The sequence below is a fragment of the Cnephaeus nilssonii genome (genome assembly GCF_951640355.1).
Source record: "Cnephaeus nilssonii genome assembly, chromosome: 1".
NCBI classification, from domain to species: Eukaryota; Metazoa; Chordata; class Mammalia; order Chiroptera; family Vespertilionidae; genus Cnephaeus; species Cnephaeus nilssonii.
Window position 1 is genome coordinate 73,582,380 of NC_137072.1, and position 144,179 is coordinate 73,726,558.

Consider the following 144,179-nt stretch of genomic DNA (forward strand, 5'->3'; position numbering starts at 1 on the left):
TTATTCTGTTACAGATTCTGTGCTAAGCCCAACATTTGAAAACAAAGATGTCTTTAATGTGCTTTTGTACAAATTTCATCAAAATGTACACAGTAGTAAATTGAGTTTCTTATACTATTCTTTGGAAAGATTTATTTTGGTTTATCATATGGCAAGGGTATCAAAGAAAGAATGTGTATGTGTGTGTGTGTATGTGTGTGTGTGTATGTGTGTATGTGTATGTGTCTATGAGTTATCCTATCTAATAAAAGAATAATATGCAAATTGACCATCATTCCAACACACAAGATGGCCACCCCCATGTGGACACAAAATGGCCGCCACAAGATGGCTGGTAGGGGAGGGAAGTTGTGGGTGATCAGGCCAGCAGGGGAGGGTAGTTGGGAGGGACCAGGCCTGCAAGGAAGGGCAATTGGGGCAATCAGGCCTACAGGGGAGGGCACTTAGGGGTGACCAGGCTGGCAGAGGAGGGCAGTTGGGGGGCACCAGGCCTGCAGGGGATGGCAGTTGGGGGCAACCAGGCCTGAAGGGGAGGGCAGTTGGGGGCAACCAGGCCTGAAGGGGAGGGCAGTTGGGGGGTGACCCAGGCCTGCAGGGGAGGGCAGTTGGGGGGGGGGGGAACCAGGCCTGCAGGGGAGGGCAGTTGGGAGGGGGACCAGGCCTGCAGGGGAGGGCAGTTGGGGGCAACCAGGCCTGCAGGGGAGGGCAGTTGGGGGTGACCAGGCCTGCAGGGGAGGACAGTTAGGAGCAATTGGGCCGGCAGGGGAGCAGTTAGGTGCCGATCAGGCTGGCAGGGGAGTGGTTAGGGGGTGATCAGGCTGGCAGGCAGAAGTGGTTGGGGGCAATCAGACAGGCAGGCAGGCAAGCAGTTGGGAGCCAGCAGTCCTGGATTGTGAGAGGGATGTCCCAGATTGGAGAGGTTGCAGGCTTGGTTGAGGGACATACCCCCCCCCCCCCCCAGTGCATGAATTTCATGCACTGGGCCTCTAGTCTATATATATAAAAGACAAACTACTGGAACGACTAGAATGACCAGTCTCTTTGATGTGCATTTTGGCAGGCCAACCAGCCAGATCAGGGGAGGGGCTGGCCAGCCAACCTCCCGCGGCCCCTTCCCTCGGCTGGCCCAGTTGGGGTGGGCCCGCTGGACCCAACCTGTGCATGAATTTGTGTACCAGGCCTCTAGTTATGTATAATCACAAAATCTGTCAAAAATTTGTAAACATTTTTCACAATTTAGTTTATAAGCAAAATCATTACTTTTCTCCAATTTCTCTTTGAATTTAAACCTATCATGAAAACATTTAATATTTGTGTGTAGAAGGAATACTTGGTTTACTAGTACATTGGTCATTACTTTGGCATTGCTGCAGGAATGTCATGATGGGTATGATAATATAGGATTGAAAAATGACCACTTTAGCCCCAGGTGGTTTGGCTCAGTGGATAGAGTGTCGGCCTGCAGACTGAAGGGTCCCGGGTTTGATTCCAGTCAAGAGCACATGCCTGGGTTGCAGGCTCGATCCCCAGTAGGGGGTGTGGACGAGGCAGCCAATCAATGATTCTCTCTCATCATTGATGTTTCTATCTCTCTCTCCCTCTCCCTTCCTCTCTGAAATCAATAAAACCATATTTAAAAAATAAATAAAAAGAAAGAAAATGACCACTTTGTTCAGAAGGAAATGAGTCCACAGGTCCTTGGTTGGGAAGGAGTCTTCAGTTAGGTTCAGTAAGGCTCTGGCATACCAAGATCCCTCAAAGTTTCTAGTTCTGTAATAACTTTAGCTAGTTAGAATAGTTGAAATGAAACATGGAATTCAGTTTTGATATTTCCAAGGGAAGAGCTGTAGGTGCGGGAATTCTCCTTACAAGGCAAGGGAGTAAGTTATGAAGCTCCAAGGAAGAGACTTAGAGGCAGAGGTAACAGCAAGTGTAAATGCCCAAAGGCAGGAGTATGGACATTTTTCTTTCCTTTTAAAATGTTCTTTTAGTCCATAAACATAGGTTTATAACAGGAAGTGTTGTACAAAAGCAATATTTTTCTATTTGATTCAAACAAATATCTTTTGAGTGGCATCATGCCAAAAAGGACTTCCTACTAGAAGCAAGGCAACCTCACTGAAAATGAGGCTGGATATGCAGGGTCAAAGCAGAAACTGGTCATGCACAAAAGTGGCCAGAGGGAAGAGGCCTCACTCTAGCCAGGGAATGGCTATCTGTATCTATATGGGAATAAATTAGCCAATAAATCAGCCAAAACTGTATATCTGTCACCCAGAAGGCCTGTGAAGCCAAACCACAGTAAGACATTTTCACACATCAAGTAAGAAATTTTCTGCTTCCCTACCTCTTCTCCATCCTGAATATGCCAATCAATATCTTCTTACCTGATCTTGGAGAGCCATGCATAGCAGCTGGCTGGTGTGGGAGATGAAAGGATAATTCAAGAGACAGATCACGCTTCCTTTGACTGCTGTAGGTTTCTTAGCTTTGGGTGCACATGAGCTGGGAGGGAAGCAGTTAAATGTAAGAGGGTTTTTAAACTATACTTTATTAGACTAAAATGTTAATACCTAGAAAAATAGGTTTTTATTAACTGGGAATGACTAGAGATGTTGTGGGACCTACTAGAGATGCTCTCAGAGGATGGAAAAGAATGAGTTTGCAGGTCTCTGGGTAAAACAATCAGAATTCTTTTATTTGAGCTCAGCTCATTGATTAAACATACAGGTTGGGGCAAAAATAGGTTTACAGTTATTTGTATGGGAAATAAATGATAATACAAGAATAAACTCTGTTTTTCATACTCACAACTGAATTCTTGTATTATTATTATTGTACTAGAGGCCCGATGCATGAAATTGATACAAGGGGCTTGGCCCTCACAGCCCTGACTGCCTTGCACCCCCACAGCCCCACCCATTGGTCGTTCTGGAAGGTCATCCGGAAGGTTGTTCTGCGGTCTGGTATAATTAACATATTAGCTCTTTATTATATAGGATTATTTTTCCATACTCACAACTATAAACCTATTTTTGCCCCTCCCTGTATTTCACTTTTGTTTCACTGTCATCAATTGGTATAGACTATGGTGATCAGCTATATAACTAAATACATTGCATACTTCAATTGGAAAGGGTTTTAACTGATGTTGGCTGTGCAAAGGCAGCAAGTGCATTTTTACTTAATCAAATCTACTCTGCAAGAAGGGCCAAAGCAAGCAAAATGCTGTGACTAAATGTATCCATGCTTTATTCTGAAAAGATGTGAAAAGGAAGAAAAGGAAAGGAAGAGAAACATGAAAATAGTAAAAGAAAAAAATGTAATAAAAGACCATACACACTAGGAAGACCTATATGTCTTAGCTGGGTATAGAAGACCATTCAAATCTGGTTCCCACTTCCTTTCTCATACTAATACTAATTTCTTCTTCTTCCTGTAATTTTCTGCCATAATTAATTTCTCCCTCTGTGTGAACACATCAGTCCTATGTCCAACTCATTGCTTAGCCGAAATGGCTTCTCCTGCAACTGTTTATGCCTCTGCTACTTCTGCCTTTAGTATAAATTAAATGGCACCCCTTCAGTGAAAATGTCCTTATCTCCTTCAGGCAGGGTTAGACATTCTGGATTCTGCCTTCTCTGAGTTATTCTTTGTCTAGTTCACGGTAGATGCACTTCCCATCCTGCAGTACAGCTGTTTGCCAGCATGCTCATCTTCCCCACTGAGTTGCTTGGACACAGCTCTGTATCTTATTTACTTTTTAAATCTCCAGAATCTGGTATAGTTCTTCACACATATTAGGTGATCACAAGTGTCTGTTTAGTTAATTAATTAACAATGATCTTTGAGCAGCTGACTAATGACAGGATAAAGAAGAAATCACACTGCTCTTATATGTCATCCTTAGGTACCAAATTCCATTTAATTGTTATTTTTTTTCAAGGACTCTCAACAACAGGAATGAAGAGTGGGATTCCCAGCCCAGGATTATTAGACCATGGCACTGAACTTTTCTCCTGCTGTCCTTCCCAGGACCCGCAGCACCGGGCTTCTTCCAGGCAGCTCAGCCTCAAGATGAAGCAGCACTTTAGTAAGGACATGACATTCTAGGTAATTCACTGTCTCCATGAGAAGGGTGATCAAAAGGCCAAGATGCAGAAATAACTGCTGATGAAGTGACCTCAGTGCATAACCTGCTCTGCGAGTTACTCTTCAATTATGGGAACACATGCTCTATGCAAAACCTTAATAATAGTCAAGGAAACCCTTAGTTTTCTAAAATTTCTTTTTAGAGGAAGGTTTCAACTTTTTCCTCTTCCTGTTCTGTCCTTCCTCATCTATACAATTTCTTTTACTCTTCTTCTTCAAAAAAAAATCTAACGGATTCAAGGTGCTTTGGTTCAGACATTCAGGTTTGTAAACTACACCAATTTCGATGATTTTTGAGATTGCATCAAGTTTTATGGGAGTTGCAAGGCTAGTATTTGAACTCATAGTTTCACTACAATATATATTTTTTTACCCTTAACATCATATCACTGAGATACTTTCACTAACATTTCCCTTACTTAACCTATTTCATTCCACTTTTTTTGTGTGTGCTGTGGATTATGGTGACTGATATTTCTTTTTATATTGCAGTGAATGTTTACACAAGAGTCTGACATTTAAAACCATCCATTCTTCCACACACCACTGCATTTATTTGGAATAACAAAATACTTGACCAACATTAAATAATGTTAGTAAATTTTATTATTATATATCATATGATAGCATGTTTGAATTAATTGTCTATTTCTTAAATTTGGTCTTATCTTGTTTTACTTACTGCTGAATGATTTTCTAATTTTATGAATTTGCAATGTTTTTCCTTAAAGAGACTAAGTTTTGTTTTTACCATTTTAGATTCCAGAATTAGAGTAATTTATGTGTAGATTTATTCCTGGTAGTTTGATAAAATTGTATTTCCATGTATTAAAATGTTTCCACAATAGTGTGTTTGCTAGAGTAATAAAAATTCATAGAGATGTGTTGTAATTGTCCAAGCTTCCTTAAAATTGTCTTCATAAAGCATACATTAGAATATTTATCTAATGACATATATACTTCCTATAATTTATGAGCTGCACCATGCCAATGGAATTCACTCATTCCAAAAGTAATCATCTGAACATGTAAAAAAGCATTTTCTTTAGAGAACTATAGTTCTTTAGAGACCTATAATCATTTTCTTTAGAGAACTATAATTTAATAACTAAAAAGGTAAAAACAGATGTTTGAATATTACAAGATGAGATGTACTCTAACAGAAACATGATTGATTTTAAGCACTTAAGACAGAACATTTACTTATGTTCCATTAAGCCTATTTAAGGCTTTTAAATATTGATAGACTTAATGCACTATCTTTGCTCTAATCTCTCTGGTCTTTGGGCATATATAGTAAAGTTGTTACAGACTTATGCACATACAAACTCAAGTATCTTGTAATTATTTGCAACTTATACTGAAGTAGCCACAATTTTTTATGTGTATCAGATACTGTTAGTCTCTATCTAAAATGCAATAAAAGTGTAATTTCTTGTTCATCAATAAGGAAAATGAGTCAAAGAAAAATTTAGTAAATTTCCCATTGTTATTCAACTAGCAAGATACAGATTTAAAATTCCAATGCTTCAAACTCCAGTTTCTGCTCTTGATCTACACTGAACTGCCTCGAATGAGCATCAATGTTATTTTTATTTTAGGATATTGCTTACCAGCAAACAAAAATTCTTAAAAGGATATTTTAAAATAAATTGGTTATTTCTAGGGGTTTTGTCATTAGACACTCCATAATTTAAATATTGGTTTCAAAATTATTTGGGGGGGGGGTGACTTCATTTGGACTTTCTGGCCTTCATTTTTCTTATATGTAAAATGTAGGTAATATATACTTTGCAATTATTTGAAAATTAAATGCAGTAGTGAATATAAAGTACTTATTGTACTTCTTGTCACAGAGTAAGGTCTTAATACAAGGTAACTATCACCTCAGATTGGTCTTTTAGATTTCCCATAAACAACATAGGAGGATTTTGGAGTATCTTCTTCTATTATATCTTATTAAGCATTTATACTAGTAATATATTAGTTTAAAATAAGTAACCCTCATAGAAGAGTATTTTCTTAAATACCATCACTAGACTAAAAATCAACTAAGATAACATAGTTTATTAATTACTTAGAACATGCTATTTAGTGGGATTCAGACTGTCTAAATGGGTTGAATTGGGATCTTTGAAATGACAACAGGATATTGTATGGTTTGCTTAAGAATTTTTCTCTCTGAAAAGTCAAAAGAATCTCAGTCTAGGTTGCTTTGCTCACTGGCTATCAATTTAAATATTACCACCCTAATCACTGTTACCATTCTTCCAAAATGTCTCATACTTCCTCCCTCAAAATAATTATCCTCTGAAAGGAGGGAGGTAAGACCATGTACACTGGTCTCCTGACATTAATTACAGGAGGGGGCCAGATGCACCTGCACTACCATTACCGCTGGCTTTGTGAAAAATCACATTTCCATTTCTATTCAATTTCTCTATTTTATAATTCCATTATGATAACTGACTCCTGAGTTTGTCCTCATTGGTTACATAGCTGAGAGAAACACTGGGCAATGTGTGGATAAATGCCTATTTAATAAAAAGTACTATTTACATGCTGTATAGTAAATTATTATTTACCATCTTCATTGCCCATTAAAGGAACATAATCCTTAAGAGGGTTGATACCAAGTTATAAACTTGAGAAAGTTATGTGTCATAGGCATGTATTATGTGTGCCTGCTCAGCATTAACATCCATTTCCACTTTTCTAGTAGTAATGTCACACTTTTTTGGTGGGGGTATGTGTGTAGTGAAGGGCACTCATTTCCAGGCTCTGCGTTTTGTGTGGCAATAGTCGCACACAAGATTGGGAATGAAGCTGTCAATGTTTTTATATATATATATATATATATATATATATATATATATATATATATATATATTTTTTTTTTTTTTTTCACAGAGAGGAAGGAAAAGGGATAGAGAGCCAGAAACATCGATGAGAGAGAGACATCGACCAGCCGCCTCCTGCACACCCCCCACCGGGGGATGTGCCCGCAACCAATGTACATGCCCCTGACCGGAATCGAACCTGGGACCTTCCAGTCCGCAGACCGACGCTCTATCCACTGAGCCAAACCGGTTTCGGCGAAGCTGTCAATGTTTAATCTCACCAGACAAAAATGCTTTATCACAAGAAGAGTATGAACTTGGATCCAATATGGTAAGATCTAATTCTCAGATTTATATTAAAACTGAAAGGAGTTTTAGGAATAAAATAGGCAGGTTTTGGGAGTTTTAAAAACGAGGAGGGTCCATGGGGGAGCAATACGCAGATGGAGACTTGAAGACGCCAGGGTGCTTATCTTACTTGTACAGAGGATGGAGAAATGCCGCAGGCAGATGGAAACATTTCTGGCCTGAGCAATTACCACAGCCATAAACCAAGGACAGGCAGGGGTGTCTCGGGCCTGAGCAATTAAAGTGACCATAAGCTAGACCAAAAGGAGCCCTGACCTGAGCAGCTGGGAGAGCTGTAAGACGAGGCTTTCTCTGCCAGCACAACTGGGAGAAAACCACAAGATAAGTCAGCAGTGACTCCAACCTAAACAGATAAGATGACCAGACGAGGAGAGTGCGGACGTGGGGGTCCTGGGAGCTGATTCCAGAGCTAAGGTCCCACGGCAGGAAAGGAGGGTCTCCAGCCTATCGAATGCCTCAAGACAAAGAAAGCAGTGGTCCCCTTCTTAGGGCCCCTCTGTCCGTCCAGGAGGAACAGAGTCTTAGGATTAGGAACTTAGAGGGCACCTTTCTTAGGTGGCCCCTCTGCGCCTCGGCACCAAGAGGAACAGAGTTTTAAGCTTAGAATTTAGAATTAAGGTTTTAGAGGTCATATTTGCTTGCAATAAAGTTTCTGTACTTTTCACCTACCACCTTTTATCTGTAGCTTCATTCTTTGAATCCATTTGGACAAGAACCTGGGAAAGAAATTACCCTGCTCAATAAAACCACCTGTATCAAAACTATTTCGGAAAGATACAGTGTTCTATTTTTATTAAAATTTCCAAGTTTTTAAGGTATGAGTCTGGTACTGTCAGAATCCAGCTGGCTGCTATAAGAAAATTATGTGCCTGAGAATTCAGTGAACGTGGAAAAATCAGTGGCAAGAAATAGACATATTTTAGCCAACATCCTTTGAGCTCCTGGATCAAGTCACACCTGTGTTGCCTACCATTGGATATTCGGGTAATATGAGACAACCAATTCCCTGCTTAAGTTTTAAGCACAGCTTCTAGTTCATTTGCAACATAAGGAGATCTAACTAATACAGAACTATATTGGTAGAAATGAGGTGTTGCAGGTGACTCATTTAGCTAAGGAATGGGAGAATGGAAAGAGACTATTGCTAAAAGCCGAAGAACCTTGACTTGAGAACTATGACTTTGCTTACTACACATGGGATTGTAAGATTGTAACTGATAAAAAACATCTCCAAATAAATGAAGAGCTGAGGTTGTTAAAGCACTAATGTAATTCTTTCTGATTTTCTGTCATTTCTTCACTCTCTTTGACAGAAGTAAAATACTATATAGAAAAACATGATCTAATAAGTGTGTTTCTAAATGAAATGTCTAGTCTGAAATTAGTTATGTATTATTCATCATTATATTGTCTCCCCTGCAATTTTGATGAGAAAACACATAATTTCTTTCCTTTTCCCGACAACTCCGCTGCTTGCTGGTGTTTATAAGAGGAATTGAGAGGCTAAAAAAAGTTTGATGCAGAACATCCAAGGATGTAAAAGTACAATCGGATGCAAGGGCACAGGCTTTGAACTACATGGGGACCTGTGTCCCACTCACAGCTTACTCAGAATTTGTCTACACAATTTTAGATAACTTACTTGCTGTCTCGGAATTCTAGTTCTCATACCTATAAAATGGGAATGAACAATACAAATGTCTATAAAATTTCTGGCATATAAGGCTCAAAAAAATTGAGTTCTTGTTATTGTTGCTATTATGATCCACATTGTAGGTCATCTAAAGACCAGTAAGGCTTAACTCTTCATACCCTTGACAAATTTATTTTATAGTTGCAAGGAAACGACAGAACAATTACAATATAATTGAGGTTATCATGCAAGAGGTGCACAATGCTCAAGGGAGGGAGTGAATGCCCTTGAGGAACGTATATTCCAGTTGCCAGGAGAAGACAGAATAATGACCATACAGCTGAGGTTTTCATACACAAGAGGCTCACAATGCTTAGAAGAGGAAGTACACATCTCTGATTATAAGAATAAAAACAGACTTTCTGAGAGGTAGTGTTTTAATAGGCCTTGGACAAAGGGTAGACAGGCAGATAGGGGAATGAAGCAGAGGATAAATCATAAATGAAAAAAATACCACAATCTAAGCTGACCATCTTGGTTTGACTGGAGTTTAGAAAACAATTTGTGGTATAGATGCAACCAGGAAACAAGAGCCAGGCCTAGGTGAGCCTTGAGTGTCCATGAGTGCTTTATCAGGCAGAGAGCTTCTTAAGGTGTTTTTACAAAGAACACATACACATTCACCCTCTTTTTCAGAAAGATGACTCTGCCAATTATAGAAAGAATTGAAAGACAAAGCTGAAAGCCAAGATGGGACTCAGTGATGAGTTTTGTCACTGATGGGAAACAGGTAATGAGGAATTGGAGGTGATAAAATGTAACTAGTTAACAGATAAGGGTATGGGACTTAGTTATGATGATTTTCAGGAACTGGTAGAATGTGAGCATGCCCATCAGAAAGTGATAGTTTCTAACAAAATAATATTCAATGTCTCAGTACACAAACTTGGACATTGTAAATAGTATTTCAGTAAATGAGGGCAGAGTTGAAACTATAGTTGGACCTGGTTAATTTACACATGTTAACTGCTCTCCCTGCCAAGCAGCCCTTATTCTCACAATATATTGTACATTGCTTCCTTGTCAAGCAGGAGGAGCTAACTCCAAGGTCACAAGGACAAGTTATGGGTTTATTGTGCGGAAGAAGGGCCTTTAAGAAAGTCGCGACCATCTGCTCATGCCTAAAAGCCTGGTTGCACAAGGTGTTATCTGAGACAGAAGAAACACACCGTTTCTTCCTCAGTTCCCTGAAAGAGCCTCTCCCCTACTCATTAGCTACATAAAAACTCCCTACTTTTGCCTTTTGGGGAAGACAAATTTCAGAGATCTTGCTCTCCACTCCTCTTGCTCTGGCCAAATCAAATAAACCGTTCTGTCTCCCAGCACTGGTATTTCAGTGTATGGTTTTAACTGCACACTAGGCACATGAACCTGAATTTGGAAGATTGCACAACAAAACTTCATAAAGTTTCCCTCCCTCACTGCAGGAAATAGCACTTGCATATTCAAATATCACTAATCTTAATTCAATTAAAAACTCAACAATTATTTTCTCAAAGGCCTATAATGTTGAAAAGCTTTTAGACTGAACTACATAAATGACTTGAAAAACACAATAGTTCCAAGACCAGAGATTTATTTTTATTTGCCAGACTGTTATTTTATAATTCCCAATTTTCTAGGGACTTTATATCCCCCTAAAAGCTAGCATTTACAACTATCATCAACATAATTATTATAACACAGGGGAATACAGGGGGTTGCAATTCTCTTTATAACAGTAGTCCCAATTTACTAAACCAGTAGGAGTGCTGGATTTAAATGTGCTCAGTAGAAAATTTGGAATAATTGGTTTGACTCTGTACAGACTTTATAGGAGTCTTAGATGATTTTTTAAATATATTTTTATTGATTTCAGAGAGGAAGGGAGAGGGGAGAGAGAGATAGAAACATCAATGATGAAAGAGAATCATTGATTGGCTGCCTTCTCCATGCCCCCTACTGGGGATTTAGCTGGCAACCCCGGGCATGTGCCCTTGGCCAGAATCGAACCTGGGACCCTTCAGTCCACAGGCTGACACTCTATCCACTGAGCCAAACTAGCTAGGGCCTTAGAGGATTTTGAGTGTCCCCGATAAAGCACTTCAAAAGAGAGCTGCCATTATTCTGCCAACTGCTCCACTTAGAGATTTGCTTTTTTGTGTCACATATTCTATTAACAAGGGGATTAAATTGGGTCCTGAATCACCTCTGTAAGAAACATGGACTCAGGTAGGGCATAAACCTCATTTATAAAAATATCAAAAAACCGACAGTAACTCTTATGGAACAATGCTATGATTTTACCAACTATAACTATATTCTTTAAAAGAAAAAAAATAAATTTTTAAATACAAGTAAATACAATATCCCTCTATTTGCAATTATAGTTCTCATTTCTAAGAAAGATAAGTACATTTTAAAAGCACAAAGAGACAATTTTTAATCTAAAATTTCAAATAGAAAAGCAAAGGGAGACTTGACAAAATGTACTCTCATGCAAAGAACTACCAATTTATCACCATATGGGAACTCTGGGTGTGTGCATGCACGCACACATATGCATTCATGTGTGCATGTATCAATAGACATAATACACATGCCTGTCTCATACACAAATAGTTAAGTTGAAAAGGTCAAGCTTTGCAATATGTTTCTAGAAAATAGATTTATCCAGGCAAATATATTCGTCATTTGACATATTTTACATGCTGCAAGATTGGTTATGAACATAAAACCATTTTGTTTACTTTTTTTTTTTTCCAGAGAGGGCTTTCTCTACATGTTTTCTTTGGAACATTATTAGAAACAACTGAAGTACAAAACTATAGGTAGCAATAGCATTTCAATATATAACACAGTAGAGTTGAAATCACCACCCCAGCTCTTTTTAAAATCTCATTGCTATTGGTAGCTCCTCCTCATTCTTCCATCAATTTCTGTTTGGGGTTATCCACACTGTTTCTAAAGAAAATTTTCCTCATGCGTGTCTTGAATTGTAGGTTCGTGGGCTAACTGATGAGATGTATTTATGACAACATTGTTTTCAGCTCGTAGGGCAAAGGCTGCCTTGGACTGTGCTCTTTTTTGGCAGAACTGGAGGTGAAAAGCATCTTCAAAACCCCGGCGAAAGTTCTCATTGAAGAAACCATAAATGATGGGGTTGATGCTGCTGTTGCAAAAGGCCAGCCAGTGTGCAAAAGGGTAGATGTAGATGTTGATGACCTGTAGTTCATTTGGAGACAGTTCAGTGTAGTCTGAGAGCATCATCAGAGTCCACAAGGGCAGCCAGGAGAGAATAAAAAGTAGGGCCACAATCAGGAGCATCTTAATGACCTTCTGCTTCTTCTTGGACACCACATGCCACTGCTTCTGGTTATGCTTGCCTGTGTGAGGCACTGGCACCTTGAAGAGTGAAATTCCAATCCTCCCATACATGATGACAATGAGGGACAGAGGAGCCAGGTAGATATTAGCAAATAGCACAGTGGTGTAGATCTTCCTCATTTCCTTATTTGGCCAGTCTTCCCGGCACCAGTAGACTGGCATGGTTTTATTCTCAGAGTTGAGTTTCACTCGGTAATATTTGTCTTCTTGTACATGTAACATTATTGCAGATGGGGAAATAATGGCAATGGCCAGGACCCAGATGATCACAATAATGACAACTGCTGTCTTGATAGAGAGCTTTGGTTTAAAAGGGTAGACAACACTCCGAAACCTGTAATTAAAGGCAAATATCAGTTGAGGCAGTGCCTCATAACTTCTGACTTGTGAATTACATTTAAGTAATTCCCACATGCTTCTCAAAAACATAGAAAGTTACCATTAGTAATAGAAAGGCATGCATTGCCATTTTCTGTAATTGATATGAAATACATTTCAATTGAAAATATAAATAAGTGGAATATATCAGACACTATTATTAATAAAAGTAATAGTGGTAACTATTATGTATTGAGCATGAATATGTAATACTCTCTTCCATTCTTTTCCATTGATTTGCATGAATTATCTCTTTAAGCGTCATCATTTAAAATGGGAAAACAGGCTTAGAAAAGGTAAAGATATTGCCCATAATTACACATAATTGTTACACAAGTAGTTTACCTCCAAAGCCCTATTCTTCAACTCTTCTTCTTCATGCCCTTCTGTGGCCCTCTCCCATGTTAACTGTATGCTTGGCCATGTAACTTGCCTTGGCCAATGGGACATTGGCAAGCATGACATAAACAGAAGCTTTTTATGCCCTTGTATATTGGGGCTTGTCCTTTTGGAATGCTTCCTCTTGAAAGCCAGCTACCGGGTTGTAAAGAAGCTTGAATTAGATGAGAGACTGTGTGGAGAAAGAGCCTGGGGCATGAGAGGCTGGTCATCCGGAATGATCCAGCCCCAGTTTAGCTCCCAGGGTAATGCTGCAGCAGAAGTGATTTCAGCTACAGCACACTGAGGAGAACCACAAGAGGCAATCAACCAATCTACAGAATCATGAATAATACTAAAGAATTATTGTTTTAAGCCACTATGTGTTTTGGTGGTTTGCTTCGCAGCTATGAAAGTCGAGTTTCTATTATGAATTCTGATTATGCACCTTCCCAAAGGTCTATGTCCTCTGGTGAACATAAAAATTCAGCATCAGTACTTAGAGTGAGTCTGACTCATTTTACTGTTATTTTGTTCTTATGATTCTTCATGTTACTATTACTGATACTCATTGTGTTAATTATAAAATAATCATACCATTATGCAATTGTATAACATTTTATAGTTTTCAAGTTACTATCACTCATTTAATCTTCTTTGGTTTTTGTGTTGACTCTATACAACATAAATGTTATGAAAATTATTACTTTCCAGATCTGCACTTAAGAAAACAGAGCTTTTACATGGTTCAGCGGCAACTCAAATTAATTTATCTGACATAACTTCATGTAATGAATAGTCAGCTTGAGCTTTGACTGCTCTGTTGTCCTTTAGAACTACTTCATCACATGCATAAGGTCTTCTGTCTTAACCTCCAAGCTTTCTTCTAGTTTTCTGATCAGTGAATCCTCCCATTTACTCATCATTCAATTTCTGGTAACTTCATAGGCACAATTCTAGATATTTTGCTCTTTTTGTAAACCAACTATGAGAACCACAAATATTTTATTTATTTGTTCATTCAACAAATATATGCATCAGAAAGGCAAAGATGAATAATAAAGAGAATGCTCCCTGCCAGGAAATTAGTCAATGAAAATACTGTGTACTTTTCCTCATCTTGCTAGGGTTTGAACTTGGCCAGTGCATTAGTCAGGGTTCTCCAGGGAAACAGAACCAACAGGATGCATAGATATATTGAAAGATGTTTATTATAAGGAATTGACTCATGCAATTATGTAATTGAGAAGTCCCAAGATCTGCAGTTGGCAAAATGGGAAAATCAAGTCCGAAGGCCTGAGAAGCAGATGAACCATTGATGTAAGTGCCAGTCTGAAAGATAGCAGGCTCAAGAACCCAAAAGAACTGATGTTTCATTTTCAGTCTGAAGGCAGGAAAAGACTGATGTCCCAGATCAAAAATCAGGCTGAAGTTTTCTCTTACTTGTAGGAAGGTCAGTCTTTTTGTTCTATTCATGTCTTCAACTGATTGAATAAGGGCCAGCCACTACAGGGAGGGCAATCTTCTTTGCTCCATCGATTTACTCTATTCTTTTGATTCAATCTCATAAAAAATACTCTCAGTTCAAAGCACTGGTCATAAGGATGCTCAATAAACTTAGATGAACTCAGTGAGAACATTAACAAAGAGATAGGAAGCATAAAAATGGAGATAGAAAACATAAAAAAGAGAAAGTCAGAAATGAAGACTACAATAGCTGAAATAAAGAATATATTAGAGAAAATCAACAGTAGATTAGATGAAATAGAGTACATAATCAGCAATTTTGAAGACAAGGTAGTGGGAGAAACCTAATAAAAACAGCAGAAAACAAAAAGAATCAAATAGTGAGATAATTTAAGAAACTTCTGGAACAACATCCAGCATAACAATATTTACAGCATAGGGGTATAGGAAGAAGAGAGAGCAAGGGATTGAAAACCTATTTGAAGAAATAATGACTAAAAACTTTCCTAATCTACACAAGTCCAGGAAGCACAGAGAGTTTCAAACAAAATGAATGCAAAGAGGCCCACATCATAATTAAAATGTCAAAGGTTAAAGACAAAGAGAGATTCTTAAAAGCAGCAAAAGAAAAGCAGTTATTTAACTACAAGGAAGCTCTCTTAAGACTGTGAGCTGATTTTTTAACAGACACTTTGCAGGCCAGAGGGGATTAGCATGAAATATTCAAAATGATAAAAAGCAAGGAATTACAAAGAAGACTATTCTTCCCAGGAAGGCTAACATTTAGAATCAAAGGAGAGATAAAAAGCTTTAAAGACAAGAAAAAGCTACAGGAGTTCAGCACAACCAAACCAGTATTACAAGAAATTTTAAAGGCCCTGCTTTAAGAAAAAGAAAGATTAAAAATATGAAAACTAAAATAGCAATTACTAGATACCTATAATTACTTTAAATGTAAATGGATTAAATATTCTAATAAAAAATGTAGGGTGCCTGAGTGGATAAAAAAACAAGACTCAGACATATGCCGCCTATGAGAGATCTACTAGATTGAAAGACACATACAGACTGAAAGTAAAAGAATGGAAAAAGATATTTTATACAAATGGAAATGAATAAAAGCTGGTGTAGCAGTACTTATATCAGACAAAAAAGACTTTAAAGTAAGGACAATAACAAGAGACAGAGAAGGACATGTCACAATGAGAAAGGGATCAATCCAATAAGAGGATATAACCCTTGTAAACATCAATGCACACAATTCAGGAGCACTTAAATATATAAAACAAATATTGATAGACAAAAAGGAAAAGATTGACAGTAATCATAGAAGACTTTAACACCCCATTGACATCAAATGGTAGATCATTCAGACAGAAAGTCAATAAGGAAAGAGTGGCCTGATTTCATGGATTTAATTGATATTTTTAGACCATTTTACCCCAAAGAAGCAGAATATACATTTTTTCAAGCGCACATGAAACATTTTCCAGGATAGACAACATGTTAGGCTACAAAACAAGTGTCAACAAATTTAAAAAGATTGAAATCATATCAAGCATCTTCTCCAATCACAATGGTATGAAACTATATATATCAATTACAAGAAAACCTGAAAAATACACAAATACATGGAGTCTAAATAACATGCTACTAAACAATGAATGGGTTAACAACAGGATCAAGGAAAAAATCAAAAGATACCTTGAGACAAATAAAATCAAAACACATGACTCAATCTATAGGACACAACAAACGAAGTTCTAATAGGGAAATTCATAGCAATATAGGCCTACCTAAAGAAACAAAGAAAAAGCTTCAATAAACCATTTATCTTTATACCTAAAGAAACTAGAAAAGGAACAAACAAAGCCCAGAGTGAATAGAAAAAAGCAAATAAATATCAGAGCAGAAATAATCAAAATAGAGCCTAAAAGAAAACATATAAAAGAGCAATAAGCCCTTGTTGGTGTTGCTTAGTGGTTAGAGCATTGGCCTGCACACCAAAGGTTCCTGGGTTCAATTCCCAGTCAAAGGTACATACCTGGGCTGCGGGTTCGCTCCCACCTCTGGTCAAGCATGTGTGAGAGGCAACTAGCTGATGTGTCCCTCTGACATCAATGCTTCTCTCTCTCCCCCCCTCCCTCTCTCTTTCTCTCCCCCTCTCTCTCTCTTTCTCTCTCCCCCTCTTCTTCTCCCCCTTCCCTTCTACTCTCTCTGAAAAACAATGAAAAAAATATCCTCAGGTGAGGGGGGAAAAATAGATCAATGAAACCAAGAGCTAATTTCTTGAATTAGAAAAATTAAGATAAATACAATTAATAAATCTTTAGCTTCTTTAGTGTGAGGGTGTGATAGTCAATATGTATTTCATTCAGAAAAAAGAGTATGCAAAAAAGTAATAATAATTTAGTCTGATAGTAATAGGACATAGTAAATTTAGAAACTTAATGTAAAAAAATATCTTTGGTATAGAATGGTTAGTATATGTTTAAATTTATTCTCTCTACCTGTAAACCAAATAAACTAGATCTACATAATAAGTTCTTAGAAAATTATTAAAACAGTGTAAATAATGATGGAAACAATATATTAATATTAAAAATAGAATCTATCAAGTTCTTATGTCAATAATTATACTACATTTTATGTTTTTTGATCTGTGTGTGTGTATGTGTGTGTATTCTCTTTATACACATTCTATTATATACATAACCCATTTAATAGGTTATACACTTCTCCAGTTAGGTGGTTTAGTTGCAGACATGCACATTTTTCTGGATTCAGGTTGTGGTGCTGACTTACCTATCCACTGCTATTGCAACCAACGTGAAGACAGAAGCCGCAACGGATATTCCCTGAACCAAACCACTGATTTTGCACATTGTGCTTCCAAATGGCCATCCTGAAAGGAGAAAGGAACAGTTTAGTCTTGAAAAAAACATCATTTTTTACAATTTCACTGAAAATATAAACAGAAAGGCATAAAATCAAGACTGATGTAACTTTTCTAAATGGTATCCATGGAACAATTAATGTTTCCCATTATTTTTATTAGTATCTTCAGAGCTCTGTTTTTTGTGTTTTGTTTTTTATTCAGCATACTAACAATATCAAAACATTCTAGGCATGATCACCTACAAGCCCAGTCGCCCCCAACTGCCCTCCCCTGCTGGCCTGGTCACCCCCAACTACCCTCCCCTGCAGGCCTGGTCACCCCTAACTGCCCTCCCCTGCCAGTCTGGTTGCCCCCAACTGCCCTCCCCTGCAGGCCTGGTCACCCCTAACTGCCCTCCCCTGCCAGTCTGGTTGCCCCCAACTGCCCTCCCCTGCAGGCCTGGTCACCCCTAACTACCCTCCCCTGCTAGCCTGATCGCCCACAACTGCCCTATCCTGCCGGCCATCTTGTGGCGGCCATCTTGTGACCACATGGGGATGGTCATCTTGTGTGAGGGTGTGATGGTCAATTTGCATAGTACCTCTTTATTATATAGGATGCCCTATAAATGAATAAAAAAGGGAGAAATTCATTTTCTAATTTGGAAATGTACCCTATAAATTATGAGGAGCTACAGGAAAAATAAAATTAATTTTTATCTATAATAATAAAAGCATAATATGCTAATTAGACTGGACAGCTGAACGACCTTCTGGATAGATTTTGTGCATTGGGCCTCTAGTTTATATATAATGTAATGATACATATTAACACAGAGGTACTTTGTTATGTGATAAATGTTTGTGCCATCCCCAATTATATACTTAAGCTTTAAACCCCAAAGTGATATTTGGAGATTCAACCTTTTACAAGTAATTAGGTTTATTTTTTCCATTTTATTTATTTATTTTCCCTTTTTTATTAAATGTATTGGGATGGCATTGGGGTGACATTGGTTAATGTGATCATACATGTATCAGGTGTGGGTTTCTATTAGATATTGATAAGGCCATGAGGGTTTTGCTCACATGATAGGATTTATAAGAAGAGGAAGAAAGAAAGAGCTCTCTCCACATGCTCTGAGGAAAGGCCCTGTGAACACACAGCAAGAGGGTAGCTACCTACAAACCAGGAAAAGTACTCTCACTAAGAACCAAACCATGCTGGCACCCTGATCTTGAACTTCAAACCTCCAGAATGGTGAGAAAATAAAATTCTGCTGGTTAAGCCCTGTCTATGGCATTTTGTTATAGCAGCAAGAGCCGACTAAGATATCCTTTCAGAATAAAGAGCACACTGCATGAACAAAAGTAGTCTCTTTGAATTCCTTCTTAAGTGAACTTCAGCTACCAGAATGTTTATAAAAGAAATTATAAAATTATTATAGCAGTTTGATATTCTAAACACCCATCTGCTACTATAGGAAAGTATTTATTCTTTCACTAGCAGATATTCTAGTTTCCCAAATGATGAATGCTACATATTTCTCAAATTTTGAAAATTTATCTCTTAAAAATATCCTATAATTTATTTTAAAAGATATTCTTACCTAATCAAAAATATTACTAGTGACCTAAATAATCCACATATATCTTTAAAAACACACTTGTCATTCATCCAGACCATTTGCAATAGGAGCTTGAGTGACTCTACTGAGTAAACCAAAAGAGAGCATGTCTTCCCAGTCCTAAAATTTGGTTGTTTGCTTTAGTATTATTTTTTAAACAAAAAATGCAAAAGAGAAGGTGTACAGCCATTGGTTGAAAATTAAAGAATAAGCATACAATTTATCTCATCTCTATCCCCAAATCCACTGAAATGATAGCACTAGGACAAAAATAACATAAATCCATAGAAACTGAGATGGCAGATACTACTGAAAGTAGAGTTGGGCAAACAACATGATTGGCTGAATTATGTATAAATGGCTTTTTCTCAGGTGGGAAGAAGAATGGAGGTTACTCACTAAGGAGGTAGAAGCACAGTGGTTCTAGACTCTGTGTCACTAGATACAGGTGGAATGGGTATCCCAAAGATGCAGAATTAAATGAAAGCAAACACTCTGAATGCAATACTGTTGGCCCATTCAGTGTGGAGTGCAATGGTCAGTCAGCCTTGTATACTATGGCAGTAGATCAAATAATTTCCTTTTGGGAAAATGGCCCTTCCAAGAACAGGGACATGCAGATCTTAACAGTTGTGGCCCAGACTAATGAAGCTGAGGGTAGTCCTAACACGAACCCTCATACATGCAGAAGTTCAAGGCAGCACTATAGTGCTTCATTCTGAAACACAAGCAGCTAAGTAGCAGTTGACATTAGGGAAAAAGCAAATATAAGAAGAGTCTAAAACAAACTGTAAAAAAAGAGATTTAGGAAAAAACCAGTATGAGTCAGACAGATGGAAAAAAAAAAGAAAAGAAACAAACACAAATCATTATTAATAACCTTAAAGATATAACACATTTTATCCATGAAACATGTACATGAGAGTATAAGAAACACAGAATATAAAAGCAGATCAAAGATTTTAAAATATGATAACAGAAATGAAGAACTCAACATAAAGTCTGAAAGAGAAAGTTAAGAAAATCTTTGAAAAGTAGAACAATAAGGAGCAGAAAATGTAAGAAAAAAGATCTCAAATATCTGATTAACTGGAGTTGAAGAAAGTAAAATAATAAAGACTTCTATAAGAAAGTTCCCCAGGATATAACAGAATTCATTATTTTTTTTCTAAAAATAACCTAGTTTGTGTCCACCACAATAAATGAAAAATAAAAAAGACACTCCAAAGCATAACTGCCTGAAATTTAGAACACTGAAGATAAAGAAAAGCCCTGAGAACTTTCAGGAAGAACAACAACATAACAAATCATGAGCATAAATATCAAGAGTCAACCAGCATTTGGATTTTTCAGCAGTAATATCTGGTTTTGAAATAAAAATAGAGCAGTCTCTTTAAATACTTTGAAGGGGAAAAAATGTCCAACTTAGAATACTTTATATATCTAACTAGTCACATATGAGGGAAGAATAAAGGTATGTGCAGATCTACAAGATTTTAAACATTTTAATCTCAATTCACCCTCTCTCTGGAAGATAACAGAAATAAAAGGAGAACAAAGAAATGGCATCCAGACAACAGAGGATTGGGAAAGGTAAAGAGATTGTTAGGGTGTCAGTGAAGGGACATTGCAGAGCAGGAGCTGAGCTCCCTGCCTGGAAGGCACTGTGCCTTGATAGGAACAAAACATTGAAGAGTGTCTGGAGGGTATTTCCAGGAAAAAAAAAAAAAGATGCAATTTATGCATTATGTACCATGTTTGAAAGTACTGACAAGAAATCAACACTCCTGGATGTGTATTTGAAGATACATTACTACCAGGTACACACCCCAAATTAAACAAATCAAAATATGATGCCCTTGTTAAACCCAGGAAAACAAAAATCCTCATATATAAAAAGCCAGGGGCCATCACGACCAAAACAACCAGATAGACAACTGAACACAGGCTGCGTGGGGCAACCAGGCCAGCAGGGGGGTTAGTGAGGGACGACTGAACAGCAGGCTATGTGGGGTAACCAGGCTGGCATGGGGGGCAGTTGGGGCAACCAGGCCAGTAGGGGTTAGTTGGGGGCAACCAAGTTGGCAGGGGAGGCAGTTGGGGGTGACCAGGCCGGCAGGAGGGGGCAGTTGGGGCTACCAGGCCAGCAGGGGGGACAGTGAGGGGTGACCAGGCTGGCAGGGGGGACAGTTAGGGGAGACCAGGCAGGCAGGCAGATGAGCAGTTAGGAGTCAGTGGTCCCAGATTGTGAGAGAGATGTATGACTGCCAATTTAGGCCCGATCCGAGGGTTCCTAGATTGGAGAGGTGCAGACTGTGCTTAGGGGACCCGCCCCTCCCTGCACAAATTTTGTGCACTGGTCCTCTAGTTATCTTATAAGAGAAAAATTGCTATCATAGCACTCCCCTTGGCTCATCAGGGGTAAGATACATATAATAACAGGAATGTATAATCTGAATAGTGATTCAATAAAATCTACTATATATTGAGAGAGTAAGAGTAGGAAAGAGTGTGAACATATATTAGTGTGAATGTACACTTGTGGTTTTGTATGTATATGTGTGATTGCATTTGTACAGAATTTCAGCTACTCTTGTTGCTCCCCACTTCACACTCAATAGCATCTGACATGCAGTTTCTGTGGATTTATGTTCTTTTGCCCTAATGCTGTCATTTCAGGGGAGTCTGGTAAGGACAACTACCTCTTCTGGTAGAAGAGGATTATGAAAGTAAATTACATCTCTACAGTTTGAAGACAACACATTATAATGAAAACATATTAGTTAGAAATATGATAGTCATTACCAAAAATAAAGTCAAAATCGCTCAATGTCGCTGCCTTATAGAATGCAAATCAGAGGGAAGGAAGAGTAATGTATATGGAAAATTTTGAAATAATAATTTAATTATAGATATTTACAGAGGGAATATTGAGAGCATTTGTTATTTGTGACTAGGTTTCTTGAGAACAATAGTACTCATTTTTATCAATTCTTTTTGTCTAACACAGTACTTTGAAATTGAACATCCTTATTAAATATCATTATTTAATGATAAACATCACAAATACACAGAATCTATGAAGAAGAGGTGTTCTGAACTCCCACTCCAGAGAAAGGAAGGAAATAGTTGAATCCTGTAGAGAAATCTCTTATTCTTCAGTAAATTGATGTTGAATGTTATGAAAAGATAAGAACTATGATATGGCTCATGCTGCTCTAATTTTTTTTATATGTTCCTATTATTTCATTTTTTTCTTATATATTAGGAATATGAATATCTTGAATACAATTCATTAATTAGTAACAAATACTTGTTAAGCAGGTACTATGTATCAAAACTCTACTGGGAGTTGGAGATATACTGTTCTTATACTTTCAGAGTATATAATGTAGTGCAAAAAAAGTAGTAATGCAGGCCCAGAAATAACCTAGGGTAGTACCTATTACTTACTTATTTTGCACATGTAAATTACCACTGATGAAATGTCCACATTTTGAGAACTCATTGGGACTGCTGCTCCATCTTACATCAAAAACTGTTGGAAATCTCCCTAGCTAACCACAGAGGGTCTAAATATATATTTATACTAGTGGCCCGATGCACGAAATTTGTGCATGGGGGTGGTGTCCCTCAGCCCAGCCTGCACCCTCTCCAATCTGGGACCCCTCAGGGGATTGGGCCTAAACCAGCAGTGGGACATCCCTCTTGCAATCTGGGACTGCTGGCTCCTACCCACTCACCTGCCTGCCTGCCTGATTTCCCCTAACCACTCTGCCTGCTGGCCTGCTCACCTCCGCTGGCCTGATCACCCCCAACTGCCCCTCCCTGCTGGCCTGCTCAACCCAACTTCCCCCCCCACTGGCCTGATCACCCACAAATGCCGTTCTATCCTGGCCTGATCACCCATAACTGCCCTCCCCTCTTGGCCTCTAACCTCCTCTACCTCGGCCCCACCACCATGGCTTTGTCCAGAAGAACGTCCACAAGGTCTCCTGGAAGGTCTCCCAGTCTAATTAGCATATTATCCTTTTATTAGTATAGATTAGTATAGATAGAGGCCTGGTGCACGGCTGGGGTTGGCTGGTTTGCCCTGAAAGGTGTCCTGGATGAGGGTGGGGGTTCCCTTGGGGGATGGGGCGGCCTGAGCGAGGGGCCTATGGTGGTTTGCATGCCAGTCACGCCCCAATTGGGGCACGGGTCCCATTGGGGATGGTGCTGGCCTGGGCAAGGGGCTGGGGCAGTTTGTAGGCCAGCCATGCCCCCGTGGGGTGAGGGATCCCGCTGGGGGGATGTGGCCAGCCTGGGTGAGGGGCTGAGGGCTGTTTGCAGGCTGGCCACACCCCTTTCAGTGTGGCGGTCCCTGTTGGGGTGCCTGGACAGCGTTTGTGAGGGGCTGATGGCTGTTTGAAGCCTGGCCACGCCCCCCAGCGGGGACCCTCACCCCATGGGGGCATGGCCAGCCTGGGTAAGGGGCTGAGGGCCGTTTTCAGCATGGCCCCGCCCCCCAGTGGGGACCCAAACCCTGATAGTGGCGTGGCCAACCTAGGTGAGGGGCTGAGGGCCATTTGAAGGCACCTCCCACGGTGGCCATCCCGGGCAACCCAAGCCTCCCACACACTCAGGCCAGCTCCGTGGCCGCCGCCCACAGGTCTCTCCTTCAGTCACCGGCCAGGGCAGGTGGGAAGCTTGGCTTCCTCCATCACCGGGGGCAACCCAAGCCTCCCACCCACTCTGGCTGACTCTGTGGCTACCTCCATCTTTGTCCCGCTAATTTGCATATTCTCTTCTGATGGGCTGTGGGCGTTGTGGAGTGATGATCAATTACCATATTTCTCTCTTTTTAGTGTAGGTTAGGTTAAAGAGGATGCATTAATTGAAACCAGCCTGATCAGTTCCTTGAACTTTACAGTTCATAATATTCTCAATAATATTTCTACCATATTATGTTTGCTCTGAATTTTATTAAGCAAATTCAGTCTTTGGTAATATGTGCTAGATCTCACTCTCTGGTGACCTTCAGTGAACACTATAAGGTGAAGGGATTAAGATGTACAAATTGGCAGTTACAAAATAGTACAGCAAAGGGAATATAGCCAGTAACTTAGTAATCACTTTGTATGATGCAGAGTTGGTACTAGACTTATTGGGAGGATGACCTTGTAAGTTATATAAATGTCAATGAATGGATTACTGAGCCATGGCTGCAGGGAGATGGGACATTTTCTCATATCATAAGTGCACTCTATACAAGTCAACATACCTGCTATAATGTTGTCCAGAAGCGTGATAGGCATACAGAATATGCCAACTAGCAAATCGCTTATGGCCAGGTTCAAGATGAAGAGATTAGTGACTGTGTGCATATGTTTGTTCCTCATTACAATGAAGCAGACCACTGTATTTCCCACCATGCACAGGAAGAAGATCAGAAAGTAGGAAATAATGAAGACCGCTGCCACTTGCGCATGATGAAGATAGTAGTTCACATAGGTAATATTGATGTCTGAGTATAGATTAGGCTTTGTGTCATTGACACTCAGAATATAATGCCAGTTTTCTGAAAAGTTTGAGTCCCACTTTTCACTCATGATGGACCTGAACAAAGGAGAGACAGAAAAGTAAAAACATAATTAGAGTTTAAGAGGGATAATTTTAAATGATATAAAAGTGTGGAGGCTTTCTATAATAATCCATAAGTTTTACATGAAATTGAGCTATAAATAAGGTATTCAAAGTATTAAGATTTTAACCCAGGTCATTTTAAAAGTCCACTTGTGCCATAAGTAACACATTATTCTATTTTTATTTCCTCAATATACTCTATTAGAGGCCCGGTGCATGAAATTTGTGCACTGGGGGAGGAGGTCCCTCAGCCCAGCCTGCCCCCTCTAACAGTCCAGGAACCCTCAGGGGATGTCCTACTGACAGCTTAGGCCCGCTCCCTGTGGGGAGCGGGCCTAAGCCACAGTCTGGCCTCTCTCTGTGGGAGGCAACCGGCTGATCAGGGGAAGGTGCCACCCCCATCACTCTACTGCTGCTGCTGCTGCTGCTGCCAGCCGCCACAGCCACCAAGGTATTTTCATCAACACGAACTCCAGCCCCTTCATCACAAAAAAATGACAATTTTCTTTAGGCATTTTCAAGATGTGTCTTTCATAGGATATGACATTTCTTTCTTTCTTTCTTTTTTTTTTTATCCTCACCTGAGGATATTTTTCCATTGATTTTTAGAGAGCATGGAAGAGAAAGGGAAAGACAGAGAGAAACATCAATGTGAGAGAGACACTTCAATTTGTTGCCTCCTGCATGAGCCCTGACCTGGGCCCCAGTCAGGGAGGAGCCTGCAACCTAGGTACATGCCCTTGATCAGAATCAAACCCGAACCCTGCCGTCTGCAGGCCAAGGCTCTATCCACTGAGCCAAACTGGCTAGGGCAGGATATAACATTTCTTAGCCCCTCCAGCAGCAGACCTTCATTTTTTCCTCCAGGAGTGAGGTGGAAAAACCCTAGATCACCTTCTTGGATTCTAATTACCCAAGTTACCAAGAACATTGTGAGTGGCATACAGGAAGCTTAGCCAATGAGCTATAAGAAAAGGTGTTTCCTCGGCAGCTCACATGCAGAGGCAGGACTGCTGGCGCTCTGTCTCCCAGCATGGGCAGGCTCCCCCTGTGTGTTATGTCTCCATTCCGAGCCCGGCCACTGGGGCTGGGGGCAGGGCCCCCTGTGTGTTGTGTCTCCACTCTGGGCCCATCTGCACACACAGCCTCCTCCTGAGCCAGTCGTGACTGTTATGGCATCCTGGCTAATTTGCATATTACCTTTATATAGATAGATAGATAGATAGATAGATAGATAGATAGATAGATATCTCACGTCTTTATTATACCTTCCATACATTTAACAGTTTCAAGTGAAACTTTAGAAGGGAAACCTTCTAAAACTCTCCTTACTCTTGCCTCCAAATACCATAGCCTGCCCAAACCCACTTGTTCTTTTACAGCTAACTTATATGTCTCTAGCTTTCCTGGTAATTTGAACAAGATAAAGTGTGTACATTTTCGAAACTCCCACTGAAATAGCCTTCTTGTATGTTCATTATTTTGGTTTTACTCTGTTAATTTGAACATTCTTTTTATACACTTCTGAGTGCAAACATAGCCACCCTACTTTAAGTTTCTTAAAATAAGTCTAGGCTACTTGTCTTGGTTGCATTAAACATAATTCTATTCACATAGTATATATTCAATAAATATTTTTATTTAGAATTTATGTACCTCAACATAAACATTTCAATCCATCCTGTGTGTCAGAGGTCCCCAGCACTCCCAGGTTTGACGATTTACTAGAAGATTTAGCATATAGTGCATTTGAAGCTAAGTACTATGATAATAAAAGTTTACAAAGTAAAATCAGGATATAAAATGGCACATGGGGTAAAATCTGCAGGAAATCAGGCACAAGCTTCCAAGAGTCCTTTCTCAGTGGAGTCACAGGACATGCTGAATTCCTCCAGTCATCAGTTTGATGACTTATGTGAAGTGTTATCTACCAGAGAAGCTGGTTGCAGACTCAATGCCCAAGGTTTTTAGAAAGCATCAGTTGAGCACCTTCTTCCTAGCATGTCAAAATTCCAGACTCCCAGATGGCAAGAAGGTGTGCACCATGATGCATGTTGTTTGTACAAACAGATGAGGAATGGTGAGCTACTTATCATTTAAAGAAACTTTATATCAGTATAGGGGACTGTTTATGATTTAGTTTCCAGTCTCTAACCAAGTAGGCCAACCTTGCAAGTAGGGCTTTCTAAAGATAGCAATCTCAGGGCTGCTTGTTAACTCTGTTCTGAATACCTTGAAAATTGCACAGAGGGTTCTATGTGCCATAAATGAAAATGAATTTGATAGAATTATACAACTGAGCCCCCATATTCTCTCTTTTGGAGTAATTTCATGGACTCTTAATTGGTAAGGATAAATTCAAATGGGTCTCTACAGAAACATAATCAGACCCCAGTTTGCAGAAGATTAAGACATTCAGAGATCTCATTATCAATTGCATTTTTCAGTCTTTTAGCAAGCACACATTTATATCATCTTAGGGGAGCATCATTATTCTTGTAAATACAACATAAGAATTAAGATATGTATTATTTACTTCTGATACTTAACTTTGGATAGTTTTCTCTTTATACCTTAGGTTCAGGAAAGAGTAAACAATGTAAGTTACTATTATAAAATAAGTTAAAGCCTCTGATTGATATAAACATGTTAAAATTAATTGTACAGAGAAGGAAGTAAATTTTACTTTAGAAACATTGCACAATTGATTAAATATATTCATCAAGTCATTTAAAAAGGTTCAAATAAAAAGGTATAATTGAAGACAAACAGTAATTGAGATGACAAAGGATATCAAAAGACCTTTAAAGAGACAAGGTCATTATGAAAATGCTTTATTCCCACTTCTCATTGCATGGTTCAAATTGGTGGTCATTGAGGTAATAAAATATTATTCTTTTTAATATTAAAGAAAATGTAATAAGATAAATAATAATAACTTGTGTGGCCCAGGTGTATTAACTGAGGTCAAAGAGTTAATTGCTTGAAGGTGTTAAAGCAGCTGACTGGTAATCCATTTCTCCCATAATCATCAGGAGAATGCTCTCGGGGAGACAAAAGCAGACACACAATTCTGACCTGTGGACATAATACTTGAACCTCAAGGTGGAATAATGACATTTTCTAGGATAATGAGCCTTTTAAATATAACATTTTTAATAGGATATTACTGTATAAGTACTGTTTATAGTAAATAAATATAGTATCTGTGGATTTATGAGATGTGACTCTCTAGAAAATGTCATGTAAGCTGGGGTAGCAAATGGAGATTTTTCTTGGACTGAACACTCACTCTGCTGTGTTAGGTCAGACCACAGAACCTACTTGGAGACCTCATCTATTACTCTGAGCTGGAGAGTGAGCATCTAATGCAGGAAGAAGGTTTCTCTGGAGTCATCCTCAATGTTCCAGATCTCCTTTTACTAACTTTCTTAATTGCTTATGTCCTTGAAGTTATTAGTAAGGAATGTAAGTAAAGTAACTGAGATCTATGACTTTTTTTAAAAGTAACTCAGGTTTTACTAGTAATTATAAAATACAGTATGTACAGAAAATTAAATAATCATTAAATAATAAATATACAATCTAACATTTTAGTCTATCTCCTACTAATCTTTTTAATTTATGTTTTACAAAAATTCTCTGGAGACAAAAAATATTATTTTCAAGAAGATAACACATTCTATTAGGGTAAGAACTATTTCACTTAGAAAGTTCTTTCAGGAGTCGTCTTCATAGGAGAAGGAAATGACACTCACACTGCCTTACCCTCTAGAGCACAATGAGGATGAGTGGAAAACCAAAGATTAGTGAGTATTTTATTGACTTTAAATTCTTTGTTACCTTAAGTACGTTATTATCTTTGAGTATTTTAACATCTACTCTATACTGAACATTATTCTAATTGCTTATATGTGTCAACCCATTTAATCTTCCCATTATGAGATAACTATAATACTATCCCAATTTAAAATATAAGGAAAGTAAGACATTATGTAGCCTGACGCAGGCTCCACAGTTAAAAACTGGAAGAATTGGGAAACTTACAGAGAGGATTTCCTAAGAGTGTAAAGTTCAGCAACATAGCTGGAGGATGGGCAAATTGAGAGTTAGAAGCTAATCAGAATGAAGTCCCATGACATAAATGTGGCCAAAGAACTTCTAGAATCTATCATGTCTAATATTTAATTTTAAACTAACTTCTGTATTATATAAAAATGTACTCCCTGTGTATAACTGCAAATTGCCAGGTCTATTAACCATAACTGTCTTTGTGGGATATAATTTTCAAATATCAAAGAAGATGTTGTAATGTTTGGGTTAGTATAAGTCATAGAGTAAAGAACAATTTTAAAGGACAAGACAGGAATAGGAATGTGTCACATATATCCAGAGAATTTTTGGAGATACTATGGTAGAGGAGACAGGAGGATGCTGGATTTTCCTAAGCATGGGATAAAGATCATTTTATCCTATATAATCAAAGGGTAGTTGCCAATTGATCCTAATGGCAGAACAACCAGCCGCTAGACGCATACTTACCACCAGGGGGCAGATGCTCAACGCAGGAGCTGCCCCCTGGTGGTCAGTGCGCTTTCACAGGGGGAACTCCGCTCAGCCACAGGCAGGCTTACATATATATATGTATGTAATAATAAAAATAAAATTATATATTATTTTTATATAATACAGAGAGCAGCGGCTATGGCAGGAGCCTTTCTGCCTCCTCAGCAATGCTAAGGATGTCTGTCTGAGGCAACTGGACATCCCCTGAGGACTCCCAGGCTGCCAGAGTGCTGTCTGACTGCCAGCTTAGGCCCGATCCCCCAGGGGACGGGCCTAAGCCAGGAGGTGGACATCCCCTGAGGGGTTCTGTACTGCGAGAGGGCCCAGGACAGGCTGAGGGACCTCCGCCCCCTCCTGAGTGTACTGATTTTTGTGCACCGGGCCTCTAGTTTGTATAACAACTACATTAAACAAGCATGACTTGTGGAATGGAATGTAAAAGCAACTATATTTGTATCCTGCTGACCCTTTATTATTTGCGGCTAATTTCTCTTTTGCCCTTGGGTTAAATTTGGAAGAAGTCTTAGACTTTTCTAATCATTTTCTGATAATAAAAATCTAGAATAGTAATTAATATGTGCAGTCCAGAATAATAAACAAAATCATAAATTTCCACCAAGAATGCCTCCTTGGTTTCTTTTCTCTCCACTGACATGCTCATGCTCTTTGATATCCATCTTGTCAATCTCAGTTCCCATCCTTGCCATAGTTGTGGGTGTAGTATGTTAAGGAGCTGGAAAGGTGCAGGAAAGTCCTACTTTTGTTTCTAGGTGTTTCTTAAACTGGGCAAAATTTTGAGCCTAATCCTTACGTTTTGTGGGCACTTTCCTGGGCTTTTCAGAGATGCTAAACTAGGGCTGTGCATCTCTTACCTATACCTCTCTCCAAGCAAGAAAATTCATCTCTGGCTGCTGCTGGTTCTTTCTTTAGCCTCAAGAAATCCTACAGTTCATCCTAGCCAGTGTGGCTCAGAGGTTGAGCATCGACCCATAAACAAAGAAGTCATGGTTCCATTCCCATCAGGGCTCATGCCCAGGTTGGGGGCTCGATCCCCAGTAGGGGGTGGGCAGAAGGCAGCGGATCAATGATTCTCTCTCATCACTGATGTTTCTCTCTCTTCCTCCCTCTGAAATCAATAAAAACATATTTAAAAAAATAAATAAATCCTACAGTTAACCCTCATTCAGGTAGGCCAGTCACTCTGGCCCACAGTTCACAATCATGCTTCTGTTGTCCAAAAAATCTCTAGGCCTGTAAGTTGGTCAACGCCAACTCTGTCACTCCACTACCAGAGAAACAAACCAGCCAGCCAGGTCCTGGCAGACACTTTAGATGTATTGAGTGTGAATCAGACAGAAGTCCTGTGTTTTCCAAAATATTAGCTACATATAGTAAACTCTTTGCATATCTCCTTAAGTCCTTTTTCTAAGTGGAATTGAGGGTCAAGCACTCCCACTCTTCCATCTTACGAGTGACTCAGCACACACCAAGAAACTTCTCTCTTAATCCTCTGCTAATCTCTAATTCTAGGCCTTTTTATCTCCTCAACCTGAGGATTAACGGTCCCACATAAATGTCTTGCATTTTTTGTTGAAACTAAAACCAGAATAGTTCTAATGTAATATTCTGTTACATAATTATCAGAAAGATAAACCCCAAAGGCATGAAGATCTGGGAATATCCTAGCACTCATTTTACTCAAAAGTTTCAAAATTGAAATGGTATTTTTTAAAAGTTATATGTTCTTGTCACTTATGAATATGCTGTATTTGTTCATATCAAGAAATACTCTTTCCAAGAATTTTTCATTGGTGACTACTGATCTGTTACAAAATATACTACAATTTATTAAGCTATCGCCTGGTGTTGGACAATTAGAAAATTTTCAACTTTTCTGGTATCAAAGTAATATTTTCATATTTCATCTTTGATCCTTTTTGTTTACATTTTCTAGAATGCTCCTAGGGTGAAAATAGATCAAAAGATATGATTATTTTTCTGCTCTTGACAGATATTATTTTCTACTAGAAAGTTCCAGTGGGGCTTAGAAGTGCTTGTTCCTTCTATCTTGCCAATATTGTGTACTTAAACTCCCATCACTCCTCTTATTTATTTATTATTAATCTTTATTATTGATATTATTACAGATGTCCCTCTTTTTTACCCTCATTACTCCTCTCCACCCTATTCCCATCCCACCCCAAGCCCTCGCCACTCTATTGTCTGTGTCCATAGGCAATGCATACATGCATAGAAGATCTTTGTCCAATATCTTCCCGTATCCCCCTCACTCCCTTCCCTCTGAGAATCATCAGTCTGTTTCATTTCCATGCCTCTGATTCTATTTCATTCACCAGTTTTTTCTGTTCATCAGATTTTTTATTCATTTGATTTTTAGATTCAGTTGTTGATAGATATGTTTTTGTTGTCACTTTGTTGTCCATATTTTTTATCTTTACCTTTTTCTTCTTCCTCTTCTTAAAGAATACCTTTCAGCATTTCATATAATACTGGTTTGGCGGTGATGAACTCCTTTAGCTTTTTCTTATCTGTGAAGCTCTTTATCTGACCTTCAATTCTGAATGATAGCTTTGCTGGGTAGAGTAATCTTGGTTGTAGGTTCTTGCTATTCATCACTTTGAATATTTCTTGCCACTCCCTTCTGGCCTGAATAGTTTCTGTTGAGAAATCAGCTGACAGTCGTATGGGCACTCCCTTATAGGTAACTGTTTTTCTCTTGCTGCTTTTAAGATTTTCTCTTTGTCTTTTGCCCTTGGCATTTTAATTATGATGTGTCTTGGTGTGGTCCTCTTTGGATTCCTCTTGTTTGGGGTTCTCTGTGCTTCCTGGACTTGTAAGTCTATTTCTTTTACCAGGTAGAGAAAGTTTTCTGTCATTATTTCTTCAAATAAGTTTTCAATATCTTGTTCTCTCTCTTCTTCTGGCACCCCCATAATCCAGATGTTGGTACACGTGAAGTTGTCCAAACGGCTCCTTACACTATTTTCATATTTTTGGATTCTTCTTTCTTTCCGCCTCTCTGGTTGGGTGTTTTTTGCTTCCTTATATTTCAAATCATTGATTTGATTCTCAGGATCCTCTAGTCTACTATTGAATCCCTGTATATTATTCTTTATTTCAGTCAGTGTATGCTCAATTTATGACTGGTCCTTTCCATTTATTTATTTATTTATTTTATTTTTGGCACTCTCACTAAGATCCTTGAAAGTCTCACTAAGTTCCTTGGAGGTTTCTAAAATATTCTTGAGTAACCTTACAAGTGTGGTTTTGAACTCTATATCCAGTAGTTTTCTTTCTTCATTTCCTTTATTTGTGACATGTTTCTTTGTCTCTGAATTTTGGCTGCTTCCCTGTGTTTGTTTCTATGTATTGGATAGCTGCTAAGTCTCCATGAGCTGTTAACTAGCCTTGTGTAGTAGATGTCCTATAGGGCCCAGTGGCTCAGCCTCCCCAATCACTGAAGGTGGACACTCTTGGTGCACCCCTTTGTGGGCTGTGTGCACAGTTTTGTTGTAGTTGAGCCTTGACTGCTATTGATGTCACTGGGAGGAATTGACCTCCAGACCAATTGTCTATGGGGACCAGCTGAGACTACAGTGGGAGAGCCGCTTATGGAGATACCCTTATGGAGCAGTACTTACTTCAGTGGGGCTTTGGTGCTCACTGAGTCTGCCCCTTGAGTGTGTTGCTTATGGATGTGAATAGTTGTAATCTGGTATGGTCTCACACTGACCACTGGGTACACTGGCTCTTGTGTCTCCAGGTAGCTGCAAAGTCAGTCACTGCCTGTGGCCATCCATCATGAGCTACAGAGAGACCTGCAGATTCCTCCTCTTTGGATCAGGTTTGGAAGTGCCCAGATGTAGCCCAGACAAGGCCCAGCTATGAAGCAAGGCAGGCTGGTGCTGGTGCTGGGTCTTGGGCCTTTTATTGATAGGTTTGGGGCTCCCTGACCCAGCTGCAACTTGTCTGACAGATTTTTAGCCTGAGTAAGGACAGACCATTCATATGCAAAAGCCACTGCACACAGCTTGGGTGGGGTTGTAAATTGGGTGGGGTAGGGTCTCAGGGAATCACCAGGATGGAGCAAATAGAAATAGCTGCCAGTCAGCCCCTGCACCAGGGAGGTCCCAGCATGGAAACAATGACCACTGTGGGCACCTCCTTCTGAAAGAAAGCCGCCCTGAGTTCCTGTCCCAATGCCAGACAATCCATTTTCTCCTTGTATGTGTCTGGGTCCCCCAGAGCCTTGCCCAGCACTGCAGCTCAGAGGACGCGGGAGCTTGTAAATTCAGTTCACAGTGCCTGCCTTTTAAGAGGAGCAGCTTGGTCTCCAGCAGCCTGTGTGGCACGCAGCCCCAATCCGCACTGTTTTTTTACAGCCCATAGGTCTTACAGCCCATAGTTCTTACTGCCTGTAGGGACTCCTTTTCCCAGCTATGGGACCCTGGGCTGAGCATCTGGTATGGGGCTGGGACCCCTTGCTCCTCCAGGCGGCCTCTGCAGAGGCAATCTCCCGCCCGATTAAAAATGCAGCACACCCGGGTGCCGGACCAGCCTGTTCCGTGCCTCTGCACCTCCTACCAGTCTCAGTATGCTTTCTTCTTTACTTCTCTAGTTATAGTACTTATATTCAGCCAGCTTTCCAGCGGTCTGGATGATAGTTGTTCTGTATTTTAGTTGTAATTTTGATGTGGTTGTGGGAGGCAGCAAGTACAGGCGTTTACCTCTGCCGCCATCTTGGTTCTCCTCCCACCACTCCTCTTAATCTTCACTAATTTACTTTTAAAAATAGTTAACTTCTTATATAAATGTACCTTCCTTTAAATATTATGAAGTGAAATGTTCAGACTTTTGGAATATGCATTTTTTAGTGAATTGTTCTTTTTTTATATTGAAGTCATCACTTTTTGGTTATTGTTAATGATTCACAAGATATTTCTTATGAGGGATTTTATCCTTTGTTACATGTTTCATATATTATTGTCAGCTAGAAAATTCCAAATTAATTTTTACAGTGTTCTTAGGTTAAATATATTCATGTGCTTATATAGCAAACTATCCTATTACTTCTTTGTATTTCCTCTAAAATAATATTTTCTGGAAGTATGTAAGTATTCACATATATTTTACACTATTTAAATTGTATTATAAATAGCATTGTATTTTAATAGTTTTAAAATATCTTATTTATGTACTTATATCCCATTCCTCTAATTTGATGAGAATTGAACCATTTCTCTCAATATGAAGCTCTGAAAATGGAAAATGGGTAGAAAGGTATTTTCTAAACTTCTCAGTTATGCCTACATGATTAAGTATGATAACAGCCCTAAAATAAACTCTCTTCCCAGTAGTGTTCTAAGAACACTTAGGAAATATCTGAAGTTTACACCACTTTTAATTTTCTGTCCTTTGATGTGTTCAATTATAACAATCACCTGTGTTCATATGGCATATTTTACTATACTTGTCAAATGCAAAAAATTATATTAATAAGAAACCTACTTACCAAAACTCAACCTACTAATAACAGTGTGCAAAGGGAAAAAATACAAGCAAACCTTCCTATACTGCTTTAGTTTGAAGATAATTTGCTAAGTCCTTACATTAGTAAAAGTTATTATCGGAGAGACTAATAAGTAAAATTTTATTGGGTCACGTATTAGCTACTTTACATTTATTATTTCACTTAATCATCACAGCAACTCTAAAATTCATGTATTATTATCTATATTTTATAGATTAAAACACTGAAAGTTAAAAAAATTAAGTAATTTCCATTTTGTCATACAGAAATTAAGCAACAGAACCAAAATTTGAATTGAAGTATGTCTGAATCCAAATCTACATAGTTTTATTTATAATTCTTGTTATTCACTCAACTCTTGAGTTATTGACTGATCCTAGCCACTTGCAAGCAAGTTCTTCAATTGCAAAACTATGAACACAAAATCTTATGTGCTTTTATTCTATTGTTTTCCTTGTAGTACTTCTGACATTTATATTTGAAACAAAAAACTTACATTTGGAACAAAAAACTATTAATTTTTTGAGGCACAGAATGTTGAATGTTGAAAATACATTCTCTACACAGAAGGATTATCAAATTTTAAATTAAATATCAAATTTATTTTCAAGTATGAAATTAGAATTTAAGGATATGTGACTTAAAATTATTTCAATATTTCAAAGATACAAATTAAAAAATTAGGTGTGTGCTAAGATCACTGTTTATTTTTGTATAGGCATGAGTCCATTTGCATGTTTGTGTGTGCGTGTCTCATACGGACACAGCACACATGTCTGTTCTATAGGAATAACAGCATAAAGAGTTATTTCAATAAACCTCATTAAAGTAATAAAATGTTGAGTGTTTAAAAAAATGAATGATCCTATTGCTGTTTTCTAAAAGATAAAATAATGACAAGGCAAACTCTACTGTATATCTCTTGTTAAATTAATTTTTAACAGATGTATCATGCTGCTGTCAACAGTCATTAATACAATATTTACAAACAATTTATCAGAAGGTGAATGAAGTAAGAGCTCAGCAGAGATTATTGTGCATGTCATTATTATGATATGCTTTCTTGCCTGGAGAGAACTTTTTATACTTGTAGCTTAATGATATATGAAGAAAACATTTTGGAGTGTAGTGATAAGAATGAAAATTGAAGAACTGTACAAGTTAACTATTCTTTTTTAAGTTGCCTGTGCAAATTGACTTAATACTTATACGTGGCAACTGGGCTGGAGATAACACATTACGCTTATGAGTACAGGAAGGCATTTCTGAGCTTCCTGTAGCTAGACAGAGTAACAAGATGAGTTTTGGCCAAATGAATGTGACAAGAAGTGACAAATGTCTCTTCCAAACCATGTCCTGAAAAGGATTTTTGTGCTATTCCATGCTTTCTCTCCTCTCTTTCATCCATTTGTGTAGGCAAGGACTCAGTGGGCTGAAACACATGATGAACGAAGCTCAGATCCTTGGGTCATGGCTGGAAGAGGAGTTACCCAGTGAAGTTGCTAGACCCAGCTCAGACTTGGATGAATGAGAAGTAAAATCCTAATGTGGTAAGCCATTGAAATTTGAAGATGTACTTGTTTCTAGAGCATATCCTAACTACCGTACCTGAACTAATACAACACCACCATTGTTTTCCACCTTATCTCCTTTTTCATATATTTAGCTTTTAGATGGGTGAGTCCTATTTCTTGCTCATCCTTATTTGACCTTCAGCATATAACATGATGCCTTCCATATTATTTGTTTAAGTTAATCCCATAGAATTCACAGAACATCATGTAATTTCAGGAATTGTTAAAAAGAATATTCACTACACATTCATTGAGCTTCTGTATGTTAGTTAACATAAATCACTCTATTTGTCATTAGGAAACTTACAGACTAAAAAGCAAGATACTTTATGTAAACAAACATATGCAACATAGATCCTAGAGAGAAAGTCAAGTGGATAATGCAAGAAATTGTCAACTCTATCTGAAAGCTCAGAAACTGCTTCCAAGAAGACAAGTAGTTTGAGCCTAATCTTAAGGCAGTGATGGTGAACCTATGACACGCGTGTCAGCACTGACACGCGTAGCCATTTCTGATGACACGCGGCCGCTGAGGAGGCCGCATGCCGAGGATGAAACATTTGCTGCTCCTGAGGATGAAACATTTGCGAAATAATGTTTTTTCCTCCAAGTGACACACTACTCGAGTTATGCTCAGTTTTTTGGCGAAGTTTGACACACCAAGCTCAAAACGTTGCCCATCACTGTCTTAAGGATATACTGGGGTTCATTAAGTGACATCACAGACCAGAAAGTGAAAGATTAGCCCTGACCGGTTTGGCTCAGTGGATAGAGTGTCGGCCTGCAGAATAAAGGGTCCCCGGTTCAATTCCGGTCAAGGGCATGTACCATGGTTGCAGGCACATCCCCAGTAGGGGCTGTGCAGGAGGCAGCTGATCTATGTTTCCCTCTCATCGATGTTTCTAACTCTCTATCCCTCTCCCTTCCTCTCTGTAAAAAATCAATAAAATATATTTTTAAAAAAAGAAAGTGAAAGATTTGAAAAAACGTTGCTTACTTGAGGAGTGTATATTATTCCCAGTCCTCTAAAGCTAAAAGTTCAAAACATACCTCTCCAGGGTATTTGGGTCTTTTCCAGATATAAGCTTTATCATCTTATGCTCAGGTATGGTTTATAGATGTGATTTTTCTTCTAGATGTGACAGTGCTCTTTAAATGTAAAATGTCAAAGAGAAATTTCAGTACAAGAACCCAGAAGCAGGATGAAAATGAAGAAAAGCGTCCAACAGTTAAACAGTGAAGCCTTTATTATAAAGTCCATGTTTTACTAGAAGAATGAGGAAGTTAATTGAAAATGACAGAATCACTCTAGAAGTGAAAAGCGCCATCTGAAAACCTTAGAGTGAAGGAAGAGAGAGGACATTATAAAAACACGGATATATTTATAAAGGCACAGAAAGTTGGAAAATTTTGATGTAGAGACCAACAATATCACATAGATTTTAATATATGATAGCCATAAAAACAATACTTAATAATTCAAGTATTGACACTGAATTATTAAATTTAAATATAAGCTTGCTCTATTTAAGATAAAATATTTGCAGAATAAATATTATAAAGTAAATAAGTAACCCTTTTATAAAATACTAGAGGCCCTGTGCATGAAATTCATGCATGGGGGAGGGAGGTGTGTCCCTCAGCCCAGCCTGCACCCTCTCCAATCTGGGACCTTTCGAGGGATGTCTGACTGCCCGTTTAGGCCTGATGCCGGTGGGATTGGGCCTAAACGGGCAGTGGGATATCCCTCTCACAATCCAGGACTGCTGGCTCCCAACCACTGGCCTGCCGGCCTGCCTCATTGCCCCTAACTGCTTCTGCCTACCAGCCTGATCACCCCCTAACCACTCCCCTGACAGCCCGATTACCCCTAACTGCCCTCCCTTGCCAGCCTGGTTGCCCCTAACTGCCCTCCCCTGCAGGCCTGGTTGCCCTCAACTGCCCTTCCCTGCAGGCCTGGTCACTCCCAACTGCCCTCCCCTGCAGGCCAGGTCCCCCACTACTGCCATCCCCTGCATGTCTGGTCCCCCCCAGCTGTCATCCCCTACAGGCCTGGTCCCCCCCAACTGCCCTCCCCTGCTGGCCATCTTGTGGCGGCCATCTGTGTCCACATGGGGGCGGCCATCTTGTGTGTTAGAGTGATGGTCAATTTGCATATTACCTCTTTATTATATAAGATTAATACTGTTTAGGGAAAATTTCAATTATCTGGAATACTGATATGAAGGTTATCTAATCTCCTATGATACCAGATAAAAAAGCAAATATGTTATTCCTATTAACAGTATTATTTTTATGTTCTAAGTTTTTTTATATAACAGCTTAAATATTTTATTTTATTTAAAAATATTTAAATATTTTTAATTGATTTTAGAGAGAGGAAGGGAGAGGTAGGGATGAAGGGAGGGAAGAGAAGGAGAAGGAAAGGAGAGAGGCTTGGAGGGAGGGAAAGAGGGGGAGAGAGAGAGAAACATCAATGGGAGAGAGAAACATGGATCAGCTGCCTCCTGTATGCCCCCTACTGGGGATCCAGCCTGAAACTGGGCCCTATGCCCTGACCTGTAATTGAACCAGTGACCTATTGTGCATGGGACATTGCTCAACCAACTGAAGCACACAGGCCAGGGCCAGTTTAAATATCTTAACTGTGTGAGTTATTATGGCAAAAATCCATTTGCATTATATAAAATATATTTGTTCATGATAGAAATACACAAGTGAGTGAATACAACTCTGTAATATGATGCTTAATTAGTTCTTGCAGAAATGAGTAAATTTTATTCACCCAGAGATGAGTAAATTTCACTAAAAGCACAGATTTCTATAGAAAAGAGACTTAGTTGACATTCATGTAGCTCTCTTTAAACTAAGAATTTTAATTGTGGTTAAGTGTTCTCAAAACTATATATGAATTCACTAATATGCAGTTCTCAAACCTGTACATTAATTCAACAATATTTGTTGTCTACTATTTACTAAACACTATGCTTGATGATGAATGTATGTTATGAATAGCATATGCATTATTGTTACCCTAATAGAACATAAAGGATTATACACTCTGTGTATGCTAATACAAAAGCAGTAGGAACATTCAATTTTCAGCTTTAGTTTCAAATACAGATATCATGACCTATTCTAAACCCAAAGCATATGCACATCACAAACCTACAAGTAATTTTTCTGAAAATTACCAATATTTAGTTGGCACCTTTCATTTTATCAAGTATTTACCATCTAATATTTTATTAATGTCTCAATTATGTCTTTAGATGGCAGAGAATTAATGAAGTAGTTAAGATGCATTGCTAAATCACCTACATTACAACAGTATTTAAAAAATATCCTATATTAGCATAAATATCAAGTTGGAACTCTTGCTTTTATCCAAGACAGAATAACAGAGATGAGATTTACTCTCCCACCTCACACAACCAAATAATGGACAAAATAGATAGAAGCAATAGTTTGAAATACACTAGATATCAGGCAATAAGGACAGTCATTACTGAGAAATGGGTAAAACATGAGGTGAGCCCTATAATTACCTTCCCCAGCTTACTGTTTTTGAGAGTGTTACAGTTCCACAGCAGAGAATGGGAACCCAGGCAGAAGAACCCTGTGGACTCTCTGAGTTAAAGAGATTGAGTTGAGCTCTGGTGGTATGGCTCAGTTGGTTGAGAGTTGTCCCATGCACCCAGAGGTCACAGGTTTGATTCTGTCAGGGCACATGCCCAGGTTGCAGCTCGATTCCCCAGTTGGGGCATGCAGGAGGTGGCTGATCCATGTTTCTCTTTCTTCCATGTTTTTCTCTCTCTCCTTCTCCCTTCTTCTCTCTCTAAAATCAATAAAAACATTTTTAAAAAAACACAAAAAACAAACAAGAGACGAGCTGAAAATCCAGGGAGACCAAATTGGCTAGAATTCTCAGGACATACTACTGGAAGAATTCTCTCTCCTCCCCTTCTCCAAAAGATAAGAATTTCCTGAAGGTTACATAGGGTCTAGAGTAGCATTTCTTCCCACCAACCAGACTAAAAAATGTCAATAAAGTTTAGCAATGCCTTCAGTTTCACCTCCATTTCTTATTATTCTAAAATTTAAGCATAGTTTTATATTCAATACATTTTATTTTAGAATATAATGTATACCATGAAGTATTTTTTGTCTGTCTCTATATGGAAATTTCTATCTCTCTTTCTATATCTGTCCATGCGATATACATAGTTGTGCATGTGTGTTTGTAAATGTTTAAAAACTGGCTTTCAAAATAACAACCAAAATACAACAAAAGCCCTGGAATGAAGCCTATATCTATGATATAAGTATTGCCACCATGGCTGATTTCAACCTACCCATGTTATGTCTCTGAACGCAGAATTGGGAAGCGATGCCACAATTAGTTCTCTTGAACCAATACAAGCCAAACCCAGCATACCACAGGATATATATAAAGTTATATCTGCCCAGTATTGAGAGTGCTTGCTTCTCAGTGTTGGAATTTTGAATTTACTTTCTTCTTAGTACTCATCTAAAAGTTACTTTTACGGTTAACATGGTTTCACCCACTTGTTTTTCATTATTTATTCATTAAGGAGAAAGAAAGGAAAAACCTCTAGAACAAGGAAGATATAGAAATACAATATTTAACCATTACAATAGTTATATAAAAGAAAGTACATAAACAAATGAGCAAATGACCTCTTCAAATATGTATGTACAAACACACATTAAGTAGCCTTAAACTTCATCACCCTTCAAAAAATAGATATTTCCATTAACATCTTAGAGACACTGAAATAAGAAAATAAAAATAGGATGTTGTTGAAATAAAGAGTTATATGCAATGTAGTTTGCAAATGAGGCGGGCAGTCCGAGAAATCCACATGCTAACTACTTCACTGACTGACTTATAATCAAACAAACAAACAGTGCACTTTCCTTTTACCTATATTTCTAAGATAAGCCTTTGTGTTAATGTCCACTTTAAATGGCTAGAGCCCTGGACCATGGACTGTGGTAAATCCAGTTCTCTCTCTTGGACTTTGAGGGGTGTTAAAAACAAGACAACTCCAAAATGTGTTACACTAAGCCCTGCATCACCAAACTGAGACTTCATTTGATTCCAGTTTCGGCTCTCCAAGAAATGGAATCTGAAACCAGTTAATTTCGAATTGTCTGATCAACACTAATTAGGTTATCATTCTTATAGACTCCTGCCATCCCCTTAAGGAAAATCACTTTGCCATAAGCAGTCCACTTTTCCCCTAGTTCAACTTCCTTGTTCCTGGCTCCCTTCTGCCTAGAAAGGTCTCCTGCCTTGGAGAGCTCCTTGGAACTCCTTTTGATCTGCTAGACTAGATGCTGCTATGATTCAGGAACTGTTGAATAAAGCCAATGAAATATTTAAAATGTATTCTGTTGAGTTTTGTTTGTTATCAGCGGGTAAAATGATGATATGGGGCATCGAGTTCCTTCTTGCCCCAGCTTCTGGCTCTCACTAAATACTCTATTCCATTTCCCTTCTTGGACACTCCCTCTTCATTTTTCAGAGTATCCTTCTGTGAGGCTGTTTGATTGGGGATGATGTCAAGGAATTGCAGCAGAGCCAGGAAGGGAAACAGCCTTAACTGAACTTTTTTTTTTCTTTAATTTTATTGATTTTTTACAGAGAGGGAAGGAGAGGGATAGAGAGTTAGAAACATTGATGAGAGAGAAACACCAATCAGCTGCCTCCTGCACACCCCCTACTGGGGATATGCCTGCAACCAAGGTACATGTCCTTGACTGTAATCGAACCTGGGACCCTTCAGTCCACAGGCCGAGGTTCTATCCACTGAGCCAAACCAGTCAGGGCTTAACTGAACTTTAAACATTGTTTTGCCATGCCTATCATGAAGAGATGTTTTCCTCAAGGAAATCCTTTTTTTTTTTTTTTTTTTTTTTTTTTTAACCTCAACTGGTGGAAACTGCTCTTACACTGCCATTCAGTCCCTTCAATTTTCTCTCTCCCACCAATCCTAACCACACACTTCCAGAAGGCAAACAAACTGCCTTTTATCCTCAGCCTCTGGAACATTCTCAAATTCTTATTAATTTATTATTTAGAAATTTAGCTATTTTCTCTGAATCTTCTTCCAGATCCTTTAGAGGGGCCTTCGCTTGTCACAACTGAAGAAAAGGTTATGTAAACAAGAGAATCATTTACTAATGCTACAAAGTCTAGCCACTCAAATAATCAGCAAAATTTCATTTGGGACAACGTTTCCTAGATTATATTTTTTAGCATAGTCTGCCTGCCACTGCAATGATCTCTGTATGTGGAAGGCAGTGAACATCATATTATGTCTTTCTAGGGGAAGTAGCAGGGGGTATGGAAATTTCCTATGGTATGCTTTTTTGGTTTGTTTGTTTTCTTCACAGTGCATTAGCAGCAGTGGCAAACAACAAAAGCTTTTAGCAAAGCAATTCACAGAATTCCTGGCGAGTCTACAAACATATTGCTGGCAAGCTGCTGTGTGGACCATAACTCAAATTTTTCAGTGCTCAGATGTGAGTGTTAAGGATTGAATTTATGAAGTTGCCATATACCTTCAGGGCACAATCTCCACAACTAATTACGTTCATCACTGAAATAGTGCGAAATAGGGATTCAACTCCAGTAGGTATTCCTGATGGAGTCTAACACTCCTCTAAGGTGAAAAATTTCAAAGCATTGTTTCCTTTTTCTTCCAAGTTATTCTAAGAATGTTTATATGGAAATTACGGACTTGTAAAAAATATTTACTAATTTTCTTGTTATTAAGTATCCATGTCAAAATTTGTCAACAGTTTAGTCATCTCAAAGATATATATATTAAAAAAATAAAATAAAAGATATATTTTTGACAGGAATATAAAGTACAGTATAGGGAATATAGTCAACAATATTGTAATAACTACATATGGTGCCAGGAGGGTACTAGACTTCTTGGTGGGGATCACTTCGTAAGTTATATAAATGTCTAAACACTGTACTGTACACCTGAAAGTAATATAATATTGACTATCAAATGTAATTAAAAAATAAAAGTAAATTAGAAAATAAAAGATATATTTTTGTGTTCCTACAGGATGCATAACTCTTTCTTAAGCTCTATATCATCTTATACTGTTTACTAGAGGCCCAGTGCATGATTTAATCATGCACCTGGTGCACCAGCGGGCTGGCTGTCCGCGGGTGCCCCAGGCCTTCCGAAAGCCTCCGGCGCTGCGGAGGCTTTCGAAAGGCCTTGCACCGGAGCAGACAGCCGGCCAGGTCCCCCGCTTTGGCCTTTGATCGCGGGGGACCTGGCCGGCTGTCCGCCGGTGCCCCAGGCCTTCCGAAAGCCTCCAGCAGCCATGGCCCAATCAGCTACCCCGGCCACCCTGAGTCCCGCCCCCTGCGCCTCCTGCTGGCCCAATCGTGGGCGTAGCGGAGTGATGGTAATTTACATATTACCATTTTATTATGTAGGATATTCAACTGAATATCTACCAACTATCATTTATTATTATTAATAAATTAATATTTATTTTGTATTAGCAACAAACTGTTACTACTCTTCTAAAATATATTTCTTTAAGAGAATCAACTTTTGAAGACTATCATACAATATAAATAATGCCATTTTAAAGTATTCTGAATACTAAGATACCTAACACAATTTATCTGTTGCATTTTTTCACATTCAATTAAATAGATATGAAGTGATTTTCTTATAATCAGTCAGAAACTTAGGAAAAATATGTACATTATTTCTCTGTACCTGCACTTCCAGAATGTCCTTAAGATAATTTTTCATTGTCATTTTATCAACTTACATGCTAAGAAGCCTAAATAGAACATTATAGTGATAAGAACAGCTTAAAATAATGCAGCCTACCCACAGTTAGACAGAAATACAGAGTTGTTCATGTTTTGGACCATCGGAGCACACTCAGTAAGAGTTCAGTCAGGAAGGAAGAACCCAGTGAGACATGGAATCTGTTATAGGAACCATACTTTACACCAGAGGACAACAAACTCTTTCTGCAAGGACCAAGATAAATATTTTTGACTTTGTGGGCCCAAGGTCTCTGTCACAACTACTCAAAACTGCTGTATAGCACAGAACAGCCAGAGACAATACACAAACAAAGAGCTAGAGTGTGTTCCAATAGAATTCTTTTTTTTTTTTTTTAATCAGCCACTGGGGGTGTAGATAGTTTCCCATCCTGCTTTATGTAAGACGGGGAGGTGCTAGGGAAGTGAACTGGCAGAGGGGAGTGTGGCAGGACCACAGACAAAGGCACCAATCAGTCATCCTGAAGCACTGCTGCAGAGGACACTTGGGAGGTGGGGGAACATGCGGGAAGCCAGGCAGGTTCAGCTTTCCTATAGAGATTGTATAAAGGGAATGGTAGGCAGGTCTGTGGGAAGCTGATGTCTCAGTGTGGCTGCCACCTTTGTTGGTCCTCAGGGCCAGCAGTTGGGAAGAAGAGCGTGATGTGGAGCAGAAAGGAGTGAGGAAAACTGAGCACCTCCTTATCTGTTTGTCACTTACCCTTAAGTCCTTGCAAGAGTAATGGCTACTGCGTCCCTTTAGCCGCCGCAGTTTAAAGAGATTTCCTCTCTTATCCAACCATACAGGTTAAGGATATTCTAGAAAACAGTTTAACAAAGTCAATACTACAACAGATTGGTATGTTCTATCTTTGGACCACAGATGAAAGTGAGGCAGAAAGAGTCTCATCCTATATAATAAAAGGCCAGGGACCATAAGCGTAACAACCGGAATGACTACTCAACCAGTCGCCATGAGGTGCATTGACCACCTCTCGGTCCCTCACCTCCCCCACCTTCTCCACCCCCTGTAGGAAAATGGGGAACCATGGGGGGAAGCGGGTGGGTGGCGGTGGGGCCAGACTGGGGACTGGCGAGTGGGCAGAACGGTTGGCCTCTTGGTCTTTCCTCTCAAAGCACAGGCTCCGATGAATCAGCGATGGTGAACGGGGGAACCGGGGTGGGTGGCAGGAGGACCAGGGTGGCTGTCAGGCCATTGGGATTCCCAGCTCATCCCTGGCTGCTCAGGGGCTCAGGCTGGTGGGAAAGCGGGTGCCGGCAACTTCACCTCCATGTGCATGAGCTGGGCTGGCCGCTGATGGAATGCACTGCCCTCTTGGGATCACTCATGCAGGTGCTGCCACCGCTGCTTCTGCCACTGCTGCTAGGGCTTACGGGGCTGACGGAAGCTGTGGGGAGCACTTGTGACCACCTGCCCCTTTGGCGGAGGCAACGTTAGGCCTGGGGACTGGTGAACGGGCAGAAGATGGCCCTGATCTCAGGCTAGGCCTAAGGACCCTACCGACACGATTCCGTGCACTGGGCCTCTAGTTTTAGCATAATGTGACTGCAGGAAAATAAATCTTCCCTGGATTTCTCAGTGCCCTGGTCCCTGAAATATACAACTGTATACAATATATTTACAGAGAATGTTTGTTTTTACTCCCCCTAGAAACATTTAGATTAGATCTGTACTTGTTTGTTTCCCTGATGATGAAGTAAATTGTTCTCATCCAAAAGGCTAATAAACTTTCTAGTAATCGCCCCAAGAGCCCAATGGTTATATCCTGCGATAGGCATTAGGTTCACTCCAAAAGTGAGAGAATATCCCAGAGATTTACAGGAAGGCTTTAGTGTTATCTTTCTAGGTGTTTCGATTGCAAGAAATAAATCCCAGACCCTTGGAGACATAGCTAGTTTGCAAAAGCTAGACATGCTGAACTTATTTGGCTTCTGAAGGATTGATTATATATCAGAGAGCTAGAGTACAGATTCATCCCATTGCCTCTCCAGGAGACTTTCTCAGAAAAAGAGAGAGGGAATTGGCTTCTTTTCTCTTTATAAACACACAAAGAGTTATTATTTTTTGTCTCCTTCACCTCTCAAATTTTATCTGTCAATTGTGAAGGGCATATCTTCATCTGGCTCCTATCCTGCCAATCTGCAGGGTTGCTGGGCATAGGGGGCCTATGCTGCAATGTTAATTTGGCTATTGTCTTTCTGTGAATATAAATAAAGCTCTTTTCCCTAACCCCAGCCACCTCACCTCCTGTGTTTGAAGCATCTATCTATCTATCTATCTATCTATCTATCTATCTATCATCTATCTATCTAGAAACATATATTTGCACAAGTGGGATAACATCTCAGATCATTTACATTTTCTGATATCACAGTAATACATTATGTTTCATCAAACATAAAATATCATAAATTATAAAGATGCAACTTTATTTTATATACTGCCAACAAAAAGTTTGACAATTAAACACTCAATACTTTTTTCCCCTGGTAATCTTATTTGGAACTTATTAATAGGGTGATCATAGATTTTAGCAGAGAATGATAACAGAATGAATAGCTAAGGCTATTTATCCAGTGTAACCAATGGCAACTATATCATGACTATAACTTTTCTGATTGTTAGGCACCACTAATTCTAAGACATGTCCTCATTTATGGATATTCTAATGATTTCTGGTTATTCTTAGTATGGATAAAATAAAGTCATCAGCTGAGAGTGAAGCAGGGGGTGAAGAGTTTACTAGAAATCCAAAGAGGGAAAATAAGTTATACAATTTTTATATGAAAAATAGAGCTTATCAGAGAAATGTAGAATGAAAGGCAGGGATTGAGTCTACCTCTGCAGTCTAGGTTAATGAAATTGAAAGAGGAATCAGTTATGTAATTGTGTGATTTTTCTCCAGCACAATCAGACTATTCCAAATAGGCACAGATTATAAAAACATTTGGATTTTGTTTTTGCTTTCTTAAAATATATTTTTATTGATTTTGTTTAGAGAGAAAAGAAGAGGGGTAAATAGAAATATCAATGAGAAAGAAATATCAATCACTGCCTCCTGCATGCCCCCTACTGGGGATCAAGCCCACAACCCAGACATGTGCCCTGACTAGGAATCGAACCAGTGACCTTTTGGTGCCTGGGTGGATGCTCAACCACTGAACCACACTGGCTTGGCTAAAGATGTTTGGTTTTAACTCTATTCAGAATTTTTCCTAAGATAATAAATTGGAAGAAAACTTCTGCCTCTGGGAAGACAGAGTAGACATTTTCCCCTTATTATTCCTGTTAAGTACAACTAAAACCCCTTGACATTACATATAACAAATATAAGAAAATTCTGAATAGTGCAGAGAAGGCAGACCAGATAAGGATATTGGGACTCAAGGAACAACAAAGTAGAGAGTTCCCTTGGTTTTCCTTTTGCTTCGTATATTTCAGACTTGAAGCTGAATATACAGGCAACCTAGAAATGTCAAGGGTATTCAAATCTGCTCTCTCTAGCCAAAGAACCAGAAATGGGGAAGAACAGTAAGGCAGCAAACTTTTTTTAAAAAAAAATATATTTTATTGATTTTTTACAGAGAGGAAGAGAGAGGGATAGAGAGTTAGAAACATCGATGAGAGAGAAACATCGATCAGCTGCCTCTTGCACACCCCCTACTGGGGATGTGCCCGCAACCAAGGTACATGCCCTTGACTGGAATCGAACCTGGGACCTTTCAGTCCGCAGGCCGACGCTCTATCCACTGAGCCAAACAGGTTTTGGCGGCAGCAAACTTTTAAACAATAACCACCAAATCCAAACAAACACCATAAAAAATCTGGCCCATCTATACCTGTAGAGGGCCGCCTGGGAGGCACCTGAGCATTTCTTTTAATTATCGTCAGCTGAACTCAGGGTGTAGGCAGAGCCACGCCCTGGGAACATGCTTCCCCAATGAGGCTGGACATGTTAATCAGTTCTGACTTCATAGCAGCCCAGGTGTCAGCAGGAGCGGGTTTAGATATGTAAATCCAGTAATACTAGGGCCTAGTTAAGAATGCAAATAAGCTCCTTTGATCCTAAGTTTTGGTGTTACTTCCTGGATTTTTTGGGATATAAAATAAACCTGCTGTGTGGCTCAGGCTCTTCGTTGTCATGCAGCCTCTCCATCAGAGAGGAAAGATGGCGTCCCACTCAGCCCCAGCTTTGTGAATCTATTTCTGCATCTTGTTTTCTTTATTTCTATTATTTCTCAATCCCTGACCGCCTCCACTTAGAACCCGTTCGTTCATCTCTCTTTCCACGCGGGACGCGGAAAAGGGAGATCCCCGCCATGTTTGGCCCCCGCCTCATCAGGCCCCCGCATATACCCATGCCAGTAAAAGGCCAAGAGAGTAGGCTAAACTTCCACTCTCATGATTCTCTAGCAAGGTATTGAGGGCTCCTCACCATGGTAGTGTCAGAGAAAAGCAAGTCGAGCTTGGACTGTCGCCACTGCCAGGCAGTAGCAAGCCTTCTCCCCTCTCCTGGGAGTGATGGCCACTGAGAAACAGTGCTGAGGCAAAGCTAGGCCTCACAGTCAGGGAGGTATCAATAGAGGGCTATTGGGGGCCAGGACTCCCACCCCTACGCAGAAATAACCATCCCCCATTCACCCTGGATATAAACAGAAACCTGGACTCTATGTCTACCTGGAAGTACAGGATGAATTGGTTAAACTGTTGTACATCTATATCATGGAATACTACTTAACAGCAAAAGAAATGAATTATTGATACATACAAAAAAATGATAAATCTTCAGGGTAATATGCTAAATTTAAAAAGCCAGTCCCAACAGATTATATACTGTTTCTATTTATATAACATTTTTGAGATTACATGATTATGAAATAGGAGAACAGATTAGTGGTTTCCTGAGGTGGGGGTTCCGAATGAGAGGGAAGTGGATATGGTTATAAAAGTGCAACATGAGGGATTCTTTGGATGGAAATGTTCTGTATCTTGACTCAATCAATGTCAATATTCTGGTCATAATATTGTACTACATAATCTTGCAAGATGTTACAAGAGATGTTGTGTGAAGAGTATAAAGGATCTCTTTGTGGACAGCTCTCAAAACTGCATGAGAATTCTAAACTATGCAAAAATTTAAAAAAATTGGAGAGATAGTAAATTAGTTAAGAGCATTTACAAGGAACAAATGATACTGAATAACATGAAATCAAGTCAGGAGATAGAATCTTTTGAGTATATGAATAATGAAAAAAGTGGTAAGGTCCTTGAAATGGGGATTTTATTTTTATCATTTAAATGTATATATAGAATTTACCTTTTTAGGGTATATATGTGTGGGACAAATGTACACAATCATATGACCATCATCATAATCCTACCTAATAAAAGAGTAATATGCAAATTGACTGTACCTTCACTACACCCATAATCCACACCCACCAGCCACGCCCACCAGCCAATCAGGAGCAAATATGTAAATAATCCCAACCAAGATGGCTGCAGCCACAGAGAGCAGGAGGGAGGCTTGGGTTTCCCCGGCAACAAAGGAAGACAAGCTTTCCGCCTGCCCTTGCCAACCTAGGCCTCCACTCAAGGCTACAAAGTTTCAATTATAGAAGGTAAACAAATCCAAACAGAAATGGCGGCAGCCATTGAGCTGGAAAAAGCGGGAGGCAAGGGTTGCCCCTGGCAATGAAGGAAGCTAAGCTTCTGCAGCCCTAGCCAGCCCAGGCCTCCACTCCAAGCTACAAAGTTTCAATTGTAGAAGGTAAATAAATTCCAGATACCAAGGCCTCCACTTGGGTCGCCAGGGGGCGTGGCTGGCCTGCAAACCACCACAGGCCCTGCACTCAGGCCACCCCACACCCCAAGAGAACCCCCACCCTGATCCAGGACACCCTTCAGGGCAAACCAGCTGGCCCCGACCTGTGCACCAGGCCTCTATTCCTATCTAATAAAAGAGTAATATGCAGATTGACCATCACTCCAACACACAAGATGGCTGCCCCCATGTGGTCAAAGATCCTGCCCCCATGTGGACACAAGATGGCCACCACAAGATGGCCAGCAGGGGAGGGCAGTTGGGAGGCACCAGGTCTGCAAGGGAGGGCAGTTGAGAGGGACCAGGCCTACAAGGGAGGGCAGTTGGAGGCGATCAACCCTGCAGGGGAGGGCAGTTAGGGGTGACCAGGCCAGCAGAGGAGGGAAGTTGGGGGCAAACAGGCTGGCAGGGGAGCAGTTAGGCATCAATCAGGCTGGCAGCGGAGTGGTTAGGGGGTAATGAGGCTGGCAGGCAGAAGTGGTTAGGGGCAATCAGGAAGGCAGGCAAGGAGCAGTTGGGAGCCAGCAGTCCTGGATTGTGAGAGGGATGTCCGACTGCCCGTTTAGGCCCAATTCCAGTGGGATTGGGTTTAAATGGGCAGTCGGACATCCCTCGAGGGGTCCCAGATTGGAGAGGGTGCAGGCTGGGATGAGGGACACCCCCCCCTCCATGCACGAATTTCGTGCACCGGGCCTCTAGTACAGATATAAAATAATTCCATTAGGTCATAGCATTCTACCATGTGCCACTTTGTAGTCAATACCAACTCCAGCCACAGTCAACCACTGATCTATTTGCTGTCCCTACATTTTTCCATTTGCAAGAATATCATGTAAGTGGAATCATATGGTAACTAGCATTTTGAGTCTGGCTTCTTTCAAATTAAAGTAATGTATTTGAGACTTAAAATAAAAATTATAAAAATAAAATAATACACATTGCTCTATTAATAGTTCATTCATTTATGTTGTTGAATCGTATTCAATTATTTGTGGAGAAACTGTTACCCACAGTTTCTTTTTACATACTCTAGTTGAGGGATATTTGGACTTTTCCAGCTTGAGACAATTACCAACAAAGTCACAATAATATTCCTGTGCAGTTTTTTGTCCAAATACAGTTTTCATTTCACCTGGATAAATATGTAGGCGTAGGATTGCTAGGATATATTGTAAGTGTATCTATAACACACAGCCAAATTGTTTTCCTGAACTGCTGTACCATGTTGTGTTCTTAATAACAATATATGAAAGTTTCATTTACTTTTCATCTTTACTAGCATTTTGTATTAATTTCTTTTTTAAAAAAAAAAAATAGTCATTTCCTTGGCTGATGTGTCTCAGTTAGTTAGACCATGGTCCAATACACCAAAAGATCATGGGTTCAATTCCTCGTTAAGGGCACATACTTAGGTTGTGGGTTTGATCCCCACTGGGGCACTTAAGATAGGTAACCAAGATTGATGTTTCTCTTTCACATCAATTTTTCTCTCTTTCTCTTTCCTTTCCTTTCTCTCTAAAATCAATAGACATATACTCGGCGAGGATTTTAAAAATTAGTCATTTTAATGGGTATATAGAGATCTATAAATGTGATTTTTAAAAAATATATATTTTTATTGATTTCAGAGAGGAAGGAAGAGAAAGATAGAAACATCAATGATGAGAATCATTGATTGGCTGCCTCCTGCACACTCCAACACTGGGGATCAAATCCACAACCCAGGCATGTGCCCTGACAGGGAATCAAACCATGACCTCCCAGTTCATGGAATGATGCTTAACCACTGAGCCACACTGGCTGGGCAATGTGATTTTAATTTACATTTTCCTAACGATAATCGTGGTGAGCATATTTCCAAGTGCTTATTTGCTATGTATATATCTTCTTCAATGAAGTGTTTACTTAGATCTTTTGCCAATCATTCATTGAGTTATTATCTTAATTTTGAGTTTTGAGAGATTTTTATATATTTCAAATACAAGTCATTGATCACATATGTGGTTTACAAAAAAGATTTTCCCAATTTTTGGTTTGCTTTTTCATTCTGTAAACACTGGCTTTTTAAAAGTAGAAGTTCTTAATTTTTATGAATTCCAATCTATGACTTTTATGTTTTCCTAACCAGGATTACAAATATTTCCTCCTAATTTCTTCTCGATGGTTTATTATTTGAAGTTTTATTTTACATTTAGGTCTTAAAGCCATTTTGAGTTAATATTTGTATCAGGTATGAGGTATGGATTGAGATTCTTTTCTCTTTTTTTTTTGCAGGGGGCACTGATGGATATCCTATTCTTCCATCACTATTTGTTGAAAAGATTAAATTAGAAGTTTTACAGTTGAATATTGCTGGAGTGATATGCTAAAGTAAATCAACTGGATGGAAAAGAGTGTTACCTGAAATAAACCTTTCAGATGGTAGTGTAAAAGTAAAACATAAAAATGATATGGTACATGTAGGAAAATATAATTTCAGAAAAAGAGGTCAATAAACTGAGAAGCCACAATCAATCCTTTGCATTGTATTGACAGCACCAAGAAAAAGAATTGAGAGAGAGTGAACCAGGTGCTAAAGATATCATTGAAAAAGTGAGAGATAATGCGTGGTTGTGTTATGACCTGAGCTTTGAAAAATCTAGAGCTTTAAATTTTTTTATTGAATTTATTGGGGTGACATTGGTTAATAAAATTACGTAGATTTCAGGCATACAATTCTATAATACATCATCTGTATATTATATTGTGTGTTCACCACCCAAGTCAAGTCTCCTTCCATTACTATTTATCCCCTTTACTCTCCTACCTCCCTCACCACCCTTTCCCTCTGATAATCACCATACTGTTGTTGTGTCTCTGAGGGTTTTTGTTTTGTTTGCTAGGGCTTGTAAAAGAGGACAGAAGATTCCCCAAGTTGATCTTTAAGTTTATTACAATTTATATCAAAATCAACAGAAGCATGTGTTCTTTTTTTGACATAGACAAGTTTATTCTATACTTTATATGAAAAGCATAGGACCTAGAATAGCTGAAACAACTTTGAAAAAGAAAAATAAAGTGGAAGAAATCCCTTTACCTGGTATTAAGTCTTTCTAAATAGCTATATTCAAAGTCAGTGTGGGACAGGTGAAGGGATAGACACACAGATCAACGGAACAGAATAGAGAACCCTGAAATAGACACATCCAAACTGATTTTGACAAAAGGTGCAAAAGCAATTAAATGGAATCATACTGAGTTGAAAAAGATCAATCTTAACTTTCTATACTCTATATTTCAATTTATATAACATTCTTTTTAAAAATATATATATCATATTGATTTTTTTACAGAGAGGAAGAGAGAGGGATAGAGAGTTAGAAACATCGATGAGAAACATTGACCAGCTGCCTCCCGCACACCTCCCACTGGGGATGTGCCCGCAACCAAGGTACATGCCCTTGACTGGAACCGAACCTGGGACCTCTCAGTCCACAGGCCAACGCTCTATCCATTGAGCCAAACCAGCCAGGGCTATATAACATTCTTGAAGAGACAAATTATAGAGATGGAGAACAGGTCAGTGGTTGCCAGGGTTTAGGCAGGTTGGGAGGTGGGAAGTGGTGCTGCTATAGAAATGTAGCACAAGGAATGCTTGTGCTGGAACATTTCTGTAGCTGGACTATGGGGGTGGTCAAATAGATCTACCCTGGCTCTCAAATTGCATAGAACTAACACACTGTACTTAAAACTGGTGAATATGAATAAGGTTGGTGGACTGTACCAATGTCAAGTTCTTGGTAGTGTTATTCTACCATAGTTATACAAAATGTTACCACTGAGGGAAACTGAGTGAAGGGCATATGGGATCTCTCTGTATTATTTCTTACAATTGCATGTGAATATAGTTATCTCAAAATAAATGTGTGTGTGTTTTTTTTTAAAGAGATGAAAGTAAAAGGATTTGGCCTGAGACATCTTTGTTTCTTTAGTTCTTAGTAAAAAAATAATGTAAGCTTTCAAATACTATTTTGATTTAGACTTTTGAAAATTTTACTAGTACTATGCATGTAAATCATCACTTTAAAATAAAAATATGGTTGGTTAGTCAGTATAGTCAACTTTTATTACAAATCATCTGCTGCAATTAAGAAATAAGAACATGATTTTTCAAATTATATTTAATAATGGATAAGACAGCCAAATTCTGAAGAACGCCTCAAAACTAAAGCATCATAATTTATGCCTGATAAACATGGCATCTCTTACAGAGCAAACATTAAGCAATAACATCAATTATAGATGATAAGAGACTGGATACCATTCTTTTCCCACTATTTATGTACTTTTTAATATAAGCATGGTTCTACCTAATAAAAGAGGATATGTCACCATCATACCACCCCAACAACACATACACACAAAATAAATGACCTTTGAAATCTCTATGTGAAGACTGAAAACCAAAGCCAATTTATACTTACTTTATCTGAGTAAAATATCTCCTGAGGTAAATCTAATTTTTGTAAGAAAACCTCAGTTAATACTGCCTAAGAGCCAACATGTGTGAAAGCACTGCCATAGCAAAATAGGCAAGTGGAACCAAGTGAAAATTAAAGCCCTGTGGAAAGTCTCTTAAAAATGAGGACACATCTGTGCTAAGAGATTTGATGGTTGCTCTTAAAGCTTTTATTGAGGAGTGAGCTCCTTCAAGTGAAGGTTTCAGTGGGTGTCTGTCAAGCTCTGTAGCACTTTCAGTTTCAGTGTTGAAGACTGGCTAATGAATAGACTTTCAGGGATACTAATTGTTAATCTAACTGTTTAAAAGAACTTCATCTATTCAAGGGCTAAAATCATGGAAGGCATATACATTTTGTATTCCCCTCATGGAAAGTCACCTGGAAAAAGAATACCTACCATGTGCCACTCTTCTAGGCTCTTGAAATACAGCAGTAACCAAAGAAAAAGGCCCTGCTCTCAAAGGTGGGGAGATATAATAAACAAGTAAATGTGTAATAGGAAAGGTGAGATATTAAGTTAGGATAAGGGGGAACAGGAATTGCAAGGATGGGTTGGTTACTAGTAGGATGATCAGGGAAGCTGGGAACTGACATTTGAGCAGAGCCCTGAAAGTCATACAAATGGCGAATCTTCTGGAGATCTGGTAGGGTGACCATGAGACCAGGTTTGCCTGGGATGGCCCCAGTATCCTGGTGCTGCCTGGGTGTAATTATTATTGTCTCCCTTTTGTCCTCCAATACAAACTGCTTAGTCCATCTATTTTTGGGAGAAGACTACTCCCAGCAGAAGGAAGTGAGACTGTGAATGGCAGTGCAATGTGTTCTGTGAGCAGCAAATAGACCACTTTGACTGGAATACAGTACATTAGCGGAAAATGTATATCATCCTGGATCAATTTTTGTTATTTATATTATAATAGGATAAGAAATTAGTTTTTCTTTCAAATTCAATAATTATACTAACACATGACCAGGAGTTTAATAACATTAATATTGGAAGTATTATAATATATACATATTCATATACAGTATATTTCTTCAGACAAGAGCCTATTTCTCTCTTATTTGTTTAATAATTGCTTGTTATTCCTTCATTCTTTTTTCTCCTTCTAGAATTTACATAATTTGTATGGTGGGTATCTTTTGTTATTTCCATTTTATTCTATTTTGTCTTTGACTTTTTTTCCAGAGAACTATTTCTTTAATATGATGTTCCTAGTCACTGATTCAGTTATCAAATATAAACATTATCTTTTTCTACTTGCTTACAGAATTATTTGTTTACCAAATAATTTCCTTTTATAAAGTATTTTCATACTCTAAATCTTTTTTAATGTCCTTAACATTATGATTGTGCAAATTGCCTCTATCATGTACAGTAATTGTGTGTTTCTCTGAACCCCCTGTGCTGGTTGTTTTCTTTCAAATTTCTCTTTCTGGCCACAGACACATTAGATGCATCAATACTTCCCTCTATCATTTGCCTACTCATGTCCCTCTTCATATTTAGCAGGCAGATGAGGCTGTGAGCATCTCTCTGCATCAGCATGCAAGGGAGCAAGAGTCCCAACATTGTGGACTAGTGCTATGTTCATCTTCAGATAGTAGTGCCTCCCTTACCTAAAAGCAATGTTGATTAGACCTTAACTAGCTGCTAGAATATGTAGCCTTAAACATAAAGTATACCTGAAGACATTAAATTATTATGAGTCATATGGAAAGTAACACCCAAATTTTCAAAAGAAGAAAGAAATCTCAGGTATCAAACAGTTCCAAATAGTTTATTCAATGCTGAGTTATTTTGTTTGGATTTGGGGCAAACTATACGATATGTTTACATATCTACACTAATAAAAGAGAAACATGCAAATTGACCATCCCTCTGCTATGCCCACCAGCCAATCAGAGTGAGTATGCAAATTAACCCAACAAAGATGGTGGCTAATTTGCATATGCAGGCACGGAGAGAAGACTGAAGACAGCGTAGAAGGAAGCCAAGTGCTGCAGAAGGGTGCGAAGCTGCGGAGAAGCAAGCAGGGCAGCAGAGACAGGAGGGAAACCCGCTCCCTTCTCTGCCTCGCTCCCTTCTCCGCTTTGCTCTGGCCGCAGGAAACCCTATTCTTGCAGGAATCTTCCTGCAACGGGCCTCTAGTCTATATATATAAAGGCTAATATGCAAAGTGTCCCCTTGGGAGTTCAACCGGGAGTCCGGGAGTTTGATCACTTGCTATGACATGCATTGACCACCAGGGGGTGATGCAAACAAAGGAAGGCCCTGACTGGCAGCCGGAAGAAAGGCCCCAATCAGCCATGATTACCAACCAGGCTTAGGGACCCTACCTGTGCACAAATTTCATGCACCGGGACTCTAGTTTTAATAATAATTCCTTACTGCATTGATCCTTACTATATGTCATGCATTGTTATTGTCATACATAGTCCATGAGCATTAACTCTCAAAGTTTCCTCAATGTAGGGAGATTATCTACTTTTCCTAGCTGGCACAGCTGAGGCACAGAGAAGGTAGGTGGCCTGTCAAAGGTCACACAACCAGCAGGTGGCAGAACCCAGGTAGTCTGGGTCCTACTCTTAACACTGTCAGTTTGCCTGGTGACAGATTAGCACTGGTCTCCCCCTCTTCTGTACTCTCCCTGTATCACAAGAAATACCTTGAGCTCTAGTCTAGATCCAGCAGTGAGAGTGGGATTTGGAAAGGGGAGGAGAGGCAGAACCATATTTCGCTCCTCCAACAGTGACAGCTATGTAGGCCTCAGCAGGTGTACATATTTCACTCAGTCCCTCCAGGTACTGCCTAAATCATGCGTTTCAGTGCTGCAGTCCCATAGGATCCTGGGTTCCACGTCTTCCCAATTTTCTAAAGCCTGATAGAGAACATGAGTCACAGCAGCGTCTTTCCCTGATCATTGATCCTTCAGCGCATCCAGTGCTTTTGTGAGCATAATACCCCGAATTAAATGCCTTTCTGCTATTGAAAACCTCTTCTCATATAAAACAGAACTCTGATTTATATCATGTTGTGTACCTAAAAGGTTAGAGGAAATAGAAGCTCAAAATGGCAAGCAGGGATTGGCTATTTTACTTAGTTTGATTAAAAGCACCAATGACCTCACCACAAATGGAAAATGGAATACTTGTAAGCCATGGCATGCAGTGGCAACAAAGTTACTTAAGTTATCACATGTGTTTGAATGTAATGACATGCCTATTGCAGGTAAGGTTTGAAATGGCCAAGTGGCTGTTGTGTTAGGACTTTATTTTGGGAGCAATGATTAGAAGGACTCATTGGAAAGAACCCACCACACACATAATGACAAGCTCAGGGCTTTAAATTTTCATCTCAAGATATCAACAGAGAAGAGGAGAGCTGCTATTTCACATATTTTTTCGCAGGTTCTCAATTCAATATATTAGTTTGAGCAGCTAGAACAAACCTGTTTCCTCAGTTATAATAAACTCATTGTCTGCTTACATTATACGAAGTTACCTTCTTTAACACTTCTGTTATAAGTGAAGGAATCCACCATTTGCTGTACCCTAGGAAGGCTCAGAGTATTTTCCCTTGACCAAATAATTCAGAAAAACATTGGTCAGGAAAGTACCAGCATCCTTGTAAAATTCTACAGCAGTGGTTCCCAACATGGGGCACATGTCCCACAGGGGGGCAATTTGATTTTTAAGGGGGGCAGTTCGAGAATGAGTTATTAACAGTGAATTTTTTGCATTCCTTATGGCTCTAGGGGCCTGATATACATTATATAAATATATATTGTGACATGTTTATCCATTTCAGTTCTCTACTATATGTTTTGAAACTTTATTTGCTATTTTTCATATCACTTTATATTATTATTTTTATTATTTTAACAATTTCTTAGTGATTTCTTCTTCAGTACTTCAACTGTCATTTTGTTCTTTTATTTTTCTCTTTCATGGATGCCATGTTCATTGGAAGCTTGTTTGGATCAAGTTAATGGCCTTTTAAGCTTCCTCCATGTGACTAGAAGTTCACTTTTTGAATAATAAGAATTATATGTCACAGGGGTGGGGGCATCAGGATTTTAGAGATGCTTAGGTGGGGCATGGCCAAGAAAAGGTTGGGAACCACTGATCTATAGTATAGGCATACTCTGAAAGCATGGGTTGGTATGTTAATAAACACACTGTTACTGACCTGGCTTCCCTTACAGTTATCTCCCACCCCCCCACCAGCCAGTTGTAACATTGGCTTAGAAAGAAGAGATGTCTGTGGCAAGCTCATCTGCCCAGCCATGTCTATCCATTAGAATGAGCCCTGCACAAACACCATAATGCCTTGAGCTAAGATGTTAAGATGGATATGATATCATTTTCCAGCTTCATTATGATTTTATGAGACCACCATTGTATGTGTGGTCCATTATTGACCGAAACATCGTTATGCTGTGCATGACTATACAACATAGTGTCTATAGTCAATATTATAGCATTGTTCACTTCAAAATTTGTTGAGAGGGAGGATCGCATACAAATGTTTTTACCACAAACAAAAACAAAAAGACACAGTGAAAACTTTAGGAGGTATTGAATGTCTCTATTACCTTGAGTGTGGTGATGATATCATGGATGTTTGCATAAGTCCCAACTTATCAGATTGTACACACTAAATCTGTGCAATTATCCTATACAATAAAAGCCTAATATGCTAAGTGTCCAGTCGTCCATTCAACCAATCAAAGTGTAATATGCTAATGATATGCTAAGGCCGCTCAACTGCTCGCTATGACGTGCACTGACCACCAAGGGGCAGATGCTCCAACAAGTAGGTTAGCTTGCTGCTGGCGTCTGGCCGTTGGGGACTGAGTGACATGGGCCGGACATGCCCTGGAGCCCTCTCAGGGTCCCTCCCCGGCTGGCCAACCTCCTGCGTTCCTCCCCGGCTCCGATCATGCACTGATGGGGTCCCTCAGCCTGGTCTGTGTCCTCTCGCAATCCAGGACCCCTTGGGGGATGTTGGAGAGCCAGTTTCGGCCCAATCCCACAGGCCAGGCCGAGGGACCCCACTGGTGCACAAATTTGTGCACCGGGCCTCTAATTTATATATAACAATTATACATAAAACAATAAAGCTTCTAAAAATAAATAAAACATCTTTAAAATGGGAGAAAACAAAGGCCGTGGAGAATGACAGGTCTTGTTGTAAATTTAGATCAGGTACTGATTCTATTTACTCACCCTTCTAGCAGTGCTGCTTTTGCAGGAGGAAATCAGCAGATGCCCAGCATCCTGGTATGCAGCTCTGTTTGAAAAATATCTTTCCCCGTGTGAACTGTCAAAGACTGTAGGAACTATTTTGCTTTTACTTGGCAGACTGTAGTATATCTTCATTCCTTTACCTAAGGGCTATGTCAAACTATGTCAGTTCTTCAGCTCAGTTTCATGAGCTATCCTGCAGGGACCTTGCTCACATTCCTGCTACTGGTGCACTAAAATGATGAAATCGTATTAATCAGACCTGGTGAGCAGAAAATAGTTAACACAGTAGATAACTTGATAAGACACATGAATACCAGAGGGTAGAAGATAATCCCTATAAAAATTCAGGCATCTGCCACCTTAATAAAGTTTCCAGGGGAGTCGTGGTCTAAGGCATGAGTAGCTATCCCCTGCAGAGGGAGAGCCAGTTGCATCTTGTACCTCTCTACAGAAAAGAAGCACAGCACCTCATGGGCTTCTGGCCACCATAAACAATACTTAGTAGTGGATTACTGATGTATTTGCTAAATTACCCCTATGCTTCCTAAATCGTAGTGGAGCCCAGAGCAAGAGAAGGTTTTGCAGCAGATTCAGGCTATGGTGTGAACTGCGCTGCCACTTCTGCCTTAAGATAATAGGATCCAATTGTGCCTAAAAGATTGTGACAGACTGATAATGAATGAAAATTCTGGCAACCGAAGGGTGAGAAAAATAGAGCCAATCTCAAGGGTTTTACAGCAAATCTAGAGCCTCTTGTGAAAATAGAAATGTTCCATTTCAAATCAGTTACTAACTTGCTGCTGTGCTTAGCCTGAGACAGAATTGTTGATTCCATCTATCTATCTATCTATCTATCTATCTATCTATCTATCTATCTATCTATCTATCCATCCATCCATCCATCCATCCATCCATCCATCCATCCATCCTATATAATAAAAGAGTCATATGCAAATCGACGGAATGGGGGAACGACCAGTCACAATGACTCACACTGACCACCAGAGGGCAGATGCTCAATGCAGGAGCTCCCCCCTGGTGGTCAGTGCGCTCCCACAGGGGGAGCACTGCTCAGCCAGAAGCCGGACTCACAGCTCACAGCGCAGCAGCGGTGGTGGGAACCTCTCCCACCTCTGCAGCAGTGCTAAGGATGTTGGACTGATGGCTTAGTTGGAGGGAACGGACCTAAGCTGTCAGTCTGACATCCCCTGCGGGTTCCCAGACTGCGAGAGGGCAACAGGCCGGGCTGAGGGACACCCCCCGCGCAACCAAGAGCATGAATCTTGTGTACCTTATGGTAAAGCCACTTAACTTTGTCCTTACCTATATAGTGTTAATAGCAGTGGGAAGAAGAAATAGAATTTAAACAGACTTTTAAACAAATGGATTAGCTTTGTGACTTTATAACTGAGCTACTGCTCTAGAATGTGGGAGGGTTACAACAACAAACAGAAAAAAAAACACAGATGTTGAGCTTCTAAAGTAGCCTGTCTCTGTCTCAGGACCTTTGTGCCCTATAGTACAAGCAACTAGTAATAACATCACATTGTCACATATTGCCAACATCTTCTTAGTTCTCTCAGTCTTATATTAGCCGAGTTCAGTTTTCCTTACCCAAAAGTTCCATATAACAATTTCCCAAATTTAATCTGGCAACTGCATTCTATCCAAAAAATACATATGAAAAACCTTAGTCAGATTATACCAGGATACCACTTGTTTATGACAACTCTCACTGCCATAAAATAACAAGATAAGAAACATGGAAATATGTTATGTTATGTGATATTATTTGTTTTTGTTGAGCTGTAGAGTTTGGAGATTCAAACTTAAACACAGAACCCTTAACTCCACTGCCATGGATGGATATGTCACTTGTATGTGGAATTTAATGAACAAACTGAACTACCAAGCAAATAGAGACAGACTCAGAGAGAGCAGGCAGGCAGTACTGGTGGTGGGAGGAGGTGGTATTGGGGATGTGTAGAGGGATTGAGCAACTAAGAGAGGGAACTCATGGATACGGACAATAGTGTGGGATTGCGGCAGGGGTCGGGGTGGGTGGGAGAGGGCATAGAGGGGCTAAACGGTGATGAAAAAAATAAAATGAAAATTTAAAAATCATAATAAAAAATAAGGCAGCCTTAGTCTGGTCTGATAGCTCAGTTGGTTAGAGTGTCATCTCAATATGCCAAGGTTGCAGGTTTGATCTCCAGTCAGGGGCACATATAAGAGTCAACCAAGGAATGCATAAATAAGTGGAACAACAAATTGATCTTTCTCTCTTCATCTCTCTCTAAAATAAAAATAAATAATTAATTAATTAAAATAAAGTAGCCTTTCTAAAGGGAAGAATGTGCTTTAAGCTAGGGTTAAACTTTAGTCTTGTGTGCAACAATAATATACTAGATGGCATAGGTGAGGGAAGAAAAAAAGAACTCGTTATGACATCTTAGGTTACTCCAGTATAAACGACTGCTGCATGTTAATAGGAAATCGTGCGTTTTACTTATTATTATTATTATTATTATTATTATTATTATTATTATTATTATTGAATTTATTGGAGTGACATTGGTTAGCAAAGCCATACAGGTTTCAAGTGTGCTACTCAATAAAACATCATCTCACACTGCATCTTGCACCATCGCCCCAAGCAAAGTCCCTTTCCATCCCCATTGCAGTGCACTTCTAAATCCATTCTCTTATACCTTGACTTATGGCCATGAGATTTATCACTAATCTAATAACACCAAATGGTCTGTTCTGCAGCTACGTTATTCACACTCAGTCAGCCTTTACTGGTAACATTTTTCTTCTTATATTTACTGTTAACAGTTAGGTTTCTTTTCTACGCATATAAAAATGTCTTCTCCATATGGTCAAAGAAAACTCACTATGGTAAGTAATTTTCCAACTAAGACAGTCAAAATCTGTGAAAACTATAATTATATATCTATAAAATAATTATTTTCATTGAAAATGGGCCAAAAATGTGGAAGACATTTTCCCCAATTGCTTGGTATTCTATTTACATTTAGATAAACCTCACTAAGGAATGTTTGACTATAATTTATTCAAACTGAGCTTAAATCTACTTGACCTTAAAACGCTGGCATTCTATCTCTGTCTGATGTAAAATCTGCAAAATCTAATAACTGATATTTTGAATTGCCCATATAAATCTATAATAATAAAAGTGTAATATGCTAATTAGATCGGACAGCTGAAGGACCTTCCGGACGACCTTCAGGATGAAGCCGTGGCTGCGAGGGCCGAGCCCTTTGCATGAATGTCGTGCATCAGGCCTCTAGTATGAATACAATGCCTAAAAAAAACATTTGCTTGTGGATCACAGCTTTGTAAGGTGAAGCTCTTAGTCATCAAAGCCTAGTATATCCAAGGCTACAATTGCAGCAGATTTTAAAAATTCTCCCACCAAACACTTCCCAGCTAATTAAAATAAACACCACATTCTGCAAATCAACTACAGTCTGTTTTCTACAGTGTTAGCTAAAAGATAATTTCCTAGGCCTCTTTACCCATTTTTACTAAAATAACCACCCTCTAAAAATTCTATTGTATTATACCTTGACAAGCTAAATTAAAAATCTGTTCATACTGAATACATTAGAACACATGTATATTCTTTTTCAGGACAACAACTTGAAAACTCCTCTCTAGGTCTAACAGCCAGCAACCAAAGAAGAAACCCAGCTTTGAAAGTGAGTGTTATAACAGTACTCTATTTAATAAATGTACTTTGGCCCCTCTTTCCAAATAGTGATTTTAAGAGGACGTGCTCTAAATTTTAATGGTTCTGTTTTTGAAATGTTATCTGTGTTTCACGTGCATAGAAAACAATCCAATTATGCTGTGCAATGGAGCACTAAAACCAAGGTTAGAGGGTAAGTTTTACAATTATGTGAGCATAGTAGATAAGTGCTTTCAATTTTAATAACACATTACACAGAGAACAGGTCAGAGGACCTAGTTAAATTACCCATATGGTTTAATTTTCAGGGAAATGAGAACTATGACTTTCATGTATTTCTTCCTTTACAACCTCTTTAAAAGTTATGAACTATGGTGAATGGCAGTAGTCTAAAGCAGAAAATAGATCAAATTGCAGGACAAAAAAATTGACTCCTCATCTTGGCTCTCCATAAGCTATAGGATTTAATATTTGTACATTTTAGTTTGGTAATCTATAAACTTAGGGAAAAAATAAAAATTAATGTTCTTTCTAGCTCTAAAACTTAATTATAATGCCAAAAACAAACCCTCATGATTACTGGTTGCTGGTGGGAAAATATTGGGAAAAAGAGATTATGGAAGAAACAAAATTTTTTTTCACATGTTGGCCATATTATCAAAGTATTGTAAAGAAAGTCTCACTACTTATATCTCTTCACACCAAACACATCATGTAAAATATGACTTGCTCACACAGGAGGCTATCCCCATTGCAGTAATAAGTAAATCTAGATATTTTCTTTTTTTGATTCTTAAGAAATATTTTTACCCCTTGTACTTATAATAAAAGAATTTATAAACTGTTTTTATTATAGCTTTGTTTTGTGGTAAAACTGAATAAAATAAAATTTTCAGGAAAAAACAATATTTATGAAGTAGGGATTGTTTATTGTTCCTTATCATGGGAGATTATACTAATATTTAAAATTTTACTTTGGGCATTTTTATACTTACATAATTTTAAATAAAATATTTTTAAAGATGAAAAATTCTCATGCCAATGAAACTAACAGAATGGGTGGATTTAACTTGACCAAAATATAAATGTTGTGCCATTTTATATTTTAGTCTTTCCTAGTGCTGAAACCTCATTATTCTTAAAAATCAACATACACAGATACCATGGAACCTGAATGTATAGTCAATGATAAATAAATAGCTTTATAACATTTTTTTCTCCCATATGAAAGGGAAAAATATATATACAGGTTGCTCTTTTCATTAAGGTAAGAGCAATGGAAAGGAGGGGAAAAAATAGCAGAAAGGAACAAGGGCAGGAACCTAACCCTTAAGCTTTAGCTGGACCTGAAAAAAGATGCAGGAGAATGTGATGTGGACATGGAAATAAAATTTTCACCAAGCAAATATTTGCTGAGGGCCCACTACGTGCCAGACTGCCTAGGCACTGGGGCCAGCAGTAAATAGGAAATCATAGGGTATCTCACACAGAGCTTAGGCTCTTCTTCTGGAGAGGAAGATCAAAAACAAGTAAACACATACATGGATGTAGTACAAAGAGCAAGAGGGCCAGGCACAGGGACAAGTGGCATGAGGAGGCACACCAGACCTGAGACTCGAAAGGCACAAAAGCGTTTCTCCTTGTGCAGCTCTGAGAGTCGAGCTTCCTGGGCAGGGAGAAAAGAATGGCAAGTGCAGAAGCTGTAAGTCGGGCTGAGTATGGTGTGTTCCGGGCTGGAGGGTCCCTCCTGAGGACAGGAGGGATGAGAGCTGAGCAGGAAGTCAGAGCGAATGTGTAAGTTGGCAGACTGGGGAGCTCTCAAGGCTCTACTTCTGTAGGAAAACAAACAGAAGTTACTAAGACCTGGATAATCAAAATATCACACACACACACAAAAAAAAAAGCAAGCTCAGGGTACTTGGACAAGCTCGGGTGGTCTTCAGTGAGCCCCCAGAGCCGCTAGTTTTGGAAGAAGCATGAATCACACTGTAGGTCAGAAATCACGTGAAGTAGCTTTTCCAGCTGAATTAAGTAGGGAAGAAGGGAATCTCCTCAAAGAGGCAGGATTCTAGCCAGAAGTTTCCAGCCTAAAGTAGCGTTTAATAGAAATGATATAAATCCCGCCCCAAAGACAAAAAGAACCCTTGCCAACTTGTTGAGAATGGGGAATTCCAGAGAGAGCCCAGGAGCCTGTGAGGCAGGGCGCAGGAAAACGCAGGGCTATACACTGGGCAGAGAGAGAGGATGCTTGTACAAGTGTCCTACGCCCTGCTGACAAGAAGCTGTATTCCTGGAGAGAGCCCACATTCACTGTTAGCACCAGTGTGCCAACAATAAAGGAACAGGTAAAATGGAAAGGAAATTTTAGAAAATCTAAAGAGGTATTTTAAAGACTTCGAATGTGGTAGATCCCTATGTCAAGGAGGGAAGGTCAGAGAAATCCCAACTCTTTAAATGTCTATCTACATTTTGCAAGAGACAAGGGTGTTTGATAAGACCCTCTCTGAAAGAGGAAACAGTTTTATCTAAGTGACAGATCCCTGCTGGCCGCCACCCCTGTACTCAGGCCCTCATATGAGAATCATAAGGTCATGATCAAGATCTTGAATTGACTTTTTCCTTACTGAGTTTTATGTTCACAGGCGGTAAACTCGAATACAGACAACAGTCTGTTTTAACTGGCGATCTGGTGAGGGTGACTTTAAGAAAGGTTTTCCTCTTGTTCCGTTTCTCTGAACATCCCTTCTCCTAGACAAAACTTACTTTTTTTTTCTGACTTCGAATAGCAATGTGAGTTGGGACCACTTGTTTTCACTATGAGAATCATGAGGGTTATCTTCATTCAGAATCATGAACATACACATACCCAGACCTGAGTCCAGGTCCCTGGTCTGCAGGGCTGGGGCTCAGGTGTGGGTGCTTGGAAAAGCTTCCCAAGTGACTTGGGCTTTCTACGTCTGCTTATAAGAACCTTTGTCAAGACTGTAATAGTTATTTCTCCCAAGGTATGCAGCTTGTGCTTAAAAGGCTTGGCATGGCCCTGACTGGTTTGGCTCAGTGGATAGAGCATCGACCTGCGGACTGAAGGGTCCTGGGTTCGATTCCAGTCAAGGGCATGTGCCTTGGTTGCGGGCACATCCCCAGTGTGGGGTGTGCAGGAGGCAGCTGACTGATGTTTCTCTCTCATCGATGTTTCTAACTCTCTGTTCCTCTCCCTTCCTCTCTGCAAAAAATCAATAAAATATATTTTTTTTAAAAAAAAAGGCTTGGCATGTGCAGAAATTGGTTCCTTGACTGTTGGTCTCACCCTGGGGGCCCTGCAGCATAGAATTTAAGCTTGTGGACTTAAAGCCTACACGTGTTCATTATCCTGATTCCTCGCCCTAGTAAATATGTTTACTCTGGGTCAATTATTTCAAGCCTCAGTTTCCTTATCAACAAACCAGGGATTACGGTTATACTCACTTTCTAAAATCATGAGGATTAAATGAGATAATGTATATGAAGTGACAGCTCACTTAAGATTCGCCATTATTATCTCACTTGGCTTCGGGGAACTGTTGTTTCCTAAATGTTGTGGGAAGGCAACCAGCGCTCTAATATTCTAATGTGTTTGCTGGACCCTCGGGAGTTTTGAAAATGTAAGTCAACTGAGATTTCTGTGAAGGACTAGAAAAAAGTGCATTGGTCCTGGTAGAAGATGCTTTAGTCTGCAATGGCCACAGTGCAAGCACCTAAATGGAACCCTGTCCACAGCCAACAATAAATAAAGTGAGAATAGTTGGACATGTTAACTTTTCAGTGGCAACAAAGTTAAGGGAGAGCCAATTTCTTGGCATTTCTGGGTTATCTGGTGTGTGGGGTTTTCTTTCTTTTCTTTAAATTACTGGGTTGGTGTGATTGGGGTTGTGCTGCTGCTCTCCTTATGTGCGGTGTCTGGTGTCCTTAGCTCTAAGAGTTGAACCTGGTTTGACAAGGGAACTGGAAGACATGTCTTTTCAGTCTTGTGTGGCAATGAGATCAATTTAGTTTGAATGGTGTCCTGACTCATTTTGACTTTTGTGTGTGAATGGGGTGGGTAGGAGCGGGGAGGTGGGGAGATATCAAGGAGGCATTCATAACATGCTTGAGGCTCTGACGCTCCCATCTCCTGACCCCTGTTGCACACTACACCAGCTATACTGGTAAAGGCCACCTGAACCCGCAGGGGGACTTCTCCGCTTTCGGCTCCTCTTCTCCCCTCCAGAGCCAGAAGAACCTGCAGATTTGTCAGAGATGGTGCCTTAGAAACCATCACGGTGCATCCCCTACGTTCCAGATGCTGCCTCCAGCACGGCCACATGTATCACCCACTCTAACTGCCCATTTCACACAGCAGACATTGATGTCCGAATTGTCCGGGCCTCACCTGGGAAAGCTGTTCTCAAGTGGCAAAACAATGGCACGTAAGCCTTCTCACAGCCTGGATCCTCTGCCCTTTTACCATAGGAACCGGGAAACCACAGTGAAAAGATTTTAGAAAACATTTTATAACCCACCCTTTTATGTTTGAGAAATCTTAGACTCTGTGGAATTAAATGATTTGCTGCAGGCACAGCCAGTTAGAAGCCTGGCTGGGATGAAAATCTGATCTCTTCACTTTTAGAAGTCTTGTATCTCCAAATCTCGTGAGGCACATGAAGGACATGATACCCTTTAGGAAGAGCTGTCTCTTGTAATTCATTGCTGAGGTGCTTTATCTACTTCTGCCTTAGGTTCAATACAGTGAGGGACTCTCTGTATTCAGCCTCAAGGCAATGGGAAAATTCATTTAAGTTTATCCCACAGAGCTAGAAGTGAAAACTAAAGGGAAACAGAAAGAAAATAAAATCCAGCTGCTAACATCAGCTAATGGCAAGCATAAAATTCATGTGTTTAAGAGAATAATTTGGTAAGATTATTAAAAGACTATATAGCCCTAGCTGGTTTGGCTCAGTGGATAGAGCGTCAGCCTGAGGACTGAAGGGTCCCAGGTTTGATTCTGGCCAAGGGCACATACCCGGGTTGCAGGCTCGATTCCCAGTGTGGGGTATGCAGGAGGCAGCCAATCAATGATTCTCTCTCATCATTGATGTTTCTATCTCTCTCTCCCTCTCCCTTCCTCTCTGAAATCAATAAAAATATATTAAAATAAAATAAAAGACTCTATAGATATATTTTAAGAAATGTGATGTGATATCTATCTCTTTTAATATGTATGACAGTTTAAAGTTCTCACCTCATATCAATCTCCTCTCCTCACAATAATGGCAACACTATTTTACGAAATGATATTTTTAAATATATGAAGCTTTGAGGAACAAAGTCTCCTTATTGTCCCTATTGTAGCTGGAAATCTATTTTAGTGCAATACAGTGAAAATATTCATGATTATTTATCAGAGGTATTTGCATGAAATTCTCATTTAAAAAATCACACAAAAGCCAAGAACAATAAATGAACTAATTTTCCAAGAGCAAATAATCCACTGGGTAATAGTGAATTTATACCTATACATTCCACAGCCTTTAACATCTATAAAAGAAAATACTGAAGAACAGAGTGATCTGCAACAGGAGTCATGAGGTGAAAGAATTACAAAAATTAAAAAAAATTGAACACTCTTAAATACTTTGTAATGTATTCACAAAATGCTCAAGAATAAAAATGCCTGATAAAATAGATAAGAGATAAATGAAGAAAAAAATAAGTTTGTTATTCAAATGCTCCTAAAGATGCCTAGAGACATTAATAAAAATGGCTGGTAGAAAGACCTTGGGTTATATGGATCTTAGAAAAACTCACATGTTAATACAAAGCATATGATAATGATATATTAGTAATGCATGGGTCATTATCAAGCAATAATGAAAGCACATCTTTGAATACTGCAATATCTACCCTTTAATATTAATATGTACCTTTAAGGGTAGTGCGTTCTGTATAGGGAAGCTGTTTTCTTAAGTGGCTAAGCTATAGCAGCTTCTGCCATATGAAAGACTGATTGAAAACTGCCTACACTTGCCACTCAAATTTCTGCTCGTGACAATGGTTCTTCCAGCATTTCATATCAATTTTGCAAATTCAACATTTAAAATATCTCCATTAAGATAATTTCACAAGCTATTTTTGGTTTAATTAGGATTCCAGCTGAAAACAACAACTTATTAGCTTTCAAACCACAATTTACTCATCCTACCTGTCACTAGCTGTCAACTGGAAATGACTTGGATGTATAATGGAAAGAGAAATTTAGTCATTTTATATTTAAGATTCTTTAAAATAAATAAATCTTTGAGTTACCTATCTAGGTGAGGGGAAATGGGGGGGGACAAATTAATGTATCTTGGTGGTGGTATGTTTTTTTGTGTGTTTTTTTTTTTTTTAGTTTTAAAACAAACAAAACCCACAGCGCAGAGCAAGTAATTTCCCTGATCTACACCAGACCCTAACTTTGACTGAGGGCTGCAATGTTATTGGAAATGCGTGGCGGTTTGGCAGGAGAGACATGGAACTTGGCTTTGTCTGGAAACCCTCTCTCACCTGCAGAAAGAGCTGAAATCTCTCTAAGTGCCTGCGGTGTCCGGGAACGGGGTACGAAACTGCCTGTTAGCCTTCCTGGCCAGTGGAAACGCACAGGAGGCAGCCAGCCTCACAAGCGCAAAGACACACAGAGCTCTAGATAATCACGGATGAGATGAAGAGACCAGTTTAGAAAACTCTTGCTCGTATCAAACATGCTCTCCAAGGAGATTCAACGAAGTTACAACAATGCAGCACCAGAGAGAGTATTCGGAGAACTTTATGCTTAAGTAAGCGCCCCTGGTCCCTTGCCCTGATCCCGCTATGCGAGCCTGGGAGCCGGCATCCACCCACGGCCCACGGAGCCTGGCCAGGGAAGCCCCCCGCCCCCCATCATCAGGCTGGTTGGTGACTAAAGCGACTCCCTCCCCTCCGGGAATATGAGTCCACAGAGGGTGTCCGAGGAACAAGGAAGGGCTTGGGGAAAGGTTGAAAGTGAAATCGCAAAATCCACAGGAACAGTCCCCAATAGCTAACAGGAATCATTCAAGCCCTTACCTGCACACCGCGGAGCCAGGGCGAGCTGGGGACCAGGAGCGCCCACGCCGGGGCTGCAGCAACAGGTTCTGCCCCTGCCCGGCTCAAGCCACCTGCCACCGGGCGGCTCAGCCCAGCGGAGGCGTCTGCCTGCGGGCCGGGCGTCCGTCCGCACTCTCAGGGCTCTGCCGCTCACCCGCCAGCCCCTCCTTGTCCCCTTCGGACCACGCGTCACTCTCCAGGGGGCGCAGCCAGCTGCTGGGATTCTGAAGAAGCTAGCCACATCCCGCTGAGAAGCATCCGGATACCTTGTGAAATTCAGAATCGCCGAGTGCAGGGAAGAAAAGAACGCTTCCCCCAGACTAGCATCGCATCATCGGTTGCCTGGCTCCACACTTTGGGCGAATGGTTTAGCCTCAGCGTGCCTCAGTTCCCTGTAAGACAGAGATGATGATGATAACAGTAACTGGATAATGGAGAATTAAATGACTGCTGTAAGTGCTAATTGCCTGGAATGGTGCCGGGTACTACATATGAAGCAGTCAATAAATGTAAGCTATTGTTTTGAGGTTCTCTGGGGAACGCGGAATGAGAACTATAGGAGTCCAAATACCCTCTCCAGAGCCTTCTTTAGTGACCCGTGAGCCTTTAGGCTTGCCAGAAAACCTCTCTGGGATTCTGGAAACGTGAATTCACATCATAATTAGAAGGGAAAAGGAGAGAGCCACGGGGAAGTGCTCACTGATTCCAACAAGCAAATCCGCTTAGCTGGAAGTCACTAATAGAGAGACCAAGCCTAAAATTGAATGTATTAACTTAGAGGTTTATACCATTACCAAGAAAGGGGTAATTAAAGGTGCTTTAAGAGAGTAAAGGGGTAATTAAATGTGCTTTAGGAGAGTAAAGCTAGGGTCAAGTGTGAGTACTAAAGTACAGTATGTTAGGTTTGTCAAGCCACAGTGAATAATTTTTCCCAGTCTGTGCGGGACATGGAGGTTCATTGGCTTGTCCAAGACCACAGGGGTCCTTTTTCAATGACAACTTTCCCCTGGAAGTTCTCTTACTCTTATATAAACCACTGGTAAATGTGGGATACAGGAAAAAGCTGGCTGGAAAGACCTTTTAAAATAGGTTTCCTTGGCCTTGGATTAAAGTTGTAGATTCAGATGTGTGTTTAAATCTGGATTATGACTATGTTGGAAATCTAGAAAGAGGTATCTCTCCCAAGACTTTGCCAAGTTTAAGGTAGTGATATTGACCCCACTTCTCTGAAGTTTATCAGGATACCCAAGGCATAGAAAGTCACAGAAAAAAAAAAGGCAAAAACAAACCAAAAAAAAAAAAAATGACAAAGCAGGTAAAGAGATAACTAATAGGAGGCAGGGCTTAAAATAATAAGTTAGTTTGGGGAAAAGAAAGCATTCTGTATTTAATCTGAGATCCTCAAATCAAAGTGCATAATAATAATAATAATAATAATAACAACAACAACAACAACAATTGTGGACCATCACTCTACAATATATTCATTTTAATAGGCTCTGAATAATAGCAGTGCTTTCTATGAGACAATGAGGTAATGTCTAGCTTGCAAAAATCTATTATAAATTTTAAAAACATAAAACTTGTCAGATAATAATCATGAAGTTATGAGTCAGTTGTTGTATCTTATCAAACAACACACTGTGAGAACTATTGTCCTGGTTCTCCTTCTCTACCCCCCAGGCCCATGAGAAACGCCATTTAATATATGTGTTACCTAAGGTTGGAACTAGGCTCACGCCTCTTATTATGCACTAAATGTCTAAACATTCTCATCCACACCAGTGGCCTTCACTAGCCTGTATAAGGAGATCCAAACATTTATGTCTCCAGTCTAGACATTTCTTCGGAGTTCCAGCCTCTTACTTGACATTTCTAATTGCTGTCTCTATGTCAACCTCGAATTCAATATGTCTTCTTCCTGAAACATGTTCCCTCGCTCAGTTAACGGCTTTCCCATCCTCCTCCTTCTCTAACATAAATAAGGTGGCACCCAAAACACCAGCCTGCATGGTGGGGCCAAAACCACATTCTGAGAATAGCAGAGAAGCAGAACAAAAGGAGCCTGAGTCCTTGACTGCTCTGGACAACTTCCCGGTTTTCCTCATCTACCCCTGACAACTTTTACATGTGACAGAAACAAAAAGTCACCCTTAAAAAAAAGATAGACTTTTATACACTGAGTGGCCAGATTATTATGATTTCTGAATGCATAATAATCTGGCCACTCAGTGTATATCCTATATAATAAAAGGCTAATATGCAAATTGTCCCCTCGACCAGGAGTTCGACCAGCAGGTAGGCCGGCCAATGGCCCATGCCCCCTCCCAGGCTGGCCGGACCCCACCCATGCATGAATTCATGCACCGGGCCTCCAATATATATATGCACTGAGTGGCCAGATTATTATGCATTCAGAGATCATAATAATCTGGCCACTCAGTGTATATCATTATCTATCAGTTGGCATATTCCTCACATAAGTATAAGATCAATGTAACTAAATATACTAGTAAACAGAAGTTGCATATTAATACACATTAAAATGAAAAATAAAAAATACGTTTTAAAATAGTTGTCTACATGCCATTTAAAATGATCATGTATTCCCCCAAGCGTATTCAACCCTGTGCCTTACCTTTGGAAACATTTGCCTTACACAACATGGGAATAAATGGATATATGGTGGTGCAGAAGGAAGGATCAAACATTGCTGACCATATGGCAGCTTCAGAGAACAGGACCAGGAAGGCACATCAGTAAAGAGAAAGAGAATCTGGCCCCCAGAAAGGAGAGGAAATGAACCAAGTGACTAGTGGGAAGGAAGCATAAAGGAAAGCAGGTAGGGAAGAACATAACCTTAGTTGTGGTATTTTTGATCCAATATTTTCTGATTCAATTTTATTTTTGACATAATAGGTTTTTGGTAAGCAAAAATCCCCAGATTGATTTTTTAAAAATTTTGCCTCAAGGATAACAAAGGCTTATATTTGTGTTAAGAAAAAACTAAAGACAAAGGACATAGATTAATTCACATAATTAGAATTAGAAACAGTAAAGGAATTTACTTGCTAATAATCAGAAAAATGAATATTAAGAAACATTCATGCACTATTTTCCCATTTAAATCGCAAGAATATGTACTTGTCAGGTTGTTATGAAAGGAGCATACTTAACATATTCCTTTTGATAAAACAGTTTGACAATATGCATAAATGCCAATAAAAGATGTTCAGAGACTTAGAAAATTCAATCCTGGAAATATATCCATCAGAAACACTTTAAAATAAATAAATACTTAAAAACAAAAAGTTATTCCTTTGTATTAACTACATAGGGAAAATCAGAGGCAATCTGGTATATAAATTCAGTGGAACTCAATGAAAAAAGTTTTAATTATGTACCAACTTAGAGAAAAGAATATAGAATAATAAGTGAAATAGATTAAATATAATATTGTAGGTACATAGGGATAATTTTATGTAATTATTATTTCAATTTTCACATATATAGTATGAAGGGATTCAACTACTGTTTTGCAAGTTGTAAGAACTTATGAATCTAACTCCCAATTCAAATCTAATCACCTAGTTCTTTAGTTACCATGGAAAGAAAACTGTCTATTTTGCCCTCCAAATTAGTCTATCTCCATGTCTTTCTGAAAGCCTGTTTCATTCACTTAATAATATTCATTGATTCTCTACCATTGGTAATGTCACGTGCTATTACTTTGGAGGATTGGGGGAAATTGGGTAGGGCTTAGATAAATACATAAAACTGTCTCGGAATTTAGGAAACCTCCACTTTTGCCTGTTATGGAGGAGCAAGACACAAGGGAATGAGAAAAGAGGAAAGATTATCACAGATGGAAACATCAGGGATATGACACTTGTGCTAAGTCTCAAAGATTAAGTACCATTTGGACATGGCGATGGAGTGAATTAGGTACTTCAGATAAAAGACACAGCAGGAGCAATGTATGGAGCTAGGAAATTCTGAGGGAAGTGCAGAAACAGTCCTTTGCTTGGTTCTATGAGAGCAGCATAGGCTGTTTGAGAGAACAGAGAGTACCAGACTCATTAGGACCAGGGCCACCCTGTACGGTCACAGTCTGCACAACTGTGCACAGAAGCAACGGGAGGAACTTTTTCAGTTGCTGGTCATGAACCCTAGAAGGTGCTCTGTGTTTTGGGTTCAACAACACAGCCAACTTGACATGGAAGGGATAGAGCTTCCATGATGGAGTGAGGTAGCCAGATAGATGAGTCCAAAGCTTTGTTCCTCATTCCCCAAAAGTCACGTGTGCAATGCAGCAGAAACTAAGGAACCCAGGTTACCCACTGAGGAAACATAGAGGTGCTGAGTCTGAGGCAGGATAGGAATTCTCTGTGCACAGGAATTATGCAATCAAAACAGAGCCAGGACTCATCAGTGGGAGACAGCCCAGTTCTCTAAAAAGCCAGATGAGCCAAAGCCGGTTTGGCTCAGTGGATAGAGCGTCGGCCTGTGGACTGCAAGGTCCCAGGTTTGATTCCGGTCAAGGGCATGTACCTTGGTTGCGGGCACATCCCCAGTGGGGGGTGTGCAGGAGGCAGCTGATCGATGTTTCTCTCTCATTGATGTTTCTAGCTTCTAGCTTTCTATCCCTCTCCCTTCCTCTCTGTAAAAAATCAATAAAATATATATATTTTTTTTAAAAAATAAAAAGCCAGATGAGATTGGTTTCAGCTTGAGGAATCAGGCCTGACCCATCATTGCATGGCAGAGAGGCCCTTAGAAAACTGATTTTCTGTGAGGTTTTGATTTAACCAACCAAGAAGTGATTGTGGGATAAGGAATTCACAAGTGTTAAAGTTCTGTCTCTCTACTCCCCTCTGTGTTGTACAACTTGAGTATAGTATATTAATGTGTGACCCTGCTATTAAGATTTAATTCCTGGTGGCTTCACTTATTAATATATAGTCACAAAGAAATTACTAAACTTCTTTTCCTTAAAATTGGACACTATCTCTTTAAATGGGCAAATTTGAAAAAAATCCTTTTGAAAATCATTAATGAATATTAATTTTAGGCTTCTAATATGTCATGCACTGTGCCAAAGCCTTTATAATTATTATCCCCATTTAATCCTGACAAGAGTCCTAAGCAAAAAAAAAAAAATTTTACCTTATGTTCACAGATGAAAATCTGGCTTAGAGTAATGATTCTCAAATACTAATGGATAATTTTTTTAAAAGTTCAGATTCTGACTCAGTAGTTCTGAGTGGGACTGAAAGTGCATTTCTAACAAGCTTCCAGAAGATGCTGCTAGCCCAGGGACCACAGTTTAGTAGCAAGGTCTTACAGAAGTTAGTAGTTAACCAGTCACACAGCTAGTAAGTGATACAGTGTTAGACTCCAAATCTGTCTGCGCCCTAAGCTTTTGTGATTATCCATTATGTCATGCTAACTCTACATAAATAAAACTGAAATTCACTTACATAGTTAAAACACAGGAGGTGAGGAGGGTGCTATTGACAGATAATATGGAAGCTAATCAAGGCCTGATCATGAATGATTGGGTGTGCTAAGATTTGGAACTTGTCAAAGCAATTCATTGCTTTCTTTTCTGTTACAAAGAAAATGGTAAAAAGAGTCAATCAAGGTAATTTCTAAACAAAATATAGTTAACCTTTTTTATATGTCACTACAATGCTTTGCTGAATGCTATGAAATGGCCTTGATAAATCAAAGAATGATACAATCAGATTTGCTTTCCCCTTAACCTCTCTTTTGTGCTGAACTGAATATTAGAAAGGACTTGCAAAGTTATTTCTAGTTACATGCTTGGTTTCTATTTCAGTGGCTGATTCCTACATTTAAGCTACTGACTTAAAAAATTATGGTTTACCAAAACTCCATATTACGTGACAGATAAAATTAAATCTGCTGCTTCTGGGAAAATATACCATAATGCTATGGTAAATGCTTATGAAATAAAAACCTTAAAGTTCTTGGAAAGATGATATTTAAAACCAAAAAGAAATATACAATGAGAATTTTTTAATTCAATACATTTTATTAATTCTAATATATAGATAGATAAAGGTATATATAGATATAGATATATAGATATATAGATATCCTACATAATAAAATGGTAATATGTAAATTACCATCACTCCGCTACGCCCACGATTGGGCCAGCAGGAGGCACAGGGGGCGGGACTCAGGGTGGCCGGGGTAGCTGATTGGGCCAGAAGGACGCTGAGCTCGCGGCGCCTCTGGCGCCGCGAGCTCAGCGTCTGTACCATGGCTGCCGGAGGCTTTCGGAAGGCCTGGGGCGCCTGCGGACAGCCAGCCGGACAGGTCCCCCGCGATCAAAGGCCAAAGCGGGGACCTGGCCGCCTGTCTGCTCCGGCGCAAGGCCTTTCGAAAGCCTCCGCAGCGCCGGAGGCTTTCGGAAGGCCTGGGGCGCCTGCGGACAGCCAGCCGGACAGGTCCCCCACGATCAAAGGCCAAAGCGGGGGACCTGGCCGCCTGTCTGCTCCGGTGCAAGGCCTTTCGAAAGCCTCCGCAGCGCCGGAGGCTTTCGGAAGGCCTGGGGCACCGGCGGACAGCCCGCTGGTGCACCAGGTGCATGATTAAATCATGCACTGGGCCTCTAGTATAGATATATAGATATATAGATATATAGATATATAGATATATAGATATATAGATATAGATATATAGATATATAGATATATAGATATATAGATATGTTTCTGGGTTTTCTAAAGTACCCATAACTTTTAAGAATTTAACTTAATCTATTGCATGTAAGAGTGGCTTTACGTTGTCAATTTAGACTATAAAATGTTCTTATTATCCAAAATGACTAAACCTATTTTTCAGTCCTCTGACAGAAAAAAAATGGTTCCCTTTAAAGTAAAGGCCAAAACTTGTCATTATCAAAAGTTTTTGAGCTTTTACTCAGGATGACTAATGGTATAAAGTCTATAACTAAAAGCAGTCCTAAGACAATCAAAATGTTACTGAACTCAGAAATTATGATGACCATTCTAGTAGTTAGTATTACAATAATTCTCACTTTTAAAAACTTGCACAATGTGATTTCCAAATGGTGGATCATTTGGGAAACCTATAAAAATGAGATTTCTGGGGATGGGACTTCAGAAATTCTCCCAGGTGATTTGAATGAATAGCCAAATTCCCAGACGTTTGAGAGCCTCTGAAGATCTTTTTACAACTGTCTAATTAGAGCCTCCCAATAACTCTGGAAAGTCATCAGGATAGGCATCCATATTCTATGAATGTGAATGAATGGGGCCTCAGAGACACTCAGAAAGTTGACCAAGTTCACACAGCAGATCATGATTTGGAAAGGAAAATAGAAGAAATATTCTGGTTCCAGATTTAATGCTTTTCCATGAACATTTTAGACTGCCTAAACTAAGTTATTTCAATAACAAATTTCCTCACGTAGAAACCTGAGGAAATAGGGAAATGGAAAAATATATAATAAATTAGAGGCCCGGTGCATGAAATTTGTGCATGGGGGTGTGTCTCTCAGCCCAGCCTGCACCCTCTCCAATCTGGGACCCCTCGAGGGACCCCTCTCACAATGCAGGACTGCTGGCTCCCAACTGCTCACCGGCCTGCCTTCCTGATAAGCTTCTGCCTGCCAGCCTGATCACCCCTAAGCACTCCCCAGCCAGCCTGATTGATGCCTAACTGCTCCTCTGCCAGCCTGATTGCCTCTAACTGCCTTCCCCTGCAGGCCTGGTCACCCCTAACTGCACTCCCCTGCAGGCCCAGTCGCCCCCAACTTCCCTCCTCTGCTAGCCTGGTCACCCCTAACTGCCCACCCCTGCAGGCTTGATCGCCCCCAACTGCCCTCGCTTGCAGGCCTGGTCCCTCCCAACTGCTCTCCCCTGCTGGCCTGATCACCTACAACTGCCCTCCCTTGCAGGCCTGGTCCCCCCAACTGCCCTCCCTTGCAGGCCTGGTTCCCCCCAACTGCTCTCCCCTACAGGCCTGGGTCCCCCCCATTTCCCTTCCCTGCAGGCCTGGTCACCCCCAACTTCCCTCCTCTGCCAGCCTGGTCACCCCCAACTGCCCTCTCTTGAGGCCTGGTCCTTCCCAACTGCCCTCCTCTGTTGGCCATCTTGTGGAGGCCATCTTGTGTCCACATGGGGGCAACCATCTTTGACCATATGGGGGCAGCCATCTTGTGTGTTGGAGTGATGGTCAATTTGCATATTACTCTTTTATTAGATAGGATGGTGTAATCTATAATCGATACATTATTTGTAGATATTTGATTGCAAATGATTTGAGATATTTCCTTTTTTCTTTTTTATTGAATTTATTGGGGTGACATTGGTTAATAAAATTATTTGGTTTCAGGTATACAATTTTATAATATATCATCTGTATATTGTATTGTGTGTTTAAAGGACTGGAATAGACACTTCTCCAAAGAGGGCCAATAGACATATGAAAAAAATGCTCAATGTCACTAATCATCAGAGAAATGCAAATTAAAACCACAATGACATATCACCTCACACTTGCCAGAATGGCTATTATCAGTAAATCAACAAACAAGTGTTGGTGAGAGAAAAGAGAACCCTCATGCACTGTTCGTAAGAATGTAGATTGGTGTAACCACTGTGGAAAATAGTACAGAGTTTCCTCAAAAAATTAAAAATGGAACTGCCTTATGACCCAGCGATTCCACTTCTGGGAATATATCCAAAGAAACCCGAAACACTAATTCAAAAGAATATATGCACACCTATGTTCTTAACCAATGGCTTGTTATTATAACCAAGAATTATAGCATTATTTGAGGGACAGGGGTTATTAGCTCATCAAATTTTGGTTTTAAACATTGATAATATGAACTAAACATTTATTTTAATGTTTTTGCTTTTATCCCTAATACCTAGCAAAGTATAATATCATAGAATCCCACTGGATGTTTAATAAATGAATGAGAAAATGTGCAGATATCTATTTTTGTTAGTCTTAAGTTATCTTGAGAGGGTAAAAGAAATTGGTAAGGTGAAAACAGGAAAGCCAACAAACCATCTTCTTCAGCTGGTTAATATCATTCATTCAACAAGTATTTACTATACTTTTTACTATATTTTCAGAGCACATCAAGCACAAAGTCCTACTTCAGGTTCAGAAGTAGATAAATGAATAATTTCATTCCTGTAATAGCTACTATAATAGAGGCTACTATGTTACTATGGGAGGGTTTAATAAATTTTTTAAAATTCTTCTTCACCAACTCCTGGGAGAGGCAACATTTCAGCTGGAATGTTACTGGAGGACTTATCACATCAAATAATATTGATGTTTAAGAAATTATCAAGCAAATCCTTGGACAGAAAGAGGGCATTCCAAGAAGACAGAAAAATACATTTGCAGGTACAGAGGAGGGGGGTGGAAATACACATGGTTAATGTTTATTAAAAGCTAAATAAATGACAGGAATTTTGCAAAGTGCAAAATCTCACTTGCTCCTCACAACAATTCTCTATATTTCTTCTTTTGTAGCTCAGAGTATGCAGTCTCAGAGAAGGTAAATAACTTCCTTAAAACCACTATTAGCAACAGCATTTCCAGGATTTGATATCAAGTCAGACTGAGCAGGTAGATGACATGCTTAATCACTAAACTATTCTACATTTACATTAGAACAACTGTAAGTAGTTCAGCATAGCTGGGTTCCAGTGTGTGTGCATTAAATGGTACAGAAGAGACTGGAAAGGCAGATGAGGGCAGATGATAAAGAGCTGAGTGTGCTAAGAATTTGGTGATAATATGGAGGCATTGAAAATTTAAGCAAGGTAATGGCATGATTGGATTGTTTGTTTGTTTTTAGAATGACTGATTCCTTTAATATATACAGTGCACTGGAGAGAGTACAAGCATGGGGGATTGCCTCAAAAAAATGTTGAAAATCAAAATAAGAACTGAACTAAAGAGTTGGCAGTCTAGATTGAAAGATGAATGGAAGACTGTGTGGATATTTAGGATGTAGAATCAATAGAACTTGGAGATTCATTAGATGTAAATATCCTATCTAATAAAAGGGTAATATGCAAATTAACCATCACTCTGTCACAAAGAAGGTGGTGCCCATAGCCACAAGATGGCAGCGCCCAGCCCTCTCAGCCCCGCCGGAGTCCGGGGGCGGGGGGCAGCCGCTGAGAGCGGGCAGCGTGAGCAGCCTGGCGGAATGCTTTCTTCGTCGCCATGGCGACAAGGCAAGCGTTCCACCCCGGCCACGGAGGGCCTCTAGGCAGCGGGCAAGGAGCAGTGGGGGACTCTGGCCAAGCCCAGGCACGGATGGGCCTCTGGGCCACAGAGAGCCTCTGGGCAGCAAGCACAGAGTGGCCAGGCCCCACAGAGAGCTACTGGCACACGGATTCATGCGCAGGGCTACTAGTCCTATCTAATAAAAGGGTAATATGCAAATTAGACGTCACTCCGCTACAAAATGGCGGCGCCCATAGCCACAAAATGGCGGCGCCCAGTGTTCTTGGCCCCGCCAGAGTCCCCCAGTCCAACCCCGCCAGAGTACCCCAGTCCAGCCCCTCCAGAGTCCCACAGTCCGGCTGGGAGGCACTCGCGCTCCTACGCAAATGATCAAGCCCCACGCACCGGCCGGTCCCCCGCCGCCGCCGCCGCCGCCCGAGGGGGATCGGCCGCCGCTGCCGCCGCCCGCGCGGGCGGACCGGCCGGGGCGTGGGGCTGTCAAAGACCCAGCCGCAAGCCCCGGCCGGTCCGCCGCCGCCGCCGCCAACGCCGCCGCCCGCGCGGGAGGACCGGCCGGGGCGTGGGGCTGTCAAAGACCCAGCCGCACGCCCCGGCCGGTCCGCCGCCGCCGCCGCCGCCGCCGCCGCCACTGCTGTGGCAGGTTAATTTGCACACACAGGTGCTGGGCGGAGAGCAGAGTAGTAGAGCCAGTGGAGAGTGGAGCAGCTTGGGGAACTTCACTTCCCAAGCCACCAGACAGAGAGCAGAGAGGGAGAGCTGGCGGTTTGGAGGAATTGGCAGAGCGGGAGGCCGTGGGATGGAGACAGAGCAGGAAGGGAAAACCCAGAGTGCGAGGAGCACCAGGAATTCTGGGACTCATAGTTCTGGTGGCAAACAGATCTCCTAGACACTAGAGCAAAGTGAGTCTGTAGCAAGTTACTGTTGCAGTGGGAAATGGAGGGAAAGCAAAGGTGAGAGACATAAGTAAAATCAGAGTGTCTAGGAAAAATTAAAGGGAAAATATCCTAAAACTTCCAGGAAATCTCCACCAATGAAGCAAAGAAAAAAAAAAAGCCTCTATTATTCTGTGAGCAACAAACCCAACTGGGTTGGGGTCTCAGACTATTCTCTCATATGATTGCAAAGACAGACAGAAACTCCCAGATTGAAGAGGGCTCCCAGATTGGAGAGGGTGCAGGTCGGGCTGAGGGACCCACCTCCTGTGCATGAATCTTCATGCACCGGGCCCCTAGTCCTACATAATAAAAGGCTAATATGCAAATGACCGAATGGTGGAATGACCAGTCACTATGATGCGAGCTGACCACCAGGAGGCAGACACTCAACGCAGGAGCTGCCCCCTGGTGGTCAGTGTGCTCCCACAGGGAGAGCGCAGCTCAGCCAGAAGCTGGGCTCACAGCTGGCGAGCACAGCGGCAGTGGTGGGGACCTCTCCCGCCTCTGAGGCAATGCTAAGGATGTCTGATTGATGGCTTAGGCCCACTAAGCCATCAGTCAGACATCCCCGCAGGGCTCCCAGACTGCGAGAGGGTGCAGGGCAGGCTGAGGGACCCCCCCTAAGTGCATGAATTTTGTGCACCAAGCCTCTAGTTAGAAAATAAGAAGCTCTGAAGATGCCTCAAATGTTTTTGCCTTGGTCAGTGGGTAGTTTAGGGTGTTATTAACTAAAATGTAAAACACCACAGAAGAACCACATTTTGCCAGAAGAAAATGAGCTCTGTGTTAAACATGTTGTTTTCAATGTGAAAACTAGCAGATAGACAATTGGCTACAATATGGGTTCTGACTTATCCCCTACCTTCTTTACATTCTCATTTCTCATCAGCTTTTTGATGTTTATGCTCCAGCCATTCTGAACACCATAGTTGTGCTTCTCTAAGCAAGCCCAGCTCTTTCAATGCTGGGTATTCACATATGGCTGCTCTATCATCTTAGACTTTTCCTAAAGAAGATGACCTCTCTTGTGTCCTTTTAGTACTTCATGCATACATTATTAAAATCTATCACATCTCATTGTTCTTATACATCCACCTGTCTGCTTTCTACAGTAAATATAAGTCCAAATTAAGTGGGTCCTGATTTAATCACTTTTGAAAAATCTAGCATTTAGAATTCTTATTGGCATAAAACAGGTGTTGAGCATGTTGGTTGAGCTAATAAATAATTTAGGAAGTTGGGACTGAAGAAATGGATGTCAAGACATCAAACTATAGTTACTTTGATAAAAGTAATATTTGTTATAAAAGCACTTGAGCATCAGAGTTAAGGGCATAACTCTGGAGCAAGACTACCCGAGTTTGAATCTTATTTCAATAAGTATTATCTTTGTGGATAGTGGACATGCTACTTAACATCTGTTATTTGGTTTCCTTATTTGTAATATGGGGATAAAACTATTACCTCTCTTAAAGGTATTTGTGACCATTAAATAAGTTAGTATGCTTAATGTATAGAAATGTCTGGTACGTTAGAAAACTCAAACATTAGATATGAATTTCCTGATTGATCAGGATGGGATTTAGTTATAAGGTAGATATTAGTTGCAAGTTCACTTTCTTCCTCTCTCCTAAGATTGTATCTCCCTTTACTTAGGATCCAAGAGAAAAACAAAAGTTATATATTAACAATGAATAATGCTCTTCACCACCCAGCTCTGAGGGAAATATAATTTAGATGACTTCTATTTAGATGAAATGGCTATCATTACAGTGTTAAGAGTATTCTATTAGTCTTCATAGTAGTCAACCAGAGAGCTGGATGATGAATATATCTCTATATTCTTCTATTAAAATGTATTGAAGCAAGATATATTTGAATTGATTATATAATAAAAAACCACAATGTAAGATAGATAACATATCTGGATTTAGTTCAAGATAAATGTTTTATTTCTGAACTCTGGCTTACTTTCCTAATAATCACCAAAAATCAAATTTCTCAGCAGACTTGAATAAGGTTAATATTTTTAAAATGTGTATTGATTACATGTGCTATGTCATAATTTAATTTTTTATAATTGAAAAAGATTTGAGTATTCATGTTTAGTGTTACTTGGTATATCCATGAAGAATTCCCAATAGTATGCAAATGAAAAAATCTGTACTTTCAAAAGACTTAAAAAACAATTATACAATACTTCTCTTTTTGTATCTTTCTAACAATCGATATGGACTATAAGAATAGAAAGTTAAGCCTGGACTGAGGTGCTGCAGTACCATGAGGTGCTGGGGACATTTTGAAGGAAGAAATATTAGACTATGATGACTGATTAACTATAGAAAAAAAATGAGGGTAAAAGTCTATGGTGTCTCCAAGGTTTTAAATCTGGGAAACTAAAAGAATGGTGGAGCTACTGAAATAATATACATGCTCATAATACTTTTTGTTTTACGTATTTAAGAGATTATGGCATCTGAAACCCACAATGTTAAAAAAAATGGAACTTTTATAATAATATTGAGGATCATTCCATTGATTAGCCTAGAAAAAGGATTTCTAATTTCACTAATAGGAACATGAAGGTGGTTAAGAAATCTCCAGAATAGTTGGCTGCTTACATAAATAGAACAGTTGGACATGTTGTAAAAAGCCCAGATAAACTATGTAAGGTGATCTACCACTGAAACAAAGTTCATTATCCTTTTCCAAATTCTTGCTTTAAAAAGAAACAGTCTCCTAGAAGTGGGGGCTTTAACATGGCAAATAAAGAAAATTAACTGGCTTGCCCAGGCCACCCGCCTGAAAAATTACACCATGATAGTCCAACATATTTGCTCAACTCCTGTGATTCTGGTTCTTCACAGACAGAAAGCGAATCATCACAATAGGTTTTTACTGAGGTTTCTGAGGATCATGAAACAATGGCACAAGTTTTGTTCAGCAGTAATTTGAGATTGAATGTAGCTTTAACTTCTGGATAAAGAGACATATAAGTGAACTTGTCGCTTACTTGGTGAGGATAGAAGACCTTGGAGTGGTGGTGGATTGCCTTCCTGTGCTTAGCTATAGCTTACAGAAAGAAAAACAATACAAGACACTTGGCTGCTATGTAGACTTGTTGCCTCTTATAAAGTCACTACTTAAAAGCAAATTTGAAAAATATATAATAGTTGGTTTAAACTGGTTTCAAGCAGTCATAAAAAGGTGGTGGTCAGAACTATCATCCAAAACAGAAATAATAAATGATGGAAATATTCAGATTTTAAAACAACAATTAAGCGATTGTGGGAACAAGAAAACCATCTTACTTTGGTTCCAGGATATACTGGTAATATAGCTAAAGATGTACACGCTTATTTATTACAGTTGCATTGAAAGACTTCATCTACTAAAGAGCATTTGGTTGTTCAAAACATCCCTGAACTATATGCTTTCCAAGCAAGTCTCACTGGAGAACTGTGAACTGTGGAGAAAACAAAACCTTTTCTTTTAAAGCCACATATAAAAACCACTAAAGAAACCCTAACAATCTACTTCACATTGAAGTGGAAAAATATCCGAAAGGAGCAGTTTCAACTTTAATAAGGTGAAAGTGCACTATGAAGATTGTTCACCTTTGCTGCATTATATGGTTACTGGGCAACATTGTTGAAGAACTACTGGATCTTAATGCAATCCCTAATAAGAATATACTTTACTAGAGGTCCGGTGCACAAAAATTTGTGCACTCGGTATGGGGGTCCCTCAGTCCAGCCTGCACCCTCTCGCAGTCTGGGAACCTTCAAGGGATGTCCGACTGATGGCTTAGGCCTGCTCCCCACAGGCAATCTGGCCTCCCTCTGCGGGAGGTGACCAGCGGGCTGATCAAGGGATGGTGCCAGTGGCAAGTGGCCAGCCCCAACCCCGATTGCCCCTCTGCCGCCACTGGTCGCCACCGCCCCCCCATCACCGTCCCCTCCCTCTGCCTGCTGGCACATGTCTTGGCTGGCCTGGTGCCGCCTGCTTCCAGCCCTGCCCCCTGCCAACTGATCGTTCCACCATTTGGTCGATTTGCATATTACGCTTTTATTATATAGGACTAGAGGCCCAGTGCACGAAATTTGTGCACGGGGGTGTGTGTCCCTCAGTCCAGCCTGCACCCTCTCCAATCTGGGACCCCTCGAGGTTATGTCCAACTGCCCGTTTAGGCCCCATCCCAGTAGGATAGGGCCTAAACGGGCAGTCGGACATCCCTCTCATAATCCAGGACTGCAGGCTCCCAACTGCTCGCCTGCCTGCCTTCTGATTGCCCCTAACCACTCCCCTGCCAGCCTGATTGATGCCTAACTGTCCCCCTGCCAGCCTGTTTGCCCCTAACTGCCCTTCCCTGCAGGCCTGGTCACCCCTAACTGCCCTCCCCTGCAGGCCTGGTCACCCCTAACTGCCCTCCCATGCTGGCTTGATTGCCCCCAACTGTCCTCCCTTGCAGACCTGGTCCCTCCCAACTGCCCTCCCCTGCTGGCCATCTTGTGGTGGCCATCTTGTGTCCACATGGGGGCAGCCATCTTGTGTGTTGGAGTGATGGTCAATTTGCATATTACTCTTTTATTAGATATGATACTGTTGTGGAGCGAAGGTGAGTGAATGACCACTGGAGTCCTGATCAAATTAAAATTTAGGGAGCCTTTATTAGCCGGCAGGCGACTGCTCTGCCTTTCTCCATGCAGGGAGTCCAGAGAACAGCCCCGACCCTTTGCACAGGACTGCTTTTAAACCCATTTACCACATCTTGTTTTTGCAGAGTAAGTAATTTAAGACAAAACAGTTTTTCTTAAGTAATGTCAGGGTCATGTTATTGATGACCATGTTATTTACAGAGTCATCCTGTTCCCAAGAAAGCTGACAGTGATCTATGAAAGAAGGCCTACGTGCTGGGAAGGGGCCACGAGACCGTATCTCAAGGCCTGGGCTGGTGTCAGCACTGACAACTCTATCTGGGGCATAGTCCATGGCCTCTCTGGAATAGGAGTAGTACTAGGAGGAAGCATGCTCAAATATTCCCACTCTCTAACAGATACCATGTGAAAAAATAATATAAAACTTATTACTGGGAAAAGCAAAGACTAATCATCATTACTTTTTTTTAAGACTGTGTTTTATAATAAAACACTCAAATGTGTGCAGTATTTTATTATGTTGAAAGATCTTGAAAGTTTAAAACATCATGGAAAATAATCAATGCTAAAAGTTCTTTGTCCACACTGAGGTACTGTGTAAACAAAATGCCTTAATTATTAATAAGGCAATGTATATGATACCAAGATATGCTTTTAAAAAAAGTAAAACCAACCATGATTCTGGCATAAAAATTATGGAATTAAATCAGGGGTTTCCATTCATTTGCAATGTTGTTAAAACTTATTCCACACCATCTTTAAAACTTGAGAATATTTTTAATATCTCTGAATTTTTTTTTGTCAGAATCATCATGTCATATATGTACGTTATCTATCTATACTAGAGGCCCGGTGAACGAATTTGTGCCTCAGTGCGGTCCCTCGGCCTGGCCTGCGGTATCAGGCCAAAACCAGCTCTTTGACATCCCTGAAGGGTCCTGGATTGCAAGAGGGTGCAGGCCAAGCCAAGGGACCCCACCAGTGCACAATCAGGGCTGAGGAGGTAAGCGGGAGGTTGGTCAGCTGGGGAGGGACCGCAGGAGGGCTCCAGGGCATATCTAGCCCATCTCACTCAGTCCCGATCAGCCAGACCCCAGCAGCAAGCTAACCTATTGGTCAAAGTGTCTGCCCCCTGGTGGTCAGTGCACGTCTTAGCAACTGGTCAACCGGTCGGCTGTCTGCCCCTTGGTGGTCAGTGCACGTCATAGCAAGTGGTTGAGTAGCCTTAGCATATCATTAGCATATTATGCTTTGAATGATTGAATGGCCGACCAGTCAACTGGACACTTAGCATATTAGGCTTTTATTATATAGGATAAAAGCTTAAGCAACCATCCAACACTTCAGCCATTCAACCAGTAGCTATGATGTACACTGACCACCAGGGGGAAGATGCTGAATGCACAGGCATGGAAACATGGAACAGACTGATGAATCTCAGAGGGAAAGTGGGGAGGGCAGGAAGAGATTAACCAAAGATCTTATATGCACACTAGAGGCTCAGTGCATGGATTTGTCCACCAGTGGGGTCCCTTGGGCTGGCCTGTGGGAATTGGGCTGAAATTGTCAGTCCGACATCCTCCAAGGGGTCCTGGATTGCTAGAAGGTGCAGTCCAGGCTGAGGGACCCCACCAATGCATGAATCCATGTACCGGGCCTCTAATTCCTATATAAAAGAAAGAGGTATTTGTATGAGTGCTTAGCTAGAAATGTTCATAGAGTTGGCTAATTTGTATTCACTTTCTTTTGTATATAGATTTCTAATATTTTCAGTTCTGTATCATTTAAGCTTCATTTGAATAAATTTACTAAATATTCCCATTTTCTGCTTTTTAAAAATCTGGTTTTGTGTGAATTCTAATTGTTTTCCACTACATTATGATTTATAGAATTACATATAATGCTTTAGAAATGTTTATAATTAGTGCTGATGTTATATTTTGATTCCAACACTTTAAATTACCACCTCCTTCAATGGTAGGTATGAAAAGCCAGCAAACTATATGAGGTCTTTTTTATTTTTCTTAATACCATTTTTAGTATCAATGACTCCACTTGTGGAATGTCTTCACAGCTGTATATTTTAGCCTGTCTTGAGAGTGACTGGGATTTAAATACCACTCTTGGTGCCTACTACATCTCATCTTTAATAAGCCCAAGATTCATCTGAGCAAGGATTTTTAGTATCAAATTTCTGTGCAGTAATCCTTCAAGCACTTGAATGGAAGTCTTTAGCATTTACCCAATTAGCGACTACTGATGTGAATCCTAAACAAGCATCTTTATTGGTTTAAAAATATTAAAAATGTTATCTTCTAACAAAAAAAAAGAATAGAAAGTTAAGAAGTTTTAATGCAATTATAATTAGAATATGATTTTAATATGTTCATTAGAGAAGTGATTTATTCATAACAAACATATTATTTCATATATGGTGCTCCCTGACAAATTCATTTAGTAATATTCTTCTGACTAATTTGGTAATAAATCAAGATGTTCTATTAAGATATGGCTCCACTCCAAATTATTAATGCCTTTTAAATAAAAAAATATTATATTCTGTATCTAAATTTGAAGGACTTACCACTTATTGAATATATTTATTGTTTTGACACTATAGTGAAATATATGTACTAAAATCCTTTAAAAAATAATATATTGGTCCATTTTGACTACATAGGGCATGAAAGTAGAGTAGTTGGTCAGAATATACTCTTTTTTTCCTCAATAACAAGTCAATTCTCAACAGTTCTAAAAAATTAGGTAAATCTAAACATTCTCAATTTGGAAAAGAAATAAAGCAGTTAAATATTCTATATTTTAAAAAAAGATCAAATGAGCATGTCTCAAAGTTCTAGATTTTTCTGATGGATGTTTCTAATATTAGATGATTACATTAGCATTACCAAACAGAAAAGTCTAAGCATCTGTACAGTCTTTAAGGCCTGTCTTTTATGAAAAAATATAATACTGTTTCACTTTCCTTTGGGGATAGCAAAAGAGTCTGCTAGACCAGGCAATAATCTACATCTTAATATTGAATTTCAATGTTCTATTACAGCAATATTCACTAAAATATATATCAATCTATTTATATACACATAATTCATATTGCTTATGAAATTGTAATCACTAATCCACTTGTCTTAATTTATTTGCTACTAGAGGCCTGGTGCATGAAAATTCATGCACTGGAGGTGAGGTCCCTCAGCCCTGCCTGCTCCCTCTCACAGTCTGGGAGCCCTCAGGGGCGGAAGACAACCCAGTGATCAGGGGAAGGCGACACCCTCATCACACCTCTGCTGCTGCCATTGCCAGCAGTGCAAGCCTTGGCTGGCCCTGGTTATCTGAGCTTCAGGCCAGCCCTGGGCGACTGGGGGGCTGAGAGGACTGGGGGATTTCGGAGGCAGGCAGGGCTGAGCGGACTGGGCACCGTCATCTTATGGCTGTGGGTGCTGCCATCTTTGATGGCATGGCAGTCAATTAGCATATTCCTTCCTTATTGGCTGTGGGCGCTGCCATCTTTTGCGAGGGTGTGATAGTCAATTAGCATAATCCCTCTTTATTAGATAGGATAATGTTTAAAAATTTCAGAGCTATTTCAACAGAGACTTTTCTCAAATAAAGTTGTTTCTTTCACTCCAAAAAGGAATATCCCTAAATAATTTAATGGTCTTGTATTTCCTAATAGGAAAAATAGAAATTGATGACTTTTTAATGAACAAGTACTATCCAACGGTCAAGGTACCAAATGGGCACAAAGTGAAGTGTCCTTCATTTGATAAGGAAAGAATGTAATTGGTATAAAGAACAAGAAAGTCCATTCTAAGATCTGATTCTTGAAATATGTATAGATAATTTAGATAAAATAATGACATCAAAGAAAAGTATACATGAGAGCTAGAAAAAAATAAAAAGGCTGGCAATAGCCTCTTTGACCCATGGATCTAGTATGATGTACTGGGGATTTAAAATTCTTACTAATGCTTTAAAGTATTATTATATTCTGTGAAATCATCTGTTCATTATTAACCACCAGTTAAAAAAATTAGTGAGCATCAACACTTCATACATTGAGAAAATAGTATGATTTAAAGTGGTGACACATGTCTTGTCTTCTTCATAATCCTCATAAAGAAAAAAATTAAAGAAAAGCACATGTGAGTTTCCTTTAGGGGGAGTTTTGTGAATTGGATAGTCTAAAATACTCTCCCCACTTAAAAAGATTACTACTGATGAATACAATATAACAACTATGATTTGAAATGCATACTGGAGAGTGTAAGAGAATAGGGAAATCGCGAGGATCAAAAGATGGTAGCGAAGCATAGCTGGAACCACGAGTCTCCTGGGAGCCTTTGCCAGCACCTAGTGCTTGTATTTTAATGAGCACAAATGGAACAAAGGACATGGGTGCAGAACCATGCACATAAGGAGGAACTGAACACCACTGAAACCAAAATTCTGGAAAAGTTATAAAATGTTAAACCTTTAATATAAAGGGTGAGGGGAGAGTCAAGGCAAAAAAAGTACTAGCACAAGTCAGGGAAAGGTGTCTGTCTAAGCCCATGCTGTGAGAGAAACATAATTCCCTTGAGATATTAAAACCATAATTGTATCCCTTGGACAAGTTTAGTATTCGAACTTATGTTCTCTGGCTGGTTCTATACGCATAACGTAATGAATTAGTTGATGAGATCACAGATTAATAACACTGTTAAGTTCAAAGAAGAAATGAAAACAGATGTCTCTAAAACTAGACCTTGCAATATCCCCGAGATTAAGATCAACCGAACAGAAGCTCACAGTCAAGGATTATAATGAACAAAAGGATGGTGTCACCAAATGAGACTCAAAAGAAACAACTTTCAATTCAATTCTCAAGTTCTTTATGATATTGGAATTATTGGAAACCCAATATAATATTACGCATCATAAATATTTAAGGAAATAAAACAGGGTACCCAAAACATAAGCAAGACCTTTTTTTGATGAAGGTAACTGCCTCAGTTTATCCCTTGGCTGAAGTCCTTTATCTCATTGAGGACCAGCACCTTGAATAGCACTGCCCTGGACACTGCAGCACTTAGATGTGTCCAGCACCTCATATCTCATCAGTAGGTATTTGTTGAATGAGAACTTTGACTCAATGCCCCCTGTTGTAACATGCAAAATTTAACCCTTTGCACTCGCTTGCTTTTTTCTCGATTCCTTTATTCTACTCGGGATTTAATTTTTTAAATATCCCAGATTTTACAAAGCATGGCAGTAGAATAAAAAACTGGAGTTTCTTTTCATACAAACTTATTTATTTGGATTTTTTTATATTTCAAATTATTGATACATTCAATAACCGTCACACTCGACATCCGAGTGCAAAAGGTTAACAGTAGATATTTTTACTTTAAATCAACATTTCATTACCAAATGCACCTGGGAACTAAGATTGTTAGAATCCTTTGAGAGGTACACAAAATACACTCAAAAGGAATATTGCATTCAAAACATTATGAATAATTTGTCTGACTGAAAGCTATTTCCTCCCCAAACTAATGATGGCATACTCACTGTGGCAGAATTGTGTTATGTTTGCTTTAACGGACAGTCTTAATAAAAGCTAAGGAAGTTAAGACCATCTCACCCTTCTTTCTACTTTTAGAAGACTAAAGTGGGTAATCATAGATTGCAATTCCACTATTATTTATAGTGAAATGGCTGAGAAATTGGTCCTTGTTGCAATTGAATAATCAATGGATCTGACACAACTGTTTTATCTGAGCCTTTTATATTTGTGCTATTGAGGGTTCTTTTTATCACCTATGTATATGAGAAACATGGGACAAATTCTACCATATGAATACCCAGCTGTTCTAGTTCCTTTCCAGGAAAGGGAACTCTGAGGTATTAAACATTGCATGACTCTGATGTCCCACTTTATGCTGGGGAGTATATGACTATTCTTAATTTGCAAGGAAAAATAAGATTTTTTGCTTAGTCATGACTTTTTAAAATTTGAATTAGAAAAAGCAGTAATAAATTTTAGTGCAAAGGGATAGTGGTATAAGGCACACACATACTGTAATTCATGTACATTAAATGAGAGAAATAGTTCACCACCAAGACAGGGAGTACAAAAGAATAGGGAAATCCCGAAGATGGGCACAAACAATTCTTTAGAGCAGACTGAGGGCAGCCATCCTGTTGCATAGTAAGTAGCATACCTTTAATCCTATAGACTTCCAATATATTGGCTTTAAATCAATAAAGGGTCCACACTCCCTAAATGTGAACTGCACATAATGATCTCCATCCAAAGAGTACAGGGGATGGAGCCCTAGCCAGTTTGGCTCAGTGGATAGAGAGTCTGCCTGCATTCCAAAGGGACTCGGGTTTGATTCCTGTCAAGGGCACATACTTTGGTTACAGGCTCCTCCCCAGCCAGGGCCCTGGTCAGGGATCATGCAGGAGGCAATCAATTGATGTGTTTCTCTCACATCAATGTTTCTCTCTGTCTTTCCTCCTCTCTTCCACTCTTTCTAAAAATCAATGGAAAAATATCCTCAGGTGAGGATTAACAACAAAGAAAGAAAGAAAGAAAGAAAGAAAGAAAGAAAGAAAGAAAGAAAGAAAGAAAGGAAGGAAGGAAGGAAGGAAGGAAGGAAGGAAGGAAGGAAGGAAGGAAGGAAGGAAGGAAGGAAGGAAGGAAGGAAGGAAGGAAGGAAGAAAGAAAGAAAGAAAGAAAGAAAGAAAGAAAGAAAGAAAGAAAGAAAGAGAAAGGGATGGAGCAAGAACAACTTTATAATGGAGAAAACTGGCAAATACTTCACCCAGGTGACCAAGGTCAACATCAATCATATTGATAACATGTACCCTTGATATGAGATGGTAACAATGGCATTTTATCTTTGCAGACTTCCTCTTCAATTTTCAGTCTAATCAGGAGAAAAACATCAGATAAATACCTATAGAGGGACATTCTACAAAATACCTGATGAGTATTTCTGCCGTGCCTCCCGTGGACTAAATCAACTAGAAGCCAAGGTGGGCAGGGAAGCCAGGGAATGTAGTTCTTTGAGACAGAGAATATAGAAAGGAAAGGGCAACAAAAAGAGGTATATAATAAATGTTCCAATATTTCCTTTAATCTAATCTTTTATATGTTATACAGAAAATTATAAGACTGTCTATTTTTAAAAATCTATTTGTTTCTGCTCTAAATGAGAAGATGTCTATATGTATTTGCTCCTAGGGAACTTTAATTAGTGTTTAGTAATCTATTTCATTTTTACCCTCTCCTTTCTCATTTCTTACTCTTATTTTTTGAGAAAAAAAAAGTAATGTTTTTACATTTAATATTCAGAATTATCATCATTTCATAATCAGTTTTACTTCACGTACTTTATTTTCTTGAACCAACTGTAATATTTCTCAAATTATTTTTATGCAAAAGAGTATTGTAAAACAAATGTCAAAAGATTTCTTAGCTTAATACGGTCATTGTGAAAAAAGGTTTTGAAAAATCCCTACTTTTCTGCTATTTTATTGATATAGGGGAAATCAGACTAACTCTTAGTGATCAGAGACCAGTTGAATATTCTGAATTTTCCATTATGGCCAACCATATTGCGTGTCTGGGATTAAGCAGCATTTTGAAAGGGAAAGAATGTCTGATTTTCATGGGTGAGGCACCTCAGAAAGAATCAGAGGCATAAAGTTTTGTGAGGTTTCTTTAAAGTGACCAGATATTCCAGTTTTGTCAAATTCTGAACTTTCATAACATTGAGGAAATTGCACTACTATTCATGGACTCTCTAGGTCAGGGGTCCTCAAACTTTTTAAACAGGGGGCTAGTTCACTGTCCCTCAGACCGTTGGAGGGCCGGACTATAGTTTTAAAAAAAACTATGAACAAATTCCTATGCACACTGCACGTATCTTATTTTGAAGTAAAAAAAAAAAAAAAAAACGGCAAAAACACCCGCATGTGGCCTGTGGGCCATAGTTTGAGAACGCCTGCTCTAGGTCATGCTTTCAGCTGAGAGACCGAGTGAGTCAAGCTGTGTCCCACTGTATCTAAAACAAGACATAATACTTAGAGAAAGAAGTTCCTTCCTGCAGTGTTCGATGGCATCTTACTTTCTCAGAATTCCTGTTGGAAGCCCTTTGTTGAAATTCTCACAATAGCAGAAATAATTCCTTATGCCCAAGAAAACAGAAGACAAAGTTAATTCTAGGGAACCAATTAAAGCAAAATCAATACAGATATCAAATTAAAGTTTAGAAAAATAGGCAGATGACTTTCAATCCACTTAAGAGTCAAATGGTATGGTAGAGATAGATAGATGATAGGTAGATAGATAGATAGATAGATAGATAGATAGATAGATAGATAGATAGATAGATAGATATTTTTAAATTCAAAGATTGTTGTGTTAGGTATCCATGAGCTGAAACACAAATCTTAGCATATGCTTCTCCCCCAACTCCCCCAGGAGGCTGTAAGTATAGCTATGAAGACAAGATGCTGACTACAATGCTCCACTTTCAGAACCAATTCCAGCACCACCAGGGATGTCATTACTCTGAAATATGCCATGGCCAAATGGCAACATGATTTAAGCAGAATGGCTGTGCCTCAGAAAAATTAAAGAAAATAAATGCACTTTACCGTCATATCCTGAACAGCAATGGCCAAGTTCTCATGGGGAGGAGTGGGGGAAAGGGTACACGGGAGCAGAGCTGCACGGTCTGCAGCCGGAACAGTAGAGAGAAAGCAGAACAAATACCTTAAAACTGCTCACTGGTGGCGAGAGCTTTATCCCTCCAATATCAGCAATTAGCAAGAGATTGATATGTAGACTAAAATATTTTTCCAGTGGAAAACTTCATCTTCTTCGTACACAAAGTAATGACTTTTTCTCCCCATGTTCCCCGAATTCCAAAAAGAATGTCATCACACAAACTAAAGATATATTCAATGTTCTCACTGGAAGATATTTCTCTTTTCTGAACCTCAAAGGAGTCTTTGGTCTCTTCAGTTTTCCCACCCCTCCCACATACTGCTTCCAGATTAATCTACCTGAAACAAACAAGCAAACAAATAGAACTGTTTACATACCGCGTAGAGCATACAGTCTTAGAGAGAGAAAGCAACAACAATCCTTCAATCTGAATTGTATAGAACATATTTTACATTTTTGTCTTCTCTTTTCTGGACACTAGGATTGTGATTGCATTGTTGGTTGAGGTCAAGGTCCAGACTGTTCAGTCATCAGTAATTTTTTGTCCCGGAGCTGAGAAAAAAGCCCTGGTTAGACACACTGTGGAAGAATGAGCAGAATGTGGTTTTGAAAGTTTGGGAACTAGAATGGACCAGAAAACAGGAACAAGGGACCATTATCCTAAAGAACAGGAGATGGAGAGCCTTCACAGTGGAACTAAACTAGAAACAGCGTAGAAGAGGGATAATCCAAATGCAGTCCAGGTCAATGGCCAGACAGAAAAGGCAGGATGCAGGAATTAGTCAGTGAGTTCATTAAGACCGTGAAGTCACAACCAACTCAAGCAAAAATAAATAAGGATCCAAACTCTGTGTGTAGGCAGGAGGTAGGGAGGAAGCAACAGGCTTGGTAGGCAACTGACTGGCAGGCAAGGGATGGTACAAGGCCAAAGAGGAGTCTGAGTAGCTGTGTCAAACAGTATGTGCATTTGAGGCTTGCTTTTATGATTGACAAGTGCAGTGGTTCTCAAAGTGTGGCCCCCAGACTAGCAGCAATGGAGTCACCTGGGACTAATAAGGAATGTAAATTCTTGGTCCCATGTCAGACCTACTCAATCAGAAACTGGCTCTCTAGGTGTAGAACTCCCCACCACAACTGCTATGCTGCACCCAGCCCTCTGGGTGATTCTGACGCTCACTAAAATGTGAGAACCACTGGACTGGCAGGGTAGCTTAAAAGCAGGAAGTCCAGTGGACTGTAAAAAGCCCATAGAGATTCTTTCCTTGGAACTTCCATTTTGATAATTTCACGTAACAAAACAGCAAATTCTGCTTATTCAAAAGGCATTCCAGATAGCTTTTATTTGTCCCTTCCAATCTACTTTCCACCCTGCGCTGCGCCCCTGAACGGGGGTCGCATCTAAGTGCTCCCTGGGTCTCTGGCTTCTGCGTGGATCCAACTCACAGGGGGCTCCCCCAGGAGAGGATGAGAGGATGCGGAGAAAAGACAGTGAGGTCAGTGTGTTTCCTGGCTCCCACTCTGTGGGGTCGCGGTGTGTGCCTGAATCCTTTGATCAAGGCCATTTCTCCTCTCAAGGGGGTTCTGTCTCCAAGATTCTCTTCTTCCAGGTTCGATTAACAGCTCTCTCCCATGTCCCTTTGGGCTGGGTGTTGGCAGATTTATTGCTACTATCTCTGAGTAACTTTCCTATTGCCTGTGGTTCCCCTACAACTCAACCTCACCTTTACAGAATAAGCTTTTTAAATAAACTTCTCTGGCAATAAACTCTCCACAATTTAACGGAACTAAAGTGTTCCAAATGTTGTTTGATTTCCATCCTCAAAAGATTTATGCTCCTCCTCGGATTCCCTAAACCCTCCACTGTTTGCTCTCTCTGACTCAGTTGCCTCCACGCCCAACCAAGGCCAGGGTGGGAGCTCCGCTGCCTATGACCAACCGACCCCTTACCCTGGGAGTGTGGGACCCTCTCCTTGCTCTCTAGTACAGACAGGCTGACCAGAATTTCTAATTCCTGCCACCACTTCTAGGCTTGAATGACACATGACACCACAGAGCTTGAGATCTGGCATTCCAAACCACCATAGAAGGGACCAAATGGTGGAATGAGCCCAGAAATTAAAGGTAGCTGATCAATGGGAAACAGACAGGAGAAAGCAAGGCAGGTCAATTCTCTCTCCTCCATGGACTGCTCTATGTATGGTTTTTTTTTTTCCTAGCAGCCACTGAAAAGTCTCCCGGGATGAGCACATGTACCTCCAAGAAATACGCAGTGTCTCTTTTTAGCTCCTGGTAAAGTGGCAGACAACATGGCCAAGTATCACCTCCTAAGGCATCCCATTTTTCTTTGCCCCATTTTCACTTTTTCCGATTTTGCTCTTTGGGGTTTGCAAAGTCCAACAAAAAGCATAGCACTTTTATGCCTATGTTTTATGGCTAAAACATGCCTGACAGACAAGAAGCAACACAGTCGTAAATATAGAGACTGTAAAGTAAAACAGCATATAAACCGAAGCTGCCTGGTGATAACTTCTAATCCTTCCTGACTAGTTAGTATTGACTTTACCAATGGGGCCGAGGAATGTCATCCTGGTCCTGTTCAGTGTCCCGATCGTCCCTGTCCTGTGCACCTTGTCATCTTTACTGGGGATGGGTGCTTCCTTGGTTTCAGGGATTTCTATTAAATATAGTGTGTTCTCAACCTCTTCGTATTTATTTAAAACCCATACATTCAATTTGTTAATTGAGTTAAGTGAGGTGGCGTAAAAGTTGTAACCACTTCAGATTTAGGGAATGTTAGAGTCATATTGTTACCGAAAGTCTTTAGGTGAATTCTAATTTCTATAAACTATATATTATTATTTTGTAAACAAAAACTTAAAGTATAAAGGGAGAAACTGTGTAATAAAGGTGTACATTTGAACACTAAACTGCTAAGAAAATTTGAAATAGTCACGGCAGTATCTGTGTAAACATGACAACCAGGACACATGATTATTTTGTTGTCTCTTCCGCTGTTGTTATTTTTCAAACCAATGTCTAAAGCTTAAAAAAACTCTACAGTCCCTGGATTTGAAAGTACAGTGGACTGATTGTATTGGGCTGTCTTTGATTACTTAGGATGCCAAGGAGTTTCAGGGCTGTGATTATGAAGATCATTTTATAGTACAATAAATGTATTAATGCTTAACAGATTAGGTAACACTGTGCTGCAAGCAGAGTACTAGGCAAATAAGATACAAAAAAACACACACAAAAATGGAATGCATATGGAAAAAATTATTATTTTACAAAGTTCTATTTTGTTGAGCTCTTATTAATTGACTAGAGGCCCAGTGCATGATTAAATCATGCATGTGTAGGTCCCCTAGGCCTAACCTGCCATCCAGGCCATATCCACTGCCCCGCAAAGCCTAGCATGCTCTGCGGACACTGCTAGCAGCCTGCTCCCCACTTTTGATGGCCGGGGGTCTGCTGGTGCTGTAGCGGACACACAGCTCCCTGCTTTCAATCGCGGGGGAGCTGGCTGTCTGTCCGCTGGTGCACCAGGCCTTTCGAAAGCTTCCGGTGCGGCGGAGGCTTTCTAAAGGCCTAGTGCCGGAGTGGACAGACAGACAGCTCCCCCGCTTTTGCTCCCCACTTTTGATGGTCCGCAGCAGGACGTGGGCTCACTGCCCCAGAGGCCCCTTCTGTGCCACAGCACAGCCATGGCGCAGATGCTGAGCTCGCACCGCCGCTGGCGACGTGAGCTCAGCGGCCCGCAGGCCCAATCAGCCACCCAGGCCACGCCGAGTCCCGCCCCCTGTGCCTCCTGCTGGCCCAATCGTGGGTGTAGCAGAGTGATGGTAATTTACATATTACCCTTTTATTATGTAGGATGACCAGAGTGATATGATTAGTGCTTTCAAACTTATAGCTGGTATTAGAATCCTGTGCCTCACTAAATCAGAGGTGTTTTCAGAGAATCTGAAACCATATAGTATTCTCTCTCAAACAACAACATTTAAGCTGCCTGAAGAAATACATTAACATTGAAATGCTTAGAAAATCTGCAGTTAAGAATAGTATACTGCAAGCATGATGTGGCAATGCAGGTTCACTGAATGTAACATTTGTACCACACCGGGAGCAAGATGATGTTGGGGGAGGCCTGCATGTGTGGGTGTAGGAAGTATACAGGAACTTTATACTTTCTGCTCAGTATTGCTGCGAACCTAAAACTGCTCTAAAAATAAAGTAAGTCAGTAAATAAATAAATAAATAAATAAATGTTATACTGTCTACTAAAATACTTTGAAACTCCTGATTAGGAATAGTTGCTTTGCTTTTTACTTTTGTATACTAATCAATGGCTGTTGTTTAGGTATAACCCTAAAAGTGGAAAAAAATTGTTTTCCCTTAAGGCAGAGTTTTTTTAAAAAAAAAGAATACAAATTGGAAAGTTTGTGAATACAGAAATAAATGAGTCAAATTTAGAAGAACGGGAGTAATTGAAAAGCTAAGACTGAAAGAAATACATCTAGATGATATAATGTAAATAATACTTGAGAAAAGTCTTCAATTTGATCACCCTGTCAGATTTCCCACATGATAATAAATAGTTCTGTTTGTACTTAAGGCATAGACAGAATCAAAAGGATGGAAAATTCCTGTATTACTCAGTGACCTAGAATTTTCACTGTTAATATTTATGATAAATATGTAAGCAATGTGTTCTAGTTTCAGTTAAACTAGAAATAGATGATACTTAATGAACTTAAAAGAATCTAATTTTAATTCCAAATCTTTTCATTAAGCAGCATAAATGGCTATGTAATTTATTGTTAATTTCTCTTCTTCAAATCCTAATGAAATCTTTGGTGATGTTAATTAATTCCAAATATTTTTCTTTTAATACAAGTCTTTATAACTCGTCATTTTCAATAGATGATTTTAGTGCTTTGGTGTCCATTGGTTTAAGGACAATAAAAAATAGTATTGCTCATTCTAGTTTATCTGCTTTTGCAAGAGTTACCCTGAAGGTGATCCCTTTTTCGGTCTTAGAGGCTGGATCTGAATTTAGATTGGTAGTTTATTAGTATATGTACTGTTGATAGTCAATAAGGAGCTACCATTATCTGTGCTCCTAAACACAGGCGAGTCAGGGATTGCTTTGGAGAGAAGTTGCTATTCAGACACACACACACACACACACACACACACACACACACACACACACTTATTGTACCTCCAGCATCATAATTTGTTGTTTTGTTTATCTTGTCTATTTTCAAGGCTACCCAAGATTCCTAGCATACTTTGCTGCTTGCCCAAATTATGTGAGTTTTTATAAGAAAAAAAAAATGAAAGAGCCAATGCAACAGAAAACTATTTAAGCCTTTTAAAAAATAATGGTCTGTAGAAAAGTCCACAAATCATCAATGTATATATAGCTTAATGCATTATTGCAATGTGAACCTACTCATGTAACTGCAGCCTGTGTCAAGAAATAACTATTCAAGTTTAAAGTAATATAAAAATAATCATAGTTAGGAGCACCACTCAAGTTCTGGCAAATGTTTAAAATAGAATTTGAACAAAATTTTTACATAGTTTTGATCTCAAGCTATATATAGATAAAAGGATTTTAAATCTCATATGCACATTGACAAAAATTCCCATTTTTAAATGTGAAAAGGGAGTAATTAAAAATACAAAAATTTTATTTGTTATGACAAAGTTGTTACAATATGAAAACAAAAAAAGTCCTTATGATTATATCCTATAATTCCAGAATTGAATTAAAATATAACTATGATTTATAAAAATCCTATTAAGAATTTACTACAAAATTTACTTTTGGTGTTTACTACAAAAGAATGCTCTTTAGAAAATCTTTTGAATGTTTTCCTTTCTGTTCATTCATAGAACTTTTGCATAGGTACCATGTTCTTAATTTCCTTCATTTCTTCCTTTGTTTGTCCCTTGCTTTGTCTTTTCCTTTTATTCTTCTTTGAATGGGAGTAGGGTTACCTAGCACTGCTATTTGTCTTAAAAGTATCAGGGAAGATCATAAAAGGATAAATCCAAGTTAAGGAGCAATGTTAAAATGTTAGCATTTAGTGTGAGAATTATCTGACTCAATCAGAAAAAGCAATATAAGAATAATAAGCATACTCGAAGAAGAGAGAGAGAAGGAAACAGAGAGCCATACTACCCAAAACAACATATAGATTTAATGAAATCTCCATCAAAATCCCAATGTCATTTTTTAAAGAAATAGAACAAAAAAATTACCAGTTTGTATGGAACCACAAAAGACCCTGAATAGCCAAAGCAATCCTGAGGAAAAAGAATGAAGCAAGAGGTATCACACTACCTGACTTCAAATTCTGCAACAGAGTTATAATAATCAAAACAGAATGGTATTGGCAGAAAAACAGTCACACAGATCAATATAACAGAATTGAGAGCCCAGATATAAAACCACACCTATACGGGTTAATTTTCTACAAAGGAGCCAGAAACACACAATGTAGCAAAGAAAGCCTCTTTAATAAGTGGTGCTGGAAAATGAGAAAGCCACATACAAAAGATTGTAGATTACAGGTGGTTCCCATGTACAAAATGGACCAAAGGCCTAAATATAAGATCTGAAATAATAAATTACATAAAAGAAAACATAGGTACTAAACTTACGGACCTTGGTCATAGAGAACATTTTATGAACTTGACTCCAAAGGCAAGGGAAGTAAAGGCTAAAATAAATGAATAGGATCACATCAAACTAAAAAAACACTTCTGCACAGAAAAAGAAACTGACAAGAAAACAAAGAGGCAGCCAACTGAATGGGAGATGGTATTTTCAAACAATAGGTCCTACAAAGGTTTAATATCCAAAATATATAAAGAACTCCTAAAACTCGACACCAAACAAACAACCCAATTAAAAAACGGGCAGAGAACCTGAACAGACCCCTCTTCCAAGAAGACATACAAACAGCCAACAGATATATGAAAAGATGTTCAACCTCACTAGCAATTAGGAACATGCGAATCAAAGCTACAATGAGATACCACCTCTCACCTGTTAGAGTGACCATTATCAACAAGAGAAGCAATAACAAGTGTAGGAGAGGTTGTGGGGGAAAAGGGGATCCCTCATCCACTGCTGGTGGGAATGTAGATTGTTACAGCCACTATGGAAAACAGTCTGGCAACTCCTCAAAAATTAAAAATAGAGCTACTATACAACCAGCAATTCCTTTCCTGGAAATACTAGTGTACCCAAAAAAAACCCTCAAAATCATGTATTCGCAAAGATATATGCAGCCCTATGTTCATTGCAGCATTATTCATGGTGGCCAAGACATGGAGACAATCAAAATGCCCTGCAATAGAGGACTGGATAAAGAGGATGTGAGTAGTATTCCATATACACAATGGAATTAAGAAAAGACGAAACACTGCCATTTGGGACAACATGGATGGACCATGAGAATACTATACTAAGTTAAATAAGCCAGTAAAAAAAAAGCTAAGAACCATATGATTTCACTCATATGTGGAATCTGAAACTGTGGACACAAACAGCAGTGTGGTAGCTGCCAGAGTGAATGGGGTTCAGGGGTTGGAGCCTAATATATGGTGGTGAGTACACAGTGCAATATACAGATTTATATCATAGTAATCTACACCCGAAACCTATATGATCCAATTAACCAATGTCACCCCAATAAATTTAATTAAAATAAAACTTTACCAGCAATAATAAACCAGAGTTTGCCAATGTTTAAAAAATAATAATAAAACACTTTGCAACAGGTGTGCTACTGAATATATTAAATATTATTTGATGCTTGTAAAAGTAGAAGAGCGTGTGTATAGGAAAGAGGCAAATTATTTATCACTTTGGAACAATTGTTATAAAGATATGTTTCCATCTGTCTGGAAAATGATATTGCTATTTTTCTCAGATGTACTCAGTTTCATAGTGCTATTTTCTTTCTAAAAATATATGATACTGCACAAGCTCACTAATAAACACAGTTTTCAGTGACATTTTGACACAAAAGGAAATTTGTTCCATCTCTACAGCACTATATCATCTTATAATAACGTGATACTGATCATTAATAGTTGAGTCCAAAGGTGACACACTAGTGTGTTCATACTTTTAAATTGTTATTAAATTTACTATGCCAGTAAGTGCCTTTTTAGGACATATTAAAAATATGTTCTTGAAAAATTTAAAAAAATTGTTAGCATTAAACTCAGGGCCTGATTAATAATATTTCCATTATCCTTTCAGTCACCCAAATAGCCTGAAGGTATGAAAAGAGTCAGGACATTTTAGCCATTTTTTTTTTTACATTTCCTTTATATGTGTTCAAAGTGCTGGCCCAGTAATCAGTTCTAACTCTGCCCAGCTTGTTTCCTTCATGTATACAATGCAGCTGTATGTTTTCATCTTTGTTTTCCATCCGCCTTGTGGGTGAATTAAACTCCTTCCTTGTCAGGTTGTGTTTCAGGTACCCTGCTTTCACATAGGATGGAGGAATTGAATTAGAGAAATGTCCTAATGGTTGTTACTTTCTGTTAGAGTGGTTATTTGTGCTGCACACCACCAGGCATCCATCTTTTGACTCCTGGTTGATATCTGCAAATTGCCTTCAGTGCGTCAGGCCCTCTCTTCCTTAGGCTTGCTTGGCCTTCAGACTTCCCCCTCAAAATAGGGACAGATCCCCCTCATGGGAGTGAGTCTTTTCCACTATTAACAGACCTTTCTGGTAAACAATGGAGAGTTGACATTTTCCTTTCATGACCCTAGATTGTTCAGGGAGTGACTCTACTAAGTATCCATTAATTCTCTTCAATCCCAGGATGCACTTTGCCAAAGTACCCTACTTTAGTAAACTAATGGGGCATGGACTCTAGGCAGGCCAATTTCTAGGTGATAATGCATCCTTCTAGGTGATAACGCACAAATGGATCTAGTGAATTGCTGTTTGAACAACATGAATCAGCAATGCCAGACTGTTCTGTTCCCTCTTGATCAATTTATGCAAGTTTTGACAAGGGCATGGAGTAAAAGCATAGCATACTCCTAGGTTTTCTGGTTTACATTGTGATCACTATTTTTCATGCTTGTCATTTTGTAAGAGCTCTGCTAGAAAATAGATAAAGCTAGCCTCTCTCTGCTCAAGATGAGAAAGAACAAGTTGAATTTCAAATCAATCACCTTGTACTAGTATACAGAGGGAAGCTGTGTACTTGCAGAGGGAGAAGCAGTGATAGGACCACAACCAGGATACTCTCCATAGAGGAGCACCTTTTTCTCTGCCCCTCCTAAAACTGGGCGGGGGCGAGGAGTTTGGAGAAGGTCTCACATCTCTGCTAGAAATTCAAAATATGTCACCAGTAAGGAGAGAAGCCTCACTCTAAAGAAAATAGTGCAGGTAATATCAAATTATTACTTATCAGATACAAAGTAAAGAGAGTTGACTGAAAAACCATACTAATCCTGAGTTTGTTTCTGTTCTATTTTAAAAAAAATAACTTTTTGTTGTTTTTGGATGTGGTGAAGAGAGGAAAACCATGCTTGACTTTGGTGAAAAATAGTCTTCATCCATACCTGTCTCTGTCCCTCTACATCCAAGGAGATTGGTGAGCTGTCAGAACCGCCTTCACTTTCTCTATCAACAAACTGCCCGCTTGGGAAGAGGAGTGGGAGGGAGTTCGTCCCCAAGGTGTTCTAGAATTTCTTATAAATTGCATCCTGTCTGATGGAGTTGCTTCAGACTTTGCACTGTCAGAAATTAATAGTTTCAGCATTAATAACCCTTGCCACTTTTATACCTAGGATTTTCCCCCTTGTTCCCGTCACCTGCAGGGGTTTGATGGGGTGAGGAGGGCAAGGAGGTTGGTTGGCACTGTAAACCTGCTATCAGGCTTCCTGAACATTCTACATGTTTTTAAATGTGTTATTGTTTCAACTGTCCGTAAGAGAGGAATAAAGACTGCACTCACCATAATGATGCAGAGCAATCCCATTCATGGGATCTCCTCTAATAACAAGTAGATTGAGAAATTGATAGCAAGTAAAAGTATTCTGTTTTATATGTTAATATGAATTTATTTAATTTATTGCTTACATACTTATTGCTTTAACTTGGCATCTAAAAGTTTCCCTTGTTTTTTTTCAGCTTTTTATGCATTAATTAAAGTGTGGCGTGATTGATGCTTCTTTGTATATGTAAGATTTGACAAACAGCTATACATAGGACCTATATAGTTTAATAATATGACCACATTGAGAACAAGTGGTAAATTGCATGAGTTTATATTACATTTAGGATTATTTAAAATTTTGCTTTTGGATTTGGAAACACTGACCAACTCTAAATAACATCAACAAAATGGAGAAAGTTTTCGAAACAAACTGAGTAAAGTACATTTTGTACCTTTGCACAAGAAAAATAGTATAATCAGAACAAAAACCTTAAATATGGAAAATATCTGGTTTAGTTAGAATATTATTAGTAAGTACCAAAAGTGCATCAGCGACTGTTCTGGGTACTGTTCTTGACCCCCTGCACTTTACAGTCTAGTGAGAAGGGTGAAAATAGCCAGATAAACAAATTATTTACTATCAGAGAGTGAATGATGCTATGAAAAAAAAGATACAATATGGGGTTTGAAAGTGACTAAGGGGAGAGATACATATTAACAACAATCAAAAGATAAGCCAAGCCCTAGCTGGTTTGGCTCAGCCTGCAGACTAAAGGGTCCTGGGTTCGATTCTGGTCAAGGGCATATGCCCAGGCTTCAGGCTCGATCCCCAGTGGGGGGCATGCAGGAGGCAGCCGATCAATGACTCTCTCTCATCATTGATGTTTCTATCTCTCCCTCTCCCTTTCTCTCTGAAATCAATAAAAATATATTTTTTTAAATTAAAAGATTAAAAATTGAGTCAGTGGAAACGGGCAGGGCTAGATCATGCAGGCCATTTTGAGGAGCTTGAGTTTGTCTTAAGTTTACGGAAAGACCATTGGAAAGGACACATATGTAATACCTTAATCAATAAAATAAAATAAAAATAAATAAATAATACCTTCCCCCAAATCACCTAACGCAAAACCCAGATCCTAAAATAAGTCTTTCTCACGGTCCTTCACTGAGCTGCCCCATGGTTCGCCCTGGGTGGGTTCGTCCTCACTGCACCACAGTAAGAGTGTGTTTGGCTGGAGGACATTGACAATGCCACTGTTTTTTTAATTAGACATATTTGCCTCTAGGGTTCTTCTGGCTCTAAGTTTTCTATTCATCTAGTCATAATGAAGCTGTTTCATTGAACCATTCTTAAATAGCTGGTTGTGGTATTTTATGGTGTTTAGTATCTCCATGCCCTGGCATTAATTAGCCTGAGTAATCTTGAACAAATTATCTAAACTCTTAAACTTTAATTCTTTTAATGGTAAAGTCTGAAAAATAATAATTATCTGGGAGAATTTGGTAAATATTAAATGAAATATTATATAGAAAGTATTTAGCACTATTCCTGTTATGTAGTAGCTAGAGGCCTGGTCCACGAAATTTGTGCATTGGGTGGGGGGTGTCCCTCGGCCCAGCATGCACCCTCGCCAATCTAGGACCCCTTGGGGGATGTCAACTGCCCGTTTAGGCCCAGTCCGATCCCACAGGGCAGTTGGACATCCCTCTCAGAATCCGGGACTGCTGGCTCCTAACCGCTCACCTGCCTGCCTACCTGATTGCCCCTAACTGCTTCTGCCTGCCAGCCTGATCGCCCCCTAACAACTCCCCTGCTGGTCTGATTGATACCTAACTGCTCCCCTGTTGGCGTGATCACCCCCAAATGCCCTCCCCTGCCAGCCTGGTCGACCCCAACTGCCCTACCCTGCCAGCCATCTTGTGGTGGCCATCTTGTGATGATGTGAGGGTGGCCATCTTGTGGCAGCCATCTTGTGTTGATGTCATGCGAGGGTGTGAAGCCACCTAGGCTTTTATTATATAGGATTGTTCAGTAAGTGGTACCTGAGTGGGCTGTTATTGTTGTTGGTTTCTTTTTCTATTATTGTAATTATATTTAGTTCTCTCTACAAAACCTTTTTTGTATTTAATATGCATTGTCTTTTATTAAAGTATGATTATTATAAGAAATTCAAACTAGTTATAAAAGATTATAATTTAGAAAATGAAAACCCCCTTACTTCTACCACTTAGAGAAAATCATTATTAACAAATGTTTTGAAGATTATGTAATGCACATATGTATACATTTATGACTACAAATATAAAAAGAAATCACACCATCCATACTGCTATATATATCATTTACATACATAAACATATCACACACAATGAAATTCTGTTTTGTTGATATATTATTGGCTATTAACACAGTTCCTTATTCATTAGGCTTCATAAGGTCTTTTGGAGAATTTTCACTATACCGATAGTATTTTAATGATTATATATACACAGCTTTTCATATTTGTCTAATTATTTTTTTGTAAGTTGAATTGCTAGATTGAAGCATTTCCATGATTTAGATTTTGGAAACTATTATCAGATTTCACCCAAGAAAGGTCCTAGTATGTATAGTCAGGCACGTATGGGAGTGCTTATGTCCTCATATACCCACTAAGATTTATTTGTAAGTACTCACTAATGTGTCAGTATTTGGACACAAATGAAGCAAAATATTCTCTTAGCACATATATCTGCATCTGCTGGTTAAGCTTTCACAGGAAAAACTTGCCAATACAGAATAGCAACTATAGGATTCTTCCACACCCCCTACCCACTTTGGCCTCATTGCAATATGGGCCAGTGTACAACAGTCTGGCAAGAAAGAATATCAACTCAGTGAGAGACACCCAGATCCAAGGACTATGTGGCTTTTAAGCCCATGATCAGGGGAAGCAGCAACCCCTTCTCCGGTGGATCAGGGGCCAGGACATAGTAGCAATAGGATATGTTAGAACCTTAGCTCCAGACCTCTCCTGCCTCTTCCTGCCATAGTCAGATGTCTGGAGTGAAGTCTTGCTTACAGGTAGCTATCAGAGCAAGGTGGTGGCAGGATTGGCCACACCAGCCTCCATGGCTGGCAAGAACCTTCTCCTGCCTTAGTATGTAGGGCTGAGGTCCAGTTCCTGGGCTTGATCAGGACTGGTTGCCCTAACATTGGACCATACCCATTGTTCCATAGAACTTTGAAGGAATAGGTGGAGGTTGACTTCTGGAAAGCCACACTGCAGGGAACAGCCTGGAACAAAAGAACCCTTACCTCTGAATATTATCAATGAAAAATGCTATCTCATTATTAAGGTTTCCATTTCTTTGATTTGTAATTGGTTGATCATGTGTTTAAAAAATTGTCTGGTTGCTTTCTCCTTTGCCTCTTATTCCCTGTGGTCCAAACTGTTATCCGGCAATAACCTCTTAACCAGCCACCCTGCTGTCATTTAGTTCCACGGGCACCTCCACTTCCTAGAGCGACGTGAGCGACCTCTTGCCCTCTGCTCCTCAGGATTTCTCTGCCTCACACTATTGCCATCTAGACTAGATGGTTCTTTGTTGCTGGGGGTTGTCCTGTGCATTGTGGGATATTTGATAGCATCCCTGGCTTCTACTGACTAATGACGATAGCAAGCCTGAAAATTTCTCCAGATATTGTCACATGTCCCCTGGGGGCAAAATTATATCTGGTTGAGCAATATTGCTAAAGTTTTTCCTTTACACTCTGGTTAAAATCCCAGCTCTTGATTAAGCTGCCCTGATCACATATCTCCTTGTTCTACCTTTGGTCATTCTGCACTAGAACCCTGGCCTCCTTGCTTTTCTGTGAATGCACCATCCCTCCTCCTTCAAAGCTTTTTGACTTGCTCTCCCATCTGCCTTAAGGGCTCTCCCCCCAAATCAATTCATGGTTTACTCCCTCACTTCATGAGCCTCTGCTAAAATGTCACTGGCAGAGAAGTCTTCCCTGATCACCCAGTAAAAAATGCCCCTTCATTTTCAATCATCCCAACTTTATTTTTAATGTAACTGTAGCTATTTAAGGTTTTATCCTACCTAATAAAAGAGTAATATGCAAATTGACCATACCCCTGCTATACCAACAAGCCAAGCCCACCAGCCATGCCCACCAGCCAATCAGGAGCTAATATGCAAATAAACCCAACCAAGATGGCTGTGGCCATGGAGAGCAGGAGGGAGGCTTGGGTTTCCCCAGCAATGGAGGAAGCCAAGCTTTCCGCCTGCCCTTACTGGCCTTGGCTGGGAGTCTGTCCATTGGAGCCAGCTGGGGGTCCCTGCCCAGGGCGCAAGCCTTGGCCAGAGGCTTGCGGCCTTGGCCAGGGGCGGAGCCGGGCAATTGAGCCAGCTGGGGGTCCCTGCCCAGGGCCCGAGCCTCAGGCAGAGGCTTGCGGCCTTGGCCGGGGGCGGAGCTGGGCGATCGAGCCAGCTTGGGGTCCCTGCCCAGGGCTGAGCCGGGCGATTGGAGCGAGCTGGGGGTCCCTGGCCAGGGCCCGAACTTGGCCAGAGGCTTCCGGCCTTGGCCAGGGGTGGATCCAGGCAATTGGAGCCAGCTGGGGGTCCCCTGCCCAGGGCTGGAGGCTTTAGGCCTTGGCAGGGCCAGAGCTAGCGATTGGAGGGAACTGGGGGGGCTCCTGCCCACTCCCCAAGGCTTTAGGCCTTGGCAGGGGTGGAACTGGAGATCAGAGGAGATAGGTGTGAACTACAGAGGAAACACCTTTTCTGACCGCTCATTGGCTAAGCTCCCTGTATGCCACTGGTAATATTCTTAGTAACTTGGGTATAAGAATCCAAAAAGGTGATCTAGGGTTCTTCCACCACACACCTGGAGAAAAAAAACGAAGGTCCGCTGCTGGAGGGCTAAGAAATGTCATATCCTGCCTTAGGCAGTTTGGCTCAGTGGATAATGCCTAGGTTTGCCAACCACAGGGTCTGGGTTAGATTCTGATCAAGGGCATGTACCTAAGTTGCAGGCTCCTCCCTGGCTGGGGCCCAGGTCAGGGCTCATGCAGGAGGCAACCAATCAAAGTGTTCCTCTCATTTGGATGTTTTTCTCTATCTTTCCCTCTCTCTTCCATGCTCTCTAAAAATCAATGGAAACATATCCTCAGGTGAGGAGAAAGAAGAAAGAAAGAAAGAAAGAAAGAAAGAAAGAAAGAAAGAAAGAAAGAAAGAAAGAAAGAAAGAAAGAAAGAAAGAAAGAAAGAAAGAAAGAAAGAAAGAAAGAAAGGAGGGAGGGAGGGAGGGAGGGAGGGAGGGAGGGAGGGAGGGAAGGGAGGGAAGGGAAGGGAAGGGAAGGGAAGGGAAGGGAAGGGAAGGGAAGGGAAGGGAAGGGAAGGAAGGGAAGGAAGGGAAGGAAGGGAAGGAAGGAAGGAAGGAAGGAAGGAAGGAAGGAAGGTCATATCCTATAAAAGGCACATCTTGAAAATGCCTAAAGAAAGTTGTCATTTTTTCATGGCATTGGCTGTAGCAGTGGGGTGATGGGGCTGGTGCCTTTCCCTGATCAGCCTGGTCATCTCCCACAAAGGGAGGCCAGACTGCAGTAGGACATCCCCTGAGGGCTCCCAGTATGTGAGAGGGGGCAGGCAGGGCTGAGGGGACCCCCCCCCCAGTGCATGAATTTTGTGCACTGGGCCCCTAATTATATAAATATCTGCTTATCAGTTGTCTCATGTCAATGTCAGCTCCCTAGGTAGTGGTGTATTCTTCATGCCCATTCAACTATAACACAGCACTTGGCAGCTATTAGGTAAGTAGTTGTGGAATAAATGAATGGATAAAATAAATAAATATTTCAGTATATTTTCTTCACTGTGTAAACACAAATGAAAAAGACACAGAGTCATTTTTATATATGCCTCAGAGATAGACAAGTAATTAATATTTTTATATTAACTACAGAAGAAAGAACTGAGAAAAATTTTTTTTCAAATCATGACTCAGAAAGTGGTTCATAATATACAATCACTTCTCCTATCCCTATTGCATTTCAGTAGAGTGCTTTATTTAGTTGCAAATGCTTGTATTTCTGGCTAAGAGCAAGGAAGAGGTAGTTTTGCAAATAGAAGTAGGTAACAGTATTTAAATTTGTTAGTCTATTACTCATACAAATTTCCATGAAACTTATCAGAACCTCTAGAATATTATGTTGCTTTCAAAGCCAGTTTTGATTATTCATTAAAAGCTTTTTAGCAGTCATTTCTTCCTGGTTATCAAATAATGAGGATGGTTGGTGATTCAGGCTCATTTAAAATGGTGATACATGAAATTCTATAAATATTCATTTTTTGAGACTAACTATAAATGATAAGCACACTTTCCTATTCATGCTTATAAGCAGAATAATTGGAAATTTTACTTTATCATTAAAAATGTAATTTTGTAAGCAAATTTATCTTAAGTATACATATTCTTTATCTTTTTCATTGGAAGTCACCTTTCTATGATTTTAGTATAACTTATTCATTAAAAAGAAATTAGTTTAATGTAGTAAATCTATAATAGCTAATATTCATATTAAAAATATGAATTAATTCTAAATTTATGTGCTTCTCAATGAAATCAGGAAACCAAATAATATATTCTATATTTATCATTCTTTTAGAAATGCCTTTACTTGATATGATTACACAGTACAAAATGAGTCATTAGAAATTTATAAATTGTATTTTCTTCCATTTAACCACAATTACCAATCTTAGCATCGCTAGTAGTATGACAATCTGACACTGTACACTTCCTGATGTGATACAATAAGAAATACACACCAGTAATATAGTATTCTACATTAGAAATGTCTAGACTTAATCTAATATTGAGGAGTTATCAGGCCAATCCAGCATATGGTACATTTTAAAGGAGGGGGTCAATGGGGAAAAACAAGGACATTTGTAATACTTTCAATTATAATATAATTTTTAAAAAATACCAAGTTGAAAAAAATAAAAAGAATACACAGCATGGTACTTAACTCCTAGTAAGCACCCACAAAAAGTCCACGCACTTGCTCATATTTTTTTTTCACACAGGTATGTAAAAATTTTGTGTGTCTTCATGCTGTGATATTAGCAACTTGTATAAATTTGTCATTCAGTATTAACTTATAGCAACAGTGGTTTTGATGGCTGTAGCTAGACATATTCATATCAGTAAAAATTAGCAAATTTCATGGCTATTAATGGAAAGCATTTTAAACTACTACTACTGAGACTAGCCAAAGTATAATGTTTGAAAATTTGCTTTTACTTTTTAAATGAAAGAATACATAACCAAGGCAAACAATTGCTAACTATTGCTTCATACCACTATTATTTAAAAGTATTTATTATCTTTGTGGAGAAAAGAGGTAGGAGATTAAAGATTCTTTTTGCCTGAAAAGATACTATGTCTTTGAATCAGCTTATAATTTTGTTATGATAATGGTCTTATTTTGCTATTCCTGACTTGTATGCCATAGAGAATTGCAGTTCAACACCTGGAATACAAAAGCACTCCTTCCCCAAAAAAATACAGTGGTGTCAGAACATGGTAGAGTTATTGGTCCTCAGCAGGTACCAAAGGCTTCAGACTCCTCAATGTAACTGTAGTCCAGGAGTCTGGTGAGGTCCGCAAAGATCTGCAATTAGGAGAAATGTGGGAGTGGAGAGGAAATCTTCTCAAGGGAGTAGGTTCCCCACATCTAAATAAGTTATTGCACAGCAGGATGCTACTGTACCACACTGTGTTAAGACTCAAGAGGGTCACAAGAGACAATGAAGACGTTTTGGTCAGGGGAGCCACTCTCAGTACCACAAAAGATTGCCAGAAGCTTGTAACTCAATGGGAAATGGGAAAGAAATGGGGAGAAAAGGCACCTCAAATAAGATCTGGTAACTGGGGTCCACCACTGACATGTGTAAACATCAACAAAGCAGATGCTGTTCTTTTACAGAACAGTATCCGATAGATGATTTTTTTTTCTCTAGATCTGTTAAATTTCTAATACAAACTTGGCCCTTGATGTGGTATTTCCCTACACTGCATATAAGTTGATTGGGCATGGACTCTACATATCTGCCAAGGCTGCACGGAGAAGATTTTCTCCTTTATTCCCATGTTCCCCTCATTAGCACATACTTAAAATCACCCACTGTAAATGCAATATGGTTGCCATGGTGCCAGGGAACAGAGGACAGAGTTGATGGGAAGAGTATTTATGTGATTATTTCAGGCAGAATCACTGAGCCATAACTTATATTCTTTAATCAGAAATAGTGAAAGATGAATAAAAAATGTAGTGGCTCAGAAATTCACACTCTATCATTACTCATTTGCCACACAGAAGTGAACATCTGTACTTTAAAAGCCAAATAATTCCAAATTGTGACTGTGATAAATTAATAGCCTGCTGTCATAGTGACATCACATGGCAATTGCCACATAGGTTAAATTTTTCCTTGCCTTTACTTTTATACACGTGGTTTTGCTATTTCGAAAACAAGATTATTCTCTAAATAATTTATTTGATTAAATAAATTTCAATTGATAATTTAAAAGCTGATTGAAAATTAGTGTAATACTGAAATAAATAAAATCTCATTTTAAAAACTTAGTCTAAAGAATAAATAAAACTTAAGACTTTGGCTAGTAAGAGATTAGGAACCACCATTTTCTTATTTAAGCCTAATTTGCATATCACTATTTTCTTAATATTCTATTTCATGTACATATATATATTTACTGCAGAAATGACCTCTTAGAGAATTATTCTGACACCCAAAAGTAAACATGGATTTATCTGATATATCCTAAAATAAAACAGATATATCGAATTAAATTTTACTGATATATTTATATACTAGAGGCCCGGTGCATGAAATTTGTGCACAGAGGTGGGGGTTTCCCCTCAGCCCAGCCTGCACCCTCCCCAATCCGGGACCTTTCGGGGGATATCTGACCATTGGTTTAGGCCTGATCCATCCTGGGGATCAGGCCTAAACCGGCAGTCGGACATCCCTCTCACAATCTTGGACCGCTGGCTCCTAATCGCTCACCTGCCTGCCTTCCTGGTTGCCCCTAACTGCCCCCTCCCCTGCCAGCCTGATCACCCCTCAATGTCTCTGCATGCCGGCCTGGTCACCCCTTACTGCACCCCCTGCTGGCCTGGTCGCTCCCAACTGTCCCCCCCCCATTGACCTAGTCACCCCTCACTGTGCCCCCTGCCAGCTTATCACCCCCAATTGCCCCCCCTGACATCCTGGTTGCCCCCAACTGCATACCCCCCATCGGCCTGGTCGCCCCTAACTGCCCTCCCCTGCTGGCCTGGTCACTCCCAACTTCCCTCTCTGCTGGCCTGGTCACCCCCAAGTGCCCCGCCCGCCAGCCTGATTGCCCTTCACACACCCCCCACCGGCCTGGTTGCCCCTCATGGCCCCCCCACCGGCCTGGTCACCCCACACAGCCTGCTGTTCAGTCATTTGGTCATCCCTCACTAACCCCCCTGCTAGCCTGGTCATAGGCAGCCATCTTGTGAGAGTGTGAGGTTAATTTGCATATTACCTCTTTATTATATAGGATATAGCATTATTGACAAATTATTAATAAAAATAATTCAATAGCTTGATGATATCCTAACATTATATGATTTTATAACCTCTGTCTGAAAGCTCATGGGCATGAGACAATTGCTAGTTTTTCCATTCAGGTCATTGCATTTTTGACAATTCTTATAAGAGAAAATTTCTTAAGTAGAACTTGCTTCTGTTAAACATCCATCTAGTGGTATGTCCCCTGTCACCTGTTGTTATAGATACTAAAAGTCCTGGCATTCCAGGACATTGTTTAGTTTGCCAGACTTCTTAAATTGTCAGCATGACCAGATGTAACCCTTCACATGTATTCGAAACAGTACAGAGTTCAATAGACCTATTCTCCTCATCTCCTGCATCAAAATATTAAATTTTAAAAACTCTTAGTTATGCCAATAAATGAATTCAGCAAATTTTCAGAATACAAAATAAATATACAAAAAATCAGTTGAGTTTTGTACACTAACAATGAACAATCCCCAAAGAAAATTAAAAAAACAGTGCATTTACAAAAATATTAAAAAGAATGAAATATTTATGTATAAACCTAACCAAGAAGGTAAAAGACTTATAAATTGAAAACTATGAAACATTGATGAAAGAAATTAAAGAATAAACACATAAATGGAAAGATATCCCCTGTTCACTGAATAGAAGACTTAATATAATTAAAATATCAATATTACCTCAAGTGATCTGCAGATTCAATTCAATCCCTATCAAAATCCCAATGGTATTTTTTGCAGAACTAGGAAAATCCATTTTAAAATTTACATGGAATCTCAATTACTACAAATAGCCAAAACAAGCTAAAAAAAGAGAACAAATTTGGAGGACACACACTTCCTGATTTCAAAACAAATACAAAGCTATGGTAATCAAAATAGTATGGTACTGGCATAAAGACAGATATATAGACAGTGAAATAGAATAAAAAGCCTATAAATAAACCCTCAATTATATACTCAGCTGACCTTTGACAAATGTTTCAAGATCATTTGATAAAAAAGGGCAGTCTCTTAACAAATGATGTTGGGCATTAAAATTAATGAGAGAGAGAGAGAGGCAGGGCTAATCAGCAGCATAAGAATAAAGTTGGACTTTTAAAATTAACTCAAAATGGATTAAAGACTTAAACATACTAGTAAACCTCAAAAACTATAAAATTCCAAGAAAACATAAATAACAAACTTCTAAACATTGGATTTAGCAATGACAGTTTTTATATAAAATTGAAAACACAGAAGAAAAAACAAAAATAGGAAAAAAGGACTATTTCAAACTTAAAAACTGCTGTGCATCAAAGGACACAGCAAAGGAAATGAAAAGGGAACTTAAAAAGTGAAAGAAAATATTTGTAAATCATGTGTCTGATAAGGGGTTAATACCCAGAATATACAAAAAACTCCTACAACTCAGCAACAACAAAAAGCAAATAACGTGATTTTAAATAGGCCAAGGACTTAAATACACATTTTCTCAGAGATGATATCCAAATGACATACATATGAAAAGATGCTCAACATTATTAACATTAGATAAATGTATATCAAAACTATAATATCACTGACACCCATTAGGATAGCTATCTATATATATAAAAGCCAAGTGACCAAATGGTGGAACAACCAGAATGACCAGAATGACTGGTGGCTATGATGTACACTGCGGCGGCCAACTAGCCTAATTGGGGACAGGATGGCTAGCCAAACACTGTGGCCCCTCCCCCTTGCCAGCCCCTCACCCCAATCACTGAAGTGTGACCTTCAGTGATTCTAAGTAAGTAAACGCTCTTCAGCCTTCATAGACCAGGAACCTGAATGACGAGTGATCAGGAGGAAAACTGCTCAGGAGAGGTGCCCAGCACAACCACCATCTTCCTTCATTCTCTCTCCACTGCATACTACCAAAGAGGACAGTCACATCACACCATGGCCTCTCTTTAGAGGGTTTGTCAGCAGGGAACTAAACCATATTACCTGTCTAGGGAGAGGCTTAGAAACAGAAGCTGTAAGTGTCCCTGACACTAAAGCACCTTTGAAGCTTCAACTCATCCAAAAGACAACAGCAAATGTGTATACACCCTGCAAAGATCTTTGACACTAATAACTCCCCTCAGCTCCGCCCCTGATTGCCCCCTCCCCCCAATTGGGGGTGGGTGGCCAGACCCCACCCATGCACAAATTCGTGCACTGGGCCTCTAGTTATCAATAAAAGAAGAAATAAAAACTAATAGTGAGGATGTGAAAAAATTGGAACTCATGTAAACCTTTGGTGGCATTGTAAAATTATGAAACTGCTCTGAAAACAGTATAGGCAGTTGCTCAAAAAATTAAAAATAGAACTACCATATGATCCAGCAATCCCACTTCTAAAGATAAATCCAAAAGAATTGAAAGTAGAATCTTAAAGAGATAATTTCACACTGTGTTCATAGCAGTATTATCTATATATATAAAGAGCCAGGGTCGTAACATCCAAAATAACCGAAGTCTCGACCGAATGCCAGGCTGCACGCTCAGCAGGCGAGCGGGCTGAATTGCTGACTTCTCAGAGAGAGAGAGAGAGAGAGAGAGAGAGAGAGAGAGAGAGAGGCAGGGCTAATCAGCAGCAGCAGCAGCTGCTGGCAAGGCCCAGAGAGAGAAGCAAGGTGATCAGACCCTGCTTCTCCGGGCCTCGCCAGCAGCCAAGCCTCTCTCTTCCAGAGGTCAACAGTTCAGCCCGCTCACCAGGAGCCTGGCACAGCTGCTGATCAGCCCTGCCTCTATGATCAGGCCTGGAGATAGGCCCGGAGATGCTGACCTGCATAGAAACCAAGCCATCAGAACCAAATCTGGGTGAACTGCGAGGAGCCAATGGCTGCCTAGGAGGCAGAGCTTTTGACACTGACTGGCATAGAAACTGACCAATCAGAACCTACTCTGGGTGAACTGTGAAGGCAGAACCTAAGGTGGGGGCTGAGGAGGGGTTTTAAGGGCAACAGCTGTTTGGTGTAAGGTGTAAGAAAGTGATTCGATTTTTTAATGACTGGTTTGGCAGTATAGTGCATATGGCTGGCTAACAGTCCAGATATAGGGATTATGTGTTTTTGTCTGCCAAGAGCATCTCCTCCTGCTAAAAAAGGCTCCCCCCCCCCCCCCCATTTAAGCAATCCTATCCTATATAATCTACCTATACTAATAAAAGGGTAATATGCTAATTAGACCAGGTTGACGGACCATCTTCCAGATGTCTGACTTCCTTCCGGACAAAGCCATGATGGTGGGGGCTGAGGCAGAGGCAGTTAGGGGCAATCAGGCTTTTAGGGGAGGGCAGTTGAGGGCAAGATCAGGCCAGCAGGGGAGGGCAGTTAGGGGAAATCAGGCAGGCAGGCAGAGGCAGTTGGGGCAATCAGGCAGGTAGGCAGAGAGGTTAGGGGTGATCAGGCCAGCAGGGGGCAAGGTGGGGGTGATCAGGCAGGCAGAGGGTTAGGGGCAATCAGGCAGGCAGACGAGAGGTTAGGAGCCAATCATCCTGGATTGCGAGAGGATGTCGGACATCCCCTGAGGAGTCCCAGATTGGAGAGGGTGCAGGCCGGGCTGAGGAACCCCCCCCCCCCCTGTGCACAAATTTCATACACCAGGCCTCTAGTTTACAATAACCAAGAAGTGTTAGTAACCCAAATGTCTATTGACAACTAAATAAATAAATGTGGTATATACATAATAATGGAATATTATTTAGTCTTAAAAGGGAAGGAAATCCTTTCACATGCTACAACATAGATGAACCTTGAGACATTATGCTGAGTGAAATAAATCAATCATAGGAAGATAAATCCTGTATGAGTCCACTTATATGAGGTATCTGAAGTAGTCAAATTCACAGAAACAAAAAGTAGAATGGTAGGTATCAGGAAAAGGAGGAAATGGGGAGTCATTGTTTAATGAGTTAAGATGTTCAGTTTTGCAAGATGACAAAACCTCTGGAAATCTGTTGCAAAACAATGTGAATATACTCAACACTTTTCAAGTAGACACTTAAAAATGATGAAGATGATAAATTTTATGTTATATGTGTGTTTTTTAACACAATTTTAAAACTCTTACACCTTTATTCCATTTGGAACTAGTGTTCATTATAATATGCTGGTTGGTTTTTCATGAATTGCTGTGTAGTTTTCCAGTACCAAAATCTTGCTTGTTATCCAGGCTGGGACCAAAGCAAGGCGAATGCCTGAGGTACAAATTTTAAGGAGATACAAAATTTAAAAAGATGAAAAAAACAACAACAACCATAGTCAAAAGAAATAATATATTAATGCATTATTTTTAAACACTAAAATCAATACACAAATTTCATGACAAACAAAATATCAAGATCCAAATAAAGAGAGGATCAGTAAAACTGCCATGCCAAACTATACTGAAGCTTGAGGCAAAAAGAAAAATCAGTAATACTGACCCATAGTTAAAACTTTTGTTCTCCACTCGCTCTCAGTTGATCTTGCCATAATCTTACCAAGACTGAATTCATCTGATCTAAACCCCTTTCCGTTTCCTCATCTCCACCTCAGAACTCTCACTTTTTGCTTTTCCCTTACTCTGGGCTCTGAGAGGTTCTCCCTGCAGAGATTTGTTATATTTGGACTTTCTTAGTTATGGGTCTTTCCCTGGTTATGTATTTCTGTTGAAGGTACTGTATCCTCAGATACTTAAGATTGAACCTGGTGCTATAACTACCTTCTGCCAATGGCTGTATCCATTCAATTGTGAATTTTAATTCTAATTGTGGATTTTTATCTCAATCATTTCTATCACTGTTGCTGCTATCTCATTATTTGACATAATGTGTTTGCAACTACAATTTGCCCATTAAATACCATTAAAGTACCTCCTTTGTTGCTCAGTTCAGTCTCTGAAGAGGTTTTCTTTTTGCTCTGCATTATGGACATTTTAGCCAGTTCCCAAGAGCCAGCCACCTCTTCCATCAAATCTTCAGGGATAAATAAAGCTAGAAATCATCTCCCTGCCTCTTTATGACTAGAATTTTTGTATAGTTACATGCGACTTAAATTCCTATTTTAAATCCTATTCAGGATATGTCTCTCATCTCTTATAAACTGTAGCTTCCAGAGAGCAAGGTCCACATATTTACTCTCAGCAAGGAGCCGTGTTGAAACTTTTGAGTGTGTGTGTGTGGCAGAGAGAGAGAGAGAGAGAGAGAGAGAGAGAGAGAGAGAGAGAGAGAGAGAGAGAGAGAAAGAAAGAGAGAGAAAGAGAGGGGGAAAGGAAGAGTGAGTGAGTGTGTGTGTGTGTGTGTGTGTGTGTGTGTGTGTGTGTGTGATGACTGGGCAAATAATCTATTTGAATCTCCTTAACTAGTAATTTCTCCACATTATAGATTATATAACACTAGCCACTTAAATGCTCTTGGCCCTGAGGAGAAAACAGAAAGAGGTTCATGAAACTTCACAAATAAAATGTCTCCTTAGGGGATTGAACATTTTTTATTTGTTTATAAGTTAGAAAGGTAAAATGTTTTAAAATGTTCAACATGTTCTCACCCAAGGGAACTACTAGAGTACAACCAAATATATTAACACTGTCACCTTAAAATAAAGTGGATATTTTTCAAGCTTATAATAATGATTATTTCAAGTGTGCTTCTAAGAAGACCAGACAATTTTCTCTAATTAAACCTAATAATATCCTACTGAAGTTATTATTTTGAAAGAATATTACCATATGATATCCACCCTGATATCCACACAAAACAAAAATATTATTTTTATCTTCCACAGTAATAAAGTAGGCTTATGTTGCAGATGGAGAAATACTTTTCTAATTTCCCAGATATACCAGGGGGGGAAATAATTACTCCTAAGAAGTGACATCCAGGAAATGGCTTGCAGACTTCTTTATGCAGTTTTTAAAAAGTTATCTGACAAGTGTTTTTTGAACACCCACTCTGATGATCGCTTTTCCAGGCTTGGGGGAGGGAGGTTATAGAGGGTGGGGAAAAAAAAGCCATGAATCCCTCTTCCAAAGAGTTTACAGGTTTGGATGAACAAAAGCCTTGTAAATTATGTAAAAAGGAAACTGTAACATAACACATAGCCCATTGCTAAATCCCTTGATTCAGATCATAACTTCTCTAAGAATACAGATAATGGTGAAACTCACAGAGGGCTGTGGTCATTAGGGCTTCATGGCAGGGGCTGTACTAACAAAGGATATCATTAATCTTTATTTGGACAAAACCAGAGAAGAGGGAATTCTTAGAAAAAAATTGGAGAGTAAACCAAAGCATACTTGACCAGAGCAACGCTATGATAGAAAACAAGTGAACTTGGAAATTCAAGTGCAACTTGAGTCAATTCAGGTACTGAGCTAAACAATATAAGTAAGCTGACAGATATTTAGAATTTTCAAGTTACATTTGTTTTTCTTCATTTAAATATTCTTATAGAAAAATATAACAATGTCCAGCAAGCATTTAATTTATGTCCTCTAAAAATTTGTCTCATAAATATGAATATGTTTACTGAGGGTTAATTTAAAAGTAATTGAAATTCCCTATCTTATGGGTATAAGCATTTATACACTCACTAGTAGCCTTGTGCACGAATCCGTGTGCCAGTAGCTCTCTGCGGGGCCTGGCCGCTCCGCATCTACTGCCCAGAGGCTCTCTGCAGCCCAGAGGCCCATCCGCGGTCGGGCGCAAAACACTTGCCTCGTCACCGTGGCAACAAAGCAAGCATTCCGCCAGGCCGCTCACTCTGCCTGCTTTCAGTGGCCGCCCCTTCCCCTCCAGGGACTGGGAGACTCTGGCGGAGCTGAGAGGACTGGGCGCCGCCATCTTGTGGCTATGGGCACTCCCATTTTTGTGATGGAGTGATGGTTAATTTGCATATTGCCCTTTTATTAGATAGGATTATTTCATTAAAAAATATTTTAAATGCTTACCATATTCCAAAGTGAACTCAGGTACAAATGAATTTTATAGCTCCCCAAGACATCTTTAAGTAAAATAAAGATTCAAGTAAACTGTTTTAAGGAGGTGCAGGCTTTTCCAAGGTGAGTGTTTTAGAATCAGCTCATAAACTTGTTAAAATTGCCACATTATGGTTCCGCCTGGCGTTAGATAAATCTCAGTAATCTATAATTTTAACAAGCAACTTCAGCCTGATTTAGGTGGTTGAACCAAATTCCACATTGGAAACACCTCCTGAGGACCAGACTGGTTTCAAAAGCAATTCCACGTTAGGCCATAATCGAATATCTGAGACCTAACTTACTCTCTAACCATATCCAATTAGACAACTGGACAAAATAAATAAAACAACTGTTTTTTACATTGGATAATATGGGTTGCAAGACTTATCCCTTAAAGAAGGGTGAGATACAACAGGGACCATCACCCCTACATCGCAGATATTTCATCTCTGTCATCTCCCCTGGGATGCAATATTGTTTTAGATTTCTATATTTGCTTGGGGAGGAAAATTTTCAGAGGCTCCCATTTTCAATTTCCCAGTATGGTGGCTTATCCCACAAGCCATGAACCAAAATGTGGATCTTTCCCCAACTGATAAGTATATGAATCCCAATAAAGTATTCCCATCTCCACTTAAATTGACCATCTGATATCTGCAGAAAATGGTCCCTCAAGAAAACAAGGTGAAAATAACTATACACTATTGCAAGGTCAATTTAGTATTCTAGTCATGGTATCATTGCTAGAACAGAATAATAGATTAAAAGTATGTGGTGCATATATCCTTTCCGATTGGTATTCTGGTTTCTTGGGATATAGTCCTAGGAGTGAGATTACTGGGTCAAATGGGAGTTCCATTTTTAACTTTTTGAGGAAACTCTATACTGTCTTCCACAGTGGCTGCACCAGTCTGCATTCCCATCTGCCGTGCAGGAGGGTTCTGTACCCCTATGTTCATAGAAGCACAATTTACAATAGCTAAGATTTGGAAACACCCTAAGTGACCATCAGCAGAAGAATGAATTAAAAAACTGTAGTACATCTACACAATGGAATACTACGCCGCTATAAAAAAGAAGGAACTTTTAACATTTGCAACAACATGGATGGAACTGGAGAACATTTTGCTAAGTGAAATAAGCCAGTCGGAGAAAGATAAATATCACATGACCTCACTCATATGTGGGATATAATGATCAACATAATTTGATGAACAAGAATAGATCGATCTAGAGACAAATGGTAGCGGAGGGGGAGGGTAGAGAGCAACCAAAGGACTTGTATGCATGCATATTGGCATAACCAATGCACACAGACACTGGGGCGGTGGGGGCTTGCCTGGGGTGCGAATGGCTGGGAGGGTCAATTGGGGAAAAAGGAGACATATGTAAAACTTTAGACAATTAAATAAATAAATAAATAAATAAATAAATAAAACTGATGGAAAATTTTTAAAAAAGTATGTGGTATGCAACCATTGATTTGGAAAACACATTCTCTTCTATCAGAGCTAAGAGGATCAAAAATAGTTGCTATTCAGGTGATGTGAGCAACAATATTCATTTACTGTTTTGCCCAAGAATAAGTTAACTCTTTCTCCTTCTGAATAATATATTCTGAAGAGATCTGGACCACCTGGATATCCTGCAGAACATCATCTTGATGCATAATATGAATGACATCAAACTGATTGGCTAGGAAAAGCAAAACAATGCTAGTAGAGGCAATGCATTGTGCACCTAGGAATACTGCTCTGGCTCATGTGTATATATGACACTAGGGGCTACCAGTTGAGTAGAGAAAAAGACCCTGAGCCAGACACAAAGTGTACTAGAAGCAGCCCTTTCACTAGGACCATACAATAGGACAGAACCTGTGGTGTCAGCTGTGGCAGCAGAGTTAAGATATAAAGTGTAGTGTTTATGGCAAGTCCCATCAGGAGAATCGCAACGCAGGCCTTGAAGTTCTATAGGGTTCTGCAATGAGACTACCCCATCTGCAGCAGTGAATTAATTGCCTTTTGGGAAAGAAATCCTGGCATGCTATTGGTCCTGGATAATGTGACCACTGGACATCAAGTCAACATGTGACCAGATCGTCCACTTGAGCTGGGTTATGTTAGACATTCCAAGTCATAAATATGGCTGTTCTAAGCAATGCTCTATCGACAAAAGTAAATAATACATACAAGATTGAGTTTAAGCAGAAGCAGAAGAGTAAACTGCATGGGAAGATAGGTTTTAACTTTTTTATAAACTCAATTTTTTAGAATAGTTTTAGATTCACAGGAAAAAAATTGAAGATAGTATAGAAAGTTCCATATATCCCACACAAATACATTTGTATGGTAAATATGTTATAGTTAATGAACCAATATTGATACATTATTTTTTACTCAAGTCCACATTTTATTTAATTTCCCCTAGTTTTTTCCTAATGTCCTTTCCTGTTCCAGGATCCCATCAATATTATGTATGTAATACCATGTCACAGTCAGTCATTTGGCTTCATTTATTAAAATAAATTATATTTCATAATAAATAAGATTTATTAAAATTACTTAGAAGAGAATAACATTACTGGCAAAGCAGGATTTAACTTTTTAAAGTTTCTCTAAAACTTATAAATGTATGATTTCATAAACCTTGTTCTCCTGTGTCAAGTAAATTCCTTCCTATTTTGTAAAGAACTTGTGTCTGGGTTGTTGTTGCTACCCTATGACAAGACCAGGGGAAGCACACATTCTCTCAAGTATGGCCAGTTATTGCTGATCCACAGGCCTCTCATATAAGAGTAAGAGAGTGGAGCTGATGTTCTTCTCCTTCACCTTAGCCAAAGTTCTTCTATTCAATTTAACCAGATCTGCTCTCCACAGACTTCATGCAATGTAGGCCCTGCTATTATTTTACAGGATTAGCGTGCATACCCCACAAAAATATAGAGCAGAATGATTTGCATTACAGAAGGGAGAGAGGAGATCTCATAGTGGTTGGACTTCTAGAAGATTTTTCTCAAAAATGCAACTTTTAGACTCTAATCCTCTCTAGTTCCCTAATACATATCTGCTTTATCTGAGGATCAACATCAGGCTGCATATAGATCTAGATTCCTGGGTTGAGGAAGACAAAGGGAGGGTCACTATAACATCTTCCCCTAATACCTGAAATTGTAGCATTTTGTTCCTCATTCTCTCTCTACCCACCCTGAGCTGTCTCTTAGCGGTTCTTCCAGGAAGATTGAATATAAATTCCAAGCAGCAGTTCTATATGTATTCACATCTGTGGTTCCTCAATTCAGTTATTTCATTTATACAATAAATTTTCATCTGTTTTTCTGCTTCCAGACATTTGTTAAAATGCTTCAATAACTCAGAGGTCCCATTCCATTTTTACCGTGATTTATTTTTTTATGTGGTTTCAAAAATATTACATGGGTATACTGTATATAGATTGGCATTGATTTTTATATAGGTTATTTTTTAATATTTTTATTGTTGATCATATTACAGATGTCTCCCAATTTTCCCCCCTTTACCCCCTTCCTCCAGCCCCTATCCACCCGCCCCCCCCCCCAGATCTTCACCCCCTATTGCCTGTGACCATGGGCTATGCATATAAGTTTATAAATTCTTTGGTTTATTTCTTCTCAGCCCTTCAATCCCCATACAGAGGTATGTCAGTTGTATAGGTTTTTAACAAATATACGGACTACCTTATAAACTTAAAGTTTTACTTTTGCCTATATTTGTTTCTCTATATAATTATATTTTGTGAAAATAATATTATTTCAAAATTTATTCATTATTTTTCTTATAATATTAAAGAGATGATTCAGGGTTCTCCTCCCCATACCACAACCCCATTATTGCACTGGAGGTCCTAGAAAATTTAGTAAGATTAGAAAAAGGAATTAAAGAGTATAAAATCATAGTTTAAGAAATAAAAAATGTCCTATCCAGCAAGCATCAACCCATGAACCAGGAGGTCAAAGTTTCAATTCCTGGTCAGGGCACATACTCAGATTGCAGCCTTGATCCCCAGTAGTGGGCATGCAGGAGGTAGCTGATTAATGCAAATATATCCTTTCATTTTCTAAGCCACTATAGTATAATTATTGTAGCATGCAGCAGATTCTATAACTAATATACACAATTATCTACATATAAAATAAAAAACCCTCAAGGGACCAAATGTCAGAACTAGTAAGAGACTCTCTTAAGAAGTCCAAATATAATAATACAGAAATTGAATAACATTTTTATATATAAGTAACACACATATAAAATGTAATATGAAAAATACCCATTGTAGATAGTAATAAAATTGTTCATTATCCTATATAATAAAAGCCTAATATGCTAAGTGTCCAGTCATCCAGTCGGCCGCTCAACCAATCAAAGCGTAATATGCTAATGATATGCTAAGGCCTCTCAACTGCTTGCTATGATGTGTACTGACCACCAGGGGGAAGATGCTCTGACCGGTAGGTAAGCTTCCTGCTGGGGTGAAATGGACTGAGTGAAATGGACCAGACACACCCTGGAGCCCTCCCTGCAGTCCCTTCCCACCAATCTCCCACATCCCTCCCTGGCCCTGATTATGCACCAGTGATCTCACAATTCAGGACCCCTCGGGGGATGTCAGAGAGCCGGTTTTGGCCAGATCCCACAGGCCAAGCTTAGGGACCCCACTGGTGCACGAATTTGTGCACTGGGCTTCTAGTATTGGAATAAACTCACAAAGTTGTTTGAAACATCTGCAAAAATATTACCAATTTTACTGAATAACAAAAAGATATTGATAAATGGAGAGATATGCCATGCTCAGGGATCAGAAATTCAATGTTATAAAATTACCTCTATATAAATCTCTAAAATTAATTCAATTTCAATAAAAATACCAATATGGATTTACATGAACCTATAACAGATGACCTTTAAAATTTATATAAAAATATAAAAGATCTGATAGAGAAAAACCATCTTGAAGATCAAGGCTGATTATTAAGCTATAATAATTAAAGTAGTATGGTAAAAACTAAGGAAATATGAATAGACTATGGACTTTAGTTAATAATAATGTATCAATATTGGTTGATTACTATGACAAATGTACCACCCTAATGTAAAAATGCTAAAGTGGAAAATGGATGTAGGGTAAATGGGAACAGTGGTACTGTCTTTGCAATCCTATCTAATAATCATATGTAATAAAAGGCTAATATGCAAGTAGACTGAACAGTGGAAAAACCGGTTGCTATAACATGCGCTGACCACATGGGGGCGTGTGTGGAACATGGCAGGCATTGGCTGCGGCAGGATGGTGAAGCAGGTGAGGCGGGGTGGTGGGGGGGTGCCAGAACAAGGCAGGGCACCAGTCACTGTCAACAGGGCGAGCCTCTGGTGGTTACTGAAAATTCTTTGTTCTTGTGTGCTGCAGTCCCGCCCAGCACTTGCACCTGCTGTCAGCGCTGGCCCCGCTTGCACCTGCTGCTGGCACTGGAGCCGCTCGCTGCTCACACCCACTGTCAGCACCCGGTGCTGGTCTCAATCACTCAGCGCCATCAGCGAGTGCGAGCAGCTGCTGCCAGCCCAAATCACCTCTGAGGGCTTCTCCACCTCCCCCTGCTCCTGAGGGGCAATGGGGGCAGCAGCCTCTGCTTGCACCTGCTGACAGCACTGGCCCCACTCGCACCCACTGCTGGCACCAACCCCAATCGCTCCACGCTGTCAGCGTGTGGGATCGGCAGCTGTGGGAGGGGCCAGGCAGGGGCACAGAGTATGGGCTGAGACCCGCCCCTGTGCCTACCTCAGCCTTGCGGCCCACAGTTCCTTTCAAGGTGCACGAATTCATGCACTGGGCCCCTAGTATATTTATAAATTGAAAACTACTATAAAAGAAAAGGCATAGATAGGTAAGTAGGTAGATAGATGATAGATAGATAAATAGATAGATAGATAAATAGATAGATGATAGATAGATAGATAGATGATAGATAGATGACAGATAGACAAACAGATACAATACATTCATAAACCTAAGAGATAAATCCACAGCAATAAGTATTATTTAAAAATTCAGAACATTTTTCCTGTCATATTGAATTCCAGAGAAGTTTAGGTGAAAAATAATTATATGGTATTAAAAGCATACTAATACATTTGAAAGCTAATTATAGTACTATAAGGTCAAAGAAACAAAACCATCAATGTAAATAAAGTTTTAGTGATTTTAAAAATACAAGTAGCATGAATAAGTGCTGGCAGGAGTCAGATATCCCTTGGAAAGAAATTGCATCTTGTTTCTAACTGTATTTTGTAGATAAGACAAAGACAACCCAAAACTGTGCTTACAGTTACAGTATTTACTACTAAATACCTATGACATATATTTCAATGGGAACAAAATCTATATAGACTGGGGGGAAACTTTTCATGTAAAACTATGGGAAATAATATAGTATTTATATTTGTAATATTTAATAAAAATGGTGGCAAAGATTATATATCCAAAGCTTAATAAGCTATAAAATATACATAAGGGTCATAGCAGCAACAGAATCATTAGATCAAATATTAAGGACTTGATTAATCTACCAGAGGCATTGACATTCATTAAAGATTGGATAAATCACAGCCCAAAGAGAGACAGTTAGCCTCTTTTTTTAAATCGATTTATATTTTTTAGAAAGGGGAAGCGGGGGCAGAGGGGAGAGAGAGAGAGATCAGTTGCCTCCTGCACAGGCCCTAACCTGGATTGAACCCACAACCTGTGATTTGACTGAGAAGTGACCTACCACTTTTTGGTGTGAGGGATGAAGTTCCAACCAACTGAGCCACACCCACCAGGGTGACAGTCAGCCTCTTATTTAAAGTCACAGTTAAGAGCAGGACACATTTAAAAAACAGTCAATACTCTGCCAAGCTGTATTATCACTGTGTGTGGCCTGGTAACCCAGAGTGTCTAAGGAGTACAGGGTCTGTGCTACCAGAGGCTAGTTTGCTTCTGCAGTCTCCTCCACCTCCACTTACACCATGGGCCTCAGGTAGGTCTGTAGGCAGGTAGGTAGATGAAGGAAGGAGGAAGGAAGAAAGGAAGGGAGGGAGGGAGAGAGGGTGGGAGGGAGGGAGGGAGGAGGAAGGGAGGGAGGGCGGGCGATATAGAGAGCATATCATACCTATACATGTGTTTGCTTTTAATATTTTTCCATTTACTTAAAATATTTCAGAATGCCACAAAAATAAGCACATCTTTACTATATTCTTGTGTTCATTGAATGCATTCAACAAAGTTTAGGTGTGTGTTTTTCTCATTTGTTTTGTTTTGAGTGCCTAGTATTTTACTGGAATTGTTTTAAGTTCTGGGAGATAAAAGAGTGAACAACACTGACAAAAAATCCTTGCTCTCACAGCTTACATTCTAATTGAGGAAACAGTCAATGTGCCAAATAGATAAATATATACAGAAAATATATATTATGTTAGATGGTGATAAATGCTATGGGGAAAGTACAAGCAAAGAAAGAGAATATTGAGGAAGGAGTTTCAATTCTGAATTGATGTTAAAGGAAGACCTCACCAAGATCACTATGTATGAGTAAAAAAATGCAAGAGATGAGGGAGCCAACCAGGTGGATAGGTATGAAAAAAGTACTCTAGGTCTGTATAAGTATCTTAAAGAGAGAACAGCTAGGCCAATGAGGTTTTCACGGAATTAGCAAGAGGAGGAGGATGGAATACACACTCAGAATGGGGGTCAGACCTATAGAACCTTATGAGCTATTAAAAGGCTTTGAGTCAGATATGCTTTGAAACATTTTATACTCTGACTGCTGAGCTAGGAATAGACTGAAGGGGTGGCCTCCACCTAGGAGATAGGATGATTGCTGGAATGAGAGGTGAGAAATGGTCAGATTCCAAATATTTTAGAGGTTAAATCCATAAGATTTGCTGAGGGATTGGATGTATGACGGAAAGAGTGAAGTCTGTTGGCCTGGACATCTGAAATAAATGTACTGCCATAGACTAGATAAAAAAAAGACCAGAGAACACATTCGTACAGAACATTAGCAAGGAGCTTCTGAGACCTTTCCATTCCCCACAAGTAAATGATAACCTCATTCAAATCCAATTATTCTTTTTTAAAAATATATTTTTATTGATTTCAGAGAGGAAGGGAAAGGGAGAGAGAGATAGAAACATCCATTATGAGAGAGAATCATGGATCGGCTCTCTCCAGCAAGTCCCTCACTGGGGATGGAGCCCACAACCCAGGCATGTGCCCCTGACCAGAATTGAACCTGGGACCTTTCCGTTTGCAGGCTGACGCTCTATCCACTAGGCCAAACCAGCCAGGGCAAATGCCATTATTCTTAACAGATGGCAGGGTGTCTGCAAGTAAATGGGACCTCTAAGCTGGTCATACCTTCAGGAGTAATGGAATAGTATGGTAAGTGATCTTGAAAAATTCAATCTAAAAATTTCCAGAAGACCAATGAGAGTATAGCCAGCCCCTCCTTTTCATTGTGACCTTTTACATTCCAACAGAAAATTGTCTGATCTGAATCATCAGTTACTATGACCTGTCTGTTTGGATAAATCCATTTCACTTCCAAAGGCGTGCCTGGGAAGTATTGACATAATTCTACAAACTTTCAACTTCATATACAAAACCTAACATGAAATTTCCATATCCATCGCGAGAGGCCTAGAGAATTATCATTGTGTATATTTAAAATGTATAAAGAATTCACTGAAGCCATCCAAAAAGTAAATTTATGAGCGAATGCTATTTTCTGATTGCAAAATCTGAATCATGGGAAGTACAAAACTGGATGAAAGCCTTTCAGGCATATGAATTTCCAAAAATTTTAATTTTGGCCAAATTATTTTGCTAAAATAAATGAAAATTTTCAAAGTTTTATTAAAATGTCACTGCAGAATAGTCCTCTTTTCTTGCCTGCCTTTGGGCAAAGCTTCCTCATTGTGCTCTGATTTTCATTCCCTGCCACTCACTTTGTTATACTATTATAGGTAAGAGACATTGCTCCCCTTTATAAGAGGCTTTAGTGACTCACTGATCTAGACATTGTCTCTTTGATTCTCCAGATCTTCTGTCCAGCCTTCGTCACCTGACCTAAACCCCTGGACTGAGTATAAACTGTACACAATGGATATCGTGTTGAAATTAGCCCGCAGAGGGTTTGTCAAGGTATCAGAGGGCAGGAGGAGATTGAGGCTCGGGCATTTGTTCCCTTGCTCCCTTCCTACTGGGTTGTGGGTTGTCAGTTACTACGTTGCTCTAGCGAAAATACAGCCTTTCGGGTGGCCATCTCCTACAGCTAGTGCTGTGGTCACACTTCTCTTGGGGTTTGAATAACTATTCGCTTTCCCTGCCCTTTAAGACTCAGAGTGATAACAGGTTTTCACCGTTGCTACCACTGGGTATTTCAGACTTTTTAATCCTGTTTAGGTTTTCCTTAACCCTGTCTACAAATTTTTAAGTAGTCAATTCATTACATTCTTCTCAATTATCCTTTGGAGTGTGGCATCTCTTTAGGACCCTAACTGTTTCATTCCTTTTGTCTAAATAATAGAGCCCAAACTCATTAGACTGGCACTTGAGTCTTGCTACATAACGTTGTCTGATTCCACATCTTCAATCTTATTTTTCAATGTATCTCTCCAGGCTACACAACTTCACAATTCTATGACTTTTATAATGGTTTCTCGATCTATCTAGAAAGACTTTGTATATCAATCAAAAGTCTTTCCAGTTCCAAACAATCCCTCTGAATAACTTTTGAAATGCTATTTTATCATCTATTACACTTCCTGTGACATGCAATCTTCTTGTACACAATTTTTCAGTCCTCTGCATCTGAGAATAATTTTAAAAACATTTCAAACAAGAATTATAGGTTCACTTTTTAAAAAACATGACAGAAACTTAATTACTAACATGACAATTGCTTTATATTATATAGGCAATAACAACTATGTCACGATGAACTCCTCTGCCAAGAGTCTGGAAAACTTATTATTTACAGAGAAACAAACATACAAATGACAAAAGCTTTCTCATCTTATTTTTCTTGAACAGTACTATCAACCAGCTTGAACAAAAATATGTGTCTTTATATCAGAAATGCAGAAATGGGAAAGAAAAATGCGCCATAAAGTTGTGACAATGTAATTCTGTTGTTCAGAGTCTTGGCGAAACAATTCATTTAAAAAAGAAAAAGAAAAGACAATTTTAGACTTTTTTTGTACTTTAACCAATTTGATTATACTTTTTTATGAAAATGATACTTTGTGATGTTAACTTTATTTTAGTTTCTTTACTCAAGGTCCTTTTAAGTCTTCAATATTATAATCTCCATTGTGAAGTTAAATAAGAATATCCTATCTAATAATAGACAAATATGCAAATTGACCATACCTCTGACAAGCCACGCCCACCATCCAATCAGAGCGAGTATGCAAATTAACCCAAACCAAGATGGCTACAGCCACAGAGAGCAAGGTTTCCTAGGTAACAGAGGAAGCCAAGCTTTCCACCTACCCTTGCCAGGCCTAAGCCTCCACTCAAGCTACAAAGTTTCAATTATAGAAGGTAAACAAATTCAAACAAATGGCAGCAGAATGGAGGTTGAGAGAGCAGGTCAGAGTTGTCCCTGGCAACAGGGGAAGCAAAGCTTTCCGCACACCCTGGCCGGGCCCACCCACTTAAGGCAACAAAGTTTCAATTATAACCCCAACACAAATGGCTGCTGGTGGAGGGAGCCCCAGGCTTGGCTCCACTCCAGGCTACAAAGTTTCAATTGTAGAAGGAAAATAAATTCCAGATACCAGGGCCTCTGCTTGGGTTGCCAGGGGGCGTGGTGGCCTGCAAACCACCACAGGCCCCTCGCTCAGGCCGCCCCACACTTCAAGGGAACCCCCACCTGATCTGGGACGCCCTTCAGGGCAAACCAGCTGGCCCCCACCCCTGTACCAGGCCTCTATCCTATCTAATAAAAGAGTAATATGCAGATTGATCATCACTGCAACACACAATATAGCTGCCCCCATGTGGTCAAAGATCCTGCCCCCATGTGGACACAAGATGGCCACCACAAGATGGCCAGCAGGAGAGGGCAGTTGGGAGGCACCCGGCCTGCAAGGGCGGGCAGTTGGCAGGCACCCTGCCTGCAAGGGAGGGCAGTTGAGAGGGACCAAGCCTGCAAGGGAGGGCAGTTGGAGGTGATCAACCCTGTAGGAGAGGGCAGTTAGGGGTGACCAGGCCAGCAGAGGAGGGAAGTTGGGGGCAAACAGGCTGGCAGCAGAGTGGTTAGGGGGTGATCAGGCTGGCAGGCAGAAGCGGTTAGGGGCAATCAGGAAGGCAGGCAGGCAAGCAGTTGTGAGCCAGCAGTCCTGGATTGTGAGAGGGATGTCCCATATTCGAGAGGGTACAGGCTGGGCTGAGGGACAACCCCCCTCCGTGCACGAATTTCGTGCACCGGGCCTCTATAAATATAAAATATCACTAGAACTTCTAGAATCTAAACATCTATGTAGATAAAAGAACATTACTTTGATAAAGTGTTCTCTCAAAATGAGATTTGAGAATATTTCAAGGATATGATGTAATGACAGAGCAATACATTTTTAAAATATATATATGGTAAAAATACTTATAACTGATTTCAAAATAAGATTATTAGTTTTATGTCAATTTACACAGGCAAGTATATCTTAAATTATATTGGTAAAAGACCAGTTTCTCTATTTAAATTTTAATCTCTCAAGATCAATACCTTTGTAAAATACAAAAACAAACTTCTAGAAAAAAATGATCACATGCATGTATGTCAAAGCAATATCAAATTAGCCACAAAAAAAAGATACAAAATACATCTAATTTGGAAAGAAAAAGTAAAATTATCTGTTCATAGAGATATGATCTTATATATAGAAAAAACTAAGGATTGTATGCAAAACAACTATTAGAACTAAAAAACAAATATGCTAAAGTGGCAGAACAGGAAATCAACATAGAAATATCTGTTGCATTTCTATAGACTAATACAAACAGTCTAAAAACAGTCCAACACAATAGCCTTCAGTGTGAATGAATCAAAATTATACCTATTTTTTTGTCAAATTGGCAAAAGATGTATCTTTTAGTGTGCTGTGGAATTTTAGCAATTAGTTTATATGTGCCATGAGATGAAAAAGGTTGAAAATCACTGACTTAGACTATTGAATGTTCCAATCCATAAGTTACCCTCAATTTATGTATCACTTTTTTCTCAACTAGTAGGAAATTGATATGTTTAAGAAATTATAATAACATTTTTGTTTTCTAAACATTACTTGCTGTCATGTCAAAGTACAATGGATTTTCTTGCATTTTGACCTTGTATCAAGTAACCTTGATAAAAGAATGTATATATAATACCTGTGTAGAATCTATGTGTAGATTCTTGTTTTCATGTATAAAATTGCATCTTGTTTAAATACCAATAATTTTATTTCTTCATTTTTATACATTATTTTATTGACTTATCTTACTGGGTAAATCTTTAGTGCATTATTGAATAGAAAGAGTGATAGGGAACATTCTTGTCACATTCTTGAGGGAAAGCTTTGTATATGATTATTATTTCTGTCTTAAATATTTACTTCTCAACATGATCCTTGAATCATATTTTTGAGAAAGCTTTAAACTTTGGGTTCATTTTTAAAATAATTACTAAATAATTGAGATTATTTTCTACTTATCTTTTGTAAATTTCAATAACTTTATAAATATATATTCAGAATTTTCTATTTTGTTTAAATTTATTGGCAAAATTGTTTATAATAACTGTTCATATCAATTTTAATTCTATAGGTTTTGTAGTTATTTTCCCTTTTCTTCCTAAGTATTTGAAATTGGTGCCTTTTAAAAAATTTATTGAAATTAATGGGGTGATATCTATACTAATAAAAGGGTAATACGCAAATTGGTCATGACGCCCTCACAGTAACAACCGAACAGCAGGTTGCATGGGGCAACAAGGCTGGTAGGGAGGTTAGCAAGGGATGACCAAATGACTGAACAGCAGGCTTCGTGGGGCAACCAGGCCGGCAGAGGGGGCCAGTGAGGGGTGACCAGGCTGGCAGAGGGGAGCAGTTGGGGGCAACCAGGCCGGCAGTGGGGGGGCAGTTGGGGCAACCAGGCTGGCAGGGGGGGCAGTGAGGGGCAACCAGGCCAGGAGGGGGGTCACTAAGGGGCAACCAGGCTGGTGGGGGAGGCAGTTATGGGTGACCAGGCTGACAGAGGGGGGCAGTTAGGGTCAATCAGGCAGGAAGGCAGGTGAGCAGTTAGGAGCCAACAGTCCCAGATTGTGAGAGGGATGTCCAACTGCCGGTTTCGGCCCAATCCCTGGGATCTGGTCAAAACCGGCAGTTGGATATTCCCAAAGGGGTCCCGGATTGGAGAGGGTGCAGGCTTGGCTGAAGGGACCCCCCCCCCCCATGCATGAATTTAATGCACTGGGCCTCTAGTTAGTTAATAAAATTATATATGTTTCAAATATACAATTCTATAATACATCATCTGTATACTTTATTGTGTGATCACCATCCAAAGTCTAGTCTTTTTTTCATCATCATTTATCCCCCAATTGTGAATGGTTTATTAACATTATTTCTTGTTGTTGTTTTTTTTAATTTTCTCTATCACTACAACTTTGCCTGTTTTTAAGAACACGTTATTACTTTATCATTTACATGTGAATAGCCCTTGTTCTCCTATATTTGTACTGCTATAGAGATATTATCACTATATTTATACTCCTGATAAAACAAGGCAAAATTCCTTACTGAAATTTTTATTTGTTATTAATTTGCATAGAGAATTCTGTCATAAAAATAATTTCTCATAATATTTGCATGTTTTGACCCAAACATCTCCTGTTGTTTTCTTTAGGAAATTTCTCAGATTACCTCCTTTCATGAGGATAGGGTAAAGTCATTTGGTGACAAATGAGAATTGAGATGCATATTAGGCATGTTGTTAAATTTTGCTATGGTAACGAACCTATAAATCCTAACGACTTAAAATAATACATGTTTATATATTGGTCATGATGTATATTCTTAGGTGATAAGGAATGAGCTCTGTTCATCTTAGTCACAGACTCAACCCAATGGAACAGCCATCATTTTAAATGATACTGTTTGTTGATTTGGAAAGGAACTCTCTGGAGGACCATCAATGTACAAATAAATGACTTGACTCTATAATAGCATACATCACTTCTAATCATAACTAATTGTTCAGAACTTTTTCACACTGGACCTCATATGACTAAAATAAACAGAAAGAGAAATACTCCCATATGCTGGGGGGTGGGGACAGCCGGGGAAAGTTCAATGGGGGAAAAAGGAGACATATGTAATACTTTAAACAATGAAGAATTTAAATTTAAAAAAATAAGTGAGAAAAAACAAAATTACTTGGTGGACAGCACTTACTAATTCAAAAGAGTACACTTTTGTTTCATCCAGAAAAAGAGATAAGAAAAAGTAATATTCTCACCAACTAATATTAACTATTGTCTATGTTTATGAATACATTTGTAAAAATGAACTACATATGAGATTAAAAGAAAAGTGAAAATTTAAAAGCATTGTGTTACCAATAATTATTTCTGTGTCATAGAGATATCAGTGATATATTTTTTATCCTTGCTTATGTGTTTTTTCAAAATTTTTGTAATACATTAGCTTTTAAAAATATAAATGTAAAAAGAAAACAAAAAAAAATGACAGTGAAATTAAAGTGTTCAGTTTTTCTGCATACTTCCCCTTTTCTTCTTTCATCATCCTTTAACCAATTCAAACTACCCTGATGCCCTGTGGAGAAGCCCACAGGCATAGATTCCAGAGCCATCAGTGGTCCAGGTAGATAATAAAAATTCACTCTCAGTTAATTTTCATCCACCATTACACATAAAGAATATTCAAGAAGAGTATTTTGCTCTATTTCAAGTACACAAGACAATTATAATTAAAATTTCATTGGTATGAGCTAGAGAAACATCAAGCATTATAAATGTAATTATAGTAAAAATTGTAAATAACAACTAAAAACATATTGAGACAATGTTTTTACATTTTTAGTAAATTGAATGTTATCCAGTAATTGTTGCTTAATGAGTAGTTATAGACATTAAAATTCAGATTTACAAATTGCCTTTTTAATTACTGACTGAACTATGAAGAGTGGGGATTTCCCTGATTGAAATGCACATTCAGAGAGATGACTTCAGAGACGGAGACAACTGCAATTGCTGAGCTGCCTGAGAATAGTCTTATTCTGAAATATAAGAACACTAATCATTAGTTTCATAGAAAATAAGCATTTTTTTAAATTGTTTAAAGTATTACAAATAGTAGAACATATGTCTCCTTTTTCCCCTATTGACTTCCCCTTGGCCTCCCCCACCCACCCGGCACATGCCCTCACCTCCCTAGTGTCTGTGTCCTTGCTAATGCTTATAAGCATGCATACAAGTTATTTGGTTGATCTCTTACCCACCCACCCCCCTAACTCTCCCCTGCCTTCCCACTGAAGTTTGACAGTCTGTTCGATGCTTCTTTGTCTCTGTATCTATTTTTAAGTTAGTATTAAGTTCATCAGTTTATGATGTTCATTATATGCCACAAATGAGATCATGTGATGTTTATCTTTCTCTGACTGGCTTATTTCGCTTAGCATAATGCTGTCCAGTTCCATCCATGCTGTTGCAAATGGTAAGAACTTTAGGAAAATATAAATTTGTCTCTCCCACACTCATCTAGTTTTATTCAACTTCGCTTTAACACTGAATTCTGCACCCTTGACAAAGATTTATGATACCGATCTAACCTTCTGTCAAAACCAGCTGGAGTTCAAGCCAGTTAGGTCAATCAATAAGATTGATATTAGCCTTAAAGTTCCTTTAATTTTCATTTTGTGAAGTGTGTGTTTGTGTATGAAATGAAAGAGAATTTGAGTTTACTTCTGAGCCTAGAGTTTTTATTGCTGTTTGGAGGTGGACTTCCCTACCTATAATCCTCATGACTATATCACATATTTAGATTTAAGTCCTCTGAACATATAACTTATAAGCTGGAAAAGTTACTTAACCTCCTGAAGTCCTTAAAGGGGAATATAGCTAATCTGCTTCATTGATTTGAAAATATTAAGATGAAGTACATAACATAGTTATTGTGGTACCTAGAATAGACTACTCAATAAATTTTATCTACACACCACTAACAAAAGTGATCATTTTTATTAATAGACTGTAAAATATTCTCAGCAGCTTCTGTTAAAGATACACTTTTTTTTAGTCTATTAGTAATTAATTAAAAAGCAAAACTTAGAAGTTTCCATTTATTTTTCAGAAATAATGGTTTCCAGTGTATGGCATGAGCTTTTTTTTTGGGGGGGGGGGGGGAGATTGAGAGGAGTAATAGTATTAAATTTTTATTGCCTTTTTTCAATCCATCTGTAGTGAATCATGATGCCCACCAATATTATCCTATTTTAAACCACATTTATTGAGTGCACATATGGCTTATAAAGACATTCTTAAGGCACACTCAAGCAAGTTTATAATATGGCTGCCCCCCTGGTTGCATGTAGAAAGAACTGAAAATCCACTACTGACCAGGGAAGACTGGGTCTAAAATAGAATGTTCAAAAGTGTTTTAGAGTTTCTGAAGAAATAAATGTATATTATCGATTTTGATCATAAATCCATTATTCTCTCTTATCGCACTTGTCAATCTGAAATATGATTTTGTTCTCCTTGACCTTGTTTCTGGAAATGAAATTGATTTTGCTTTATATCACTGCACGTGGAAGCTCCTAGGATCAGAGCCTCTCAGGTAATTTCACTCTTGATTAAATCAAAGCAAATCAAATGAGAACCTATCTTGCCACTGTGTGCTGACACTGACTCTGACATGATAGCATTTTTCTGCAATAATTTGTCAGTAAACTATAATTGAAGGAGTCAGAAACTGAAATTATATAGATTTTATACTGCTTAGATCATGATATTCACAACTTTGCTCTGTTTTCATGCCTATTTTAAAAATAAATAGAATCCAAGGATAATCCAATTCCCAAAAAAATTTTGAGCACTTGCATTAGACACAGCACTAGGCTCTGTGATTGCAAAAAAGTGAGTAAAGCCACAATCCCTGCCCTGCAGTTACTCATGGCATCATGGGGCAGACTGAACAAGAAAGTGATCATAGAGTGTTTTCTGATATAAATCATGCTGTAAGCATATAAGTAATCTAAAGTTTTCTCTTGAATCCCAGTAATGAAAAAATAAGAGTAAAGAGGGTTAGAAAAAAATAAAATTGTTGAGAATTGCTATATGCTTCTTAAGAACTATGCTAAGAATTTTAAATATTTCAATTAATATTAATGGTAACATTGCAAGGAAAAGATCATCATGCTTATTTATTAATTAAAGTGACTTTTCTATATAACAAATGAGGAAACTAAGACTCAGAGAATTAAGTTGCTCCCCAACATCATGATAGTAAATGATAGGTTGAGAATTTGAACTGAAGGCATGGTGTAACAATGGGAGAAGAAATTAGGTTACATTCCCGTAGTTGTGAATGGGGATGGAGGGGGAGTGGAAATAAGCCACCAACTATTCCCCCAAATCACAGGAATCACCTCGTCCTCTGTACCAGTACCTAAATCACTGAATTGTAACTTTCTAGTCTATTTCTCTTTCTCACTATATCATAAGCTCATCAAAAGCAAAGGCACGGTTATGGTTATCTTTGTATTGCTTTGCCTTGAATTCTGTTCAATTAATAGCTACTGAATAATATTTGAAACAGTTAAGCATTTGTCCTGTATAAGGGCCATCTATAGATATTTCAAAGCAATCACTTGAGGGTAAGTGATGCCGGTTTCAGAAGGTCAATTCTGGGGTCACAATGCTATTCTACCAAAGCCATTTCAAATTCCTTAGTGAAAGGAAGTGAAATGTATGTGAAGCACATCCAGCATGTCCAGCATGGCCAGGGGTGAACCTGAGGAGGGATGGTGAAGGATTAAAGAAGATAGACAAGAGAATACAGTTGGGACCAGGTAGATCACTGCCTGGATGAGGAAACAGTGACACAGCCTGTAAGCTGAAGCTTTATTTTATAGTCAGATCACACAAATCAAAACAGAGGGAGTGGTCAACATGTTTACAATGTTCTTGCGAGTTTCAAGTCTATTTCATTACTCAAGCCTTGTTTTGGCAGCAGTTGCTGCACCTCCCACAGCCCATTAGCTACCTAGGAACAAGGGAGGACTATAATGTCAAGCTTAATTGTGCTAGGAGGGCTCTGCCCTCCAAGCTGGGACTTGTATGTGGCTCTGCCACAGGTCAGTCTGAGGCTTGCCCCTATAGCTGCTGCTTACAGTATGTTGCTGAAATATGACAAGAATCAAGTTCATTTGGTTAATTTTATATTTATTGAATGCAACAGTCATTATTTATGCTACAAATTCCCTCAAAGATTCACTATTTTAAAAATCTGATGTTAAAGCTTTAAATTTTTATTGATTAAATGAGAAGTGGTATATATTTTGTTCATTCTCAATTCTCCCAGTACCTTTTGAATTGTAAACGTAATTATATCCAAATCTTTAAGAACAAGTTCTCATAGCAAGGGTTTCAATATGGAATTTAAATAGATGTATCTAAAATCCCCTATAGTTCTACTTTTTATTATTCCCAATGGTAATTTTGAATTTATTAACATATTAATGAACATTTTGTTGAACTATTTCTACAGCTAGAGCAAGAAAAATACATTCTCCTGCCTTAAATAAGTTCACAAAGTAGTTATACAAGCCCCCTCCCCCCACAACAAAAAACACTAAAAAATGAATTGCAATATAGTGCATACTATAAGGTATGTGAATAAAAGAGAGGAAAACAGAAATGAAAATTCCAAACTTTATGTAGGACTTAGGGAGACTCCAAAGGAAAAAAGTACATCTGGGTCTTGGAGGATGAGTAGGAGTATAATGGGTAGCCAATCATGGCAAATATAATGTAAGAAAAAGGACCAGAATGCACAAAGGCATGGTGAAGAAACCCATGAGACATAAAAGGTGAGATTTTGTGCCATTCTGAGCAGGTGGCTTTCCTTGGGAGCAGGCCTTATCCATTCCTCACATAGAAGAGATTTAGGTATTTTTCTCATCTCATTTTTCTCAGCCCTAATAGAAGAGATTTACATCAAAGAAAAGCCACAGAGATGCAGATATCCCCTCCCTGATTTTCACAGGGAGGAAGCAGCAGTGACACGCAGGCAAGGGACATGTGTGCTAGAGGCTTACTCCTCTAAGCCACCTTGGATTCCACTGCATCAACTAATAGATGGACCATTGTTCTTGCAAGTCTCTCTTGCTCTGTCTTTCACATAAAAACCTGCACTGCCATCCAAAGTGAGTTTACTAAGACTTCTCTCTGCAGAGGTCAAAACAGGACTATAAATCCTGACATGGAAACATAAATCATCAGTCCACTCAATACACTGCCATGTGCCAGACCCTGTGCTTGGCACTAGACCCACTGACAGGTCATTAGGGGATATAGATAACTAAACAGGAAATCACAGGATCATGTGAAAGTACTAGAGGAAATGGAGCTTATATTACTAACTCGAGGCCTGGTGCACAAATTCATGCATGGGTGGGGTCCCTCTGGGTGGCCAGCAGGGATCAGGCTGAAACCCGCAATCCAATGCCGCCTGTAGCTCCTACCTGCCGCTCCTGCTCATCCCGGCCCCACTGTGACTGCCGCAGGTGTGTGCCCAATCAGTCCCAATCAGGAGAGGCTTGTGATGCCGCAGCAGCATTTGCCAGCCATAAGCCCTGTGTCTGGCACCCTCCAAAGGGGAATGGCCTGCGGGATCAAGCACAAACCTGCTCTCCAACAACCCCTGAGGGGTCCTGGATTGCGAGAGGGCACAGGCCAGGCTGAGGGACCCCTCCAGTGCACGATCGGGCTGGGGAGGAACCACAGGAGGGCTCCAGGGTGTGTCCGACCCATCTCATTCAGTCCCCATTGGCCAGACACCAGCAGCACGCTAATCTACCAGTTGGAGCATCTGCCCCTCGTGGTCAGTGCACATCATAGTGAGCAGTTGAGCAGCCTTAGCATATCATTAGCATATTATGCTTTGATTGGTTGTTCAGTTGTTCTGCCATTCGGTCTATTTGCATATTACCCTTTTATTATATAGGACTAGAGGCCCAGTGCACAAAATTTTTGCACGGGGTGGGGGGTTCCCTTAGCCCAACCTACACCCTCTCCAATCGGACATCCCTCTCACAATCTGGGACCGTTGGCTCCTAATCACTCATCTGCCTGCCTCCCTGATCACCCCTAACCCCTCTGCCTGCCTGAACACCCCTAACCTCTCTGCCTGCCTGCCTGATCACCCCTAACTGCTCCCCGACTGGCCTGGTTGCCCCCAACTGCCCTCCCCTGCCAGCCTGATCTCGCCCCCAATGGTCCTCCCCTGACAGCCTGATAGCCCCTAACTAACTCTGCCTCGGCCCCCACCACCATGGCTTTGTCCGGAAGGAAGTCGAACATCCAGAAGATGGCCGGTCAACCCTGTCTAGTTAGCATATTATCCTTTTATTAGTATAGATAGATTATACAGGATAGGATTGCTTTAATGGAGGGGAACAGCCTTTTTCAGCAGGAGGAGATGATCCTGGCAGACAAAAATACATAGCCAGCCATATGCACTATACTGCCAAACCAGTCATTAAAAACTGAATCACTTTCCTACACCTTACACCAAACAGCTGTTGTCCTTAAAACCCCTCCTCAGGTTTTAAGGACAACACCCACCTTAGGTTCTGCCTTCTCAGGTCACCCAGATTAGGTTCTGACTGGCCAATGTCTATGCCAGTCAGTGTCAAAAGCTCTGCCTACTAGACAGCCAATGGTTCCCACTTTAGGTTCTGCCTTCTCAGGTCACCCAGATTAGGTTCTGACTGGCCAATGTCTATGCCAGTCAGTGTCAAAAGCTCTGCCTACTAGACAGCCAATGGCTCCTCACACTTCACCCAGAATTGGTTCTGATTGGTCAGTTTCTATGCCAGTCAGCATCTCTGGGCCTATCTCCGGGCCTGATCCGCAGCCACCACGGCAGATGTGGATCAGGCCCCGCCTCTCTCTCTGGGCCTCTCTCTGGGCCTGATCCACAGTTGCTGCAGCAGTGGTGAGGTCATTAGGCTTACAGCCTGGCGCCAGGCCAGAGGCTAATGACCTCACCATGCTCTCTTCACCCCGCCCACCCCCCACCCCCGCAACCCCACCCACCTGCCAGCCACCAGCCATGTTGTGATAGGAGCCTGTGAGCCGCAGAGGAGGGACTGAGAGGTGCTCCATGCACTTCCTGGTGACTGGTCATTTGTCTAGTTGTTTAGGTAGTGACGGCCCCTGGCCTTTTATAATGTAGATTAGAACAGGAAATTAGGCAGGCAGTGGTAAAGTCCCAGGCAAACCAGGGCACACGAGAAAAGTTATTTGCAATGAATACATAATGCCAAAGACTTTAGATTTCACAGATGATGTTTTCACTATACCTAAAATAATATACTTTAAAACTTGCCTAATCTACCTCCTTAAATTACTATACCAAAACAAGGTCTAAATTTTACTAAAAATGTATAAATGTCAAAAGTCTAAGGGGAAAAAATTTCTAAGGAAGTGTATGTACTCATTTACAAATTTCGAGACATACTTTAAGTTCCTTATCTCATCAGAAGAAAAAAGGCTATTCTAACTTAATTTCATAAAAAGTAAAATTCCTCATGTTTAAAATGCATAATATGTGCCTAGTGTGTGTCAAGCATTATTTTAGGGCCTAGGGATACAGCAATAAACAAACAAACAAATCTCTACCCAATAAAGTTTAAACTTTTAAAATCAAAAAGTAAATTATGTAATATAATAGAAGGTAATGGCTATAAATATGTTATTAGCAGTTATAACTAAATAATAAGAAAACAAAATCAAATTACTAAAGATTTGAAAGAAACAACTGTAATTTATTTATATCATCATGTTAAAGGAGGAAAACAAGATTTGTATAATAATAGAGGTACCAGAAGGCATTGAATAAAATTCAACTAACATCTGTAATGAAACTCTAAGTAGATAGAAATAAAATAACAAAC

General features: G+C 39.5%; 1 protein-coding gene and 1 pseudogene across 2 annotated transcripts; one reads left to right on the plus strand and one right to left on the minus strand.

Annotated features, from left to right (window-relative positions):
- Nucleotides 1-11,997: 11,997 nt before the first annotated feature.
- Nucleotides 11,998-95,808, minus strand: NPFFR2 (neuropeptide FF receptor 2; the record flags this gene model as incomplete). Its single annotated transcript, XM_079772845.1, has 5 exons — nt 95,728-95,808; nt 70,719-71,131; nt 24,412-24,746; nt 17,449-17,548; nt 11,998-12,754 (listed from the first exon to the last, which is right to left on the minus strand). The coding sequence occupies exons 3-5, from the start codon at nt 24,737-24,739 to the stop codon at nt 11,998-12,000; spliced, it is 1,185 nt and encodes a 394-aa protein (XP_079628971.1). The 5' UTR covers nt 24,740-24,746; nt 70,719-71,131; nt 95,728-95,808.
- On the plus strand, nt 84,422-85,330 carry LOC307101050 (KATNB1-like protein 1; annotated as a pseudogene). The gene has a single exon. The product of its transcript is annotated as a KATNB1-like protein 1 (transcript).
- Nucleotides 95,809-144,179: the final 48,371 nt, after the last annotated feature.